The sequence below is a fragment of the Chiloscyllium plagiosum genome, unplaced genomic scaffold (assembly GCF_037043375.1).
Source record: "Chiloscyllium plagiosum isolate Xiang-an unplaced genomic scaffold, Cpla_swu_hap1 HiC_scaffold_37, whole genome shotgun sequence".
Classification (NCBI taxonomy): Eukaryota; Metazoa; Chordata; class Chondrichthyes; order Orectolobiformes; family Hemiscylliidae; genus Chiloscyllium; species Chiloscyllium plagiosum.
The window spans coordinates 86980299-87124477 of record NW_028270175.1 but is presented as its reverse complement, the minus strand read 5'-3'; positions in this window follow the sequence as shown (position 1 = coordinate 87124477).

Sequence of the window (144179 nt, the reverse complement as noted above, 5' to 3'; positions counted from 1 at the left end):
GTGACAGTAAGGGAGTATGCAGGGGAGAGAGTGTGCCGGAGTTATAACTTGTGGGTGCGTGAGGGTGACGATGGAGGAGTATGTGCGGGAGTGAGTGTCATGGTGGGGAAGTATGCTGAAGTGTAAGCGTGACGGGAGCCTCATGTGCGGGAAGTGCACGTGACAGTGGTTGAGTGTGTGGGGGAGTGAGTATGGCGATGGGGCACTGAGGGTCAAGGTGGAAAGGTGTGTGCAGGGTAGTGAGTATGACAGTGGGTGAGTGCGTGGAAGAGTGAGTGTGACAGTGCCACAGTGTGCAAGTGAGTGAGCGGTGGACGAATCTGAGGTGGATTGAGAATGGTGTTGGGGGTGTGTTTGTGTAAATGAGTGTGATGGTTGAGGAGTTTGTGTGTGAGTGAGCATTGCGGTAATCAAGTATTCAGACGTGTTAGCGCGACGTTGGGGCAGGGTAGGGTGGATTGAGCGTCACGATAGGAAACGTGTGGGGACGTGTGAGGGCCGTGAGGGAGTGTGCTGGGGATTGAGCATATTTTTGGGGCAAAGTACGGACATTGAGCATGACGGTTGGATCGTGTGCGTGGGAGTAACCCTGACAGTGGGGGAGTGTTTGGAAAAGGGAGTGTGTTCGTGTGAGAGTGTGTGGGGGAGTGAGTGTAAAGAATGGGGAGTGTGCGTGTCTGTGAGCTTGGAAAAGGAGGAGGAACGTGCTGGAGGAATCATGATGGTGGGTAAGAGTACAGCGGAGTGAGCGTGATGGGGGATTGTAATGGGGAGTGAGACTGACGGGTAAGGGGTATACAGGGGAATTGCCTAACGGTGTGTGATTATGCGGTGTAGTAAGCATGACAGTGGTGTGGTCTGCAGGGAGTGAGAGTGATGGTGTGGGAGGTTGCGATGGATTGTGCATGATGATTGTGTAGTGGAGGATGAGTGAAATTGATTTAGGGACAGTGGGTAGGGGATTGAGTGACATAGTAGGGTGTGTCCTGGGAATAGAGCATAGCCTTAGGGGAGTATGCGGGGGAGTGAGTGCGATGGTGGAGCAGTGTGAGCGAGGGAGTGAGCGTGATGGTGTGTGAATGTGTGGGAGATGAGCTTGTTGCTTCAAGGTAGAGAATGACGTTGGTTCCGTCTGCGCGTTAGAACTGTAAGTGGAGAAAGTGGGTGTGAAAGGGAAGTGAGCATATACATTGTGGCGATGTGCCGGGCAGTTAGCGTGACGGTGCGGTAGTATGCACGAGGGAGGGGGTGTTATAGTGGAGCAGTGTGTGATGGCGTGTGGGGTGGTGGAGAGTGGGGTAATAACCATGACGGTGGGGTAGTTTTCAGGAGAGTGATCATGACGGTGGTGCAGTGTGCAGGGGTGTAAGTGTGACAGTGGGTCTGTGTGCAGGATATTGAATGTGTCAGTGGGGGAGTTTAAGAGAGTGAGTGTGATGATGGGAAAGTGTCACTGGGAATGACCAAGACGGTGGGTTACGTTCGTGAAAGGTAGCGTGATGGTGGTGGAGCGTGCAAGGATTTAGTGTGATGCTTTGGGAGAGGGCGGGAGAGTGTGTATGACGGTGATGGAGTGTACAGGTGAGGGCGTGTGATGGTCGGGGAGCATGTGAGGGATTTAGCAGAATGTGAGGAAGTGTGCAAAATAGTGGGTGTGTGTGCGGGCAACTGACCATGACACTGGAGGAGTGGGTACAGCGTGGCGGGTTGAGCGTGATTGTGGTTTAGCTGCAGAGTAGTTACGGGACTGTTGGGGGAGTGTTTTGTGGAGTGAGTGAGAACTGCAAAGTGTGAAGGTGAGGGGGCCTAATGGTGATGGCGTTCGCGTGGTGTAATTACAGCGCTGGAGCAGTGTGTGGCACTAAGTATGGCGTGAGTTCGTGTGTGGAGTGATGAGTGTGATGGTGGGGCAGAGTCCTGGGGTAGGAGAGTGAGAGTGGGGGAGTGTGAGGAGGAGAAAGCATGACAGTGAGTGTGAGGGGTGTGAGCTTGAGATGGGTTAGATTGCAGGGAATTGAGCGTGATGGTGGGTACGTCTGCGGGAGATTGGGTGTCACAAAGGGGAAGTCTGCAGGGAGTGAACGTTATGTACGGGCAGGTTATGGGAGATTGAGCGTGATGGTGGGTTAGAGTGTGGCCGAATGAACATGAGGGTGTGTGAGTGTGCGGGGGACTGACCAAGACAGAACTTAAGTTTCTGGGGATTGTGCGTGATGTGCGGTACTGTGTAGGATGGTGGGGCGTGTGCAGGTGAGTGAACATGACAGTAGGGTAGTGTGCAGGAAGGGACCATAAGGTGAGGGTAGTGTGCGGGTGTTTGAGAATGTTGGTGAAAGTGTTTGCGGTTAAACGATTGTGCTGGTGATGTAGTGTGGAATGTGAGATGCATGACAGTTGTGGGTTGTGTGGGGAGTGAACATGAGAGTGGGGCTGTGGACAGAGGCGTGAATGTGACTGTAGGGGAGTTTCGTCGGTGTGAAAATGACGGTTGGGAATTGTTCCAGGAATAGAGTGTAATGGTAGTGAAGTCTGCAGGGCATGAGTTTGCCTATGTGGTAGTGTGAACGGGCATGAGTGTGACGGTGGCTGAATGTGCAAAGGAGTGTTCGTGACAATGGTGGAGTGTGGAGTGAGAGTGTGACGGATGGAGAGTATGCAATTTGTTGACTGTGTTAGTAGGTTATAAGCCGGCAGTGTGACAGTAGGAGAGAGAGCTTTGGGTATTAGCGTGATAGTGGGGGAGTGAGACAATGTGAGGTTTGTGGAAGCTGGAACGTTTTGGATGAGGAGTGAGAAACAGTGGTGATCGTGAGAGTTGGGGAGGGTTCAGGGGAGTGAGTGTGACAGTGCGTGAGTGTGCGGGGTTGAACAGACTATGGTGGGTGATTGTGTGGGGATGTTGGATTGAAGGAGAATGAGCCGGCGGAGGAGTCTGCATTACAGTTCGGCAGTGTGATGGGGAGTGAACATGCACGGTGGGGGAGTGCCTGCGGCAGTGAGGTTGATGGTGGGACCACATTTGGTGGAATGTGCATGATGATGGGGTGTTTCCAGGTGAGAAAGTATGACAGATGGGGGTGTGTGGGGAAGTGAGCAGCATGGTCGGTCTGTGAGTGGGAGAGTGTGTGTGACGAGGGAGATTGCGTGTTGTAGTGAGTATGACGAAGTGGTTATGTGCAGGGAGTGAGCGTGACGGTGGGGGAGAGTGCGTGAGAATAATCATGATAGTGGGAGAGTGTATGGAGAATACAAAGTGTAATTGCAGGCAGTGCGTGGGTGATGGAGTGTGACAGAGAGAGAGTGGGCTGGGGATTGATCGTGATGGTGTGGACGTGTGCGAGTGGCTGAGCGGACCTGTAAGTGTGTTAGTGGTGGAGAGTGCATGGGATATGAGCGTGGCTGTGTGATAGTGTGCAGGTTATGTGTGCAACAACATGAGCTGTACGGGATATGTAACATGATGGTGGATGAGTGTGTGGGTTGTTACATTGACGGTAGCTGAATGTGCAGGCGTGTGAGCGTGATGATGTGGGAGGGAGAACGGTTTTCAACGTGACTTCGTGAGAGGTTGTGATGGTCACTATGTGATGGTGGATGAGTGTGTGGGGGAGTGAGTACGACAGTAGTGGAATGTACGGATGAGTGAGCATGCCGGTGGGGTACTGAGCAGCAGTGTGAGCACAAATTGAGGCAAAGTGCTGGAAGTAAACATGATGGTGGGGAAGAGTGGGCGGAAGTGTAGTGGGTGCTGGGGGTGTGTGCATGAAGTGAGCATGATGGTGAGTGAGGTGAGTAAGCGTGGAGTTGAGCGTGGCTTGGGGGGAGAGCGCGGGTGCCAGAGCGTGCTCCTGGTGGATTCAGTGGGGGAGTGAGTGCGATGGTGGATGAGTGTACAGTGTGAGATTGATGGTCGTGGAGGGTTCGGGGGAGTAAACGTGAAGGAGGATCCGTGTGCAAGAGAGTGAATGTCATGTTGGGTTAGTATTTTGAGCAACTGGCATGACATTGGTCGAGTGAGTAGAGCGGTAAGTATGACGATGAGGGAGTATCTGTGGGAGAGTGTATGACAACAAAGAGGGTGCAGGGAGTGAGCATGATGGTGGGTGTGTGTATGGGGAGTGAGCATCACAATGTGTGAGTGTGCGGAGCAGGCAGTGTGATGGTGGGACGGTGGGTGAAGGAGTGTGACATTGGGGAGAGTGTGATGGTGAGTGAGGGTGCAGCGAGTGAGTGAGATGTTGGATGAGTGTGCAATGACTGGGTGTGGTGGTGCATGAGAGTTTGGGACGTTCGGGCTAATGTTTGAAATGTCGACTGTCCTGCTCATTGGATGCAGCCTGACCTGCTGTGATTTTTTAGCACCACAATCACGACGCTGATCTACAGCATTTGCAGTCCTCAATTTCTCCGAGATTGGTGAGTTTGGGGAGTGAGTGTCACACTGGGCTAATGTGGCGTAGCATGACGGTGTGAGTGGGTGGTGAGTGAGCGTGGCGTTACGGGATTGTGTGAGTGTGTGAGTGTGACCGTGGGGGAGAGACCTGGGATTGAGCGTGACGGTGTTGATGTGTACGTGTGTTTGAGCTTGACAGTGAGAGAGTGGGAGGGAAGGAAGTGTGACGGTGGCGGGGTGATCAAGGAAGTGAGCATGACGGTGAGTGATAGTGTGGGGACTGAGCCTGACGTTGGTGAGCGTGCGGGGACTTAGCCTTATGATGGGTGAGAGTGCGGCGTCTGAGCGTGATTTTGGCATTATGGGGAGCAGGTACCATGACAGTGGAACAGTGTGCAGGGAGTTAACGTGTCAGTTGGTGTTTGTGTGGGGTTGTGAGCATGACGTTGGCAGTGTGTACGTGGGACTGTGCATGACGGTGCGACTGTGGGCGGGGTAGTGAGTGGGGCAGTGAGTTTGCTCGTGAGTAAAACTAACGGTGAGGGATTTTTTGGAGAGGGGAAAGTGAGCGAGAAGGAGCCTTTGGGGAACTGTGCGTTGAGCTTGGGCAGAGTATCGGGGAGTGAGTGTACATGGTGGGAAGAGTGTGGGAGAGTGAGCGCAACGTTGGGCGAATGTGCAGGGGACTGAGCGTGATGGTGAGTGAGTGTGCGGGGGTGTAAGCGTGACCTTGGAGCGTGGGTTGGAATAAACGTGAGGATCGGGCTTTTGCAGGATATTGAGCGTGACGTTGAGGGAAGGTTGGGGGAGAAACTGTCATAGTTTGGCACTGTTCGGCCGAGTGAGCGTGATGGTGGGTACGTCTGCTGGGGAGTGAATGTTTTGATGAGGGAGTTTGTGGAGGAGTGTGATTAAGATGGAGAGGGAATGTGTGGAGAGTGAGCGTCATGATGGCGCATTGTATGCGGGCTTGCCTTGATGTAGGGGATGTGTGCAGGACACTGAATTTCTCATTGGAAGACTGTGTGTGGGAGTGAGAGAGTGCAGGGGAAGGTTCGTAACATTGGAGGTGTATTCCGCGGGAGTTAGGGCGGCGGTGGGCGACTGTGTACGAGTGAGCATGAAGATGGGAGGTATGTGCACAGCAGTGAGAATGATGGTGGATGAAAATGCCGGGACTGAGCGTGATGATGGTCAATTGTGCGGGGTGTGAATGTAACATTGGGTCAAAGTGCGGGGAGTGCACATGATAGTGAGCAAATGTGACAGGCAGGTTGTGTGATATTGGAGCAGTGTGTGGGGGAATGACCGTGATGGTGCGGGAGTGCGCGACGGCGTGAGCATGCCAATGGGGCCGTGTAGGTGAGAGTGAGCATGTCTTTGGGGCATTGAGCCTGGCATTGATTTTGATGATGGGGAAAGTGCAGGGGAATTAGCGTGAAGATGAAGGAGTCTGCAAGCGTGTGAGCACGATGGTGGGGAGTATGTAGTGTAATTAGAGTCACGGTGGGTCATGTACATGAGAGTGAGCTTCACGCTGGCACAGTGGGAGTGGAGTGAGCATTTTGTTTGGTAAATGTGCAAGGGAGTGAGTGTCACGGTGGGGGAGGCTGCAGTGAAGTGAAGTGGGGCCGTTGTAGGCAAGTAAGGGTGACGGTGGGTGGGTGTGCGTGGTAGTGAGCGTGACTTAGGGGTCGTGTGCAGGAGAGGAAGCGTGATGGGGCGGCCGTGTATCGGGAGTGAGTGTAATAGTGGGGGAACGTGTGTGGGATGGAGAATGTGATGGGACGATCGCGGGGGAGGGGCTCTGACGGCCAGGCAGTGTGCAAGGGAATGATTTTGATGATGGGGAGTGTGTGGAGGACTGAGCGTGTCAGTGTGAAAGTGAGCACATGATTTAGTCTGACAGCAGGTGAGCGTGTGGGATAGTGAGTTTGATATTGCTAAGTCTGGGGGGAATGAGGGTCATGGTGATGGAGTGTGCTATAGAGTGATCAAGAAGAAGAGAGCATGTGCTGGGTGTCAATATGACGATGGGACAGTGTGCATGAAGTGAGTGTGATGTTGGGAAAGTGATGGTTAGAGATTGTGTCGGGGTGTAAGTGTCATAGTTGGGAAGCATGCGGGGCAGTGAGTGTGACAGTAGTTGAGAGAGCAAAAAGTGACTGTAACTGTGGGCGAGTGTACGGCACAAGTAGCGTGATGGTGTGGGAGTGTGCAGAGGAGTGAGCGTCACAATAATTGTGTGTGCAGGAGAATTAACGTAATGCTGGGGATTGTGCGGGGTAGATAGTGTGGAGGTGACAGATTGTGTGTGACCGTTTGGGGGGTGCAGTGAAGTGAGCGAGGCAATTATCTTGTGTGTGCTGTGTGCGTGCGTGTGTGTGTGTGATGCTGGCCAAGTGTTTGTGGGAATGACTTTGATAATGGGTGAGAGTATGAGGATGCAGCGTGTTGGTTAGAGAGTGTTTGGAGCAGTGAACATGACAGTGGGAGAGAGTATGGGGGAGTGAAAGTGACGATGGGAGAGGATGCGCGAAGTGAGCATGATGATGGCGCAATGTGATGACGAGAGAATATGATGATGATGGAGTGGGCGGGGGAGTGAGCGACACCATGCAGTGAGTGCATGGGAGCGAGTGAGACAACGTGGATGTGTGCAGGGGAATGTAACGTGACTGTGGCTGTGTGCAGGGGCGTGGCTGTAATGGTGAGAAGGCGTGCAGGCGAATGAACATGAAGGTGGGGCAGTGTGTGAGCGTGATAGTGAGCGTCATGGGAGGTGAGGTTTGCAGTGGAATGAATGAAAAGTAGGGAAGTATGCAAGGCAGTGAACCGGACAGTGGGGATGTGTGCCAGGGAGTGAGAGTGACGGTGGGGAGTGCGTACAGAAGTGAGCATGGTGTAGCGGAAGCATGTCGGGAAGTGAGTGTGATGCTGAAACAGGAGGGGGGAAGTGAGCATGATGGAGGGATTCAGCGGGTGGCTAAGCCTGACTTCGGGCAGTGGGCAGGGGAGTGAGCATGATGGTGGGAGATGAAGCGAGGGAGTGAGCATTATGGTGATGAAGCGTGTGGGGAGTTTGCAAAGGGAGCATGATGGTTGAGGAGTGTGCATTGGTGAGTGACTGTGATGATGGGGAGTGCGTGTTGGAGGTGGTGTGAATTTGAAAGTGTGTGCAGCTGAGAAAGTGTGCAGAATGTGAGCGTGATGGTGGAGGAGCATGTGGAAGAGTGAATGTCATGGTGGGGGAGTGGGTGGGGCAGTGAGCGAGACCATGATGATATATGCATTGGAGGAAATAAGACAGTGGAGGGTGTGCTTGGGAGTGAACGTGACTCAGGATAGTTGTGACGGGGAGTGACTGTGATAGTGGTGGAATGTACTGGGGAGTAAACATGAGAGTCGAGGAGTGTAATGGGCAGTGAGCATTACGGCGGGCAGTGAGCAGGAAAGTGACTGAGATAGTGGGGAGCATTTCGGGGAGTGAGCCTGATGGTAAGACAGTTTGTGGGTGAGTGAGCATGACCGGGGTTGAGAGAGAGTCATGGTGGGAAGGGATTCAAGGGAGTGAGTCAGTTGTGGGGAAGAGTGCGAGGCAGTGAACATGTCTTTGGGAGAGTGTGATGGAGAGTAAGTGTGACGCTGCAGAGTGTGCAATCGAGTGAGCGTGATGGTGGGGAGCATGTCGGGCAGTGAGCATGATGGTGAAGCAGTGAGCAGGGGAGTGAGCGAGATTTCCGAGGATCGTGCTGGAGAGTGAGTGGGATGGAGGGGAAGCGTGCATGGGAGTTAACGTGAAGACGAGGGTGTGCGTGAAGGAGTAAGCATGATGGTAGGTGTTTGTGCAGAGTCGTGACTGTGGTAGTGATGGAGTGTGCGGGGAGTAAGTGTGACGGTATGAGAGTGCCCGGGGGACTGGGCACATTGGTGGGGGAGTGTGCAGGAGAGTGAGCGTGCTGGTGGGGTGTGTGCAGTTCAGTGCATGTGGTGTTGATGGTGTGTATGGGGTGTAGTGAGCGTGGCAACATGGGACTGTGCGGAAGAGTCCTTTTGTCAGGGTGAAGTGAGTAAGAGAGACTATGCGTGTGCGTGTCGGGGAGTGTGTGTGATGGTGAGTTTGTGTGTGGGGGCGTGAGCATGGAGGTAGGCGGACATGTGGTGGAGTGAGCATGATGGCAGTGGAGTGTGTCTTTAGCGACTGTGACGGTGGGCGAGTGTGTTGGAGTGTGCATGACAGTGTGGGCGTGTACGGTGGAGCAAGTATAACCGCAAGAGAGTGCTTGGTTGAGAGAGTGTGGAAGAGTGTGCTGTGCAGTTAGCCTGACGGTTGGGGGAGAGTGCAGATGAGGGAATGTGACAGTGGGGTGTGTGCAGCAGAGTGAGCACGATGGTGGCAGGCTGGGAGGTAAGTGAGCGTGACGGTGGATGAGTTTGCGAACAACTGAGCATGACAATGGGGGAGTGCAAAGTGGAGTAAGTGTGATGTGCTGGAGTATGTGGCAGACTGAGCAGATGGTGCGGGAGTGTGCAGGGGAGTGAGCGTGAAGCTGGCGGACTGTGCTGGGTAGTTAGCATTATGGTGTGTGTGTGTTGGGGGAGTCAGCCCTACTGAGGTGTGCTGTACAGGGGAGTGAGCGTGAAGGTGGAGAACTATGTGAAGTTATGTAAGTGACTATGCAGATGTGTGTGTCGAGTGAGAATGACGGTGGGGGATTGTGCTGGGAAGTGATTGTGGCAGTTGTGGAATTTGTTGGTGACTGAGCGTGATGGTGGGGAGTGGTTTGGTGCTTGTGCATGATGGTTGGGGAGTGGGCTGCGAACGGAGCATGATGTTACGGGTGTGTGAGGTCAATGAAAATGACAGTGGGAGAGTGTGTTGTGAAGAGAGCACCCCAAACATGGCCAAGCAGAAGTTTCATACAGTTACAACTTGACATGCAACCCTCAATACTCAATTCTGTGAGTGATCAGAACAAGCATGCTATTTGCTTTCCTTCCCACCGTTCCACTTGTATTGCCACTTTCAGGCAGCTATGAGCATGCACGAACTTCCCTCTGTACATCAATGACCCTCAGTATCCCAACTTCCTCACTTCTGACCACACAACATGCATCATCTCAAACCTGTCCAGTTAAAATGAATTTGCTATTTCACCACGCAACTTTCCAGCTGGTCTATATTCTGCTGCAATCTTTGTGTCATTGTTCATTATCCCCAGCTCCATCAATGTTCTTGTCGTCTGCAGTAATTAGCTTTGCCACATCCTTTGGTATCTCTTGTGCAAGAATCTGTAACCAGGGGCAGAAAATTCCAGTCAGTGCTCACTTATTCAAGATGGAGATGAGAAGGAATGTCTTCAATTAGAGTGCAGTGAATATATGGAAGTCTTATTGCAGAGTGCCGTTGAGGCGGGGTCATTACACGTATTGAAAGCAGAGATGGTTAGGTTTTAATTCATCAAGGAAACAAGGTTTACATGGGAAAGGCAGCAAAGTAGAATTGGACATCATCGGACTATCCACGAACTCAATAAATTGCGGAAATACTCGAGGGGGCAAATGGCCAAATTCCACTCCTACAGCTCATGGTCTTCACGTAGTCAGTTTGAAACACAATGAAAGATTTTATAATGGTATGGTTGACTGCTCACAAAGCTTCTTTAGAATGAGATTATTACACATTTCTTGACACTCATTTGATCTCGACAGGACCATTCTCTTGATGGCTCATTGACATGCTACTGCAAAAAACATACTCGTGTACAAGCCATTAGTTATCCAGTCGGGATATAGACCACTGCCACACATAGTTAGTGTACTTCTTTTGCTGCAAGTACATTCAATTTCCTGACTCAAACCATAGTTATCAACGCTGGATGGTGCCTGTAAAAGATTTACTGGTAATGATTACTGTGCCTTGCTGTTTCGCAGCTCCATCAAAATAGAACCTTAATTTTGATATTCATATCCACGTAGCCATCTCACCAGTTCACGGATTGCATCCTTTCTTCGCAATGTTGTTGGATCTTTTTTGGCTGTTTTGCCTGTCCTGCTTAAATCCCGACAACTCTTCAATATTCACTTCCCTGCCACAGTCATTCTGCAGCCACATTTCGATAATGACAGTTCGACCATATCTGTTCAATTCAGTTAATGCGGTCATTACATCTGCCTTGCTGGAAATCCCGGGACTATCTTCGTGATTGTGGAGATTTAAAGGGATGGAAAGAGGTCACAGAGTTGGGGCAGGGGACGTTCAGGGCCTCGGGGGTGTTACAGAGTTACATATAGTTACAAGCAGGCGACAATGCAGGTCGGTTAAAAAAAAGGGCTTTGCATTGCGGTAACTTCCACGCATAGATCTGGCTGGATTAGATTCCAGAGATAGGCATGGGTGCAGAAAGAGGCAGTCAGGTAGCGCCAGGCACAGAGAGGAGTGTCTCAGAGGAAGATGGGACGACCTAACAGAGGTATGGAGGGTTGTAGTGTCTGAAGAGGTTTGCAAATATAACAACGCTTTGTACTTTCCAGAGGTTACATCGAAAGGAAGACTGTGGAGTCTGGCATGTTTTCTAAGCCAGAGACAATTACATATATAGGGAGGATCACACAAACTGGAGGAGGTACCCTCAATACGGAAGGATGAAGGGGATAATGAACATTCCTCAGATTGGGATGTAAGTGCTGCAGAAGAACATCGAGATAAGTAATTTGATGGAAAGATTGGATGAGTTGTTATTCCAAGTGAGTCTTGTACAAAACGGATATTCACAAGGATGAGTGTATGATACAGGTCAGGAATTCTGCAGTGACCTGTAGGGATTCCCCAACTAGGAAAGGTTGTAGGGGTTCCAATGATTGGGAATGTTGACAGGACTGGAAATGGTCACACAGAAAGGGAGGACATTAGAGTCTGCAGGAGTTTATGGAGACAGTGGAGGAGCTCGAGCAGCTCACAGAGAGAGGAAAGGTTTTTGGCACAGTCGTAACAGACAACATAAAACATTGTAGAGGTGTGAGTTATGAAATAATTGAAAGTTTAATAGATCTGGAAGAGCGAGGAGAGGTACGGATGGTTAGGGATCAGAAAAGTTTTATGGGTTATAGAGAGCTGTGGAATGTAGATGGAGAGCAGCTGTTTGAAGGCAAATCCACGTTTGCTTTTAAAGAGAGGTCGATCAGAGTACAGGAGATACATGCTCCTGTTCAAATGAGGGGTAGAAATGGCAAGATTAGGGAGTCATGTATTACCAATGAGATCATGAGATTAGCGAAGATGAGAAGTAAGAATGCCTAAGATGAAGGTGACTGAAGACACAGGAAGCTTTGGAAGAACATCGGGAATGTAGGACGGATCTAAAGTGAGGAGTTCGGAGGGCGAAAACGAGTCATTTCCCAAAGCGTTTTATTCATGTATGAGGAGCAAGTGGGTGATTCGAGAAACGGTTCGCCCACTGAAGAACGAAGGAGGACAGTTATGCGTGGAGTCAGAGAAAATGGGTGTGATTTTTATCGCTTACTTTGCATCGGTATTCACTGAGGAGACTGACACGAGAGATGTTGAGGTGAGCAATAGATGTGACATTACTCTTGGTCAAGTCGGCATAATGATGGAGGAAGTGTTGGGTATTTTAAAAGACATTGTGGTGTACAAGTCCCGAGTCGGGATGGAATTGAAGGAAGCGTGAGAGGAATTAGCTCCGGCATGTAAATGTATTTGTTCTTTGTAGATCCTGGAGATTAGAGAGAGGGAGAGCTTCAGGCACTGATACACATTGCAAGTACTGGCTTAGGCTTGGAAAATGGGAAGTGATAGAAGGGCTGGAGGAGATTTCAGTCAAACAGGATTCTGAACGGACTGGAAGGGGTTACAGATGTAGGGAGGACTTTCAGGTTGGTGGCGTTCGAGATATGAAGCGCTGCAGAGATCACAGGGAACCATATAGATAGGGAGGCTTTTAAGATCAGAGGAAGGTAACAGAATGAGATAAAGTGTAGTGCTGGAATACGTTTCAGCAATCAGGCGGTTTTAAATGCAGAACACTGTCACAACGCCAGTAATGTTTGTAGTCTTCTGAGGAGCATACAAGAATAGGGAGGGCTATAGAAGTGGTAGTATATTACTTGATGGAAGGGTTTTGAACTGTAAGAAGTTTTAAAAATTGGTATGGTTGAATTGGAGCAACCTTGACAAAATGGATTATGCTTTGGTTTGAAGTTGGAGGTTACAGCGAAAGGCAGTAGTGTCGGAGCTTGAGTCGGTTACACAGATAAGTAAGGTGGTTGAAGGTGATTATGGACACAGGGAGGGTTGTTGGGATTGAAGCAGGTTATTGAGACAATGAGAGCTGTGGGGAATGAAGGACGTTACACAGATGGGAGTGTCGTCGGACTGAAGGAGTTTATGGAGACAGGGAGGGCTGTTTGATCTGAAGGAGGTGATGGGCATTTCAGAGAAACACAGGTAAGAGGTGCAGTTCACCGGCATTTGACAAGACAAGCTACCCCACCATTCAATATGATTACGGGTGATCATCAAACTCAGTACACTGCTCCTGTTTCACCCCGTACTCGGGTATTATCGTGATTGGTGGAATTTAGTAATACAGAAGGGCGTAGAAACTGGAGGAAGTTGTAAAGCGATATGGTGGTCTTTGGAGGCGGGATCAGGTGACAGATATTAGGAGGTTTTCAGACATGGGATGAGACAGGCAACGAGGATTAAAGGAACTCATGTAGATAATTGAAGTCGTGTCATTATGTCTAGAGTAGGATGAACGTGTAAATGTTTATAGTGACGAAGGAGATGACCTGCATAGGGAGGGTAGAGGGACTGTCAGAGTTTGAGTGGGCTTTAGAGAGGAGGAAATTACAGTTATCACTCGGATTGTAGACACTAAACAACGGGTGAGGCAGGATAGCTCTGCACGGGATCCAGACATTAGTCGGATTGGAACAGCTGGAGAAGATAACCAAGGAAGGTCGGTTTTGTTTGCCGTGGTGGGGAGGGTGACATAGATCATGAAGGTAGTAGCAGCTTGACATAGTAATAAAGATAGGGAAATTTTCCAGTTTTAGAATGGGTTCCACTGATAGGGTTGGGTGACGAAACGGAGGAGTGTTTTCACTGATATGGAGGGATTAGAAAGGCTGGAGAAGATTTCACCAATAGGGATAGATATAGGAATTAAAGGCAAATAAACAGACTTAGAGGTTTCTTTTGGGAGAAGAAGCTGCCAGGGTTAGGCAGGACTGTGGGGAGTTACAGAGATAGGGAATATAGTATCTAAGTGGAGAATGCCACACAGATACAGATGGGGTTCGGGATTGGAGAAGCTGACACATCGAGGGAGTCTTCACTTTTTTTCCCGGCGGCACTTGGAATGGGAGGAGTAAAAGCGAGGGCCAGAGACCCAAGTGAAGGTACATTTAGAACGATATAAAAGCTTACTTCATGAGTTCAGCGTTCTTCACTTCTTTTGTGGTGACAGTTGCAGTGATAGGAGCGACAGCGAGACCTGAGACCTGACGGGAAGGTGAATTTTAAAAGGTATAATGGTTTAGCTCATCTATCGGCGGAGTGCACAATGAGCAGGAACACTCACGGGACTGCTGGGTAATGGATCCATTATATTTAGGTGGTTACTTTACCTGAAATACTACTTGTGCAGTGTCTTCCATCCGTTTTCACCCTTTAAACAAAAGAAAAGATACTGTTCGCCAATTGATAAGATGACTAGTTTCTTTAGTGTTTTCTAGATTTTCAGTAGTCTCGTTACGAATTCAGAATATTGGGAATAGAGGTTATGGTGCAGTTGAATGTACCTGCTTCAGAATTGGGAGGCAAAGGTCACCAGTAGTGTCCCTGCTGACTGCATCTGTGGGAAGTGCACCCAACTCCAGAACCTCGAAAACTGTGATGCGGAACTGGAACTGGAACAGGGAGGTAGCCAAAGCTCAGTTAAAAGAAGAACATGGATGAATTATCGTCACTCGAAGGAACAGGAATGGGCATGCAGTGCAGGGATCCCCTATGGCCGTTCCCCTCAACAACAAGTATACCAGTTTGGATATTGTTGGGGGGGAGTCGACTTACCAAGGGTAATCAATGGGTCACAGGTCTCTGCCACAGCATTAATCTCGGTTGCTCAGAAGGGAAGAGGGAAGAGGAGCAGAGCATTCATCATTGGGGACTGTATATTGGTGGGGGAGGGGGGGGTGTACAGATAGAAGGTCTGTAGGAGCGAGAGAAATCGACAGTTGGTGTATTGCCTACTAGGTGCCCGGGTTCAGAATGTCCCTAATTGTGGTCCACTTAGGCACCAACGACTTAGTTAGGAAGAAAGCTAGGATCTAAGGCAAAAATTCAGCAAGCTAGGCTGGAGGTTTGAAGGTAGAAGAGAGTTGTCTCTGTTTTGTTGCTCGGGCCACGTGCTAGCGAGTCGAGAAATAAGGAGATGAAGAGTTGAATACCTAGATGGCTACCTAGATGGTGCCGAAGGGAGGGTTTTGGATTCCTAGGTAAATGGGATCTTTCTGTGGTAGTTAGCAGCTGTATAAATAAGATGGTCATCACCTGAACCAGAGGAGTAGGGGAGGTGTGAGCGAGATTTGATGATGCTCTTCTTGTGGATTTAAAATACTTCAGCGGGGTGGGTGGGAACTGGAAATTTGGCTCGAGTATATAGGAGGTTGACAGCAGTGAAGACAGGACTAAAGTTTTAAGATAGCAAGAAGTCACTGGAAAGCAAAACGTTGTTTTGAATTTTGTCTGCTTCCACCAGGGCCATCTGCAATAGGGTTTATGAACCTGCATCATGGGTTGGTACCTGGGCTTTCGATGTTGTAACTAATTCAGAAACATGGGTTGAGCATGGAAAGGAATCGTTGTTGCATATTCCGGGATTAACTGTTTCAGTAAGAACTCAGGAAATGGTAAAAGACTGGGTGTGTCACTGTCCGTCAAAACCAGCATTTCGGCAACAGAGAGGACGTTTGAGGACTCGTCTACTGAAGTAGTATGGGCAGAAATTATAAAAAGGAAAGGACAGATGACCTTGTTGGGCGTGATCTGTAGGCCACTGAAAAGTTCCAGAGATACAGCAGATGGGATAGCAACGATGATCCTCAATGGGAGAGGAAGCGACAGAGTAGTTGTTACGGGGTCTTTAACCTTCCAAATATTGTCCGGGAATACTATAGTTCAAGTTCTTTACATGGGTCACTGTTGCACTTTGTGCAGGAGTGTTTCCTGACAAAGTGTGTAGACAGATCAACTAGGGGTGAGGCCATATTAGATTTGGTACTGGGGAATGAACCCGGTCAGTTTTTGGATTTGGAGGTAGTTGAGATCTGTGGTGATAATGACCACAATTCTGTTATGTTTATTTAGTTGTGGAATGGGTTAGGTATATACAGGAGGGCAAAAGTTATAAATGGAGATAAAGGCAATTACCATGCCATAAGATAATGTTTAGGATGCTTAGGATGGAGGAGAAAACTGCAGGGGATTGCCACAGTTGAAGTGTGGAGCTTATTCAATGCCCAGGTACTCTGGTTCCTTGATAGGTATGTTCCAGTCAGGCAGGGAAGAAATTGTCGAGCGCGATAGCCGTGGTTTACTAAGGAAGTTGAATCACTTGTTATGTGGAAGAAGAAGGTTAGTGTTAGGATGATATGTGATTGCTCATTTCGGGCGCTTCAGAGTTACAGGTCAGCCAGGAAAGACTTAAACATAGAGCTAAGAGGAGCCATGACAGGAAATCAGAATAGCTATATCAGCAAGAAAACAATGATTCTGGATTAGTGGTGATGGAAGAGCACAGTAGTTCAGGAAGCATCCGCGGAGCAGTAAAATCGACGTTTCGGGCAAAAGCCCTTCATCAGGAATGTCGAGTAGGATGAAGACTAATCAAGTACGGTAATGGGAATTTGGAGTGGATTCGGAGGAGATAGGGAAAGTGCTAAATGAATAGTTTTGGTCAGTATTCACACAACAAAAAGAAAATGTGGTCGTAAAGAATACTGAGACACAGGCTAAAGACTAAGTGCGATTCAGGTGCATAAGCAGGAAGTGTTAGTAATTCTGGTAAGTGCAAAAAAAGATAATTCCCTCGGCCAGATTCAATTTAACCTAGGATGCCCTGAGAAGCCAGCAAGGAGATTGCCAAGCCTTTGGCTTTGATCTTTTTGTCGCCAATGTCCACAGGAATAGTGCCAGAAGACTGGAGGATAACAAATGTTGTTTCCTTGTTCAAGAAGGGGAGTAGTGTGAAAACTGTAACGTATAGCCCTTTGAGCCTTACTTCGGTTGTGGATAAGGTGCTGGAAAGGATTTTAAGACACATGATTTATAAACACCGAGAAAGGAATACGTAGAATAGGGATAGTCGACAGTGTAGTTCGTGCCTTTTTGTAGAATGTGGATGCTTTCGAAAGGGTTCAGAGGGGTTTTACCAGCATGTTGCCTGATATGAAGGGAAGATCTTACGAGGAAAGGATGAAGGACATGAGGGTCTTTTGGTTAGTGCGGAGAAGTTTGAGAGTCGACTTTATTGAGACATAGGAGAAAGTGAGGACATCAGATGCTGGAGACCAGAGTTGAAAAGTGTGGTGCTGGAAAAACACAGCAGGCCAGGCATCATCCGAGGAGCAGGAGAATCGACGTTTCGGGCATAAGCCCTTCGTCAGGAATGAAGCTGATGTGCCAAGCAGGCTGAGATAAAAGGTGGTGGGGACGGGATTTGGCGGAGGGGCGCTGGGAATACGATAGGTGGAAGGAGGTGAGGGTGAGGGTGATAGGCCGGAGAGGGGGTGGGTACGGAGATGTCTGGAAGAAGATTGCATGTCAAGGGGGCGGTGTTGAATCCGCGAGTTGGGATTGAGATATGATGGGGGGAGGGAAAATCAGGAAGCTGGAGAAATCTACATTCATCTCGTGTGGTTGGAGGGTTCCTAGGCGGAGATATACAAAATAATCAGAGGGTTAGATAATGTTGGTGGGAGAAAGGGTTTTTCCTCAGATGGCGGTGGTAGCACGAGGGAACGTAGCTTTAAATTGAGGTCTGATAGATATAGGACACGTGCCACACACTCTCTCTTCTCCCCAGCGACACACAATCTCTCTTGCTCCCTACTCCACTGTCACTCTTTCTCTCTCCCCTCCTCTGTCAGATACTGTCTTCCCTCTCTCCCACAATCTCTCACTCGCTCTCCTTCCTTGGCACACTCTCTCACTCATTCTACCTTACCGTATTCTCTCTCTTTGTCCGCCCTCTCTGCGATTCTGTGTCTCCTACCCGCCACTTCCTCATGTTGTCTCCTCTCCACCACATTCTCTCAATCTCTCTCTTCTCCGTTCCTACTCACTCTCTCTCCTTTCCAGCTGTAATTTCTATGTCTCGTCCTCGCCTCTCCTTCTTTCCACTTCCACTGCCACTCTCTCTCACCACCTCTCTCTTTTCAGCTCTGTCACTTTCTCTCTCTCCCCTCCCCTGCCACAGTCGTTCACTCTATTGTTCTCCTCTATGACCATTCTCGCTCTCCTCCAGCTGACCCAGACTCTAAGTCTCTCTTCGCTCCCGTGCCAGTCTCTCTCCCCTTACCTGCCACACTCTCACACATCACTCCTCTGCCGCACTCACTCATCCTCTATCACTCTTCGAATGTCGCACTCTCTCTCTAAAACTCTCTTCTCCCCGCCACACCCTCCCTCTACTCCATGCAGCACACTGTCTGCCTCTCCCTCCTCACCGCCACTCTCTCTGTCCTGCCATGTCACACTTGCTCGCACTCTCTCTCTCCTTCCCTCTTACGGTGTCTTTCTCCTCCTTGCTACTCTTGTTCTCTCTCTTTCTCTCCTCGCTTGCCTCTCTCTCTCTCTCTTCTGCTGCCGCAATCTCTAACTCCCTCCTCCACGCCACAGTCTCTCTCACTGACACTTCCCTGTTCCACGCCCCCCACCCCCCACCCCCGCAACACACACACACACACACACACACACACACTCATAACCGCTCGATTAAGTGCCAGTTCAGGAAGGGATGTGAGGTTGGATGAGGTGACAGTGACAAGGAATTGTGAGACAGTTTGATATGTCAGTGACAGGAATGGTTGCGAGGCGGATGCGCTGGTAGTGAGAAGAAGGAGTTTGAGGCTGACTGAGGTGTCAGTGACCAGGATTGTAGTCAAGTTGAATGAGAAGACGGTGACTGGGACGGTTGTGAAGTTGTAAGACTTGACAGTGACAGGTAGGGTTTTCAGTCTAGCTGAGAACACAGTGACAAGGAGCGTTTTGAAGTCTGAATGAGATGACAGTGACAGAGTGTTGTGAGGTCGGAAGACCTGACAGGGACAGGAACAGGTGTGAGGCTGGTTGTAGTAACAGTGACAGGGAGGATTGCGAGGATGGATGAGATGACATTAAACGGGATGGTTGTGAACCTGGATGAGATTACACTGAAAGGGTGGGTTGTGAACGGATGACATGACAGTGACAAGGAGGGTTGCGAGGCTGGATTAGGTGACAGTGATAGGGAGGGTTGCGAGACTGGATGTGATAACAGTGACAAAGAGGAATGTGAGGCGGATGAGGAAAGAGTGATAGGTAGGGCTGTGTAGCTGGGTGAGGTGACAGTGACAGGGAGCGTTGAGAGGCTGGATACGGTCACAGTTACAGGAAATGTTGTGAGGCTCGATGTGATTGCAGTGAGACGTCGGATTGTGAAGCTGGATGAGATGACAGTGGCAGAGAGGGCTGAGAGGCTGAATGAGAAGAAAGTGATAGGGATATTTGTGAGTCTGGATGAGCTGACAGCGATAGAATGTGTTGTGAGGCTGGAAGGGATGGCAATGGCAAGGACGGATGTGAGGCTGGATGAATGGCAGTGACATGCAGGGTTGTGAGGCTGGATGTGGTGACAGTGGTAGGGAGGTCTGAGTTTCAGGATGAGGTGAAAGTGACAGGGATGCTTATGAGGCTGAATGAGATGACAGTGATAGGGTTGGTTGTGAGATTGAATGAGGTAGCAGCGACAGAGAGGTTTGTGAGGCTGATGAGATGACAGTGATAGAGAGGATTGCGAGGCTGTTTAAGGTGACAGTGGCAGGGACCGTTGTGAGGCCAGATAACATGACAGTGACATGGAGCTTTGTGAGGCCAGATGAGATGACAGTGACAGGGACGGTTGAGAGGCTGGTTGCAGTGACATTATAGCAGGTATGTGAGGCTGGATGAGCGAGGGTTATGGATTTAGTGACAATGACATGGACTGTTGAGAGGCCGAATGAGATGGCAGTGACAGGGACGGTTGTGAGGCTGGAAGAGATGAAACTGACGGTGCGGGTTTCGAGGCTGGATGAGATGACAGTGATAGGGAGGGTTGTGAGGATGACTCGAAAGTGACAAAGAGGGTTGTGAGTCTGAATGAGATGACAATGAGAGGAGGTGTCGTGACGTTGAATGAGATGATTTTCAGAGGAAGGTAGTGTGGATAAGGTGAAAGTCACAGATGCGGTTGTGAGGCTGGATGAGATGACGGATGACGATGAGAGGGTGGGTTTTTAGACAGAATGAGGTGAGTGCCAAGGAGAGTTGTGAGGCTGGATGTGGTGACAGTGACAGGGAGGGTTGTGAGACTGGTTGTGATCTAGTGATCGGGAGGTTCTTGGGAATGGATGAGTTTATACTGATAGTGATAGGGAGGTTCGTGAGTTTGGATGAGTTTATAGTGACAGGGAGAGTCGTGATGCTTGATGTGGTGACAGTGAGAGAGAACGTTATCAGGATGGATGAGATAACTGTGACAGGGAGGTTTGTGAGGCTAGATGAGCAGACATCGATAGAAAGGGTTGTAACTGTGATCAGGAGTTTTGTCAGGCTGGATGAGATAACAGTGAGAAAAAGGGATGTGAGTGTGGATGAGGTGACAATGACAGGGAAGTTTGAGAGGCTGGATGAGCCGACAGTGACAAGGAGGACTATGAGGCTGGATGAGGTAACAGTATTGGGCAGCCTGTGATGCAGAATGAGGTGACTGTGCTATGGAGAGATGTGAGGCTGGATGAGACGACAGTGGCTGGGAAGGGTGTTATGTTGAATGAGATTAGAGTAATAGGGTGGGTTGTGTGACTGGATAAGATGACATGATAGGGAGGAATATGATGCTGGATGAAATGACAGTGATAGGGAGGGATACGAGTCTGGCTGAGATGAAAATGACAGGCAGGTTGTGTGGATGAGGTGACAGTGACAGATACGGATGTAAGGCTGGATCAGATCACAGTGATAAGGAGCGTTGTGAGGATGGATGAGATGACAGTACAGGGAGGGTTGTGCAGATGAGGTGACAGTGACCGGGAGTGTTGTGAGGTTGGATGAGATGACAGTGGCAGATACAGTTGTGAGGCTGGATGAGATAACAGACAACGAGCTTTATGAGGCTGAATCAGATGACAGTGACAGGGACAGTCGTGAGTCTGCATCATGTGACAGTCACTGGGAGGATTGGATGGATGGTGTGACATTGAGTGCCAGGGTTACGCGTTGGCTGCGACGACAGTAACAGGGTGATGGGATGACAGCGACAGGGAGGGTAGTCAGTCTGGATGAGATGACAGTGATATGGTGGGTTGTGAGGCTGAATGAGATGACTTTGACAGAACGTAGTGTGGATGAAATGACAGTGCCACATACGTTTGTGAGGCTGGGTGAAACGAGAATGACAGGGAGGGTGTGTGGATGACATGAGAGTGACAGATACGGTTGTGAGGTTGGATGAGATGAGAGTGACGGGTAGAGTCCTGAATCTGGATGAACTTACAGTGAAAGTGAGATTTGTGTTGATGAGGTGACAGTGGCAGGAAGGGTTTTGAGATTGGACAAATTGGCATTGATAGGGATGGATGTGACACTGAATCAAGTGTCTGGGAGAGTTGTGAGACTGGACGTGCTGACAGTGATGGAGAGGTTGGAGAGGCTGGATGAGATAACTGTGACAGGGAAGTTTGTGTGGCTAGATGTGCTGACATCGATAGAAAAGTTTATAAATATAATTGGGAGATTTGTGAGACTGGATGGTTTAACCACTACACAATGACCATAAATTCAACTAAACCCGTTCCAACCACCTGCGCTTGGCCAAAGTCCCTCAAAGTTTTCTGATTCATGCATCTGTCCAAATATATTTAAACATTGTAACTCTCACATCTACCACTTGCACTGGAGATTCATTCCATACACGATCCGCTATCTGTGTAAAAAAAAAACAATGATCCTCATATATTTTTCAAAACTTTCTCCTCTTACCTTAAAATAAGTCTAAAGATTCTACACTCTCGCAAAAAAAATCTACATTCAACAGCTTTGTCTTATGACAGGAGCACACTGTCTCTGGACTCTCCTGATCTCAATTTTGCAGACTTATGGAGACAATGGCAGATGGGTGCACCGAAACAATCATTATCAGTAAATAAGCAGCGTTGAGAAAGCTACCAGCCTAAAGGTAGACAGGTCTTCTGGCCCGGATGTAATGCATCCTCGGATCATAAAAGTTGTAGCGTTGGAAATAGCAGATGCACTTTTGACAATTCATTAAATTTTGCTGGACTCTGGGACAGTTCTAACAGATTGTGCCTCTGTAAATAAGATGCCACTATATTAGTCTCGGTAGATCACGAAGGCAAAGTCAAGATTTCAGGTAATCTTGGCAAATAAGGTCAAGGATAATCCAAATATAGTCTAAGAAAACACAAAGGTAGATAAATCTCCAGAACATGCTGTACTGTATTTGAATGCATCGTGGGACATCAGGGAGGAAATCGCAGGGCTCCTTGGAGAGATATTTGTGTAATTTATAACTATGGGTGAAGTGCCTGATGAGTGAAGAGTGGCATGCGTTTTTTTATTGTTTAAGAAGCAATCCAAATTAGAAGGATGGGAATTATATTAGAAGTCTGTGATTCGATGGTTAGCAGGTATTTTGAGATGGATCTGAAGCATAGTATTTGCATGCATTTGGAGATGCACGGAATGATTTTGGATATTCAGCATGGTTTTGTGAGAGGGTCTCTCACAAATTTGTTTGCGTTTTTTTGATGTGCAAGCAGGAAGCCTGAGAAAGGCACAGTGGACTGAATTGTTTATTTGGATCATGCTAAAACGTTTGACCCAATTCCGCATCGTAGACAAATGAATAAACTTGAGGCACATGAGACTCAGGGGGAGCGTGTCAATTGCATACAGACAGCAATGGTTGAGGGTTGTTTTTCAGACGGAAGGCGTATAAACAGAAGCTCAGATAATTGCCCTTGGAGCTAAGAATGTTAAACAGTGATATAGATTTTGTGTAAATTTGTTTCCAGGATATATAATTTTCAGAGAGAGACATTATTCGCCTTTATAAACTTTATATTAACACCTTTCAGGTAATTAATGAATAATGCAGTGTGAAAACGTGAAGATTATTTTAGTCTGTAAGTTGTGAGCATTTTGTCCAGTTTGAACCGCAGCGGGGTGCAGATTCAGCAGGTATTCACACAAAAGATTTGGATGTTACATTTTTAAGGAATGATTTGAGGGCTTTGGAAAATGGCAGGGGAGTTGGGACAGATTTGCAGCATCTCCTGAGGGAGAGAGTACAGCCCTAATGGACTGAATAGCCCCATCCTCTTTGCTCTGTGTTAGTGTCCCATTCACTGTGAATGATGAAGGCCATCCCAGGGCAGAGATAGGGAGGGTCCCATCACTCAACTTACAATGGCACGTAACTGATTGACGGCTGTAGTCAAGATTAGAGTGGTGCTGGAAAAGCACACTAATTCTGGCAGCATCCGAGGAGCAGGAAAGTTCCGGTTGGGCCCCTATATCAGGAATGTGATTGTGAGCCTCCGGGATGGAGAAATAAATAGGAGTGGGGTGGGGCTGGGGAGAAGGTAGCTAAGCGTGCAATAGGTGGATGGAGGTGGGGATGAAGATGATAGCTCGGAGAGAAGGGTCGATCAGATAGGTGGGAATGAAGATTGGGAGGATAGGACATGAGAATAGTACTAAACTGGTAGTTTGGAACAAGTTGAAGGTGCGGGTGGTGGGGAAATGAGAAAACTAATGAAGTCCACATTGATTATCTGGTGTTGAAGTTATCCGAGATCATAAATGAGGCGTTCTTCCTCTTGGCGTCGTGTGGTAACTGAGTGGTAGTGGAGGAGACACAGGACCTGCATGTTCTTGGGAGTGTTGGCGAGGGAGTTGAAAGGTTCGGCCACTCGACGGTGGGTTGATTAATGCGGGTATCCCAAAGATGTTCCCTAAAGCGCTCTGCGAGTACACGACCAGTCTCCTCAATGTAAAGGAGACCACATCGGAAGCAATGGATACAAGAAATGACATTTCTGGAAGTGGAGGTGAAACTTTCATAGATAAGGAAGACTCCTTTGTGGCTTCGGACGGATGTGAGGAGGGAGAAGTGGTCGAATATATTGCAAAGACTGTGGAAGCAGGGGAAGGTGCCAGGAGGGGAAGGTGCATTATCGGGGGGCGTGGCCCTCACCACGTAGTCATGGACTGAATAGTCTTTGCAGAAAGCGGATCAGAGTGTGGAGCGAAATATAACCCTGGTGGTGTTGTCCGTTTGTAGTTGGGGGAAATGTCAGCAGATGATACGGTTTATGTGGAATTTGGTTGGGGATAGGATTAGGATTGGGGGATTCCGTCTTTTTGCAGTTGGAGGGCTGGGGTTTGAGGGCAGAAATCAGGGACGTGGATGAAATGCGTTGGAGGGCACCTTCCACCATGTAGAATAGAAATTAGTCAAGCTATGCCTCAACTGAGAGCTACACTCTCTCAGAAGTGCAAAGGACTCGTTCTGTACTGGACCCTAAGAGGAATTCATACTCTCATCAAACAATATTTCTCCACCAACTAAAACGTTAAAACCTGTCAGTACAACAAACTTTTATATAGCCAGCTCTATAACCAGCTGTTCTTAAACATTCCAGAAGCGTCCCTCGGGCTGGGGAACACCATTAACAACGAGGCCGATACAGCCACCATACTCACGGCGATCAATCACATCTCTTCCATTCCTGTCATGGTCACGTCCACAGCCATTAAAGATTTCACATGCACCACGCGTGAAATCAATTCCTCCCCTCACGTCATTGATAACGTCACGCGTCCTGCGTCATGACGCCTGTCGTCGTCGCCAGCACTTCCGCCCCGACTTACGCCACTCTCTTGCATACTGCCGAAACGCCCTCCCACAGATCCCACTGTCACCATTTCCACCCCTCAAGAACATTGAGAGGCAGATCACCTTATTGCCCTCACACCACGCATAATCCAGTTACAGGCTCCGTGCCCACTGCCAGGTACACACCCATACCAGGTCCTAGCTCCCACCCCTGCCGAGTTTTCCCCATCCCCCAGACCTCCTCCTCACTGAGGACGAATGAACAGCCTTCAGCAAAAGCCTTACCTTCATCCCGTTCCATCCACATATCAAAGAATTCATTACGTGTCGTGACATCGACCATTTCAGCCATCACTGCCTCCGAGCTTATTTTTTATTTGAGGACTCCCGACCACCTTTGAAGGACCCCTTCTTCCTCCTCTAACAGACTCCATCCATCTGGACACCACGCGCTGGAGAATTACACCCCTCGATCTCTTTATTTCGAACCTGTCTACCTCCTTCCTCCACTTCAAACTCTCACTCTTACAACACACAGCCCTCCACTCCCTTGGCTCCAATCACAACCTCACCAGAAAAGGCGGTGAAGTGGTAGTGCGGCGCACTGACGTCTACACCGCTGAAGCCACGCGCCAACTTTAAGACAGCCCCTCCTTCCGCTTCCACGACCATGACCTCATCCCCATGACCTAACAATTATTTCCGAGCCATGTGTAACCTCATACTTTGGGAACTCTGCACCACCTGATTCTACCTCCGGCCCAAGACTCACAAGTCCAACACAACCCGACCGACTCATTATCTTAGCCTGCTCCTGCACCACCAAATTCATCTCCACCAACTCTATACTGTCGAATCACCCTCGTCCACGAATTTCCCACATATGTTCGAGACACAACCCACGCCCTCCACCTTCGCCAAGACTTACGTTTACCCAGCCATCAATGCCTCATCTTCACCATGGACATCCAATCTCTCTACACCTCCATCCGCCATGACCAGGGCCTCCATGTTCGCCGTTTCATTCTCCTGACGTCCCCACCAGTATCCTTCCAGTGACACTCTTATTCGTTTTGCTGATATGGTCCTCACCCTTAACAATTCCTTCTTTGAATACTGCGACTTCCTCCAGATGAAAGGGGTAGTCATGGGCACCCACATGGTCTCCAGCTATGCCTTCCTTTTTGTTAGCTATGTAAACAGTCCACTTTCCGCAGTTACACTGGCACCAATACCCACCTCTTCCACCGCTATATTGATGACTGCACTGGCACAACTCCAAGCAGTTCATCAACTTCACCCACACTTTCCACCCGATCTTAAATTCAGCTGAACCATCTCTGACACCTCCCTCCCCTTCCTGGGCCTTTCCACATCCATCAACGACGATCGACTCAACACTGACAATTTTTATAAACACACCGACTTCCACAGCTACCTGGATTACACCTGCTCCCACCCTAACTCCTGCAAAAATGCTGTCCCGTATTCCCAATTCCTCTGACTCTGACGTATCTGCTCACAGAAGAACCAGTTCCTACTATACAACATACCAGATAGCCTCTTTCTTTCAATACCGTTATTTCCCCTCTCATGTCGTTGACGATGCCCTCCAAAGCATCACATCCACTTCACGCTCCTCCACCCTAAAACCCCACCCCTCCAATAGCAACAAGGACAAAATCCCACAGTCCTCACTTTCCACCACCCCAATCTCTGCAGAGAGGATGCTAGGATATAGGAGAATTCTGGAGCTCAACTTATTAAAATCGGCATTGAAACCAAAGGGATGCATTTTCCCAAAGTGGAAAATGAGGTGATGTTCTTACAACTTGTGTCAAAGTTTCACGCTGGAAAGGCAGAACAGATCGGGCAGCATCCGAGGAACAGGAGAATTGCTATTTTAGGCATAGGCTGTAACTCAGGAATTTAGGATACGGGGAAGAGGGCTGAGAGTTAAATAGGAGGAGTGTGCGTACCTGGGGGCAGTTAGCTGGGGAGGTGATTGGTAAATGCAGGTGCAGGGACGATGGTGATAAGTCGGACAGCTTGGTGTACCGGATAAGTGGTAAGGTAATTGGACAGGGACGGCAGTTCAAAAAGGCGGTGCCGAGTATCTGATTGGATTTGGGAAAAGCGGGGGAGGGGAGATAAGGAAAGGTAAGAAATTGACATTGATGTCGTGTGGTCGTAAAGTCCCAATGTGGAAAATGTGGTGATCTTCCTCCAGGCGCAAGGTGTCTTAGATGTGGTGGTGGAGGAGGCCCAAGACTTTGCACATCATTGGCGAAGTGCGAGGGACAGTTGAAATGAGCAGCCGCAGGGAGCTGCAGTTGTTTGGCGCATGTGTCCTCGAGATGATCTAAAAAATATTCCACGAGTTGGTGTCCTATCTCTCGAAAGTAGAGAAGGTCACATATTGTTTGGATGTGCATGAAAACGTTTAGGAGATGTGGAAGAATCCTTTGGGTCCTTGGATGGATATGTGGGCGGAAGTGTGGGCACAGGTCTTACATCACTTGCGGCAGTCATGGAGGGAATGTTCTCTGCAGAATGCTGAAAGGCGTGGGGTGGGAAATATATTTTTGGTCTTGGGATCTGATTGTACGTCTTTGAAATTGCGCTGGGCGATCCGTTGCATTGAGAGGTTGACTTAGTGGAAGGTGATGAACAGGGGGCTTAATTCGATTACCTACAGTATGGAACAGGCCCTTCTGCCCAACAAGTCCACACTGACACTATGAAGAGTAACCCACTCAGATCCATTCTCCTACATATACTGCTGACGAACGCACCCAACACAATGGGCAATTTATTATGGCCAATTCATCTTACCTGCACATCATTAGACAGTGGGAAGAAACGAAAGCATTCGGAGGAAACCCACACAGACACTGGGAGACTGCAAACTCCACGCAGTCACCCGAGGTGGGAATTTAAGCTGCGGCTCTGGCGCTGTGAGGCAGCAGCGCAAAACACTCAGCTACTGTTCCGCCCATTGCGTTTAAACCTTTTGCGGTTGGACGGGTGGGGATCAAGGGCGGAAGTGCGGAAAATGGTGGACATGTACTCGAGGGCATTTTTGACCACGTGGGAGGGGAATTGCCGTTCTTGAAATAGGAGGCCATTTGGCATGTTCAGGATTGTTCTGGAAGCTTGCAACGAGTTTCACTGTAACACTGCCGTAAACATAAGACAGATGCTGGCCAGGGAACAGGCTCGTGGCCGCCAAATTGACGCTCACGTTGTTTTGCAGGCCGAACGTAGATCATTAGCCGCCATTTTCGCCACCTTCACGAAGATGTTGGCAGATACAGGTTTCTTTCGCCTCCATTAACAGCTATTCACCCTCCCAGCCAGATCATTATTGACTCCTATATCCTTCCAAATGTTCCATTTATCTCTGTGTGCTCTGTCCCAATCTATTAGTTACTCTTTTCCCCCACCTCCTGCAGTTCTAAGATGTGCAGGTCAGGTGTATTGGCCATGGTAATTTGCGCATAGTGTTGAGGGACATGTAGCTGAGGTGAATTCGTCAGGGGAAATTCAGAGTAATGGGGTAGTAGGATATTATTCGGAGGGTCAGTGTGGAGTTGCTGAACCAAAGGGTGTGTTTCCACGCTGTAGGGATTTTGTAGTGATTCTAATTCCCGCAGCTACCATCAGTTCTGAGGAATGGTCACTGGACATGAAACGTTAACACTGATTTCTGTTCCCAGATGCTGCCAGACTAGCTGAGCGTTCCCAAAAATTTCAGCTTGTTGTTCTTGATCGTCACCATCTGCACACCTTCCGCATTTAGGTCAGAGAGAGGGAGGATCCCGCCACTGACCTCACAATAGGGCCCAGTTAATTGATGGCAGCTTTGGGTCATGAGGAGGAGGGGGCGGGGCTGTCAACCAAGCTGGAGCGGCTAGTCCTATAACGAATGGGAGTGAAAGGCAGGCGTGGATAGTGACACAACACCTGCGCAGTGTCATGTGACTGGAGACCACAGTGAGTGCGTGAGCAAGAGATGGGTAAGGGGGGAGTGACAGTGGATACCGGGAGATAATAGAGTCAGTTTGGACTGGTAGATTTTATATGCAACTGGTGTAGTTCGCTTGTCTGGTATTAGAAACTCTCGGTCCCATGGTTTCAGGAAATGGGAAAACGGCCGTAGCCTCCGGTCGTGCTCGGTCCGAGTAATGTCCACCATCTTTGTTGGGGGAAGTTACCACGAGGCACATGCGCATATGCACTACCTGGGTGGTGACGAGCATTTTGAAGAGGAGCATTTACGCAGCAAACTGAAATAAAGAGAAATATTTACCTTTTGTATTCATCCTGCAGTGACTGCGTTTTTTTGTGAACTCATTCTCCATGATTTTCTTCATGAACAGTTGAGACCGGGGTCTCAAACATATGCGTTTACAATAAGCAGAGTCATCAGAATCCGAATATCATTGCCATTTAACTGTGGAAGAAAAATGTTGGTATGTTCGGTGTGTGGAAATATCTTCAATATTTTTGGAATGTCAAAAGCAGAAAGATGTTCAAATTCCTTTTTAGATCGCCCTTGGACTATATGCGCAGTTGTGGGTCCTGCAGGTGAGGACGGAGACACCGGTCTGAGAGGGAGTGCACATTCGTCCAAATTACACCTCGTTTATTTGTTCAAACTATCATATTTACTCGCAATTGCCCTGTTAATGACTTTAACCAATAAACGCATCATTTTCAATTACCTGCAAACATCCTTTTAAAGTTGGTTATGGCCTCGATTCCAACACATTTCCAGGAATTCTGAAGTCCATGTTGAGTTTCGGGTTACAAACGGCTGCATTGAAAGACGAGATGCTGTTCCCTGAGGTCTCATTGAGATGCATTTGAACGTTTCAGGAGGCTGAGGTCAGTATCGGTGCTGGAATACAAAGGAGTCAGGCAGGAGGCTGGAAGAACACAGAAAGCCAGGCAGCATCTGGAAGTTGGAGAAAGCAGTCCTGAATAAGGCTTCCAATAGAAACATCGACTTCTCCACCCCCTGATGCTGCCAGGCTTTCTGTGTTGTTGCAACCTCCTGCCTTTTTACATCAGTGCAGGTGTGAGCAGACAACAAAGTGATCTCTGTGTGTTGCTTGATTCACTGAGAGTGCTTTGGATATTGGCTGAAAACAGAATGTGAGTGGAGACAGGAGAAGGTTAAACTGAAACTCAGTTTTAGTTCGGGATTTTCAAAAAGTCAGACAGTCCCAATCGGAACCGCCAATTTATAAATGATACCTGTGGAATATTTTTTAACAGTTTTTACAGTATAACGTATCAGCTGAAGTAAAGATCGGGGTGTTTGATTATAATATAAATGTTTGAAATGTGCGAAGATTGCCAGCACATTTAAATTCTCTTACTGGGATTAACTAGTTCGATTTAGAGAGAAGACATGACAGGAGACGTCTGACTTGTGGTGTGTTCCTTTTCCACAATGTGTCCCTGAAGGCTACGTGTGCAAGACATGTGTCCATCTGCAGCTACTGGTTAACTGCTTTTCACATCTAGAGGCATCGGTGGATACACAGTAGAGTGTACACAATGCCAATAATGTCATGAACAGTATTTTTGCGAGTTGGTCACATTGGAGGTGAGGGTTACACGTGCAGAAAGGGAATGGATGGCCATCAGACCAAGTACATGCCTCAGGAAGGATCATCCAATGCTCAAACAGACATCTCACTTAGGATTCTGGTTGAGGGGGAATGGGTGGGGTGGTCTCTCAGGGGAAATCAGCAACAGCCAGGTTCATGACATTACATGTGGCTCTGCTGCTCAGAACAGCTGGAATTGGAGTGGCAAGACAATAGTGACAGGGGGTTCAGTAGTTAGGGGGACAGAGAGGCCCTTCTGTTGCGACAGACCTGAATCCTGGATGCTATGTTACCACTTTAGTACCAGGGTCCGAGATATGATGGAGCAGCTGACCGACATTCACGAACTGGTGAGTAAACAGCCAGTAGTCGTGGAAAACGTAGGTACCAACGACATCGCGAAACAAAGGGACAAGGGCCTAAAAGCTGAATATATGGAGATCAGAGATACATTAAAACATAGCTCTGTAATGTAATAATTTCAGGAGAGATCAGCTGGATGTATGGGTGGAGAAATGGTATGCCGGAGATGGGTTTAGATTCCTCAAACATTGGAACCGTTTGTGGGTTAGGTAGGACCTTTGCAACACTGACCGGTTGCCCCTGGGCAGAGCTGGGACAGATAATCTTTTAGCGGCTTTTGCCAGTTCCGCTTGTGATGTGTGAAACTCGTCTGACCGGCGATGGGAACCAGTGTACAGGCTTAAATGAGATAAGATAAGGAATGAGATCAGAGTCAGATAAGGAAATGGGACGTATAATATTAGTTAGTGATATAGTCAGCGGCTCAGAAAGCGAAAAGGAAGGACTGAGTCTTTTTTCATACATCAATCCCGACATCTCAGGAATCAGAGTCAATAATATATGGAGTTGGAAAACAACAGCAGGTCAGATAGTATCGGAAGTGCAGAGAAGTTAAGGTTTCAGGTCTGGACACATTGTCAGACCTGATGAAAATTCCTGACCTGAAATGCCTGACATGCTGCCCTTGTTTAGCTCCACATTTTGCCGATTCTGAATTTCAACATCTGTCTTCCTTAACTATCTACAGATCTCAGGACTCAGTGATCCTCTTTTACACACTCTCAACAACCCGGGTAGCCTTCCTTCCGAAAGGAGAAGAAAAGTCCACACAGTACTCCCAGTGTCCTCTCACCAAAGCCCTTCCAGAAAGATATCACTGCTCCTGCATTTAAATCTCCTCGCTATGGAGGCTACATATCATTTGTATTCTCCAGTGCTTGCTGCTCCTGCCTGCTTCCTAACAGAGGGAATTGCAGAGAAACACAGAACAATTTGTCGTCAGAGTCTCGGATAAAAAAAATTGGTAGACACTACATCCCCATCTTATGCATGCTGGATATCAAACACCTGTAGTCCCACTTTCCGACATTTCGTGTGTAAGCCATATTATAGTGTGAACCTGGTAAAGCACAAGTCATCAAGAATTTGTGGTGGGGGTAGGGGAGTGGAAGACAAATGGGAGCGAGGCAAGAATGGGGGAAAGGTTGCTGCGAGCGTGATATATAGATTCAGGCGGGGGTGATGGAAAGCGGTTGGAACAGAGAGTGGTGCCAACAGGTGGGAAGGAAGATGGAGAGGTGGGACCAGTGTTGGATGGTTTAATCGGGCAACAGGAGGGGTGTTGATTTCACCAATTTCATCATCTCTCTGCCCCCAACTTCCCTTTTGAACTGTCTCACCTTTCAATCGCCCATCCCACCTTATGGATCCTGTCCAAAACGTTGATGCTACTGCTCCTCGGATGCTGCCTGATCTGCTTTGATTTTCGAGCACCACACTTTTCGACTCTGACCTCCAGCACGTGGCGTCCTGACTATCTCGTATATGATAGTGCCTTGTGTGATCATCTGAACAATTGTTCAAATCTACAATGTTTCCTGCATCTGTCACCATTTCATAACCTGCCAGACCTGCAGATTTCCACGATTTTGCTGAAGCAATTGGAATCATCGAGTTGTACAGCAAAGAAACAGACCCTTCAGTCCAACTCATCCTTATCAACGAGATATCCTTAGCTGATGCAGTCCAATTTATGAGCAGTTAGCATGTATGACTCTGAACGCTTTCTATTGAAGTACTCAGTCAGACGCCTTTTAAATGTTGTAATTTTACTTGCATTCATCAGTCATCTGTCAGCTCATTCTCTACATACATCAGCCTCTGAGTGAAAAGGTTGCCCCTCAGGTCACATTTAAATCTTTCCGCTCTCACCTTTAAACTGATGCTCCCTAGTTTTGAACTCCCCACACGATGGGTGTGCAGGGAATAAAAGACCCTAATCATCCAAATTTTCTGTTCTCCTCTATAAGAGAACCCCATCCGTCTCTGACACTCCAGGGAAAAATCCCCAGCCTGTTCATCCTACCCCATTAACCCAAGCTCTACAAACTTAGCATTAAGTTGTTAGATATTTTCTGAAGTCTTTCACGAATGGCAACACGATCACAGAAATGGACAAAATGGAAACAGACTCTCCTGTCGAATTTGATCATGTGACCAGATTATGCTGGACACACACCACCATCTGCATAAGGGATTTTCCCTTCGGAACCCTTTAAGACTTTCCCCTCTCATGTTCAAATTATGTCCTTTAGTTTTGGATTGCCAAACCTGGGGAATAGAAAACATTATCTATTCACACTATCCTTACTCCTCATGATTATACAAACTCCTACAAGATCACCCCATTGCCTCCAGTGCTCCAGGAAAAATTGCATCGGCCTATTAAGTCACAACCTATGATTCAAATGCGCCAACACTGGCAACACCCTTGTAAATGTTTTCTGAACACTTGCAAATTGTCCAATACCTTTCCTATAGCAGGGAGACCAGAACTGAAGGCAGTATGGGCGTTTCAAACCTGATCAAACCAATGTTCTGTACAACTGAAACATGGTCTCCGAACTCCTACACTCAGTGTATTGAGCAGTAACAGCTACTGTGCTAAACGCTACATTCACTGAACTGCCCATCTGCAAACGCACTTTCGAGGGACTATGATCCCATATTTTATAATCTATTTGCTCAGCAACCCTTCTCAGATACTTACCTTTATGAGGATGGGTCCTACCTTGGTAACGTCTTTCCTAAATTAATGAGACGAGAATTGACTTCACCAAGGTCCTGTACAGCCACAACGTTACCTCCCAACCCCTATATAGGACAAAGCACAGTACAGCTTTCAACCCACGACGTTGCACCGCCCATTTATCTTCACCTAAGAACAACCTAACAGACACACCCTGCAATTTACTGCCATCCATGTGCTTGTCCATCAGTCACTTAAATGTCCATAATATCTCTGACTCTACTACTACCGCAGTCCACGCACCAACCGCACTCTGCATTTATCCAGTGATAGAATCCCTACGGTGTCCAACCTGGCCGTTCGCCCCACACCAACAATATGAACAGAATCCCATCCAATCTCTGAAACCTTACATTTCCCACAGCTAATCCAACGGACCTGCACTTCTTTTGAGTGTGGGAGGAATTCAGAGCACGCAAACGAAGCCGACGCAGACAAAGGGGGGATGTGCAAACTCCACAAAAACTGAGATATAACCCAGATCCCTTTCTTGTTTAGTGCACTGACCAATAAATGCAAACATGCCAAATGCCTCCTTCAACACCTGATCTCCCTGAAACTCTACTTTCCAGGAACTATGCAGTTGTTCTTATCTCTTCCGAGGAATTGAAAATGATTGGATTCCCTACAGTGTGGAAACAGGCAATTTGCAAAGCCCATCAAGTCCATACCGACCCTCTGAAGAGTAACTCACCCCACTCTGACTAATGCGCGAAACACAATGGACAATTTAGCAACGCCAACACACCACATGAACTTTTAGCAACCCAATTAACCTGGGTGTCAACGTTCAGAGGTTTATGCACCAGGCAACCGAGATCAATATGTTCATCTGTATTGACAAGAATTTTACAATTAAGAGAGTACTTTGCATCCCTATTACTTCTTTTGAAGTGAATCACGTCACACTTTTCTGGGTTAAACTTTATTTGCTATCTCTCAGCCCATCTTACCTCTGACCCTCTATAACCTAGAACATCCTTTGGCACTGTATAACACTGCCTACGTTAGTGTCAGCCGGAAATTTACTAAACTCTCATTCTAAGCCCATATTCAGCTCATTTCTAAAAAAGAACAAACAGCAGTGGCCCCAAAACAGATCCGTACTACACACCACTGCAAGTGTTCTTCAGGACAAACATTTCCCATCAACCACCAACGTTGTGCCTGCTTTCAGCTTGCCAATTTTTGATCTGAACCGATAAATAACCTTCAATCCCGAAACTCCGTAATTTGTACAATAGCCTACCGTGTGGAAGCTTATCAAACGCCTTACTGAAGTTCATATACGTCACATCAACCACTTTACCTTCATCAATCTGATTGTCGCCTTCTCGAAGAACCCAATAAGCTTAATGAGGTACGACCTACACTTGGCAAGGCCGTGTTGACTATCCCTAATCAAATTATATTCCTTTCCAGATAATTATAAATAAGATCTTTCATAACCATTTCCAACACAGTACCCACAGGTGAAGTAAGGTTCACTGGCTGATAATCGCCCTACTCCCCTTCTTCAACAAGGCAACAACATTTGCTATCCTCACGACGTCTGATACTACTCCTGTCGACAATGATGACATAAAGCTAAAAGCCAAAGTCTCTGCAACCTCATCCCTGCTTCCCAGAGAAACCGATGATAAATCCCATTCGGCTCAGGGGTCTTATTGTTTTCAGATGTGCCGAAATTGCTAAAAAAAACTCTTCTTTGTCAACCTCAATCTCAACTAATCTTGTAACATTTGTCTCCGTTTTGACACTAACATGGCCCATTGTGAATTTCCATTGTGAATACTGACGAAAAATATTCATTTTGCATTTCCTCTATGTCCTCAGATGTCAAGCACAACTTTCCACGACGATCTTTAATTAGCCCTTATCTTATTCGAGCCATTCGTTTATTCCTAATGTCCCTATTGAAGGCCCTCAGACTTTCCTTGATCCTATCCACCAACAAATTCTCATGTCCACTCCTGGCTCTTCTTCGCACTCCCATTGTTCAGGAATTCACCACGTTTTGAATAGTGAATTGCACAGATGCTCAACACATTAAAACAAGTACATTTTTCTTCATGAGAATAAAATAGAATCCCTTGCGCGCAAAAACATGTAATTCATCCAACGAGTGCACAACAACCCTCTGAAGATTATCCCATTCAGAACCACCCATTCCCTGTATCTTTGCATTTTCCATCGGTAGTGGCCTGACCTGCACATGCATGGACACTGTGTGCAGTTTTATCAGGATAATAAGAAAATTGAAAGTTTACAGAGTTGGACAAGCACTTCTGTTCATCAAGAAAACACGCAAGTGCGGTGGAGTTAATAAAATAAGCGAAATTGCAAATGTGACAACTGGAGTTGGAAGATAAAGGAAGTGAGATACGAATGTAATGCCGTGTAAAAGGCAAAAGGGAGGAAAGAGAGGGATAAAGATAGAGAGCTTGAACATCCTTATTTGCAGATTGAATACAAAACTGAACTTAAACGAGTAGAGATGATGGCAACAGAAAGGTTCAGTGAGGAGGAAAGTGATATTAAGCAAATCTATGATAGCCAAAAGTCGGATAGGGAGAGTTACAAATATTTCAAAACATTCCCAAAATCCATTGAAAAAGATGTCAAATGCTTATTTTCCCCATATCGTTTGCGAAATTCGCTAGGCAGATGGACAGACCAGAGACTGTGTGGGCCATGTTAATTCAGACCAAGTTGGTCGGCAGTGCCACTGAGTGGCTTGCTGCACTCTCAGATGATGTGTCAAGAAGTTAAGAAGATGTCAAGCAGATTATGATGAGGCGCTACGAGTCGGTACCAGAAGTATATAGACAAGGGTTCAGAAATGGGAACGAGGAACTAAGTTTGATTCATGTTGAGTTTGAAATTATTAAATGTAACAACCTCGATAAATAGTTGAAGGCATTAAAGATAGAAAAGACATACGAGTCTAGTAGAGAGGTTATTTTGGTGGTGGGGTTAAAGATTCACTTCCAGAAATGCCAAGAGCTCGTATAAAAGAATGGAAAATTAAAACAGTGAGAACAGCTGCAGAGATGCCTGGTCAATATGCATGAGTTAGTAAATCACTTGGAGGTCGCCACGTCTGGATATCAAATCTACAGCTCAGCGAGCAAACCTGCACACTTAGTAAATAATAATTCGCTTCTAACAGGAATTTTAGTCCGTGGGTATAGAAATTTTGAAAGACGGAGATCCTTCTGAGAAAAACAAAGATTGGATCACACTGGGAATAGATTACCCACGGTGAAAAAAAATAAACCTAAGAGGGTAAAAAGGAGGTGGAAGACCTCGGGTGTTTTATTCCTGTAATAATGTGGGACAAACAAAGTCACAGTGTTCGTCGTTGACGAAAGGGACTGTGAAAAATGATGTGGAAGAAGAAGATAATCCAAAGAGATTAGTAAGGGCAATGAAGGAAATATCAAAGGAAGTCAAATAGATGGAGGAGAGCCTACAGCCGAGGCATGGGTTAGGTACTGAGTTCTTGCCTGATATCTGAAGTTTCCTCAGGAAGAACAGGGGCAGAAGTGAAATAAAACAAAATAGTGAGAGACACAGGATCTAATGAATCTATAATAGTAAGTGATGGATGAATTAAAACTATTTTTAATATGTTACCAGAGAAAGTGGTTATCTATGGGATAGATTGAAAGAGAGTTAACATTCCCACTTTGCAAGATCAAATTGGAATTTCTACTCAGGGTGAGGAAGAGACAGTGACAAATATTGAAATCGTGTCTATTCCAGGAATACAGTTTGTTCTTGGCGAAAAGAAAACTATCAGAAACTCCGAATAGTGGAGAAGCCAAAGGAAAATCAGGGAAATGGCGAATTAGAAAAAAGGAGCGTGGAATGTTTTCGGACAGTGTGGTCAGAAGACCCCAGAGCCATAAGTTCAGGCAATAAGGAAAACTCACGTGAGACCCAGAATTTAAACTTAGAACATTACAGCACAGAAGAGGCCTTACAGTCTTCGATTTTGTGCTGACTTGACAAACTAATCTGAGGCCAATCTATCCTCCACCAGTCGAGGAGGAGGGGTTGAGATTCAGTTAGCTGACATGTTGTTTAATGAAATGATAAGGTAAGAGCCTGAACAAGGATAGGGCAGTGCAGTTTATCTCTGAACGATACAGGAGTTACAAGGAAATGATGAGCCATTGCAAGATTTGTATAATAAACCCAATTTTGAAAAGGAATCTGAATGTGTTCCAAAGTGTTATAATGTCACAGATAGAATTCGAACCTGAAAGTGGAGATAACGGCAGGTTAGGGCAGAAGAGAAAGGGGTGGAAGAATATTAGATTGCCATGCCGGTAACATACAGTTAGAAAGTATTATGGGAACACAGGAATTAATATTAGGAAGTGATCTAGGAGTGAGGTAAACATAGCCTATGATACAAAAGCACTTCTATTGGTCTGGGCTGTACAAAGATGCAGTTCAATTTGTACAGACATGTCATATATGTCAGGTTGAAACACCACATACATTAAAAGAGCCATGGCCTTTAGACATGAAACATGACTGGTAGTCCTGACTGACGCCTGCTATCCGGCGGTCCACAGACTGATGCTGTTGCCGGAGGCCTAAAATTTGGAAACTTAATGGACTGGTGCTGCTGCCTTAGACCTCATAACGGGAACATCACACACTGGTATTACTGCCTGAAGCCTACAAATTGGAACTACATAGACTGAACTACTGACTGGAGGCCTGCGATCCTGAACCCGGCAAACTCATATTGCAGCCTGACACTTACTATCTGGAACCCCACGGACAGGTCGTACCATAACGTTTCTGCGAATATCTAAGGCTTGGGTTGTGTTTGGAATTGTTGGTCGGTTCACTGATCTGACTGGTTATTTTGCAAATGTTTCATCTCCAAATTGCACCTGCATTGCAGTGTCCCTGCTGGATGAAGTATTGTTGTAGTGATCTGCCCTGAATTGATCCAGTTCTGTCTGCCATGGCCAGTGGTTGTATTTCCAGTTTTGTCCTGTTGTGGTCTGCAGATGAGGCTAATGTTTTTGTTCATGGAAGGTAAACAAAGTGTTTAAAAATCTTTGTCCGGAGTCTGCGGCCTGCACTTTAACTTCAGCGAGGGAAAACAGAACCAAGACCGGGGGTTGCTGGGAAGGTAATCAAAACGTTTTAAAGGCTGAGACACTCGGTCAGCGGCTGAACCCGAGACACTACCTGTGTAGTTCTCCCACCCACCCTCCTCCTCGAACCAAAAAAAAGAGACTCTGGGATAAGGCAGGGATTTTGGCAATTTATGGCAAATTGTATTTTAAAAATCCCTTTTCGTTAACTTATTCTCAATTTCAACAAAGTTTAAGATGAGAAATGGCAGGAGATGTCAGAGCCGTATTGTGCTCCTCCAGCTCAATGTGGGAGTTCAGGGACGCAGCTGTGTTCAGTTGTAGCTCTTGATGAACTGCATGATGGCTGTGGAGCTGCGTATGGACTCACTTTGAAGAATACACAATGGTGTAGTGGTCAGGAATAGTAGACTAGGATTACTGAGGGAGAAAGGGAACGGATGACCAAAAGGCAGAGAGCGAACAGGACGTCAGTATAGATGTCTTCTGCTGTCATCTCCCTTTCAAATAGGGAAACCGTTGGTACCCTGTTGGGGGAAATGCTTTACGAGGGGAAGGTAGCATTAGCCAAATTCATGGCATCTTGGCTGTCTTCTATACAGAAGATTGGGAAAAAGAATAATGGAAGGGCTATAGTCAGAGGGGATTCAATTGTCAGGGGGTTAGTTAGATTTTTCTGACGTGAAAATCTAGGCTTCCGAATGGCATGTTGCCTCCCAGGTGCGAGCCTCAGGGTTGTTTTGGATCGACCGCAGAAATGTTTCAAGGGGAAGTGTGAAAATCCAGATGTCGTGGCGCATGTAGACACCAACGATATAGGTAATAAGGGGGATGAGGTCCTACACGAAGAATTTATGGAATTTGGCGCCAAGGTATGAAGTCTGACCTCAGAGGTAATATTCTCAGGTTTGCAAACCAGTACTCCGTGTGAATCAGTGTAGGAATGATCGCATATTCAGGATGAATGTGTGATTTGAGAAATGGTGCAGGAGGGAGGCATTCAGATTTGTTGGACAATGCGAACGGTTCTGTTGGATGTGGGGCCATTGCAAATTGGATAGTCGACAGCTGGGCCGGACTGGAACTAATGCCCTTGGGGTACTTTTGCTAATGATGTTGGGAAAGGTTTAAATTAATGTGGCAGCGGGCTGGGGACTAAATGTAAAGGTTACTGGACAGTAAGAAGGTAGTAGTTAAAGCCTGTAAGGCACAGGAAAATGACGTCAGAGCGTCTAAGGGGAAGAGTATGCAGAAAGCGATCAATGAACGTAGAGTGACTGGTGGTCTGAGGTGCATTTATTTTGATGCAAAAAGTATAGAAGGTAAGGCAGATGAACTCAGGGTTAAGATTAATGCTTGGGAGTAAGATATTATTGATATTACTGTTGAGGAAACGGCATGATTGGCAACTAAATGACCTAGGATATCGATGCTTCAGGCAGGTTCGAGAGGGAGACAAAAGGGATGAAGAAGTCGCATTCCTGGTCAAAGAAGATATCAAGGCTGTGCTGAAGGAGGGCAATATGGAGGACTCGAGCATGAGACAATATTGGCAGAACTGAGAAATAGGAAGGGTGCGGCTACAATCTTGGTGCTGTACTACAGGCTCCCCCACAGCGAGCATGAGATGACGGTACAAAGATGTAATCGGATTATGGAAAGATGTAGGAGCATCAGAGTGGTGATGAAAGAGATTTTAATTTTCCAAACATTAAGTGGGATTCACTTTGTGTTTAGAGGATTAGATGGTGTAGAATTTGTAAGGAGCAATCAGCAGTGTCTGTTAGGGCAGTATGGAATTGGTCCAATTCGTGAAGGGGCCATGCTGGACCTGGTGTTAGGAAATGGAAACAGCCAGGTGGGTGACGTTTCAATGGGGGATTACTTTGGGAGAGTGATCTAAAGTCCATATGTTTTAGGATACGCATGGACAAAGAAGAGTGCTAAATTGGCGTAAGGCCAACTAAGAAAGATTCGGCAGGAGCTGGAAAATGTAGATTGGGAGCAGCTATTTGAAGAGAAGTGCACTTTCAATATGTGGGAGGCTTTTGAAGCGGGATTGATTAGAGTTCAGGTGAGGAATGTTCTTGCGAAAATGAGAGATAGCAATGGCAAGGTTAGGGAACCACTGATGACAGGCGAAATTGTGAGACTCGCACAGAGGAAAAAGGATGAATGCACAAGGTCTAAGCGACTGAAGTCGGAAGAATCTTTGGATGTATATTGGGAACGTAGAACCAATTTAAATTAGGAGTTAAGAGGGCTAAAAGAAGTCATGAGATTTCAATTGCGAACATGCTTAAGAAAAAACCCAAAACAGTTTATTCACATATAAGGACCGAGTGGGATACGAGGGAAAATGTTGGTCCTTTCAAGTACAAAGGAAGAAAGATATGTGTACAGTCGGAGAATATGGGTGGGGTTCTCAATTAGTACTTTTCATTGGTATTCACCGAGGAGAGGAACATGCTGGATGTTGAAGTTAGGGATAGATTTTTGATTTCTCTCCAATAAGACTGCATAAGGTAGGAGGACATATTGTGTTTTCTAAAAGGCATTAAGGTGAACTAGTCAACAGGACCGAATGGGATCTATCCCGGATTAATGAGGGAATTGCGAGAGTAAATAACTAAAGCTATGACAGATATCTTTTCCGCATCATTGAAAACGGGGAAGGTCTCAAAGGACAGCAAAATTACTCATGTTGTCCCTTTGTTAAAGAGAGGTAGCAGGGATAAGAGAGAGAGTAGAGGAGCAGAGCATTAGAAATTGGGGACTCCATAGTTAGCCAGATAGGTAGAAGATTCTGTGGGAACGAGAGTGACTCACAGTTGCAATGTTGCCTTACACATGCCAGGGTTTGTGATGTATGGAAATGTTTTTTCGGCATCCTTAAGGAAGGAGGTAGAAGCCCCAAATCGTTGATCCAAATAGATTGCAGCGACTTAGGTAGGTAAAGGGATGGGATGTAAGTCAGAAATTCAAGGAGCTCGGCGGAACCTTAGAGACACAATAAAAACAGAGCTTTATATCCTTGTTTATTATCCATGCAGCACGCTCCCGAGGAGAGGAACAGGGAAAGAGAAGAGTTGAAAACTTGGCCACAGGGATGGTGCAGGCTGGATGGATTTGGATATCTGTATAATAGCGGCTCATCTGTGGGAGGTGGGACCTGAACAAATAGGGTGGGATACACCTGAAACAGAAGAGTGCCAATATATTTTGGGAAATTTTGCTTTGCTCTTCGGGAGGTTTTAAGCTGTTTCACCAGGGCTATGGGAACCTAAATTGTAGCTCAGTGTCCACAATGTTGAGAGTCGTGTTGTCATAAGTACGTCTTGAAGGTGCAAGAGTGCATTTGCATGCAGGAATTTGGTTTTAATTGTGTCTCTTCAACACCAGGTGTTTCCAGAATCAGGTGTGTGAACTTGCAGCATGGATTGGTACCTGGGACATCGAAATTGTTGGTATTTTGGAGAGGCGCATAGAGCACAGGCAGGAAAGATTGTTGAAGTTTCCAGCGTTTAGGTGTTTCAGTAAGAACAGGGAAGTTTGGAAAAGAGGGAAATTTGTGGCATTGTTCGTCAAGGACAATTTTGCTGCTGCAGAAAGGACGTTTGAGGACTCATCCACTGAGTTCGTATGGGCTGAGGTTAGAACCAGGTAAGGAAACATTTCCATCAATTTAGAAAGAAGGATAGCAAAGATGATTCTGGAAAAGAGTGAAGGTAGCAGTGTGGTTGTGGTGGTGAACTGTAACGTTCCAAATACTGACTAGAATCACGATAGTTCGAGTACTTCAGATGGGTCATTTGCTTCGTCTAATATGTTCATACATGTTTCTGACACAGTATGTGGACAGCCAACAAAGTGCGAGGATACATTGAGTTAGGTGCTGGACCATGAACCTGGCCAAGTGTTATACTTGGAGTCAGGTGAGCACTTAGGTGATAGTGACGACAATACAGTTATGTTTACTTTCGCGATAGAAAGGGACAGGTATATACCACAGGATAACAGTTGGAGCTGAAGGAAAGTCAACTATGCTGCGATTAGGCAAGATTAAGGATGAATAGAATGGGGAAAGAAATTGCAGGGATTGGGCACAATTGAAATGTGGATCTTGTTCAAGCAACACATACTGCGTGTCCTTGATAAGTCTGTACCTGTCAAGTAGGGAGGAGATAGTCAAGTGAGGGAGCTGTGGTCTACTAAAGTTCTTGAATCTCGTGTGAAGAAGGAGAAGAAAGCATATGTAAGGATGAGACGTGAAGGCTCAGTTAGGACGATTGAGAGTTAAAATTAGCCAGAAAGGACGTAAAGAGAGTGCAAAGCAGAGCTAGGCGGGGACACGAGAAGTCTTTAGCAGATTGGATGAAGGAAACCCTTAAAGCTTTCTATAGGTATGTCCGCAATAAAATAATGACTTTTTTAAGATTAGGGCCAGAATTGAAAAATGTCGTGCTGGAAAAACATAGCAGGCCAGGCAGCATCCGAGAAGCAGGAGAATCGACGTTTCGGACATAAGCCCTTCTTCAGGAATGAGCCTAGGCTGAAGAGCTTCAGGGCAGAGGAGATGACCTGTGGTGGGGGGAGGGGGGGTGCACCGAGAGAGGGATTCACTGAGATCCTCGTAGACGGAGGAGGAGACCTTCTTCAAGGTAGGCATCCTTGCAAGAGGATTTGCAGTAGGTTAAGATCAATTATGAGAAATTGAGGACTGCAGATGCTGGAGTGCCAGAGTGGAAATTGTCGTGCTGGAAAAACACAGCAGGCCAGGCAGCATGCGAGGAGCAGGAAAATCGAGGTTTATGCCCGAAACGTCGAATCTCCAGCTCCTCGGATGCTGCCTGGCCTGCTGTGTTTTTCCAGCACGACAATTTCCACTCTGGCACTCCAGCATCTGCAGTCCTCACTTCCTCCTAAGATTAGGGCCAGTCAAGAACAGTATTGGTAAGCTTTGTGTGCGGTCCCAGGAGTTAGAAGAGGCGCATTTTTTGTAAGAATTCACACTGTAAAATGATAATGTTTTCGAAGAGAATACCGAGATAGAGGCTATTAGGGAAACGGGATTGAGGTTCATAAGTAGGAGGTGTTACCAATTCTGAAAAGTGTAAAAATAGATGAGTTCCCCTGGGCCGGACGAGATTTATCCCAGTATTCTCTGGGAAGCGAGGGAGGAGACTGCAGAACATTTGGCTGGATCTTTATGTTTTAATTGTCTGCCGGAATAGTGCCAGAAGACTTGACAAATCAAATGTTATTCCCCTGTTCAATAAGTGACTAGTGACAACCTTGGTAATTATAGACCAGTGAGCGTTTCTTTGGTTATGGGTAAACTGTTGGAAAGTGTTATTAGAGATACGATAAATAAACATCTGGAAATGAATAATTTGATTCGGGATTATTAATACAGTTTTGTGATGTGTAGGTCGTGCCTCACAAAACTTATTGATTTCTGTAAGAAGGTGATCAAACAGTGCATGAGGGTAAACCGGTGGATGTGGTGTATATGGACTTTAGTAAGGCGTTTTATAAGGTTCCCTATCGTAGATTATTTCAGAAAATACGGAGTCTTGACACTGAGGGTGATTTAGCTGCTTGGATCAGAAAGTGGTCACTGAAAGTACACACAGGTTGGTGGTTGATGGAAAATGTTCATCCTTCAATTCAATTACAAGTGATGTACGGCAAGGGGTGTTTAGGGGCTACTGCTGCTTGCCATTTAGTTTATGACCTAGATGAGGGCATACAGGATGCGTTAGTAAATTTGTGGATAACACTAAGGTCGGTTTAGTTGTGGACATTACTTGGGAGGTTGGAGGTTACCGAGGGAAATAGTTAAGCCGTAGAGCTGGGCTGAGAAATGGCAAATGGCGTTTAAAGAAGAAAACTGTGAGGTGGTTCACTTTGGAAGTAGATTCTTAGTAGTGTTGATGTCCATGTATATAGATTCCTGAAGGTTGCCACCAGGTTGAAGTGATCTGAAGAACGCATGATGTGTGTTAGTTTTTATTGTTAGAGGGATTCAGTGTCGAAGTCATGAGATCATGTTGCAACTGTACAAAACTCTGGTGCTGCCGTACTTGGAGTATGGTGTACATTTCTGGTCACGGCATTATGGGAAGGAAGTGGAAACATTGGAAATTGTGCAGAGGAGATTGAATAGGATTTTGTCTGTTATGGATGGAAAGCTTATGAGGAAAGCCTGAGGGATCGAGGCTGTTTGCATTAAAGAGAAGAAGGTTAAAAGATTACGTAATGGAGACATAAAAGATGATCAGATCGCATGGGCTTAGAGAGCCTTCTCCCTCAGGTAGTGGTAGCTCGTAGGAGGGGACACAGCTTTATATTGAGGGGTGTCATATATAAGACAGATGTCAGATTTGCTTTCTTTACTCAGAGAGTCTTAAGGGTGAGGAACACTCTGCCTGCAGCAGTCGTAGACCAGCCAGAATTAAGGGCATTAAAATGGTCATTGGTTACACAAAGGAGGATAATGGAACAGTGTATGTTAGATGGGTTTCAGGTTGGTATCATAGATCAGTGCAACGTCGGGGGCCGAAGGTCCTGTACAACGCTATAATGTTCTACGTGCTATGTTATATACTCTACGTAGTAGTTCCTCTTCTGTTTTGTGGAGCTCTGGGGTGTCGCAGTGTCTTAAAGCTCGTTTACACGTTGGGTTATCTCAGTTTTGTTTGTCGTCTTTGGGATGCTTACTATTGTAATTGAGTGTCCTGTCTGTTTGTGTGCCCTTTCACGATTCTCCAGTTAAGAATTAGTTAGAGTACTTTGCCTCCACAGCCCTCTGCGTCAATTAGTTCCACAGGTTTTCCATCCACTGTCTGAAGAAATTCACTCACCTTTCCTGTCTAATAGATTGTCCCTATCCTCTGAGAATGTGCTTGCATCTTGTCTCTCCTAATAGTGAAAGCATCCTCCCTACAGCGGCTTTATCAAAGCCTCTCTGTATTATGTATATTTCAAACAGATCTTCCCTTTATTCTTCCAAAATCCATAAAGTACAAACCCAGATTTTTCCAAGACTTCCAGTATTCTTATAAATACCCTCTGGCGGTCCTGCAAGACCAGCACATCGTTTCTCAGGCATGGGGACCGAATTGTTTCACGATATTCCATCTGCAGTCTCACTATGGACTTATGCAGCCTGAGCAGTATGTCCCTGCTCTTGTATTTTTGCCATCTTGAACCGAAAGTTGGCTTTATCTTCCGAACCTCTATTTGATAACGATAAGAGAATCTCAGTTCGAATTGTCAAGTCCAATCGCACTTCACATTACCAAAGCCTTTCCCATTTTTAAAACCATCTGCATCTTCATTCTTCACACTAAAGTTGGTCCCTCACACTTTCCCACATTGCATTCAATCTGCATCTTCTGTCGGCAACACCTCCTCAAAATTCCAGTTTTCTGCAGCCTCCCTGCTTCCTGTCTGTCCACCTATCTTTCTGTCAATTGCCAACTCAGCAAAAATGTCATCAGTTCAATTATCCATATTGTTATTATTTTACGTGAATAGTCGTGGTCCCAACACTGACTCCTGTGAAAAGCCACTATTCACCATCTGTCTTCCTTTGAAAAATCCTCTTTGTCCCTGCTGTCTGCATTCTGCCAGTCAGCCAAAACTCCATCCATGCTGGTATCTAGCCCCAATGTCCAAGAGTTCTTATCTTATTTCACAGTCTCCTGTGTGGCAGCTTGTCAAAGGATACGTTAGTACTGGTAACGAGATAATTTTGAAAAATAACTGAATGCTTGAAAATTTGGCGAAATGATACAGGGTAGGACCTGATACACGGGAGAACAATTAGGTTGATAACATCAGGCTGATGAAACAAGAAATGCACCGATTCAGCAAGGTAGCAAAATTTGTAAAATAATGTGAGTGTTTTCATATCAAAAACCAAAAGACTGGCGATATTTAAAATGAGATTCACAAAGCATAGGACAGGTCGTTCTCTTTGTTGCTGTTCAAAGCAAAACAGATATGCATGTGGGAACAGCATGTGACTGCGTTGATTTACGGGACTGTCTATTAATATGAAGTGTTGGCTTGTCAGAACCTTCTGAACTTATTAGGCCTACATTCTTGATAGTTCAAGTGAATGGATACCTGAAAATGCATGGTAAATTCTTGCCTTCATTCAACAATCCATCTGTGGAGCCGTTCCTGCAGATTGGACTGTCGTAAATGTCATTTCACTATTTGACATGAAAGGGGGAGGAAAATAAAGACAGAAGGACAGACCAATTAACATAAACACAGAGAAAACTGTGAGGGTTTACGATCGAAGGTGTGTTTTGCAAAACAGTTGGAAAACGCTGTGGGAAATGGATAACATTTTGCAGAATTGGAGAGACTATATGCAAAGAGAATGCTTTCTATGTTTGTGGGGTCTAGAAACAGTTTTTAATATTGTGGAAGATGGGAAAGGATTTTATCACTGAGAAAAAAAAAGCCAATATATTATATGTATTAAATAACGAAATGGCTTTATGGATGTACTTGCAATGATCAAAGGTAATCGAAAGACAGCAGGAATATGATGTTGTCAGAAAGCATCACCAATGACCATATTGAATAGTGGAGCAAGTTCAAAATGATTAGGTTCTGGATGTTTCCACCTTGTCTCGATGATTCTGTATTCAATTCGAAGGGGGGTCACTGATTCATTTCTTGTGCCACTACACCATCAGTCACCCCAATTTTAAACATACCCAGGTTGGTGACTTTGGAAAAATTACAGGTCTCAGACCTATCTGGTTCAGCGCTAATAAGTCTGCTATGCTTACTTGTTTATTCATAACAGCAAGACTATTACCTAGCCAAGATTCCATAACCAAAGATATAGGAAATGCTCGACAGATGGACTGTTGAATGAAGGCAACAATTTACCAATGTAATTGATAGTCCAGGTATCCATTAAGCAGAACTGTCAAGAACGTAGGCTTCATGTGTTGAACAGTTTATGACAAGCCAACCCCTTCATATTTATAGACAATCCAGCAATTCAACTTAGTCACATGCTGTTCCCATGTGCCTATCGTTTTTGCTTTTGAACAGCAAAAGCTCTTTCTTGTTAACTTGGAAACAATTCGACGAGGAAAGTTACAGTCATGACAAAGACGAGGCAACAGATTGTACCAGAGGATGGTACGATGCATATCTTCTCACACAAGATGTAGGTGCTGCATGCTTATCAATGAGCAGTTGTACTTGGCTGAAATACTTCTGCTGTAGCTGGTGGCTTTATTTTACAGCGTACTCCGCAGAAATGCGTCAAGAGTGTTAAAGATGACTTTGGGTTTCTCTGCTTATCAATGTGGCTGGAATGAAAGAGAGAGGGAAATGAGCTGTTGCATCTCAGGCAGGGAAATAATTCTCCGTCTCTGAGTTCCAACGTGTAAGATTTGTTCCACAACCCCAAACTAAATCAGATGAACGGCCTCGGAAAGTTCCCAGTTCAATATATATCCCCATTATGGAAGTGCTACTTAATTGCATGTGGGTCAAGAAGTTTTTATATGATTCAGGTTTGTAATAACTGCAAGAAAATGCTATTTTCTCTGTGTTTGGGCCCCTTTACAAGAAAAACTAACCATTCTGACTATCTAGTCTCCTCAAAGTCAGTATGGTTCAATAAGATCACCTCTCATTTTCAGGCCAAATGAACTAAAATGTGATAATATAAGCGCTTCATCACAGGAATGAGTGCAGATAATTTACTCGGTGCAGCTTCTAAAGCCATTATTTCTTTATGTTTCACTTAAGGAGATGAAACTGCACACAGTCCATCTGATGTAGTCTAACAAATGCCCTCTAAAATGCAGTAGAACATGGCTGTGTTTATAGGACTTCGAAAAATACAACACAGTACAGTACATTCGACCCTCTATTTTGTGCCGATAATTTATCCTACTCAAAGATCAAGCTACCTGACTTAACTTTCATTGTACTATCGTCCCTGTGCCTATCCAAAATTCGCTAACGTTTCCCAAAAGTTTCTGATTCAAGTTCCACAACTGGCAGTGTATTCCATGCAATCACCATTTTCTGTGTAAATAACCCACTTCTGACACCTTCCCTAAATCTTCCACCAAACAACTTAAAATTATATCCCCACCATAGGAAAAACTTCTCGGTCTACCCACTCTATCTGTGCCGCTCATCATCTTGTACATCTCCAACAGGTCACCTCTCACCCTTCTTCACTTTAATAAAAAATCACCCTAGCTCCCTCAACTTTTCTTCATAAGACATGCCCTCCAGTCTAGACAGCTTCCCATTAATCTCCTTTCAACCATCGCTAAAGCTTCCACATCCTTCCAATAATGAGGCAAACAGAACTCAACACAATATTCCAAACTTGATGTAACCACGGCTCTGTGTAGCTGCAGCATTAAAGCGCAGCTCTAAAACTCAATTCCCCTGTTAATTCAAGCCAATGCACCATATACCGTCTTAACAACTATGTCAACTCAGGTGGCAACTTTGAGAGAACTATGAACATGCATTCCAAGATCTCTCTTTTCCTCCACACTGCCAAGAATACTGCTTTTTCCTCTGTAATAATAGATCAAATTCGCCCTTGCAAAATTAAGTACTTCACACCTTTCCACATTGAAATCCATCTGACGCTTCTTAGCCCAGCTCTACATCCTGCCAATGTTCCGATTGGAGAATGTTATTGGAACAACCATGTTCCTTTACTCCACCCTTTTCTGTTTTTTTTCCTATCAATACCTTGTTCAGATTCTCACTCCCATCTAGTCAATGGCATTCTGCTTCCTAAACAAATACAATTAAATGACAATCGATCAATTTTTGTTCTGATGTACCTCCAGTTACAAAGATATCCAACTCAAAAACAGTCACTTCAGCTCCCTGCGTCAAAGGATTGACTGGAATTCAAAAGATACACTTTTCTGTTTCTCTGTCAAGTTTGCTTTACATTCCGCAAAAATACTTATGTTTTCTGAGCAACAACATATTTTTCTAGATGTTGTTCTCTGAAAATAGCTAAACCAATTTGATGATGGTCCATAATGACCAAGGATAGCATAATTATGGACGTTCGCTCTGCTGCTTCCAGAAATGCTTCCTTCAGTGACCTCAGTGCATTCTATTCAAACTGGGTAAATATTGTGTTTTACTGTAATCGAATAGGTGTTAGACTAAGAGGGGTTAACTGGAGCTGCTTACCCAATGACTTTAATTAATCTCATTTCCTAACCGTGTCACTGGAGAGTTTCTTTCTTGTATTAATAAGGGACTCATTTCAATGTGTTATTCCATCCTGATAGTGGGACCATCACCTTCGATACTCGCAGGGACCAACATCTCCAGAGAGGAGAGCAGAAATCGGAATCCGAGAAAAAATGGACTTGAACGAAGTAACAATGGGCCGGAGTTTATCCTTGGGTCTTCACTGGCTTTCACAAGACTGGCCCCAGTTAGAATTGCGGATACGAGCTGCACTTTGGGTGTTTCAAGCTGGATACTATCCCGACCTCGCTATTGTTGGTGTTCCTGGTAATTCTATCTGAACATTAACACTGTAAACTATATTGCATATGAATAGCATTCTGGTTAGTTAAATTATGAAAGGATTGAAACAACTGCTGCAATTTCCATCAGTAAACTCTATGTTTTCGTCAACTATCTTTAAAACCAATATCTAAGGATGAAACAAACTGATAAACAAACCCCAGGCGTGACCTTTATTTTTGTCTCAAACTACGAGCACTGCACACTATTAATTCCACAAAACCCCTTGTCTTCACATCAGTCTGACTGTTGATACTGAATCTATACGCTTCTTAAATTCAAATTTCCGTATTCCAATTCTTTTCCACGTACGATTCTAAATTGTAACTAATTCAATCAGAAATGTTTCCTGCTCTGCGGTCGATACATGTTGATATCCTGGGATGACACGAGATTGCCGTAGCGTTGCTGTACTTGAAACCCAGATCCCCAGGCTCATGCAGTGGGGGCATGAGTGGAATTCCACCCCATTCCTTTGCAGCTGCTGTAATTTGCAACAAATACATGTTCACCAATACCGCGGGTATATTTCAGTCATTTTGTTTTCCTCATCCCACTACGTTTATGTCCGTTTGATGCAGGATATTTCTTCCCTTCCTAAGTCTGTTCTGCACGCGACTCCACAACAATAGGAATGTTAGTGGTTCTGAACTGTGCTCGAGAATGGCCGAGCAAGACACGCAATTCAGGGAAAATCAGGATAGATCAGTATATCTGTTTTTACCTGCAATACACATGTCACAAAAGTTTGCTTCAACAAAGATGAGTCCCTTTCCTCTGTTATCACAATTTTGTCCTGCAAATCCTTTACCATTTACATATATACCTAATTCGCTTCTTAAAGTGCATTCCAATCTCTCTGTTTCTCCAACTCAGTGTGGCGTTTACCATTGGTAGTGATTCTGATCTTCAGACAATGGTATGAATTACACTATCAACTATTTCTCCGGAGAGACGATGTGTCCAAACTTGCAGTTTGCTGAGATTATTTGGACATCTGACAGTGTTATGTTAGAATAGTGAATAACCAGAATACATAAAAGACTGGAAAGGAGAGTGTTCTGATCAACACCGAGTAGGAAACCTGTGTATTTGTGGAACGTGACGGGGTCACGATTTGGAAAGTTGATGCAGGTGTTGTGAAATTTTGCTCACAGTTGTGCTTGAGATTCAGTGAGGATCTGCAGTGTCACTGACAAACTGAGGAAAGACCACAGGTAGGAGAAGGTCTGTGAAGAGGAAAGAAGATGAGTTTGGCGGAGGTCAGAGAGCTGAGGCGGTTTGCACTTGTCTGACAATTCTTGAGTTTTCGAGGAAGACTTTCCCAACAAATTAGTAAACCAAGAATACAGGGAGAGGCAAGCGTGCTTCAAATATGAAGCCGTGTCAAAATGTTGTGCCTCACATTTAACAAACATTGCGTGTCACATCAGGATGAGAACTAGGCTCACATTGACCATGAAGGTCATAGTTTTGTTCAACGTATATGACCAAGAACTTTCCAGGCAGGCGTTGTTTACATTTCCATTAAATGTCATGATAATGGCAATAGCATGGGCAATCCTTGCAGTGGCTGTATGAGTTAACGGTTTATTAGATTAAAGTTTGTCTGCACATAAGATTTGATAATAGGCAGCGAGGCATTTCGGGAGCATTTTTGTTCCTATGACGACCTGCAACTAGTAAGGTGTCACAGGGATCACTTCTGGCGACATAACTAATTCCAACACAATGACTTGAGTGATAAAAGTGAAAGCAAGAACTCCATATTTGTAAGTGACACACACGGAATTGGGAAAGGAAATGGTGAGGATGATGCAAGGAATTTATCATGGGATGCAATAGATGATGTGATTGTGCACAAACTTGGCACCTGACACAGAAAAATGGAAAGTTTCTGATGATGAACAGACTTCAATAAAAACGGAGCAACTGATTACGATTTACTTAAGAAAGATTCGAGAACTCCACAGCAGAGAAGAACTTCAGTTTCTATATTGACCAACAGAAAACCTATCCCGAAAATTGAAGTGTTTATTATGAAGTGCGGTCGAGTTGTTTACGTATGCACTCACTGCAGTCTGGAAAAATGAGAAGAAATAGTTATGAATAAATGTTTAACTTTCTTAGTGGGCTTGACGGGTTAATTGCCAAAAAAAACGTTATTTCTGTTTGCAGAAGAGTCAGGACCAGAGGGCATAGCTCAGTCTAAGGGATCCTTTTTTTTTTGATAGGGATGTGGAGGAATTATTCTCTCAGAGGATAATGTGTTCCTGAACTGTATAAATTCTATCAATTAGTCTATTGAGGGCCATTGCAGGGCAAGATTTTCATCTGTATGTAATCGACGGCTATGGGTATAAAGCAAGAATATGGATTTGAAGATTACCAAATCAGCTATTAAGGCACTGAATGGCAGATCAGACCTGATCGGCTGAATGTACTGCTTTGGTTTAAAAGTTGAGAAGAATTCTGTGGGATCCTAACAGAGTAATATTGCAGAGAACACTTTATTTTATGTGTGAATCCAGACCTACGGTTCACGAGTTTATATCGGGCTCACTCTAAACAGCGATTTGCTTCTCTTTTTGCGGTTGGTGAGACTTTGCCATTCTCTGACTGAAAATGTGGTGGATGCAAAGTCCTACATTTTTTTAAAATCAATGGCAAATAGGTTACAGGCCAGCAAGAATGGAAAGATTATCAAGAATAGGCAGGAATTCAACGTTACAATCAGATCAGCTGTGATCCGATGAAAACAGGGTAATCTACGAGAGGTTGAATAGCATACTGTTGGACAGTACGCTGATTTTTTAATGTTCTGTAATGAAGTTTTCATAAATTATATAAAATACATCTCTGTCCTTAAGCAATAAGCGATAGTTTTAAAACAATGTGAGTGGACCCACCAACAAGCTTCAGCATAATTTTCAGACATGCATTATGAGTAGGAAATCACACATTCACTCCTCAATCCTCAGGAGACCGCTGGAAACAAGGCCAGCTTGCCAATTTTCCTCATGAGACTACCTGCTCATCCGAGGCATCAACTGGGTAAACGTCCTCTGGATTGCCCCAGAGTTATTTAAGTATTTACAAAAAAAAATGTACTGAACAAATCTGCACATAGGATTCATGATGTAATCTCATGAATATCTTGTAAAACTGTAGTGTAGCATCTTTACCCTAATGTTCAATTCCCCACACACAGAGACAACGAGGTTTTAGCTGTGGTCTGTACATTGCTCAGGATGAGCCATGTCTGATGATTAACCTGATGGAATTTATAATATTGTCCAAATTGTGAATGATAGAATAAATGGTATGTCCTCGTAATATAAATTCATTTCTACCGTGCCCTCAGGCTCCATAGAAGGTTTCTACACTAATCAGTACAGAGTATGCTATTAAAACATCGGCGTCGTAAGTGTGATGCTGGAAAAGCACAGCAGGTCAGGCAGAATGAGCTGAGCAGGAGAATCAATGTGTCGGCAGAATTATTCCACTGTGAATCACACAAGCTTTCGTCATGTGTGAGCTAGTTTATGTAGAACCCAGTGCGAGCAGCAGCGAAGGTAAGACCGTTTGGTTTTAAAAGTACTTACCGGTAGCGGGCAGCGGTGTTTTTTTTTCTCTTTCACTCTCTCTTCACAGAAAGAGCCGGAGCACCAGGGGGAAGTGACGACGACCAGAGGGGCAGCCGGGAAGGAAAGCGGTGAGTATTTATACTCGCCCTTCGAAGCCGTCGGTCATTTCCAGTGCGAGCAGCAGCGAAGGTAAGACCGTTTGGTTTTAAAAGTACTTACCGGTAGCGGGCAGCGGTGTTTCTTTTTCTCTTTCACTCTCTCTTCACAGAAAGAGCCGGAGCACCAGGGGGAAGTGACGACGACCAGAGGGGCAGCCGGGAAGGAAAGCGGTGAGTATTTATACTCGCCCTTCGAAGCCGTCGGTCATTTCCAGTGCGAGCAGCAGCGAAGGTAAGACCGTTTGGTTTTAAAAGTACTTACCGGTAGCGGGCAGCGGTGTTTTTTTTTTTCTCTTTCACTCTCTCTTCACAGAAAGAGCGGGAGCACCAGGGGGAAGTGACGACGACCAGAGGGGCAGCTGAGACCCGGAAGCAGTTAGTGTAAGCTTACCTGGGTAGGTTTTTTCCCCCTTTAAAAGTGCGAAGGAGAGGAACCCGAGGCACTACACGGGTAGTGCCTCCCACCCGCCCTGCTCCTCTAATCTAATAATAACATCTGTTGTGGTAACTAGGTAAGTGCTGAATTTTGCTTGTTGTATTCTTTAGACCCAGTTTTTTTTAAAATAAAAGTTAGATTTAGAGGGATGGCAGTGAAGGCAGTGCAATGTTCCTCCTGCAACATGTATGAGGTGAGGGATGCCATCGAAGTCCCTGCCGATTACACTTGCAGGAAGTGCACCCATCTCCAGCTCCTCCAAGACCGTGTTAGGGAACTGGAGCTGGAGTTGGATGAACTTCGGATCATTCGGGAGGCAGAGGGGGTCATAGATCAGAGTTATAGGGAAGTCGTAACTCCAAAGATGGCAGATAGATGGGTGACAGTGAGGGGGACTGGGAGGAAGCAGCCAGTGCAGGGACCCCCTGCGGCCGTTCCCCTCAAGAACAAGTATACCGTTTTGGATACTTGTGGGGGGGATGATTACCAGGGGTAAGTAACGGGGCTCAGGTCTCTGGCACGGAGCCTATCCCCGTTACTCAGAAGGGAAGGGTGAAGAAGAACAGAGCAGTCGTAATTGGGGACTCGATAGTTCGGGGCACAGATAGGCGGTTTTGTGGGAACGAGGGAGACTCACGTTTGGTATGTTGGCTCCCAGGTGCAAGGGTACGTGATGTCTCTGATCGTGTTTTCCGGGTACTGGAGGGGGAGGGGGAGCAGCCCGAAGTCGTGGTCCATATTGGCACCAACGACATAGGTAGGAGGAGTGCTGAGGATGTTAGACAGGCTTTCAGGGAGCTAGGTTGGAATCTCAGAGTTAGAACGAACAGAGTTGTTGTCTCTGGTTTGTTACCCGTGCCACGTGATAGAGATTCGAGGAATAGGGAAAGAGAACACTTAAATGCGTGGCTACAGGGATGGTGCAGGAGGGAGGGATTCCGGTTTTTGGATAACTGGGGTTCTTACTGGGGACGGTGGGACCTCTATAAACAGGATGGTCTACACCTGAACCTGAGGGGCACCAGTATCCTTGGGGGAGGTTTGCTTGTGCTCTTGGGGGGGGTGGGGGGGGGGGGTTTAAACTAACTCTGCAGGGGCATGGGAACCCAGATTGTAGCTTCAGGGTGCAGGGCCTGCAGTGTAGGGAGGTTAGGAACATGGCATCAATTTCAAAGGAGGGTGCCTGTAAACAGGACAGTGGCTTGAAGTGTGTATACTTCAATGCAAGAAGTATACGAAATAAGGAAGGTGAACTTGCAGCGTGGGTTGGTACCTGGGACTTCGATGTTGTGGCTATGACGGAGACATGGCTAGAACAGGGACAGGATTGGCTGTTGCAGGTTCCAGGATTTAAATGTTTTAGTAGGGTCAGAGGTGGGGGTAAAAGAGGGGGAGGTGTGGCATTGCTTGTCAAAGATAGTATTACAGTGGTGGAAAGGACGATGGATGAGGACTTGCCATCTGAGGTAGTTTGGGCTGAGGTTAGGAATAGGAAAGGTGAGGTCACCCTGTTAGGAGTCTTTTACAGGCCTCCTAATAGTCCTAGAATCATTGAAGAAAGGATAGGGAAGGTGATTCAGGAGATGAGTGACAGTAATATGGTGGTTATTATGGGGGACTTTAACTTTCCTGATATTGATTGGGAAAGCTATAGCTCAAGTTCGTTAGATGGGTCAGTGTGTGTTCAATGTGTGCAGGAGAGTTTCCTGACACAATATGTAGACAGGCCAACAAGAGGTGAGGCCATACTGGATTTGGTTCTGGGTAACGAACCAGGCCAGGTGTTAGAATTAGAGGTAGGTGAGCACTTTGGGGATAGTGACCATAATTCGGTGATTTTTACACTCGTGATGGAGAGGGATAAGTGTGTACTACAGGGCAAGAATTATAGCTGTGGTAAGGGAAATTATGATGCGGTGAGGCATGACTTAGGATGTGTGGCTTGGAAAAGTAGACTCCAAGGTAAGAGTGTAAATGATATGTGGAGCTTGTTCAAGGAGCAACTATTGAGTGTCCTTGATAATTATGTACCTGTCAGGCAGGGAGGAAGGGGTCGTGTGAGGGAGCCGTGGTTTAATAAGGAATTGGAATCCCTTGTTAAATGGAAGAGGGCGGCCTATCTCAAGATGAGACGTGAAGGTTCAATTGGGGCGATTGAGAGTTATAGGGTCGCCAGGAAGGACCTGAAGAGAGAGCTAAGAGCAGCAAGGAGGGGACATGAAAGGTCCTTAGTCGGTAGGATTAGGGAAAACCCTAAGGCTTTCTATAGGTATGTTAGGAATAAAAGAATGACTAGGGTAGGAATAGGTCCAGTCAAGGATAGTAGTGGGAAGTTGCGTGTGGAGGCGGAAGAGATTGGGGAGACACTGAATGAATACTTTTCTTCAGTATTTACTCAGGAACAGGGCATTGTCGTCGATGTGAATACTGAGTCACAAATAAGTAGAATGGATGGCTTTGAGGTATGTAGAGAAGAGGTGTTGGAAATCCTGGAAAAGGTGAAAATAGATAAGTCCCCTGGGCCTGATGGCATTTATCCTAGGATTCTCTGGGAATCAAGGGAGGAGATTGCATAGCCATTGGCCTTGATTTTTATGTCCTCTTTGTCTACAGGAGTAGTGCCAGAAGACTGGAGGATAGCAAATGTGGTTCCCTTGTTCAAAAAGGGGAGTAGGGATAACCCTAGTATCTATAGGCCGGTGAGTCTCACTTCTGTTGTGGGCAAAGTCTTAGAGAGAATTGTAAGGGATAGGATTTATGCACATCTGGATAGGAATAATGTGATCAAGGATAGTCAGCATGGTTTTGTGAAGGGCAGGTCGTGCCTCACAAACCTTATTGAATTCTTTGAAAAGGTGACGAAGGCGGTTGATGAGGGGAAAGCGGTAGATGTGGTATATATGGATTTTAGTAAGGCGTTTGATAAGGTTCCCCATGGTAGGCTACTGCAGAAAATACGGAGATATGGCATTGAGGGTGAGTTGGAGGTTTGGATTAGGAATTGGCTGGATGGAAGAAGACAGAGGGTAGTAGTTGATGGCAAAGTTTCTTCATGGAGTGCCGTCACTAGCGGTGTTCTGCAAGGATCTGTTTTGGGACCATTGCTGTTTGTCATTTTTATAAATGACCTGGAAGAGGGGTTAGAAGGTTGGGTGAGCAAGTTTGCGGATGATACGAAAGTCGGAGGAGTTGTTGACAGTGAGGAAGGATGTGGCAGGTTACAGCAGGATATAGAGAAGCTGCAGAGCTGGGCAGAAAGGTGGCAAATGGAATTCAATGTAGCTAAGTGTGAGGTGATTCACTTTGGGAAGAATAACAAAAAGATGGGGTACTGGGCTAATGGTCGGATACTTGGCAGTGTGGATGAGCAGAGGGATCTTGGTGTCCATGTACACAGATCTCTGAAAGTTGCCACCCAGGTAAATAGTGCGGTGAGGAAGGCATATGGCGTACTGGCTTTTATTGGTAGAGGAATTGAGTTCCGGAGTCCTGAGGTCATGATGCAGTTGTAAAAGACTCTGGTGCGGCCGCATCTGGAATATTGTGTGCAGTTTTGGTCGCCATACTATAGGAAGGATGTGGAGGCACTGGAACGGGTGCAGAGGAGGTTTACCAGGATGTTGCCTGGTATGGAAGGAAGATCGTATGAGGAAAGACTGAGACACTTGGGGCTGTTTTCATTAGAGAAAAGAAGGTTTAGGGGTGACTTGATTGAGGTGTACAAGATGATTAGGGGGTTAGATAGGGTTGACAGTGTGAACCTTTTCCCGCGTATGGAGTCGGGTATTACAAGGGGGCATAGCTTTAAATTAAGGGGTGGTAGATATAGGACTGAAGTTAGGGGTAGGTTCTTCACTCAGCGAGTCGTAAGTTCATGGAATGCCCTGCCAGTAGCAGTGGTGGACTCTCCCTCTTTATGGGCATTTAAGCGGGCATTGGATAGGTATATGGAGGATAGTGGGTTAGTATAGGTTAGGTGGGCTTGGATCGGCGCAACATCGAGGGCCAAAGGGCCTGTACTGCGCTGTATTCTTCTATGTTCTATGTTCCATGTTCTATAACCTCTGCAATCTATCTTACATTGAAATGCGTTTCTTTACAATTTTCAATTTCATCACCAAGGTTTCCATCTATTTATACTTCCCTTAACTCCTCCATCTTTGCATGTGCCTTAGCTCTTCTCTTGCTGGAAACTTCATCCAAGTCTTTGATAGCTCCAGAGTTAGGTTTTCCAAACACTGTATCATTACTTCCATAAACTTCAACTCATACACAATGCTGCTGCACGTCCGTCAACTCAGTCCGAGTTCCATTCACCCGCGGTTGCGGTTCTCACTGACCTACACTGTCCCATTCACACATCACCTGTTTACTCAGTAACCTACACTGGCCGTTCAACAACCAACCCTAAAATAGCTGTCCTACACTGTCCCATTCACCTATCACTACTCACTAGTTCACACACTGTCTGGTTCACCCATAATCCTGTAATCGTTACTTATGCAGACTTCTGGTGTGCTGAAACCCCATTTTCTTGATTTCAGTCATATGGGTCCCTCTATGGCATTACATCTCCAATTAGTCTGCCACCCAAATTATTTTTCGTATGTTCCTCAGACCTTCTCCCTGCCAGCCCTGTCCAAATCTCTGTTTAAAGCAATTGTCTTAGCCACTGATTCTCTCCTTGACCATGATTTTAACTGACTGTAGTGTTGGTGGTTCCATAATGCTTTTATTTGTATTGTCTTTCAATCCCGAGTGTCTCATACTTGGTGCCCCATGTTGGACAGGGCATTTTAACAAGTTTGACCCGCGTGTATATAAGTTGTTTCGTGCCTATCCATTGAAAGACTATATTCGGCACTGTCAGTTGATCGAGTGTTTACCTACATGAGGAAGCCCAACCTCCAGGCGTCTAATCAGCAATTTTGTATTAATTGTTGATTAACGTAACCTTGCAAAGTGGACTAAGGGATATTCAGTTGACGAACGGCGGCAAATGTGGGTCACATATTTCATAACAATAATAAAATACAAAAAGAAATTGATGAAACGATCAAACATTCATGATGAACAAATGGCATTTACGTTAGTACCCAATGGAAAAACAGAGACACATGTCATCATAAAAACTGCTGGTAGGCCAGAAGATTTTTTTATTTTATGATCTAATACTTGACTGATGTAAAGCGAATAAAGTGGGAGGAAATTGATTGGAAATTAAGTTGCAAAGAGGTTTCAGGCGAAATAGCATGTGGTTGCATGTGCACAAATAAAATGCATTAGAGTAGCTCAAATCTATTTGTGAAAGTAGTAATTTGAGAATGGGGAATTTTACACAGGAGCAAAGGGGATAGCAGATAATTTAATAATTATTTTACATTGATGGTCTTATTGGTGAGATAGAGAAACAACCCAATGTATTTACAGCTCTTAACAACAGGAAAGATCTTGCAACAGGACTTATTTCCGTGGCAATCTGTTTGAGAAAATCATCAGAAGAGAAACAAACTGTCCATAAGCAACTTATGGTCTGCTCCCACAAAACACCTGGAGGATTCCAGTAGATTCAAACATTTTGAATGTGACTACCATCTTCAAGCAGGCAGGAAAGACAAATGCTGAAATCTCTAGACCTGATTGTCTTATATCTATGATGAGGAAACTGAGTTTATTATAAGAGAAAATGCACAGCAGGACACTTAAAAAAAGGAATGGATTCAAAAGTCAACCTCCTCGTCTGAAAATTAAATTGTGTCTGACAAACGTTGTTTGAGGATACATCAAGCGATGACAAAAATTAAACTATTAGACTGTGTATTTAGTTTTATTAAGCGACTGGTAGTGAAGTATTAGATTACTTACGGTGTGGAAACAGGCCCTTCAGCCCAACAAGTCCACACCGACCCGCCGAAGCGCACTCACCCATACCCTTTCCCCTACATTTACCCCTGGATCGAACACTATGGGCAACTTAGCATGGCTAATTCACCTAACCTGCACATTTTTGGACTGTGGGAGGAAACCGGAGCACCCGGAGGAAACCCACGCAGGCACGGGGAGAATGTGCAAACTCCACACAGACAGTCGCCTGAGGCGGGAACTGAACCCGGGTCTCATGGCGCTGTGAGGCAGCAGTACTAACCACTGTGCCACCTACTACATAAAATGTGTATTGCAGAAGCTCAATGCTTGTGTGTTTTTGACAGAGATTGAACATGTGTTAAGATACAAAAGAGTGAGTCAAACGGTGTCTATCTGTTTGTAAAGATATCATTAGTGTATTACCAGAACCATCCACCTTTGGACGTTCGTTAATTACTCTCTATAATAATGAATTGGAGGAGGAGGCAAAACACAAACTATCGATAGTCGATGATAACATAAAATAGTTTGGAGTACATGGAGGGAGAATGATAACAAAAATCTTCAAAAGCAGAAATAGTTAGATGGTGTTCATTGTAAAAATGCGTGATGTCATATAAAAACACCAAAAAACACAAACTATATTTTTCACTTGCAGAGATACTCTAAATAAAATAGCAGAACAGAAAATCTGCTTTTAGCTGTGCATGGAATTCAAAGGTTTAACATACAGGTGCATCAAGAATCTTGGTCAATTTACTCGGCTGATCATTGCGTTAAAGAAGTTGACTTATAGTTAGAGTCATAGACGGTGTTCTCTGTGACCACAACGGATGGTCCCGAAGATTGTGTTGACTTCGCGTGTTCGGGATATCTTTTCTAGTTTCGAGAGGAACTTTCTATGGGAGGGTAAAGACGCAGTGCTGGGGGCGCACATCAGTACAAATGACACAGATAAAACGGGGGCAGAGGCATTGAAAAAGGGGGACTAAAAGCTTGGAGCTAAATTTAAAACAAGCAAAACCAAAATGGTATTGTTCCCTGGATTACTACACAACCCACGAGCGAATTGGCACAGGCTCACCAAAATCAAGTAAATGCTTGGATCAAAGTATGGTGTGGGCTAAAAGGCTATGAAGTCTTGGGACATTGGCACCAGTACTGGGGAAGAAGGGAATGTTCCGATGGGATGATCTTAACTTGAACCATACAGTGACCAATGTTCTAGAAGTTCACATACCTCTGGCTTTGTACATTGTTTCAAACGAAAAACGGTTGGGTAGTTCAGTTATGGGGTAAATTAGAAATCCTGTATTAAAGGGGATGTAAGAGTGCCGAACTCCGAAGAGGTTATTTAAATCTCCAGCACAGATAGATATTGCATGGAAAGGGTGAGAAAACAAACTACAAAAACAGTGGAAAAACAAATGACAATGAAAAATGAAGTCCGGTTCCTGCATGACTGATGTTGTCGTATCTGAATGTATGCAGTTTTCAGAATAAGGTAAATGAGGTCGTGGCACAGAAAGAAACTGGCAGATAACACGTGGTCAGTATCAGTGACACGTGGCAGCAAGGGGATCACAAATGGGGCTGAAAATCCAAGGATAAACATCTTTTCAAAAACGTGGGCAGAGGGGTGGTTGCCTTATCAGTAAAAAAATTAAATTAAATTAATATTAAGAAAGGAATTCGTGTCATATGTTGTCGAATCTCTGTGTGCAGAATTGAGGGATCAAAAAGGTTAAAAAGAACACAGTTGGAGTCATGTACATTCCGTGTACCGTCGTCAGAGGATGGGTGCACAGCACATCTGGAGACTGAAAATATATGTAGGAAAGGCAAACGTATAGTGATCATGGGGTATTTCAATTTGCATTTCGATTTGAAAAATCAGCTTGATATTCGATTGAAAAAGCAGTAATTTATAAAATGCCTATGAGATGGCTTTTTCGAGCAGCTTGTATTGCAATTTTAAACTGCAACTTGAGAGGGAGAAGATGGAATCAGAGGTAATGGTATGACAGCTGAATAAAGGCGACAACAGTGGCACGAGGGACGAGTTATTTAGAATTAACGGAGAGAAGAGCCCAGAAGAAACGATAGTGGGCAAGCAATGGCAGCTTCGCTCACATGGGATCCAAGGGAAGCTAGAAATTGGATTCACAATTGGCATAACGGTAGGAAGCAGAGGGTAATAGCTGTCACATTGGAGGCTTGCGAACAGTGGAGTGCCTCAGGGGTCAGAGCTAAGCCCATTTTTAAAATCTATGCCAATGTCTTGGATGGGAATGTGCAAGCATGATCTTTAAGATCGCAGTTGAGAAGCTTGTCATAAATTTCCACAGGAGCTCGATGAACCGGGAAAGTAGACCGAGAAAGAGCAAATGAAATTTAATATAGTGTGACATCTTTAATTTCGGATAGACAAAGCAAAGTAAGAGTTTTATGGTTAATGGGCAGGCATAAAGAGGTGTCGTGCAATAGAGGGATCTTGGAATTCGGGTTCAACGTTCTCCCAAAGTGGAGTCACAGGAAGACAGGTCAGTGAAGAATATTTTTGCCATACTGGCCTTCATTAGTCAGGGCATTGAGTGTAGAAGTTGGGACGTTATCAGACAGATATACAGGACGTTGATATTGCCACACGCAGAATAGTGTGTTCAGTTTTAGTCACGTTTTGAGAGGAAGGACGATAGTAACCTCGTAAGAGTGCAGAATATGTTGCCAAGGATGCTGCGAGGATTCAACAGCCTGAGTTATAGGGAGAGATTGGACAAGCTGGGACTTTTTCTTATGACTATAGAAGACTGAGGGGGCATCATATAGACTGCTTACAATCATGAGAGGTATGGATGGAGTGATTGTATTCAGTCGTTTTCCGAGGGTCGGGAAACGAGGATTAGAGGGCATCAGTTTAAGGTTAGAAGGGAAACAATAAAACGGAACCCGAGGGGTATTTTTTGTACAAGAGGGTATTAGACATATGAATGATCTTTCAGCATAAGTGATGAAAGGGTTCATTAACAACATTTAAAGGACATTTGGACAAATACGTGTCGAGGATAAGATTAGAATTCTATGGACCAAATTCAGGGAAATGCAAAAAAGTCGTGGAGGTTCACTTTGGTCGCTATGGGCGAGTTTGGCCGAAAGGGCTCCATGCTGGAGGACACTACGTATCTATGGCAGGGGTTTCTCAGAGTAGTTCAGGAGACACAGCAGACATTCATCCCCAGGAAAATGAAGCATGGAAAAGAAGGATGAGACAACCATGGCTGTCGAGGGAAGTCAGGGATAGCACAAAAGCAAAGGAAAAAGCAGATCATGCGATGAAGGGCAGTGGGAAACCAGAGGATTGGGAAGTTTGCAAGGACCAACAAAGGGCAACAAAGGAGTAAACAAGAAGGGAGAAGATTAAACATGAGGGTAAGTTAGCCAAGTGACAAGGGGCAGCATGGTGGTTCAGCGGTATGCACTGTTGCCTCAATTTCCGCTTTGGGCAACTGGATTTGTGGAGTTTGCACATTCCCCCGTGTCTGCGTTGGTTTTGTCCAGGCACTCTGGTTTCCTCCCACATTCCAAAGTTGTGCAGGTTGGGGGAATTGGCCATGTTAAATTGCTCGTAGTGTTTGCTGCATTAGTCATGGGTAAATGTCGGTGAATGGGTCCGTGTGAGTTTCTCTTTGGAGGGTCAGTGTGGACTTGTTGAGCCAAATGTTCTGTTTCCACACTGTAGATAAGCTAATGTAAGATTGCGTTTTGATACGCAAACGGCAACAGTTGGCATTTCTCGTTCCGCTGGAAACTTACACTGGAGGGACAGTAATGGGAGACATGGACATGGCTGAGGGAGTGTACAATTATTTTTTCTTCAATGCTTCTGCTGGAAGACACGAATAATATCCTGAAAATTGAAGAGAGTGAGGGTCAGAACTGACTATGATGGCCATCAACAAGGAGAATCTGCGAGAAACACGGAATGGTCTGAAAATGGATAAATCTCCTGGGACATTGAATTACACGACAGAATTTTAAGGGAGAGAACTGAAGAGGTAATGAATGCGTTAATGTTGATCTTTCAAGAATAATTAGATTCAGGAAGTCAGGTAAAACGTTAATGTGAGGAAATTATAGACCAATTTTCCCTTGAAAGTGTATGGTAAAGTGTGGCATAGTCAACATGATTTCATCAAGGGGAGATCTTGACAGATAAATCTGCTGAAAGTATTTGAGAAAGCAACGAGCGGGTTAGACCAAGGAAAAACAATGATTATTTGCCTGGACTTCAAGAGGACCTTTAACAATGTGCCGACAGGAATCCACTGATTAATTTAAGTTCCATGGTGTCAGAAGCAAGGTGCTAACATGGATAGAAGCTTTGTTGTCTGGAAGAAATCAGACAATGGGGAAAAAAACGGACTTTTCAGGACGGCAGCTGGTGACAAGTTGTGTTCCACAAGGCTGTGTTAGGAGAACAACTATTCACTTTAAAGATTAACGACCTGAAAATGGAACTGAGAATATTCTGGCGAAGTTTTAAAACGATGCAGAGATAGATAGAAAGAACCAGTATTGTGGAGGCCGGGAATGATGATGAAGGATTTGGACAGGTTAGGAGATTGGAAAAAGAAATGACAGGTGTAGTACAACATGGGCGAGTAAGAGGTCATTTACATTGGAAAGAAGAAAAGAGGCAGAGATTATTTTTCAAATGGGGAGAAAGTTCAGAATTCTGAAGTGCAAAGAGAGTTGAGAATTTTCGTCCAGAATTCCCTCAAGGTAAACTTGAAGGTTAATTGAGAAGTTAGGAAGGCAAAGGCAAAAATGGCGTTTATTTCGAAAAGACTTGAATATAAAATCAAGGCCGTACTTCCGAACTTCCGAAGCTCTATAAGTCTCAGGCCAGACAACACTTGGAACATTCTGCGCCGTTTTTTGCGCCATATCACAGAAATCATATACTGGCCTTGGAGCATGTTCGGAGGCGGTTCACAAGAATGATGTCAGCAATGAAAAACTGAACGTATGAGGAACATTTGAGTACTGTTCGTCTGTATTCGATGGAGTTAAGAACGATGGGGTTATCTGATTGCAACATACAGAATACTGAATGGCCTGCACAGAATAGATGTTAGCAAGATGTTTCCATTGATCGGCGAGACTCGCACCAAGGGCACCACATTAGAGCAGAGGGAAAACTTTTTATATTGGGGATAAGGAGAAATCTCTTCAACCAGCTAGTGATGAATCTATGGAACTCACAGCAACAGAAGGCTGTGGTGACCAGGTCATTGATTGTTTTTAAGATTGAGATCAGTATGTTCTTCAGTACCAAGGGGATCAAGTGTAACTGGCAGAAAGATCGAGAATTGGATTGAAAAACTTATCAGCTTTGATTGAATTGAGGAGCAGATGCAATAGGCTGAATGGCCTAATTTTTGTTCGGTGGTCTTATGGTCTTACGGTCTTGCCAACAAGGTAGGCCCTTAATTATTGTTCAGGAGTTACCGGTATTGGACTGGGGTGTACAAAGTTAAAAAATCATACAGCACCAGGTTATTGTCCAACATGCTTATTTGAGCGTACACATTTTCGGGTTCTCCTTTATCAGGTAGTTACAGGTGCAGCGATATCGGAAACATAATTTAAAGTTAAATACGTTTACTGAAAATGTAGTACCCTATAATCCTGCTCCACTAGCTACCTGATGAAGGAGCAGTGCTCCGAAAGCTGAGGCTTCCAAACAAACCTGCTGGACTATAACTTGGTGTTGTGAGATTGTTAATTTTATAGTTTATGGTTGAAAGGAATGGAGAAACATATTGTTAAAACTTGTGCGATTCAAAGGGTGTCTGATAGAGGGGATGTTGAGTAGATGTTTCCAAACCGAGGGAAATCTGGAACGAGAGGTGACTTATTTATTGATCTGGGGGATACTCATTTAAAAATGGGATGTAAAAGAATATCTTCTCTCAGATGGCAGCGAGCCTGTGATCTCTCGAACTAAGAGACTTCCGGAGTCTCAATCATTGAAAATATTTTCAAAAGCAAGTGGATTGATTTTTTCTCCGGCTTGAGTTGAGCAATAGAAGGAGTGGCATGAAATTCGATTTGAAGATGTGAGTATATCAGGTGTGATCGTAATGAATGAAGGTTGAAGTTCTGAATGACATAATCTTGTTCCTATCCCTCATGTTCCTTTGTAAAGATATTGAATAATAAGTGTTTTGCTCCTGAAAGTTGTGTTGTGAAATGCTGTATTCAGGAAGACCAAATTATCTGGTGATTCAAGTCTGGGCGAGATTTGGGGCTGCATTCATATTGAGTCTCGTTAGAACATGAAACGTAGAAGAGTACAGTACAGGATTCGGCCATTCGTCCCACAATGTTGTGCAGATCATGACGCCAAATTAAACTAATCCCTTCTGCCTGCCGTTGTTCAATAACTCTCCACTCTTTTCGTATTCATATGCTTGTCAAAAACTTTGTTAAACGCCCCTTTCCACTCTGTCATCACCACCACCACCAGAGCGTTCCAGCCTCCTGCCAATCTCGTTTGAACTTCCCTACAACCATAATTGCAAACTCAAGAGTTTTAGATATTTCATCACTGTGAGAAAAATTCTGACCATCAACTTTATTTAGATATCTCATAATTTTCAATAATTATATCAAGTCTCTCCTCAGCCACTGTACTCCAAAGAAAAGAGCTCGAGTTTTTGTAGCCTCTCCTCAAATTTCATAAAATTGAATCCAAACAGTGTCTTCGTTAACCTCTTCTGCATCGCACCAAAACCTCTACATTCTTTCTGTCATGTGGCGACCACATTTGAAAACAATGCTCTTAGTGCAGCCGACGCAACACTCTTACAAAGCTGCAAGATAACATTCCAATCCTTGTACTCAATTCTCCGATCAGGAAAAGCAAGCATGTCATATGCCTTCTTTACTACCCTCTATAATTGTTTGATCACTTAAAGCGAGTTGTGTACTTGAACCCCAAGATCCTTTTGTAAATTAATGCTGTTCAAGGTTCTATCATTAATCGTGGAAGTTTTCTCAACAGTTGATATCCCAAAGTGCAGCACCTCACATTTACCCAGATACAGATCAATATGCCATTTCCCCACCCATACCTCCAACTGATCGAAATCCCACTGTATCATTCAAAATTATTCTAAAGTATTTTTCTGTGAGCAAGCCAATTCTGAATCCACACAGCCAAGTCCCTGTAAATCCCATGCATTTTAACAATCTGGAACAGCCTTAAATAGAGAGTTGCAGTGGTCTGGAAGATACTGCCAGGAGTGATGTTGGTGATGGTAGATGCGATAAGAACGCTTAAGAAACATTTCGAAACATTTCGATATTCACATGAAATGGAAGGAACGGAGGTTTATCGGCAGGCAGAAGGAATTAATTTTATTTGGCGTCATGTTCAATATAACTTTTAGCAAAATCCGTGCCGACAACATCCACTATTCCACTCTCACCAATCATCTCCGTCACCTCTTCAAAAAAATCAAACAAGTTAGTAAACATGATGTGCCCAATAGAACGCCAGGCTGACAATCCTTAGTTAGCACTGGTTTTCAAAGTAATCGTAACTCCTATTCGTAAGAAATCTCTCCAAAAACTTCCCAAGCACTGATGTGAGATTCATCAGCCGAGAGGTTCCTATATTTTTCCTGTTTCCCTTCTTGAAAAAAAAAGAGGACAACATTAGCTATGCGTCAATCTTTCTGAACCTTTTTTTTTCATTGGATGGAGTATTGAATACAAAAGTTATCAGGTAATTTTACATTTGGATAAGACTTTGGCCGGCCACATTTGCAAAATTGCATTCAGTTCTTTTTGCCTCAATACCAAAACGATGTGGATGCTGTGGAGAGGTTGCAGAGGTCGTTCACGAGGATGTTTCCTGGTGTGGAAGGCACTCGCTGTGAAAAGATGTTGAGTAGATTATGATTACTTTCATTAGAAAGACAGAGGTTGGCGGGAACCTGATTGAGGTCTCAAAAACCATAAGATGTACGGACAAGGTGGATCACAAGAAGCAGTTATTTCCATAGTGGGGTAATCAATTACTTGGGGTAACGAGTTCGAAGTGAGAAGGTAAAAAAGGAGGATATGCGTGGAAGGTTCTGTGCATAGAGGTTTATGGGTGCCTGCAATCTGTTGCAAGCGGAGCTGCTAGAGACGGGTGCGGTAGCGCCACTTAATGTGTATCAAAACAGATACGTGAATGCGTGGGGAGAAAGGGGGCACAGACGATTAGAAAATATGCGACAGGTACAGATAGACAATCTGGATCAGCACAGGATGGGAGGATCGAAGGGCCTGCACCTGTGGTGAAACTTTCTTTGTTCTTTGTGCTTTGATGAATGTTCTGTATTGCTGGATTACTCTTTAGACCGCACATACTGCCCTGAGCACGTGATGAGCTCAGACCAGGCTCGGTGGGTTTGGCGGTGTGGTCTCCTGTGGGAAGAGAATAGTCTGCCTCTGTGCTGACCAATCCAACAGGACCTCCGTGTGTCTATCGACAAATCATTGTGTGATTGTCCCATATATGCCTTGCTCAGGTTAAACTGTGCAGGCAGCTCTCAACTGCGAAAGTTCAATCCTGTGCCCGTTGGCCTTTGAAGGTTGGCATCAGTTCCAGGGATCACAGAACATTCAGAGACATCTCAGGGATGGTGAGTACCTCCAGCCATGATAGGTAGGATAATCGGGCTGGCACATAATGAGGGACACCATGGTGTGAGGAGGGTAGCTAATGAGCTGAGTTCGCTCAGATAGCTCCAGGAAACTAGCTCGTCCTCGAGGAGATAAATACTCTGTCGCACACAGAGAAAATGGCACTGGGGCACATTATTCTTAAATCTAGCCCAATGAATTTAGTATTCTGCTTACTCCGCTTCCAGTTAGAAAGCTGCAGAACAAATACTCATTCAAGGCTCTCCAGCATCTGATCACATGCCAACAACTCATTCACACGTCCTTCCAAGAATCACTGGCTCATGTTGCAGGATACTATCGACGTGGGAATGTTTCATCATTCTAAAACCTGTCAACATGCCCCGCTACTGACATTGTCTATCAATCTCTCATTTTCTGTCTCTTTCCCACATCCCTCCCATATGTTGGCAATTCAAAGAGTTTCCTGCCATCTCTCTCTGGCAGTGATTTTCACACCGACAAACACCCTTTATCATGGCACAACGGTGATATCGAGCTCTACATGGATGTGAGCTGCACATTTGTCACTTCCACTATTGGCTGTAAGTTTCCCCACGCTGACCAGTGATGGAACACACTGTTACCCAACAACGCACTGGTGGTGGTATTCACTGCTCTACATTCTTGGAGGATAATGATCCTTCTTCATAGATTAAGTGACTGGCGTTCATTGCACAGCTGTAATCGTTGGATATATATCTCATCTGGTTTTTAGATCTGTACACTGGTGAGGTCGGCACAGCTCCCAGTGCTGGACAGCTTATCTGAAACAGGTTTATAGATCAATGTGTTTGAGTTCTACATAAGTCCACATACTCGACAGATACCTAGTCCACGTTTATAGGTTAATGCACGAAAATCCTTACTTGGACTGGCCTACTTCTGATTCCCGATGCAGATTCTTAACTGCCTCTGAGAAATGAACAATGAACGCTGGTCCAGCCATTGATGCCCCCTTCGTGTGAGTGAATTAAAAAAGACGTGTCTGCGCAGGTTCTGTGTGGTGGATTGATAATGTGATATTGACTGAATGATTGATTGATTGAGTGTCATGTGAAACCAAACAGCAGTGAAAGGTTTTGCTTATAAGCAGTGCAGACAGGTCATACCAAGCAAGGATATATAGATCAGAAGTAATTAGACTGAGGCACAGTGGTTAATATGTACAAGTAGTGGAATAGGCAAGAGCAATGCTAGGGAGGTCAGCAAAATTTGAGGAGAGAGATTGCATTCATTTGTCTAATAACAGCTTGGGAGAAATTGTTCCTAATCCACTTCGCTAATGTGCTCAGGCTTCTGTGCCTTCTTCCTGATGGGATGTGTACAACCTTGACTATCACGGAAGCCAACCTGCCATCCAGAAACTCCATTTACACTGTTTATTTCTATGCAAAGTTTGCCAACATGATCAAGTACCACGCCCAAACTAGCTTCTGTACTTTCTTATGGTCCTATGCACAGCAGTTGCCATACCAAAGGTTTTCTGTTCCGGATAGTCTGCACTCACAGTCCCTGCCTGCACGCGCAGCACAACTGTGGTTGTGTTAGAAATTTCCAAATAAATGTCATCTACAAATTGGTTTACACCAGCACCACAGTGTTCTTTCAATGGGGCATAAGTTGTTGAGAGTCCTTATGGTCACGCCGAATTTGCTGAGGCGACTGAGGAAGAAGAGACGTTGCTGAGCCTTCTTGACTGTTGCATCTACGTGGGAGTTCCAGGACACATTGTCGGTTATCATCATTCTGAGGAACTTAACGCTATTCACCCTTTCAACCTCTGTTCCTTTGATGTGGATGAGGCCATGTCCTGCTCGTTTCTTTCGGCAGTCAAAGATTAGTTCTTTAGTTTTGCTGACGTTGAGAGCGAAGTTGTTCTCATTGCATCACGCCAACAAGCCCTCGACCTTATTTCTGCATTTTGTGATATCTTTTTCATTTATACGTCCTACTATGGTGCTGTTGTCAGCAAACCTGTCGATGGCATTCCTTTGGAAATTGTCAACACAATCACGGTTGGGCAGGGCGTGCAGGAAAGGGCCGAGGATCCATCCTGCGTGAGCTGCAGTGTTGCGTGTTGCCTTGAAAGAGGTGCAGTTACATATTCTCACTGATTGCGGTCTGTGAGTCAGGAACTGAGAATCCAGTTGCAGTGAGCGGAGACGAGACCAAGGTCATGCAGTTTTGAGACCAGTGTGGAGGGGATAATGGTCTTGATCGAACTAACCATTTCATATAGAAACATAGAAGAATACAGCGCAGTACAGGCCCTTTGGCTCTCGATGTTGCGCCGATCCAAGCCCACCTAACCTACACTAGCCCACTATCCTCCATATGCCTATCCACGGCCCGTTTAAATGCCCATAAAGAGGGAGAGTCCACCACTGCTACTGGCAGGGCATTCCATGAACTCACGACTCGCTGAGTAAAGAATCTACCCCTAACATCTGTCGTATACATACCACCCCTTAATTTAAAGCTATGCCCCCTCGTAATAGCTGACTCCATACGTGGAAAAAGGTTCTCATGGTCAACCCTATCTAAACCCCTAATCATCTTGTACACCTCTATCAAGTCACCCCTAAACCTTCTTTTCTCCAATGAAAACAGCCCCAAGTGCCTCAGCCTTTCCTCATACGATCTTCCTACCATACCAGGCAACATCCTGATAAACCTCCACTGCAACCGTTCCAGGGAATCCACATTCTTCCTATAGTATGGCGACCACAACTGCACACAATACTCCAGATGCGGCCGCACCAGAGTCTTACACAAGTGCAACATGACCTCAGGGCTCCGGAACTCAATTCCTCTACCAATAAAAGCCAGTACGCCACATGCCTTCTTCACCGCACTATTTACCTGGGTGGCAACTTTCCGAGATCTGTGTACATGGACACCAAGATCCCTCTGCTCATCCACACTACCAAGTATCCGACCATTAGCCCAGTACCCCTTCTTTTTGTTACTCTTAAATTGCCTCTTCGGCTGATGAGGCAATGCCTTTTTTCTGTATGCACATCCCAGTGATTGAGCCCTCTATGTTTCACTCTATTAATGTTGTAGTATGACCATGCACAGTACATCATGTTGGTGAATTATCACTCTCCTGGCAGCATCCGTAGCTTCTTCATTCAGAAGCAGTTAGCCCTTTCCATCCTCGTCGAGTCTCCACTTGGAAAGAAAAGGTGGCCTCTCGTAAAAAGGCCATCCACTTGATAAACCGCTCAAAGCACCCATCCCCTCAGGACTTCCCACTGCCAATCAACCACATCAAAATGTCCCGTGTGTACTGAGTGCAATGGGGCCACTGGGACATCAGGGAGCAGATCATCAGGAAGATGGAGCAACACTTCCCATGTCTGACTGGGTCAGGGTGAACCTTCCAGTACACACTGTATCACAATATCCTGTAATCTCTCCGCATTCATGTAATATACACCCTTTTCATTCTTATGGAAAATTTACAGGTTCAGGGTTACTCGCCTTATATATCATCTGTCAAATTATTGTTCATGCTTATCTATTCACAGGCTCTTTCCCTCCAATGAATTAATTAGTTCCCTGTCTATCTTCGTGTCATGAAAATTTCGTTCGAACTCATTTTCTCCACGTAACTGAACCATTGATATAGATTGCAAATAATGAAGAGCCTAACACTGGTCACAATGTCACTGCAGTGATAAAGTTCTGTTAAACTTTAAAACACTATTTTTTGGCAGTTGACAATATCTTCACTATGAGGCCGAGACGTTCCCTCCACCAGGACTGTGTGCTGGGTGCTTCTACAGACACTGGTAAGGATATATCCATCTGTGTCAAGTGGTTTGTGAGAATGGTTTCCTCTTGTTGATTCGCCCATAACTTCCCACAGTCTGGCTACTGTATATCTGCGCCGTGTCCCTGCTCAGTCAGTGGTGGTCCCATGGAGACACTCTCGGTGATGGACATTGAACTCCCACACACAGAGTACGTCATGTGCCCTTGTTAACTTAGTGTTTTCGCTGATTTATTTTAACATCAAGGGGAACTGATTCATCACAGAGGGCAGTAGATGTTCATCATAGGTGATTCTTCGACCAACTGTCACCTGCTACCATGAGATTTCCCGGCTTCTGGAATCAATGTTGGGGAATTACACAGTAACACCTTCCCTGACTGCATCCCGTGATGTCCCCACCTCTGGTGGGTCTGTCCTGCCGGTGGGCCAGGATCCACTCAGGAATGGTGATAGGCTTCAACTAACATTACCCATCGGGTCTGATTCTGTGATAAGATTGTGTCAGACTGTTTTCTCACTAATCAAAATAAGGAATAAACTGAAAAATGAAGCAGGGAATAACAGCTTAATAACAGCTTAAAATGAAAGGCAATCTATCGGAATGGATGTTTTATTCTCAAAGAAGAATGATAATTTCAAAACATACATTGGTGGAAATGAATATGGTTTAAAGGCATTAGAGAGGCAGAGCTGCCAGGTATCTGATATGGGGCACACAATATCCGGAACACTTTAGACTTAAGTGTGTTATACAAAAGTGAAAAAACTGAGGTAAAGGCAATCTCTGAATAAGGACGATATGATATTCAAGCAAGATCTTACATCAAACGACCGTGGTATTGGCTTAATCTTATCGTTTTTTTCTGCAAAGAGTCAGTTTACTTGCGTTTGGGAAGAGATTCGAACCTTGAGGCTGAGTAGATCTCACCAATCGTAATGGGCAGAATGGCCTTTATGAGATGGATTTTTAGGACTCTCTCACAGTTCATAACTGACATTTCCCGGAACGTTCTATCCCTGACATGATTTGTGAAAGGACGAATGTTAGTGGATTGAACAAAAGAGAAGGTCCCGAGGGAAGTGATCCCGTTCCAGAGAGATCCCGTCAGGCAATTAAATGGGTAAATATGCTTTCCCTGTGTTGTCATTTCTTCAAGACAGAAGATCGCCCACAACTTAAACTAAAAAACAGCAGTTTTGCACCTCCGTTTGTCTCCAAGGAACAGAAAGAGGACAGCAAATTTTTCACCCACCAAATTAGGAACTGAAAAGAAGAGACCTACGTCTGCTCTCGGGTGATCGAGTGTGTGGGAATGTCCTCGAAACGTTCTTATGGATGTGTTGCTGTTTGCTTGGGGAAGCAGGGTTTCTTACGGATTGCCTCACATTTCTGTGAATAATTCAGATGTTAACAATTGTTATTTCAGCTCTAATTATTTCAAAAAAATCTCTGAATACAGTGACTCATATGAAATTCTCTCTCTATTCTCATTCAAACTGATAATTCTGCTTCCAGGCTGATGGATAATGTGTTTGTTTTTCTTCCTCACAGTTAACGTAGTGACGATCTACGTCCTGCTTTGTAAAGATTGTGGATTGATTCCATGTATCAGACGTTATCTGGGGGCCATGGCAGTGGCAGACCTCCTGGTCATTATCCTCGACCTGATATTGAGACACATTCCCATCCTTTATTATAGCCGGTTTTCTTTCGAAAAGTTCATCCCCGTGTATAATATCCATGCCGTCCTGCTTTATGCAGCCACTGATTGTTCGGTCTGGTTCACTGTCACTTTCACCTTTGATAGGTTTGTGGCCATTTGTTGCCAGAAGCTAAAAAGAAAATATTGCAATGAGAAAACGGCGGCTGTGGTTCTGGGAACAGTGTCTGTGCTGAATTGCTTAAAAAACATATTCTGGTATTTTATGTTGACAGCTTGGTATCGCCTGGCGAACTTCCCCTGGTTTTGTAAAGCAAGGAGCGATGCTTCTGACTCTCCTGTCTGGTTCACTATCGAGTTACTCCATTACATTCTAACTCCGGCATTTCCATTCCTCCTGATTGTGCTGCTCAATGCCTTCACTGTCAGACACATTTTAGTGACCAACAGAGCCCACAGAAGGATCCGGGCTCGCACCAATGCGAACGGTCAATGTGACACAGGAATGAAAAATCGAAAAAAGTCCATTATTTTGCTGTTTGTGATCTCGGCCAATTTCATCCTGTTATGTTCTTGTTAATGATTTTTTCTATATGGAAACGGATGTGGTTACTTGGGGATACATCAATATATCTGGATCCTTTTGTGCTGGAATTAGGCTTCATGCTGCAGCTCCTCAGTTGCTGCACAAACACCGCGATTTATGCCGTGACCCAGATGAGATTCAGACAGCAGCTGAAGAATATTCTGAAATATCCCTTCACCCAAATTCATCAATCAATCAAATTCATTCATTAAAGTTTCCACCTAGGATTATCTCCTTTCCATTCAATTGTTTCAGCAATTTATAGGCCAGCGAGCTTAACATGGGCAGTGGGAAAAATTCTCGGATCCATTACGAAGGACATTATAGTGAAGTATTTAGAAATGAATGGCAGAATCCGACAGAACCAGTATGGATTTTGACAGGAAAATCATGGTTGACAAATATGTTGGAATTCTATGAAGATGCACCCAGTACAGTTGACAAATGGGAGTCAGTCGAAATGGTATATTTGGACTTTGGAAACGTTTGACAAATTCCTGCAGAACAGTTTATTGTGCAAGATTAAAGCGCATGTGTTTGGATGGATGTATGGAGTTGGATAGAAAACTGATATATTCAGGCTGTGGTGAAACACGAGGCACAACGCGCATAGTGTCTCACGCCCACTGTCCTCCTCTTTCCAAGGAAAGAAAGACCATATGCTGAGGGTTGCCAAGGTAACTATTATTTTTTTTTTCATTTTCTTTCATTTCATCAATGTCTGTTGGTAATTCAGAGCAGAGGGGATGGAAGCCAGTGCAGTTGCATTCTCATCTTGCAGGATGTGGAACGTAAGGGTTATACTGCTCTACCTGCTGACTACACCCACGAGATGTGTACCTAAACTCAGCTCCTTATAGACAACGTGGGGGAACTCGAGAGGGAGTTGGATGAACTTCGGATATTTTGGGAGGCTGAGGGGGTGATAGAGAGAAGTTTTGGGGAGGTAGTCACATCAAATTCACAGGATAAATGCAGCTGGGTGAATGTCAGGAGAGGTAAAGGGAACAGGCAGGGAGTGCAGGGATCCCATGTGGTCGTTCCCCAAAATAATATGTATACCGTTCTGGATACTGTTGAACAGCATATTAAGAGGGGAAAGCCTCAGCGGCCAGATTTCTGGCAAAGAGCCTCGCTCTGTGCTTAAGAAGGAAAGAATGAAGAGTGTTGGTGATATGAGATTCAATCGTTACAGGAACAGACATGAGTTTCTGCAATCGTCAGAAACACGTGGCTGAGAATGGCCTCCATCTCATCTCATCTGCTTCCCACACTCCTGCACTGGACACCCAACCTTCCTAACGCCAAAAGGACAGAAACCCCTCGCTTCTCCCGTTCCAGCACAACAAGGTCCATATACACCGCACCATCCTCCGCTATTTCATCCACGTAAAAACGAACCATACCAACAGAGACATATTTCTGTCCTTACCGCGATCAGCATTTTAGCGAGATTAATCCCTTCACAACTCTCTCGTTAGATTCACGTCACTCACCAGTCCACAACCGACTTCCTCTACCGTCCCCTGACACCGCAGAAAGTGCAAACTCTGCGCCCATGCCCCCTCCCCATTTCCTCCAGTGATTCTTCCATTTTCTACAGAAACTTACGTGCACCTTCACTAATATCAATTACTCTGTCAATTGCACCCCATCGGCGTGACAGAACGCCAACGTGTGGATCATTTCAGAGAATATCTCTGGGACACCAGCACCCACTGCCAAACACACGATGGCAGAACACTTCAACTCCCTTTCCGAAACAGAAAAGGGCATGCAGGCCCTCGGGATCTTTCATCACCAAACCCTTACCACACGACGCCTGAAAAAAGAACGCCTCATATTTCGCCTTGAGACCCTGTCACCACAACAGATCAATGCAGATTAAACCAGTTTCCACATGTCTCCGCCCCCCACTTTATCCCAGTCTCAAACGTCAAACTCAGAACTGCCCTCTTAAGCAGTCTACCACGTCTCCTATCTATCCGCTCCAGTCTCCTCTCTGACCTATTCTCTTCTCCCCCACTACATTTACCTATCCCATTCCCAAGTTCATTCGCCCCAACCCCAGCCACCTTCCATTTATCTCTCATTTCATCCCACCAGCCTACGAGCGTGAATGCTGTTGAAGGGCTGATGCCCAAAACTTCGATTCTCCTATTTCTCGGTTACTCCGGGACTTGCTAGGGTTTTCCAGCACCACTCTCTCGATTCTGAACTCCAGCAACTGAAGTTCTTGCATTCTCCTCGATAGGAAGATATACAGGATTTGCTGTTTGAAAACCAAGTAAACCAGGTGTTAGACCTCGCTTTGGGAGAACATTTTCCTGACAGAAATCACAACTCCCCGACTTGTATTATCGTCATGGAGAAGGGGAGAAGCAAGCAGTATGGGTCAGTATTTAATTCAGGGAGGTTGGAATTACAATGCTATTAGACAGGGACTGGGACACCAAACTTGGGAACAGATGTTCTCAGGGAAGTGCACAACTGAAGTGCGCAGGTTGTTTTGGAACACCTGCTGATAGTTCTGTACATGTTGTCCTACTGAGGCAAGGAGTGTCAAAACGGTGGTTTACAATGGATGTGACACATCGCACCAAGAAGGAGAAATAAGCTTCTTTCAGGTTGAGGACGCAAGGATCAGACAGGACTTTAGATGCTTACATGATAGCCAACAAGGAACTGAGGAAAGAACTTAGGAGAGCTAGAATGGGGAATGATAAAGTTTTAATGGGTAGGATGAAGTAAAACACTAGGGCGTTCAACACTGAAGTGAGGAACAAGAGGAAGTCCACAGTGAGGATAGGGCAGATCAGGGTTCGGGAAGGGAACGTTCACCTGGAGTTGGAGAAGGTAGGGGAGGTCCTTCATGAATACTTTGCTTCAGTATTCACTACTGAGAAGGATCTTGACATTTTTGAGGACAGCGTGATACAGACGGAAATGCTGGAATTGTTTGATTTTCGGAAGGAGGCTGTGCTGAAATATTTGAAAAAAAAAACAGAAAAAATCGATAAATCCGCTAGGCCACGTGGGATATGCCCCAGGTTACTACAGGAAGTGGGGGAAGAGACTGTTGTGCCTTTACCGATGATCTTTGCATCCTCACTGTCCACTGGAGAAGTACCAGATGAGTGGAGGGTGGCAAATGTTCTTCCCTTTTTCCAGAAAGGGAATAGGGAAATTTACAGTGTAGTTCGTCAAACGTCAGTGGTGGTCAAATCGTTCGAGAGGATGCAGAGAGACAGGATTTATGATTACTTCGAAAAGCGCAGTTTAATTAGAGATAGTCAGAATGGCTTTGTGAGGGGCAGGACATGTATCACAAATTGTGTTGATTTTTTCAGAATGTGTCAAAACATGTTGATGAAGCTAGAGCAGTGGTTGTGGTGTGAATGGATTTTGGCAAGGCATTTGATATGTTTCCCTATGGTAGGCTCATTCAAAATGTAAGGCAATATAAGAACGAGGAAATCCTCTCTGTCTGGATACAGAATTGGCTGGCCCATAGACCACAGAGGGTAGTAGTTGGTGGAAAGTATCCAGACAGGAGCTTGATGATGATTGTACTTCAAAAGGCCTCAGTTCTGGGACGTCTGATCTTTTATAAGCGCATTGGATTAGGAAGTGGAAGGGTGGGTTAGTAATTTTGCCAATGACACAAGGTTTGGTTGATTTCTGGATAGTATGGAGGGCTTTTCATGTTGCAATGAGACATTTATAGGATGCAGAACCGGGCTTATATGTGGAAGATGGAGTTCAACCTGGAAAAGTGTGAAGTCTTTCACTTTTGAATGTCGAATTTCAAATCAGAACATTGGGTTAACGGCAGGATTCATGGCAGTGTGGAGGTTCAGAGTGATCTTGATATCCAGGTCCATAGATGCCTCAAAGTTGCCACCCAAGTTGATAGGTTTGTTCAGAAGGTGGATGGTGTGGTGCATTCATTAGTTGTGGTACTGATTTTAAGAGCCGCAATGTAATGTGCTGCAGCACCGTGGTGAACCCTTCTGCTAAGTATCCCAAACACACAGAAAAACTTAACTTACCTCGTAATCTGTTGACGTACGAGTGACAGAGAACGACCAAAATTCCACTATTTAAAGAAAAAGTAACAATATTACTCTTTAACTCCAAAAAACAACACTAAACAACAACTATTTACAATTCTAAGCCTTCTTTCTCTGAAAGGTCTGTTTACTACCTTCTACTCTATAACAATATACTGATCCAACAAAGACATTCTTAAATTTACAGCAAAATCAATTTTCAAAACGAAATCACACCTGTCGTCTGTGGTGGCAAACTCTCTCTCTGCCGATAGATATCCCTGGGGCATCTTCAGTCTTCTGCTCTAAAGATTTTTCAATGAACAATGCAACTTTAAGAGAGAGGGTTTGCACGGGGTTTGCTTGACAATGGCAGGCGGTGTTCTTACTCTGGCTAACTATCGAAATTTCCGGCATATTTATACCCGAAATCATGGGTTTTTTTTTTTATTGGTTCAATGTTTTCAAAACAGTAAAATTCACATTCGATTTATTTTCAGTATCTTGGGTCGTAATTTAAACTGATTGGTTAAATTCGAACTGCTGCAAAAACATCACAACCAAGCTCAGGTACTGTTTCAAAGCCAAAGGTTACACACTTGTAATTTTCCAGTACAGGCTGAGATTGCTGTCAATCATGTTACAGGTGCCTGCATTCACCCTCTCTTAAAGGTGCAGTGCACGTCTTCAGCTTTGGAACACCTCTGTCTTCATAAAATAATGGATCATCATCATGAAAAGATAGCTTATTTTTGTTCTAATTCTTAATTCTATTCCGACGAAATATATAGGACGTTAATATCTGTTCATATTAACTTCTGCATACACGTATACATAACATTTGGAATCTGTTCAATCTTATCTATACTTTATGTGTTAAATCCCCGATGCCGCAACTACTATCACATTCTTACGATCTGCAATATATCTAATTTGTAAATAAAACGTCTGTAACATAAACCTCCAAAGAAATAGTCTCATATTCTTGTCTTTAAAGCGTTCCAAAAATATAAGAAGATTGGGATCCATATACACAACCATCTCCGAAACATGATTCACGACATTATCATTAAAATGGTGGAAGGCCAGTATCAACTCAATAGTTAATTTTGTATTGTGCAGTATTTTCTCTGGTGCATATTAAGCTTCTTTGAAAAGTACCAACTGACAGTTCAATTTCATCAGCATCTTCCTTTTCTAGTACAATTCGAATTCCTATGTTGCCAGCATCGATTGCAATTTTAAAGTGTTTCGAAGCGTTTTGTGTAGCTAAAATTGGTGCGGTGGTTAATACTGCTTTTAATTCTCAAATATCTTTTCACATCGTTCTGTCCAGAAAGAAATGATGTTCTTCTTCACCAAATCTCTTAATGGTGCCACTATGCTACTGAAGTTTGGAACAAACGTCCAATAGAATCTGCTTCCTCCCAAAAGTCGGATCACCTCTTTTTCCAAAGTTGGTCGTGTAAATTCGTCGATAGCCTTCGTCTTCGTTTTCCTTGAATTCAGTGTTCCATGACCGGAGATATTTCTCAAGGATGCCACCTCTGCGTTCGCGAATTCTGTTTTCCATAATTTTGGTCCAAATTTGATTTCCTTTATCGTTCAAAGACACTGTCAACTGTATCTGGTGATCTTTCCAGGACTCACTAAAGATCACTATAACGTCCAAATAAACGGCTCAGCTTGTTAACTGAGCCACAACTCTGTTCATGTGTCTTTGGAATGTGAACAGGTGGGGGGAGGGGCGGTGGTAAGTTCTTCACTCGAATGGGTATCACGTTGAATTGATGTAGCCCGTTTGGTGTTACCAATGCAGAAATTTCTTTTGCTTTCTCTGGTTAAGGTCCCTACCAATAACCACCCAGTAAATCCAACTTTGTGAGTCACTAGCTTCTTTAACATTCTCTAAACAGTCCTCCAATGTCGGTATTGAGTATGAGTTCAATTACAGCATTGATATTCCAACAGTCCACGCAAAGTCATTGAGGCCGGTCAAGTTTGGGAAGGAACACGATTGTCAAAATTTACTCACTCTACCTCGGTTCGATGATATCATTGTTGAGCATTGCCTTCGTTTCTTCTAGACCAATCCAGCTTTAAAAGGATTGAGTCTGTAGTGGTATTGTTTAATCGGAACAGCAATCACTACGTCAAGCTCATGCGCAATTACATTAGTCTTCTCCAACCTCTTCCTGCATATGTCCTAATACTGCTGCAACAACCCTTTCAAATGTGTTCTTTGTTGCTGAGACAGATACTTTATTAACTTTTCCGATTGTTTAACGTATTCTGTCGTGCATCAACTGCACAACATTTGGGTTTAATTCCTCAGTCTGTGACGCAGTCACCAGCACATTTTTTTTCCAGTTCCGACTTTATTATATTGAGGTTTCAAAATGGTCACATGACGTCTGATACAGTATTTGTTTTATAACTGGCATCTGTACACGTTAGTTTACATGACTCAAATTCTTCTCTGTTATCCAGTGATCTCTTCTCAATGGTTAACACGAATGCGCCATCTCCACAGGAATACGTCAGAATTTCAGATCTTCTATCTGGCACCTCCTTCATCCTAAGTTGTGCTCTCTTCAGGTGCATTTTTAGCTAACTCACATACTCTATTTACTCTCTCCCTCACCTCTGATAGATAATCCAAGTGCGAGGCCTCCCAATTTGGCGCTGTCAATTTGTATTTAATTAATTTTAAGGGCCTCTCACTTCACGTCCGAATGTTAACTCTAAGGGAGTAAACTGAGTAGGTTCACTTGGGGCATCTCGAAAGGTAAGCAAAACGAAGGGGATACCTTCATCCCACTCATTCAGGTAATCCTGACAGTACGCTTTTAGCATTTCATTCAGTGTCTGATGCCATCTTCATAATGCTCCTTCGGATTCAGGATTTTGCACACTTGAATTAGAGTTTTGTATACATAAGCCATCTAAGACTTCTTTAAACAACCCAACACAAAAAATAAGACCCTTGATCTGATTGAGTCTTCCTGGGTGGCCCATACTAAGTGCAGAATGCTACTAACTCCTCTACCATCCATTTTCCTTTCATGCTCTGCAATGGAATTGTCTCTGGAAATCTGGTAGACACGTGCATTATGGTTCGCAAGTATTGGTTCCTTCTTGTTAGTCTCGGGAGTGGAACTGCACAATCAGTTATAGCCCGCGTGAATGGTTCTTCAAATGCAGGATTTCTCAACAAAGATGCTGGTTTTATTACCGCCTGTGGCTTACCTACCATTTAGCATGTTTGACACGTACTGCAAAATTTAACCACATCCTTATGCATTCCAGGGCAATAGAAACGGGTTTGTACATTAGCCTTACTCTTCGATGCATCTCGGTGACGTCCTATATGTAGTTCATGTACTACCCGTGACATTTCATCCGTGTACACTACCAGCAACACAAACAGGAGCACTTCGGCCCATTTCAACCCTGCACAAACCTGCCGTGGTCTCCAGTTTCGTCTCTAGATTTCATTTTTAAGATAATAACCATCAGGATTCATCTTTGCCTCCATTTGGAGTATGCATCAATATCTGTCTCTCTTCTTGTCTCGTCTTTTTGTTCTTAGTGCATTACCCTTTCTGAACTAATCTCTTCTGCTTTACCCTCTGCCTATTCAGTTTTTCATGCACCATTGCACCAAACAATTTGCCCGCTAACTGAATCTCAACTCCCTCACCTTACTCTTTAGATTTTGCACTGTGGTATGAATTATGGGAGTGGTACCTTTTTACTAGACAATCTGGTAAAGGACCAGGGAATGTTTGCTTTAACTCCTCAGTTTGGTGGTCTTCCCTCGGCTTTTCCACGACAAGAGCATTCACTTCCTAATTGGAGACTTTTAAATTGTTCCAAAAAGAAACGGGGTTCCGGGAACTGACGCTCTGTCAATCACACCCACTATTACTTCCCTAGTCTTCCGTTGGCACTCCAACCTGATCTTATATAGGGGAACACTGAGCATCTGTCCATCTATCCCACAAATTACCACACTCGGATAACAGATCACAAAGAGTGCAAATAAGTGCATCTCTTACTATTAGAGACTGGTTAGATTCTGTATCGCTCAAAATTATAATTTATTGCCCTTCTACTCCTTTCTGAGTAGATTTTTCCCACAGAAGCGAATTATTTACAGAGATCAGACAAGAGTTTCATACCCAGTCACTACTTTGGTTGTGCACTCTCCTGCAGCTCCTCGAACTTTCATGGGAGTTTCTTTCCGACCTTCAGAAATGCCTCTGGCTTTACTTCTTTTCCCACATCTTTTCCCACAGTGCCTTTCTTTAACCACCAGCGCTATAAGTTTACGTGAGTTTACATCAGTGGAAAACACCTAAGATCTTTCACCTCCGTTCCATCCTCTTAGGCTTTCTTTGTAACCTATAGGAAACGTTTACCAGTGTTCTCTACTCTTTGTTTCGGAGTGCAGGATCTCCCCTTCTCGCAACTTCTATCCCTCTCAGAATGAATGTCTTGCTGGAAGCTGGGGTTTGCCCTCTGTTTGAATGTATATTCATCTGCCATTTTTGCTGCTCTTCTCACTTCCTGAATTTTAGGTTCATTCACTTGAATTCGTATCGTGTCTGGAAGGGGATTTTTTATACACCTCCAGTGGAATAACCTGAACTTAGAGTCTCATCGGTCTTAATTGTTTTTCAGGCCCGCACCCATTTATCAATATGACAATATTTAGTCCTTTCGAACTCAGCAAAGGTCTGACCTGATTCCTTCTTTATGCTTCTGAACGGCACTCGATGTGCTTTAGATACAAATTCATGATCCCTCGAACCACTCTGTTTGACATTTGAATCATCCCTTTCCCCTCCATCTGACAGTGTTGCAAAGGCCGCATTCGTCCGACTTTCCTGTTTATTCCGAATTAGAACTGCCCACAAGTCCCATGACCACTCCATTTGTCTGGCGACTTTTTTAAAAAATGAAATAAAGAAGGCTTTAACATCTTTCTCATTAAAATGTGGCAGTTTTGACCATGTTTGTATATATCACTACCTTCTCCCTTTATCTCCATCCTGTTAATTTGATTTTTCTTGCGAAGTCACAACTTCCGAAGTTTAATCTCTATTTCTTTATTTCTCTCTCTGATTTCTTTGTGTCTCTTTCTCTTTCTTCTTTTCCTATTGCTCAGCTAAGTACCTTCTGTCTTTCTTCTTCCTCTCTCTTTCTTTTCATCTCTCTCGCTTTCTTCTCTCTCTTTCTCATTTCTCCCCATTTCTTTATCTGTTAACTCGGTTTTCCTTAAATGCAATTTACGTTTTCCTAACCCCACTGCTCTTGTCTTTTTCTCTGAATCATCTAAGTGTTTGAGTCATTAACTTCGACTTTCCTCTTTACGTTTGCCCTTGTTTACATCCAATCCGAAACACTTTGCTAATTCTTTTCTTTCCTTCTAACGTTTTTTGGCAAAATTGTTAATCGTCTTCAAACCCCAGAACGGCTTTAGCAATTTTCAGAGCCAATTCTCTCACTTTTAACTTAAAAAACCACAAGTAACTGAAATTAAACGGATTGTCTCCTCTACGTTTTAGTTAATGATCTAGGGCACTAATTGGCAAGTCTTTAAACCTGATCGAATGTTTTAATCCGAAAGTGTTTAAATCTTCCCAAATGTCAGCTGGGTTTAGATTAGATTACAGTGTGGAAACAGGCGCTTCGGCCCAACAAGTCCACACCGACCCACCGAAGCGTAACCCACCCATACCCCTACATTTACCCCTTACCTAACACTACGGGCAATTTCGCATGGCCAATTCACCTGACCTGCACATCTTTGGACTGTGGGAGGAAACCGGAGCACCCGGAGGAAACCCACGCAGCCACGGGGAGAACGTGCAAACTCCACACAGTCAGTCGCCTGAGGTGGGAATTGAACCCGGATCTCTGGTGCTGTGAGGCAGCAGTGCTAACCACTGTGCCACCGTGCTGCCCAATTCTGTCTACACCTGGCCAATTTTATGGATTCGACTCCCAGACTCTTACCCCGCGATGGGGAACCCTTCTGTCAATCAAACCAAACGCACAGAAAAGCTCAGTTCGCCTCATAATCTGTGAAAGTACAATTGACAGATAACTACCTAAATTCCTCTATTAAAGAATAAATAAATAAAAATATTATTTAACTACAAAACAGAACATTAACCAACAACGTTTTACAACTCTCAGTCTCGTTTCTCTTTAAAGTTTTTGATCTCCCGCCCACTCTTGTAACAGTATGATCATCCAATAAAGCCGCAATAAAATTTAAAGTAGAAACAGTTTTCAAGACCGAACACAGCCGTCTTCTCCGGTGTCCTCCTCCCTGTCAAGATCTTCCTGGGTCTTTTTCGGTCTCCTACATCTTATTTAAACGTTACCTTCTGAGAGAGCGTTTGCAGGTAGTCTGTGTGGCGTTGACTTTCTCAGCTAACTTTCCAACATGTCTGCTTTTCATATCCCAAAGCATCGTATTATCGCATTGGTTCAATGTTGTCAAGGTAGTAAAAATCAAATTCGATTAGTTTTTAATATCTTGGGGCACAGTTTTGACTTATTGGTTAAATTCAAATTGCTGTGATATCGTAGCAACCAAGCTCAGATATTTGCTTCACGGCTCAAGGTTGCAGACTTTCAAGTTTCAAGTACACGCTGAAACTGCTGTCAGTAACATTACAGGTGTCTGCATTCACTCTTTCTCAAAGATACAGTGCACACCTTCAACTTCATAACATACGCTGCAGCTCGACAGAGCCCTGGCTACTTCACATTTGGATTATTTTATTCAGTTCTGGTCACCTCGTTATAGGAAAAATCTGAAAGCTTTCGGGAGGGATAAGAGAACATTAACCAGAAAGCTGCCTTGACTGGGAGAAATGTCTTCTGAAGAAAGATTGAGGGAGCTACGTCTTTTGTCATTGAAGCGAAGATGCTTTAGAGATGACTTGGCAGATGTGCGCAATGTGTTGAGAGGCAGAGATAGAGTGAATAAACAGAGACATTTTCACATCGTGGAGGAAATTGTAGGAAGGTTTACCGGAGATATCAGAGGTGAATTCTTTACACAGAGATGTGTGGGTGCCTGGAATGTACTCTCAGAAGTGATAGTTGAGTCAGATACTTTATGGACATTTGAACGTTTCTTGAATAGAACATGGAAGTTACGAAAATGAAGGGTATGTAGGTTTGTCTGATCTTAGAGTAAGGTCAATGGTGGCAAATTGTTAGTTTATAGTGAAGGGCCTGTACTGTGGTGTCCTGTTCAACGTTCCATCTTCTGTGTAAAATTGGTTGGCAGAGAAGAAACAAAGAGTAGAAATGAATGTGTCGTTCTGAAATTCGCAGGCAATAACTCGTGAAGTACCATGGGAATCGGTGCTAGGAACCAACTATTCACAATGTATATCAATGATTTTGCCAGGCAACAAAATGTAATTCCTCAAAGCATGCACATAATATGAAGTTAGGTACAAGGAAGAATTGCGATGAGGATGCACATTCACTTCAGCATTATCTGGAAAGGTTGGATGAAAGGCAAGTAAATGCCAGATGTAATATAACTAGTATAATTATATTGCTCACCTTGGAAGCACAAACAAGAAAGTAGATTACTACCTGGTTGGCTATAACTTGGGAGACAGGTGTCTGCAGCAGGACCTTTGTGCACCAGCCATTAAAGGTAAGCATTCAGGTTCAGCAGACGATAAAGGTGGCAAATGCTGTGTTGGTCTTCATTCGAGTAAAGGAGCAGGGATGTGTGCTAGAGTTTAATAGGGGCTTGGTGAGGCCACACCTCAAATAATGTGCACAATGTTTGTCTCCTTTTCTGAAGAAGGGTGTTCTTACTTTCGAAGGAATGCAGCAATTACACCGGCAGATTGAGGGCATGATGGAATTTCTATATAAGGTGAGAGTGATTGGGTTAGGGATTGTTCTCGCTGAACTCCAGGCGAATGAGGGGTAGTCACATGGAGACTTGTAAAACTCTAAGTGGAGTAGACGGTAGATACAGGGCAGATGTTCCCAATTGAGTGTGACCAGAGCCATAGATCACAGCCTGGGGATTCGGGCTGGATCATTTACGATGGAAATGAGGAGACAGTTCTTCACCCAAAGAGTAGTGAGCCTGTGGAATTCATTACCACAGGAAATAGTCGATTTCAAAACATTGAATGAATTCACAAGGCAGATAGATATAGCACTTGGGTGAATGGGGTCAAAGGTAACGGGGAGAAAGCAGGGTTAATCTATTGAGTGGACGTTCGTACATTATCGTGATGAATTGTGGCGCAGGCTGTTAGGCTCCAATAGCCTCATGCTGTTGGTATCTTCTATGTTACGACGTTTCTATGATGCAGCCTCTCACTATAGTTACAGACTGCGGGTCGTGCTTGTTTGTCCAATCTTCTCCTACAGGGTGTTACGGGGATACTATTCAACTTTTCTCTCAACTCAGGGTCCTTTGCGAAAATGCATAATCCCACTTACTGTATCTATCGCTTCAATGTGCAAAGAATAATAATCTTCGTTAAACCTTACTGCCAAGCAGCAAATAGAATTATATTATTGTTTGTCTTTGTGTTGAAGAAGCTGAACTGGAGCGACACAGTCTCAAGCCCAAGTTCTGGTCCTCAGAAAAGGGGAGGGGAATGGGCCTGACCTCTTACGTTCGGGTGAAGTCACTCTGTCTTTGTTTTCAGTCTCGCTCCATATCATCTTCTTTCCTCCTCTCCTTATACTCTCCATAATTGTCTTCCTCAAATACTTTCTCATCTCCTGTTGTCAACGGGCAGTGTAGTGTGTAACCACACGCCTTTGCTGAGGAAAAAGTGTAGAGCGGGTCCACTGCCTGATGCAAGCTGTACAGATTGGCGATCGGTTGAGAGGATATTGCTCGGGGAACAATTTGGGGATGGGTTCACAGGCCACTGCTATGGACAACATAACTCCACCGAGACCGGAACTCACCGATTATTTTGGAAAAAAAAAATCTGAATCAATAATGGTCTTAATCGAGGAAATCTGCCATCGTCACCTGGTATCCTCACATGACCATACATTTGCTGTGCAGTTCCTTAACTTTAGTCTTGAATGGGTTTCGGCTTATTGTTTCTTAAATAAACAGGTAAGCGTCGTCCGATATCCAGAATTTCAAGCCGCATTTCTATGTGTCTCGCCCAGCAGATTCCATTCTTATTTCATGAACTTTCATTCGCTTCGATTCTTCTGGAAGAGCGCACTGGGTTTGTGTCACTTCACTTATTTGCCGTTATACCTTTGCTATTCAGCTATCATTTTGATGAATCTGTGCTGCAATCAAATTCACGCAGTTTCAGCTGGCATGCAGTTTGTTTTAAATCTTGTATCGTGCAAAGAAACTGCGAGTTGACTCTTAATATTAATTAACGACAAAATTCATTTAGTTAACGCAATGAATACAATAATAACAAAATACACTATAAACTAACAATTTGCACCATAAATCTAATCAACTGTCCTTTGCTTTAACTGAACTCCCGATAATCGTATACAACTACACTAGACCTTAACCATGGTTAATGTGGCGATGATCATCTTGTCTTCTCCCAGCAGTCTCAGGACCATCTTCTCTTTTCGATGGTTGGTCTAAAATTACGGCTCCCGAATGTGGTGTTGCAGTTTTCCCTATACTTAGAAGTCTTGGCAACATTTTAGGAGGGCCCTCAATGTTTATCACTAAATTGACCAGAGCTCGATTACCCTGAAAAATCGGGTCCTGCTATAGCAATGGAAAAGTGACTCTTGGGCACTCATTCCTGGAGGTACTGGGTGCACGTAAGTCCTCTCATACTTTCCAAATAAGGGTGTCAGGTGTCCCTGTGCCTGAAAAACAACTCGATTTTTCAGGTTGTCTTGCGAATGGCATTCAGGTTGATACTTCTCAATTGAAATTCAAATATATATCGTACTCTCTGTAGCTTCTGGATCAATTAAATACTGTCTGAATTTTGCATCATGTTTATTAGCACATACACTTTGATGAAGGCTTGCCTCAATTTACCAGCGTGTCTCATTTCTTGTACATTCATCGTAAATCCATCATAAATCCGTCATTTCGAGCAGCTTATCTAGCCACATTCCCTCCTGTTGTGAATGAATGCGAAGCATGATTGATCATATAATCAGAAACCAATCTCGCTGCAGTGATTAGGTGAGCAGCCAGGCTCAGGGAAAACGCAACATAAACTTAACTAGATAGACTCTTATAAGTAGCATATTCGAAAAACACACCGAGCTGCCTGTCAAGCAAGCATAATCAAACTATGTCGAAAAGGAACAAAAATATCGTAGAACTGGCTGGTGAACTAAAACTAAATAATAATTTGGCGAAATGAACAAATGCAAAAAAAAAATCACAAGAGAAATCAAACACACATCGTAAAACTGGAGAATACTTCACATCAAGAATAGGACAGAATATTTTACACAAACAAACACAGAAAATAATATTTACAAGGTTAAACAAATAATTGAACAATCGCAATCGCATTTAATAGGCTCGTGGAGACGGTAAAATCAGTGAGGACTCCAGATTGAGTCTTTCTGATATTTCTATTTCACACTCGGCAAGTTTGACTGTGAGGAAAGTGAGAATTGCTTTAATATCTGTATTTCCCACATTGGCATCATTGACCTGCTGAACTATCTTGGCGATAGTTCGATGGACTGCCCAGACGGATTTGAATCTGATTTAACTCATCCAGAAGGAGCTCGAGACCAATGGTATGCTTCTTCAGGTAGTCCTCCAGAGTTTGCCGAATTTCCTCATTCACATTGAATTCCACCCTTTCGGTTTTGTGTATATTTATTAGCTGAGTTGACACTACCCTGACAGGCATGTGTGGCCTCAGACGGAAGTTGCTTTGGTGATCCTACAATGTTCCGTCCCATATTGATATGTGTTAATTGAGCATGAGGCAATATTCCCTTTCCCGGGTTATATGGATGCTCAGATTGCAAGCCTCCATGTACGACCCTGTCATGGCAAGTACTGAAGACATGCCAGAGTGCCTATAAGGATAACACGATTACACATGGGGACAACATGCACCATGTATGCGACAGGGGTTCATTGGACTCGGCCAAAATTTCATACGCTATTTCATACGCTGCAAGCAAGGATGCTCTGTGGTGTGGCATATTGTTGGGACTAAGCAAACGTTACAGCAAAACATGAATGGGCACCGCAAAACAATCACCAGCAGAAGTATTCCCTCCCAGTTCAGGAAAACTTCAGCGGTCTGAAACGTTCGGTCTCAGACATTCCAGTGACCTCTTGCAAGATGGTCTTCGGGACAGGTAAAAACGCAAAGTGTCCTAGCAGAGGCTGATAGCCAAGTTCGGTGTCCCGGAGGATGGCCTCAACTGGGGCCTTGCGTTCATGTCACACTGCAGGTGACCACACTACGTTCTACACTGTCTCTCTCTCTCACACACACAAATACACTCTTAAATGCTCAGACTCTCATGCAGGCCCTCTCTGATTTGCAAGGTTTCTCGCATATGCACGCATGTACAACACCAAGACTCTCACCCACTCACGCATCCTCTCACAAACTTATATCACTTCACACTCGCACACACATTTTGGCGGGCTTGCACACATATGGACACACACTCTCTCAACTGCACTCACGTGCATACATATGCTGTCGCTAAGTCATTGAGCATTTCCCTTTCTGTCGCTTCTCTGCTCTGGGTTTGACCTTCCCGTCAACTGTCCTTAACTTTCGTCCCAATCATCTATGAGTCTAATGGAGATATAGTCTTTTTAAGTCGGGAAGAGTACAACTATGTCACTTAGGGTTCTGCTAAATTTATCAACATAGTTAACATTTTATGGTAGATGATATTAGAGAGAAATTTTCCAATTGGTTTAAAATCTAATCTGTTTTGTAAACCGGGGGTGGAGTCAGGAGAAGTGGATTGGGTTTTAGGCCGTCCCTAGGTGCATACAAAACGACCTTGCACTCTACGATTTCCAGGGCAACGCTGTCCGAGTTCCAAATCCCTTATCTGAGCAGTTTGCGAAGCATCCCATCTCGGGGCACACGTTGGTTGAGAATCCTCATCAATAATATGTAATTTCTGTGCTCAGGTAACAATCAGCTGAGCTTCAATTTGTGTTTTATATACTTATATCCAAATATATATATTTTTATAAGGATTTAACCACAACAGACCATCCTCACATTTGCCTTCATCCATTGCGCCAAACCTTGTTTATCATGGGTATACACCTCTTGGTCTGTTCGATGTTATTTTTTGTTGTTTCCAGTGTTGATGATTATCGCGATGAAGGAGATCTTGACAATGTTCTATGTGGTCGTGTTTGTCCTCTTGAGAGATCAACGTTGTTTCCATAGTTGTCCTTATCGATTGTCAGAATAGTTTAGAGTAGGTGTAATGCAAAACACTGACCTTCCCACACCTTTTCTGTGCTGCAATGGGAACCCCATTTGGAATGTTAATTCGGGTGGAGAAGCGCCGTACTTTCCAAATTCGGTTTACAGTGACAAATGGCATGATATTGGAGTGTTCAGAGAAGATGCAAAGAAGGTGGTCATTATGTTAAAAAAAAATGAAAATGAGGTGGTCGTTGTAACCTGGGGACAGAAGCGAGAACGAAAATTATGTACAATGAGCGATGTCAGGAAAACCGAGCAACAGTAATCTGGTCAATCCCATCAGTGCGTGTAGGAATATAATTTGGCAGAACTGGCTCTGTAGATGCATGCGAAATTAAGGAGAATTCAAACCATCAGTATCTCTGACGCCTTGCTTTGCCTGCTGTCAGCACCTGTTTCATCATATTGACTAATGAGTTAAATAGGCACCGAAAAGGGACTCGTGACTTTGTCACGAGTCCTCGGTCTCTGGGGGCGTGGCAAAATTATATCCTCAGGGATGGCATAGTGGTTAGCACTGCTGCCTCACAGTGCCAAGGACACGGGTTCTATTCCAGCCTCAGGGGACTGTGTGGAGCTTGCACGTTCTGCCCCTGTCTGCCCCAGTTTCCTTCCAGAATCCAAAGATGTGCAGCTGAGGTGAGTTGGCCATGCTAATCAGCCGTTAATGTTCAGGGAGATTGAGGTTAGGCACATTAGTCAGGGGTCATTAAATGACAACAGGGTTGGGGAATGGTTCTGGTTGGTTACTCTTCAGAGGTTCGATGTGGATTTGTTCAGCTGAAGGGCCTGTTTCCTCACTGTCGGGATTCAATGATTCCCGGATCCCATGTCCATGTTCTCTCATTCCCTCCAGTGATCATGTGCTGAATGACGAATCTTAGCGTTTGACAGTCTGGTTCAGTCTGCTTTTCTCTGGTCTGGACGAGACTTTTAGTATTGTCACATATCAATGTGGTGGATACACTGTTTGGTTCTTTGTTTTACAGACTTGGCCTCTTTCGATTTACTTTTTGATCAGTGAATTATTGGAGAATTCTGTTATGTCCGAACCGTTCGGATTGTGTAACGTGTCCGTGCTGTCAGCCACAAGAGACGTATGCTCAACTGTTAATTCTGTGTTAAAACGGTGTTCTCCATTAAGTCAGTTGGGAGTCCAGAGTATATGGATTGGCTGCAGTCATTGGTCGCTGTGGTTGCGAGTGTGCCCGCGCATGGTGTCCATATTCCCGTGTATAGTGTCCTTTACACCCGCATCGGTAGCACCATGCTAGCTAAAATGTATTCACTTGCTGTGCCCCTCTATCTTCCCCCGAGAGTGGAAGGTGGAACTGGGTTGCTTTTGTAAGGATACGCCCCACTTCCTTTATTCATCCACACCAGGCCCTGGTTGAACTTTTGGAAAGGATATAATTCCCCTCATTTCTCTGTTCTCCTCTTGTTTAGATGATGGGCTTCTTTCTCCAAAACCCAGAACGTTCTCCTCAGAACCCATGTCTCATTTTGGTTTGGATCTGCGGGATCGAATTCCACATATGCCATCCTGCTATCTTCAATGGCATGCGAAAATAAAGACCTTGCTTACTTAGCTCAGTTAGCCTCGAATAACTGACCCCTGTTGAAATCTTGCGAGACTCGGTTAAAGTGCACCCAAAAGCGACAGGCAAAGGCAGTCTGGTGATCCCGTTTTTTTTTGCCCACGCATGTTTAACCGCTCTATGATTTCGACTTTGTTGTAGCCAATTGCCCCTCTTTTTCATTCTTCCCTCTCCCTTTCTTTATCTTCTAACCCCATTTTGCTCAGATTTAATTTAAGCTTTTGCAACTTTACTGCACTTGCCTGTTTCTCGACCCACCGAAGTGTGTGACTAATTACCTGAGACATTCAGCTTTCCTTTTGTCCCTGGGTCAATCCAAAATCAATTCCTTTCCAATTGTAAGTGCATCGCCTCTTTCTGTACTTATAAACTTCCCTATCAAACTTGAGAATTGTCTTCAAAAGCCAGAACGTCTTATGTAATTTTAAGGGCCATTTCTCTCACTTTTAATTGAACCAAACACAAGCACTGGAAATTAAACAAATTGCCTCACCCACGTGTTCTTGAAAGATTGAGGGCACTCATCGGCAAATGTTTAAATCTACTGGGTTATTTCACTCAAATCTGCTCAACTGTGTCTAAATTTCAGACTGTTTGTTTCTAAACCTGTCCAAATCACGGAACGAGCCTCTACCCATTCCCACCATTGGTTAGCTATGTTGCAGACCCAGATACAATGTAAATGCTGAAAACAGACCTTGTCCAGAGTGGGATAACCGTACCCTGAGAGATCCCTTAATAATTGCAGCATGCAACAACAAAAAGACGAGAGCATCATCCGCAGAACCTTCACTGAATTTCCAGTCACAGAAGTAAGTCAAACTGGTGTATCCGTGGTTAACCCACTCAGTGCTTCCCTCTCGTCAGTTTATGTTCCTGGCGGATTGATAATTGCATCTCTGCACAATCCCAGTGACCTTAAATTTAAAGAGTTCAATTCTCCATTAAGGTCGTTGACAATATACCTGCACAATTTTCTGTACATCACTCATGATCATAGCAACACCACTGTTGCCGTCCAAGATGAATGGTGTTGCCGTCCAAGATGAATGGTGTTGCTGTGGAAGCGATGGCTCATCAGGATAATGTCTCGGGTATCAATCCACTGAAACAGATAATTACCCAGGCCTCGGAATTGAATCCCACCACGGCTGACTTTGGAATTTGAATTCGTTATCTAACTGGAATTAAGAATTAATGACTCTCTCTTCTATTGTCAGAAAACCCATCTCGAGCATTAATATACTTATGGAAAGTAACCAGTCACCTTCACCTGGTATGGCCTGGATGTGACTCCTGACCCTCGAAACATATCAGTGACTCTGAACTGCCTTTAGAGATGGGCAGCGGCTCAGTTACATTAATCACTATAAGATCAACAGGAGATCGATCCAGACAGACATAGGAACCGGCGATTTACAGCACGTGGACTGCAGTGGTTCAAGGCTGCAGCTCAGGAACACCTTCACAAGAGCATCTCGAAACGGGAAATAAATGCTCACCCAGCCAGGGAGATTCACGACCATCACTGAATAAAAGAAGATGACCATACGAAGGGAGTAGAAAATGAGGGACATAAATCAGTTTAAACAGGTATTTGGAATAAATACCAACATGATATTTAGTGATATGGGAAATTGAAGAAAAAGAAACTAAATTGGTCACACATGCTATTTCCATCCTAGCTGATACTCCACACAGCTATGTTTGCTTCTGGGATTTTTTTTCTCAGTCTATGTTACTCCATATAATCAACTCACTCCTTCTCCACTTTCAAACAAGCATCCCTGTCACCACAATCAATCGCACGATTTTCCAGCTGCTGTCCATTCCAATATATGGTCTGTGGTTTCGAAATGGTAACTTTGGTTTTCTCTCATCTGAACCTGCTAATCTTCTCAATGTTCCAAGCACTTTCTCTTTCAGTTTCTCAGATCTCTTTCTGATCTTCCAGATCTCTAGCAACATTCTTCGTTTGATTGTCTTTTTATTTTCATACTACATAGGATGTCAGCATCATTGGCATTGGCAGCATTTGTTGACCATCAGAAATTGCCCTTGGCTGTGACCTTTCCACAAGGCAATATAGAGCCAAACACATTGTGGTGCGTCTGAAGTCTCTCTTAACACAGACCACGTAACAATGTTAAACATATTACCAAAGGACATCAGCGAAACAGACAGTTTTTTTTTGACAAAACGATGTTGGTATTATGGCTGCTATTAGTGAAATTTATTTGCATACAATACTTATCATTTGAATTTAAGTTCTGTCATTAGTTGTAGGAGCATTTCAAAGCTTGTAGTTAATATAATAGTCTGTGCCTCTGAATTACGCGCCCTGGGACATTATTACTGTGAAACGTTGTCCCTCTCATAAAGTTATTTGAGAGACAAGAACAAGATTGTGGTCAAAATATTTGTAATTGGACAAGTGGCCAGTTGAGACCTGTAACCATAAAGTCTGAATTTTACCAATGGGTAGGTAATAGTTTATTTAGCAAAAGCACTGACATGGAGGTGGAGATTGGGGATTTCTGGAGCTGTTAGTGAACGCGCTTGGTGATGAGAGAATAATGCAACATAATTAAGTTTATGGCAAAAAGCTCCCTCGAGGTTGCAAACAGGCTTGTTCTCCGTCTTTCGTGAGAGGAAGGTGGAAATTCGTGCATAACGAATGGAATTTGTCATTGAAACTGAAGACAATAGTTTCTGTCTTTGCCAAATATGGATAAAGTACATAGGAATGATGTTCAATTGGTATTAGCAATCAATAAATCAACAGAGATAGCGAGACTTATCAGAAACACCGACAACAGCGAGAATGGGATTGCAAACCGTATGAATATTCATCAGTACCCCACATATCTTGCAATGGAATGTTCCCCTGCAAAAATAGTGAAAACTTCAGAATAAACTCCTGTCCATTGTTGTAACATTCCCGTCTAATGCTCTCAGATTCTGGTGCATTTTTCGAACATTCCAAGCTATTGTTCTCAGATTCTGATCCATTGTTGTAACATTCCAGTCAAAAGCTCTCAGATTATAAATGTTCCTCCCTCTCTCTCTGCAGCTGATGTTCCCTGTTATTGTCCGAGGTGATGCAGCTGCTTCTACAATGAAATAATGCATTCGAAGAAGCCCCTTACTAATAGCAGATGGAAACCCGCCAGTGAGACAATTAGAATCCATGAAGATTAGCATCAATCACTGGTGCTGAACAAACAGTTCCAGTTAACACCTTACACTACAGCACTTTCAGCTTACAATAATAACTGGACTGGATTGGATGTTGATGTCGCTGGCTATTTGGGCTTATCTTGCATCACGAATTGCTGTAATGATGTCATTGGTGAGGGAACGCAATGGTTGTCACTTTTCATCGCCTAGACAATTCTACTGTGGTGTCCATGTGCAATGCTGCAGCTGCCTGCACCACTGCGCCTCCCCCACATAAAAGTGCACAATTAGAAGATCTTCACTGAGCGTAGTTGCCCTGACCATTCACAGGAAATGTAGTTTTCGCTAGAAGTTCTTCTCACTTTGTATCTTCAACACGCAATGTTTCCAAGGTCATTGTAGTTTATTTGCTTTAAGCAGTAACATGTACATGTCTTGACTTCAATCCAAAGCCAAACGTGGCATATACAATGATCGCGTTCATTAAAACCCATGGTTTAATGAATCAGGGACAGAATGAATATGGCATTGAGTCGGAGACGGAAAGGAATGGGGCAAGTGGCTGTGGAAGCAGGAGAGGAGTACCGTCATATTTCCCAGACACCATCACTGTTTCCAAAAGATGGAATGAGATGTAATGCGCGCAAGGAAACAGTTGACATTTCGGAGCTGGAATGTTGAACGACAATGTGAACAGAGAAGCAAATTTTCAAATGTGATGTGGAGAGTTATATTTTATACGTACTGTTTAATCACAGGGTAAACAAGCTGAAAATTTTCTTCATATCTGCACAGGATAGTCAGAATTAAAAGCAGGGGCAGACGGCAAAATGTTTTGGGTACAGGGAATGTCCAGGATAACATCAGTAGAGATATACTTCAGTCCAAGCTGGCACAGAGACGATGGGCTGAGTGAGCTTTATCTTTAGTGTAATGATTCCGTGATATGCAAGACAGGTTTTAAGATCCTGAAGACGTGAACACAATCGGTGAAGACTACAGATTGTGCCATCAACATCATAATCATCATCATCATCATCATCATCATTATCATCAACATCATCATCATCAACAACAATCATCCATTGCTTTTGTTTCGTGAAGTGCAGCTGCCTCTAAAATGTCTATTCAGATACAAATTTCCAGAGATTCGTACATTTCGTGGGATATTCACAAAAAGGATTTTTTGGGGATATAAAGAAGCAACAGACTCTGGTGTTTTACAAATGTCATCGGCACAACAGCTCTAATGCGAACAGGAATGGATCATATTCTCCAAATAAAGTCAAGCTCAACATCTAGACCTATCAAAAACAGAGGAAATGGAAGTCTGTGTCCGAAACAGAAAATGGTGCAGCAGCATCTGGAGGCAGATTCAGAATTAACGTATCGAATCTGATACGAGCCTGTTCTGAAAAAAAGTCAAATTGGTCTAAAAAAATTGCTGTTTCACTCTGCTCTGATTTTTGCCAGATCTGATATGTTTCTGCAGCCCTTCCTTTTTTTTTTAATCTATTGAACTTGGGCAATTTGTTTGATCTGACCTGGAATACTGAAGCTGACCTTTTATTTGACTCTCACGTATTTGGTTATGGATAATAAATGAGAAATTACAAACAACCTGCATTTGACATGTCCCTAAATATCAATGATGTGTTGCGTTGTGATAACTCGCCACGAAAATGTTGCACTCAGTGGCACTAACATCCCACGATCAATCGTCTGTTAGATTGAAACTGATGGGAATCTTTACCTCAAAGTCATGTTATGTTCCTGATGTCGCAGGGCTCATAAGTATCCAGCAATGTCTTACCTTTCTGATACATTACAGCAAACTGCAAAAACGTCAATATATTGTTAATTGTAGCAGGAGGTTTACGGGGTATTTTGTCAGCGCTGGCATGGGTAAGATTTATTTGTCATCCCCAACAGTTCTGGAGAAGGTTGCAGAGAGCTGCCTTCTTTACCCATTTGTCTCCCAGTGGCGCAGGCATTCACAAAGCTGATTTGGAGTGGATTCCAACAGTTTTAACAAACAAAGAATTACTCTCTCGTCAGGATGGCAAGTGACTTGGAATACAACATGCAGGGACTGGTTTTCCCATTGCTCAGCCGAGGATATTAGCAAACTCAGGATTGTCTCCAAATCCCATTGATCACAGTTTTGTTCAGGATCTTTGGTGCCACGCTCCATCAAGTTCTCCTTTGATGGCAAGATAATTTACTCTGATATCACTTCAAACATTCGGGAAAACATACTGCAGGTGATGGAGTCTGTACTGAAAGCCACCAGTGCTGAAGAAGACAGCGGGTCAGACAGCATTCAGTTCTCTTTTGAATCCACATTCCTAAATCTCCCAGGCAGGGCATTCCAAATTCTGACAACGCCCTGAATAAAGAAGTTTCTCCTCATCTCACTTTTAGCTTTTTCACTGAAAATCTTGAAATTACGATTTCTAATTACTTTTTTTCAGAATATTCTTCTTTTTATACCCTGCAATTCTTTTCATACTGTGTGCACCTCAATATTTTCACATCTTATTCTTCCTGGAGCAGAAAACATTAAGCCTGTTGATCGCATTAACCTTTAATTTCTGAATTGCTGCTTTTTTTCACAGCAAATTGCTGCTTTTTTTCATCTTTTATTTGATTAAGTTCTCCAGACTTGGACAAATAAACCTCTCCACCAGGATACTGATACCCCTCCAGTGAAGATGAAAACCTCTTCGTTTAGTATAGGTCCCAGCTGCCCTGGCAGAGATCACAATGATCCAAAAATCTGAACCCCACGCCACACATCAGTTCTTTAACTACAGCATATTTTGATATTCCTTATCTCACTTCAATGTAGCACAGAGAAAAATCGCAAGATTACAACCTTGGATTTCCTGCTTTTCAATTTCCAGCCAGCTCCCTGAAATTGCCTTGTCGGACCTTGTCACTCTTGCTCTCTACGTCGTTTATACCAAAGTGTAGCACAACCACTGGCTGTTCATACTCCCCCTTAAAAATGCCCTCAGCACTATCAGAGACATCCTTGACCCAGGTATCAGTGACACATCTTCTGAAGAATTATTTATTGTGCTATTGCAGCACGAGTTGCTGAGTTTGCTGAGCGTTTGCACCAACTTCTAGCTTGTCCCCAATGATTATTGCTTATTGATCAATATCTATGCAACAGAGACTTGACAAATTCTGAATTTAATCATGTAGTGGGTGGTTTGTCTACGGCATGAGCTGTCAGAGGAAGTGCTGGAGGCTGGTACCATAACAACGTTTAAAAGACATCTGGATTGGTGTGTGGATAAGAGCGTTTCAGAAGACATAGGCCAAATATTGGGCAAATGGCACGAGGTTAATTTATGATAACTGGTCAGCATGGACGTGTTGGACAGAAGGTTTCTGTTTCTGTGCTGTACATCTCTATGGTTATTTTCAAACATTCCATGAACATCATCTAGTTCACTTCACCAGTTCAAGAACTGGAAAGGTATTCACAGCATTTCGACGTCTGACCACTTGGAAAATACCGTATAAATTCACAGCCTTATCAGAATATCATTACATTCTGTAACTGCAACAATTCTTCGTATTTATTCCAATTCGGTCTACATACACACACACACACACACACACACACACACACGACAGAACTTCACCAAATAATGTAAGTAACTTTATCAATAATTAGAATGCTAACTGGAATGAAGGATTTATATGAATGAAAGGTGACAGAAGCGTGTTCAGAACATAGTGATGGAAGAGGATGAACAGTCAGAGGTCGTGGTACACATTGGTACCAATGATATAGGCAGAAACAGCTCTACTGAAGAGTCATTTAGTCTCGAGTAGTTAGCTTCCGCTGCCTCCATGAATGCTGTCTGACCCGCTATGTTCTTCAGGACTTGTTGTTTACAGCCACCTCAAATAATGCTGGTACATCACTGTAAACAATGAACGTTGACAGGCCGATGAGGGGAGAGGCCGTTCGAGACTTGGTGCTCGGAAACGATCCAGGGCAGTTATCAGATCTTGTAGTGGGAGAGCATTTTGGTGATAGTGATCACAACTGCCTCACATTCTATATAGTTGTGGAGAAGGGGAGGATTAGGTAAAATTGGAGGATATTTAATTGGGGAAGAGGAAACTATGATGAGATTAGACATAAGTAAGGAAGCATGGACTATGAGCAATTGTTCCATGGTAAAGGCACTATAGACATAGGGAGACTGTTGTTTCGAGTGATGAATAAATATGTCCCTCTGAGACAGGCAAGAAGGGGTAAGATAAAGGAACCTTGGATGATGAGAGCGGTGGAGCTTCTTGTCAAAAGGAAGAAGGTAGCTTACATAAGGTGGAGGAAGTTAGGCTCAAGCTCAGCTCTAGAGGATTACAGGCAGGCGACGAAGGAGCTCAAAAATGGTCTGAGAGCCGGGAAGGGGTTCGAGAAAGGCTTAGCAGAACGGATTAGGGAGAACACAAAGACATTTTACACTTACGTGAGGAATAAGAGAATGGTCAAAGAAAGGGTAGGGCCGATCAGGGGTAGCATAGGGAACTTGTGTGTGGATTCTGAGGAGGTAGGGCAAGCCCTCAATGAGTTTTCCGCTTCTGTATTTAAGAAAGAAATGAACTATGTAGTGAATGAAGCCTTTGAAGAGCAGGTGTACATGCTGGAATGGATAAAGATAGAGGAAGCTGATGTGTTGAAAAGTTGGTAAAACATTAAGATTGACAAGTCGCCAGGCACGGACCAGATTTGTCCTCGGCTGCTTTGGGAAACGAAAAATGCAATTGCTTCGCCACTTGCGAAGATCTTTGCATCCTCGCTCTCCATTGGAGTCGTACCTGAGGACTGGAGAGAGGCAAATGTAATTCCTCTCTTCAAGAAAGGAAATAAGGAAATCACCGACAATTACAGACCAGTAAGTCTCGCGTCAGTCGTCTGCAAAGTGTTATATAGGATTTGGGACCATTTGGAGGAGAATGGCTTGATTAAATTCAGTCAACACGGCTTTGTGAGGGGCAGGTCGTGCCTCACAAACCTTATCGAGTTCTTTGAGGATGTGACTAGAAACCTTGATTAGGGTCGAGCTGTGGATGTGATGTATATGGACATTAGCAAGGGATCTGATAGGGTTCCCCATGGTAGGCTCATTCAGAAGGTCAGGAGGAATGAGATAAAAGGAAATCTTACCTGTCTGGACACAGAATTGGTTGGCCAACAGAAGACAGCGAGTGGTAGTAGGAGGAAAATATTCTGCCTGGAAGTCAGTGGTGAGTGGTGTTCCACAGGGCTCTGTCCTTGGGTCTCTATTGTTTGTAATTTTTATTAATGACTGGGATGAGGGGATTGAAGGATGGGTCAGTAGGTTTGCAGACGACACAAAGGTTGGAGGTGTCGTTGACAGTAAAGAGGGCTGTTGTCGGCTGCAGGGGGACATTGACAGGATGCAGAGATGGGCTGAGAGGTGGCAGATGGAGTTCAACCTTGATAAATGCGAGGTGATGCATTTTGGAAGGTCGAATTTGAAAGCTGAGTACAGGATTAAGGATCGGATTCTTGGTAGTGTGGAGGAACAGAGGGATCTTAGTGTGCAGGTACATGGATTCCTTAAAATGGCCACCCAAGTGGACAAGGTTGTTAAGAAAGCATATGGTGTTTTGGCTTTCATTAACAGGGGATTGAGTTTAAGAGTCGTGAGATCTTGTTGCAGCTCTATAAAACTTTGGTTAGACTGCACTTGGAATACTGCGTCCTGTTCTGGTCGCCCTATTATAGGAAAGATGTGGATGCTTTGGAGAGGGTTCATTGGCAGTTTACCAGGATGCTGCCTGGACTGGAGGGCTTATCTTATGAAGACAGTTTGACTGAGTTCGGACATTTTTCATTGGAGTAAAGGAGGAGGAGAGGGGACCTCATTGAGGGATACAAGAAAATGAGAGGTATGGATAGAGTCGATGGCCAGAGACTATTTCCCAGGGCAGAAATGAGTAACACGAGGGGTCATAGTTTTAAGGTAGTTGGAGGAAAGTACAGAGGGGATGCCAGAGGCAGGTTCTTTACACAGAGAGTTGTGAGAGCATGGAATGCGTTGACAGCAGCAGTTGTGGAAGCAAGGTCATTGGGGACATTTAAGAGACTGCCGGACATGCAATTGGTCACAGAACTTTGAGGGTGCATACATGAGTATCAATGGTCAGCACAACATCGTGGGATGAAGGGCTTGTTCTGTGCTGTACTGTTCTATGTTCTATGTTCTTTAAAAAACAAACACAGATAGTACCTTTCTTTTAATAATGTGCGAATTACCCTCACAATATTCAAAAGATAATTGATACAAGGACGTCTGTTTCGATGAGGGAACGTTTGTTATTGTTGTGATGACTCTATTTGTTTCGGTGCTGTGACAGAGAAGCAGAAAGAGGCTTCCATCTGTACTATGGGAAGAAAATCATCCCGTTCTCGTTGCATCAGACAGTGGCAGACACACATTGTTGCCTGTTCCTATTCGAAATAAACCATTCCAACCTTATCATTCATTGATAAACAACAGCAAAAAGAAATCTGCAGCTTCCATCATTCTGGTTGGAGAGCAAAACCGCTAGTGAATTATCTCAATTGTTTTTCATTTATTTTGCAATATGAAGAACAGTCGGTGTTTTATATTATAATTTACTTCAAATTCAAGGTAGGAGAAAGTGAGGACTGCAGATGCTGGGGATCAGAGCTCAAAAATGTGTTGCTGGAAAAGCGCAGCAGGTCAGGCAGCATCAAAGGAACAGGAGAATTGACGTTTCGGGCATAAGAAGGGCTTATGCCCGAAACGTCGATTCTCCTTCTCCTTTGATGCTTCAAATTCAAGGTAGGCATATGATTGTGAGTTGATCTCCTACAGTATGAATGTTCATCCACATCAGTCTCGCCCTTTAAAGCCAACTTAATGAGTGGTTCTGCGTCCATCCAGCGGATGGAAATCCCCTTCTGCTTTGACTATTGCATGAATTGTTACAAACAATATGCTTCAGCTGTACGTAAAGTACAAAGGTTGCAGTGCAAGATACCAAAACCGAGTGCAATATTCATGACGTACAAGCCTAATGAATAAAAATTGCAAATGTTCAGAGTGCAAAGGGAGAATTTAGCTCCATCTCCAAAATAAGACTTGTTGCTCACTTCGAAAAGAACTCGACTGCATCAGTGTATTAATCCACGAACATAAGTAAAACCAGGACTGAGATTTTCAAATCTTCCTCGGTGAACAACATCTGGAAACCAGAAAGAAAATCGAGGATTTTTCATGATATTCAAAAACGATAAGGATGAGAATGTGGAGGATAGGGAGGAGTGAACAATAAATAACTTTGAGGGTGACACAGACATGAGGATGATACTTCACATTGAGGAGGAAATTCATAGAACATACAACATGTAAAATTACAGTTCAGAACAGTCCCTTCAGCCCACGATGTTGTGCCGAGGATTAATCCTAATGTAAAATAAAATGAATTAACCTGCACACCCCTCAATTCACTGCTGTCCATGTGCATGTCCAGCATTCGCTTAAATGTTCATAATGATTCTGCTTTCACCATCAATGCTGGCAACGCATTCCATGCATTTACAACTCTCTACATAGGGACGCTAACACTGACGTCCCCTCTATACTTTTTTCTTCTATCTTTAAACTATGATTCCTCGTGCCAGTCAATCCTGCCCTGGAGAAATGTCTCTGGCTATTGCCTCTCACTACCTCGTGTAGGTCCATCAGGTCACCTGTCTTCCTCCTTCTCTCGAAAAAGGAAAATCCGAGCGGAGTCAACCTCTCTTCATAATACAAGCCCTCCAGTCCAGGCAACATCCTGGTAAAATGTCCTTGCACCCTCTCCAAAACCTCTGCATCGTTCCTATCGTAGGGAGACTAGAACTGGACACATTATTCAAAGTGTGGTCTCACCAAGTACTTAAAAATGTGTTGCTGGAAAAGTGCAGCAGGTCAGGCAGCATTAAAGGAGCATGCGAATCGACGTTTCGGGCATAAGCCCTTCTTCAGGACTATGCCCGAAACATCGATTCTCATGCTCCTTTGATGATGTCTGACCTGCTGCGTTTTTACAGCAACACATTTTTACGCTCTGACCTCCAGCATCTGCAGTCCTCACTTTCTCTCACCAGGTATTTGTAGAGCTGTAGCAAAACCTCGCGGTTCTTAAACTCGATCCCGCTGTTAATGAAAGCCACTACACCCATGTGCTTTCCTAACAACCCTATCTGCAATGGTGGCATCTTTAAGGGATCAATGTACCTCAACACCAACATCCCTCTGTTCCTCCACACTGCCAAGAATCCTGTCTTTAAACCTATATTCAGCAATCGAGCACGACCTTCCAAAATGCACCACTTCGCATTTCTCCACGTTGTACTCCATCCTCCATTTCTCAGTCCCGCTCTCCATCCTGTCGACGTCGCGCTGCAGCCTGCAATAGCCCTCCATACTATCAATGGCAGTACCAATCTTTGTGTCATCTGCAAATTTACTGACCCACCGCTCAACCTCCTCATCCAAGTCATTTACAGAAACTACAAAAAGCAGAGCCCATGAACAGAGCCCTGCGGGACACCACTCAACACTGACCTCGAAGCAGCATACTTCCCATCTAAAACCTCTTTCTGCCTTATGTCCGCAAACCAATTCTGATTCCAGACAACCAAACCCCCCTGTATACCATACCTCCTGACGTTATGAATGAGCCGACAGTGGGGAACCTTATCAAATGCCTTGCTGAAATCCATATCCACCACATCCACTGCTCGACCTTCATCGGCCTCTGTTGTCACCTCATCAAATAACTCAATAAGATTTGTGAGGTATAACCTGACTCGCACAAAGCCTTGCTGACAAACTTTAATCACGCTATGCATTTCCAGATAGTCTGTAATTGCAAGGGATTTCCCTATTACCCTTCTTCAAACAAGGAACAACATTTACCTCCTTCCAATCTTCCAATAACTCCGGGAATATCAACTCTCACTGAATCTAGGACAGCCCAGCCATCCCTGCAAACATCCAGGATAATTCACGTTCTCAATGCAAGCATAGTTACGCACCAGCACCAATATTAGTCCAGCTGTTTGCCACTATTATTTTAAGTATACCAATAACATGGATATAGCTTTTCCTTCATTGTAATACAAACTTTTCGCTGAAAGGTTGTCTTTTATCAAAGCAAGAATAAAGCCCTTCTTCCCGGGTACTCACTCTGAGAATGGGTTTGTGTTCCTGACAATTATTAAATCCCCAGCCCAGAGCTAATGATCTTGGTGACTGTTTCCGTGGTTAGGTTCTTGTCACTTGAGCATATGGTTCTGAAGAAAATGTTTGTATTTGGACCAGGATTGCGAATGCTCACAACCTAACAGTCCACACTGAGACGGGAGGAAAATACCACCTAAAGAACTGAAATTTATTCCCTAACATCAATTCTCAATTCTCAGATATTACTGCAATCTATGTCACAATTCCCCGAAATTTGTGGACATTATTCAGGTTTCGCGGATAAGCGGCAAACAAGAATATTTCTTCAACATGATCAGGCAGTAAATATTTCCAGAAGGAGAGAATACAAACCCCACATTTGATATCAGTGATATGACCAATTCCGAACTAAAGATATCTGTGTATAACTATTGATCAGAAATTGACCTGGACAAGCCATTTAAAAACTTTATTTCAGATGCTGACAATTATGTGGCATTTAATTCATCTCCAGAATTCCACAAATCCGATTCATTCTCAACATGGCACCAAGCAGGAGTGAAATTAAAGATCCTTTGTTCCTGGATAAGCACATCTGCAACAACTTTTATCGAGAGGAAAGTAGAGGGCTTAATTAACTCTCCATCCTTAAGCAGAAATAGTTACTCCTGGCAACACTGACACACAAGATGCACTGCTATGTCTCCCTCCCAACAGCACTGTGGATGCACCAACAGTAACCAGCCATATAAATATCCCAAATGAATTAAAACGAACGTCCGATTGACTAATAATTATTGACAAAGGCAGACATTCATTTCATTGATTGGCTTACCATGTCGCTGTGCACAAATTTGTGATCTATTTGCAGATTTCATGTCGTTCATACATTTAATCAAAATACCAACTGACAGCTGAGATCAAAGATAATACAAGACAATGAAGCTGGAAAAGATAATGAACCGCTGAAGAATTAATTGGATAAGCACTTCAAATACCAGTGCTTGATAGGCTATCGATCTCGAGCTAAGTCGGATTAATACAGTTTGGTGGCATTGGGCTGGCATAGATATGTTGGGATGAAGGGCCTGGATATATGCCCGAATATAGAACATAGAACATATCAGTACAGAACTGGCCCTTCGGCCTTCGATGTTACGCCGACCTGTGAACTATTGTCAGCTCGTCCCTTTACACTATCCCAAAATCATCTCTGTGCTTATCTAAGAATTGTTTAAATTTCCCGAATGAGTCTGAGTTGACTACATTAGTCGGTAGGGAGTTCCACGCCCTTACCGCTCTCTGCGTAAGGAACCTTCCTCTGACATCTGTCTTAAATCTATCACCCCTCAATTTGTAGTTATGCTCCCTTGTTCAAGCTGACGTCATCATCATAGGAAAAAGACTTTCACTGTCTCCCCTGTCTAATCCTCTGATCATCTTCTATGTCTCTATCAAATCCCCTCTCAACCTTTTTATTTCCAAAGCCTACAGACCCAAGTCTCTCAGACTTTCCTCAGAAGACATTCGCTCCAGACCAGGCAACATCCTGGTAATCTCCTCTGCCCCTTTTCCAATGCTTCCACATCTTTCCCGTAATATGCAGACCAGAACTGTACACAATATTCCAAGCGTGGTCGCACCAGCGTTTTGTATATTTGCAGCATCATATTGCGTTTCCTGGACTCAATCCCTCTACCAATGAAACCTAACACACCGTATGCCTTCTTAACAGCACTATCCACCTGGGTGGCAACTTTCAGGGATCTAGGTACATGGACTCCAAGATCACCCTGCACATCCACACTAACAAGAATCTTCCCACTGACCCAGGACTCTGCCTTCCTGTTATTCTTCCCAAAGTGCATCACCTCACATTTAACTGCATTGAATTCCATTTTCCACCTCCGAGCCCAATTCTGCAGTTTATCCAGGTCTCCCAGAAATCTATAAAATTCTTCCAAACTGTCCACTACTCCACGACTTTAGTGTCGTCTGCAACTTTACTAATCCATCCAACTATGCCTGTGTCTAAGTCATTTATAAAAATGACAAACAGCAGTGGTCCCAAAACAGATCCTTGTGTCATACCACTAGTAAGCGGAATCCAAGCTGAATATTTTCCATCTACCATCACTAGCTACCTTCTTTCAGAAAGCCAATTTCTAATCCCGCCTGCGAAATCACCCTCAATTCCATGCCACTGCATTTTCTCCAACAGCCTACCATGTATAACCTAACCAAAGGCTTTACTGAAGTCCATGTATACCACGTCAACTGCCCTACCCTCATCAACATGCTTGGTCACCTTCTCAAAAAACTCGATGAGGTTTGTGAGACACGACCTGCCCTTGACGAAACCATGTTGACGATCTGTAATCAAACTTTTGATTTCTAGATGAGAATGCATCTTACCTTTTATAATTCTTTCCAAAACCTTTCCTACAACAGAAGTAAGGCTCATTGGTCTATAATTAATTGGGTCATCTCTGTTGCCTTTCTTGAACAAGGGCACAGCATTTGCAATTCTCCAGTCCACTGGTACTAAACTTGTAGACAATGACAACTCAAATATCAAAGCCAAAGGCACCGCGATCTCCTCCAGAACTTCCCAGTGAATCCTCAGATAAATTCCATCCAGCCCGGAGTACTTGCTTACTTTCACTCCTTCTAGAATTGATGACACCTGTTCACAACTAACTTCGATCATTTCTCGTCTAATATCTCGTACGTCATTCTTCACCTCTACAATGTTCTCCTTTTCTTGAGTGAAATCCGATGAGTAATGTTCGTTTAGCACCTCTCCGATCTCTGCAGGGTCCACACTCAGCTTCCCACTTCTGTCTTTGATTGGCCCTATTCCTGCACTAATCATTCTTTAATTCCTCACATACGCATAGAAAGCTTTGGGGTTCTCCTATATTCTATTTGCTAAAGACTGCCCATTTCCTCTCTTTGCTCTTCTTAACTCTCTCTTTAAATCCTTCCGAGTTGATCTGTAATCTCCATCGCCTCATCTGAACGAGCTTGCCTCATCAATCCATTAACCCCCTTCTTCTTTACAAGAGATTCAATTCCTGTAGTAAATCATGCTTCCCTTACCTTATCACTTCCTTCTTGCCTGACAGGGACATTGCTATCATGGACATACAATATCTGTTCATTAAACTAGCCCAACGTTTCCATTGTTAGCATCCCCAACATTTTGCTACCCCATTCAATGCATCCTAATTCTTGCCAAATCGCATTATAATTTCCCTTGCCGCATCGATAACTCTTGATCTGTGGCATGTACCTATCTCTTTCTATCGCTCAACTAAACGTAACTGAATTATGATCACTCTCGCCAAAGTGCTCACCTGCAACTAAATCAAACATCTGGCCATGTTCATTATCAAACACCAGATCCAGTGTGGCCTCCCCTCTTGTCGACCCTTTGACATACTGAGTCAGGAAACCCTCCTGTACACATTGGACAAAAACTGATCCATCCGACGTACTAGAGTCATAGCATTTCCAGTCAATGCTGGGAAAGTTAATGTCCTCCATAATGACAACCTACTACCTTTCACTCCTACCCAGAGTAATTGTGTTAATTCTCACGACCACTTGCCTGGAACTCTGTGGTGGCCTATAAAAAAACTCCAAGTAGTGTGACCTCTCCTCTCTTGTTTCTAACCTCAGTCCATGCTACCTCAGTTGACGAGTCCTCATCACAAATTCTCTCAACCACCGTTATACTATCCTTAACTAGCAAGACCACGCCTCCACCTCTTTTACCGCCTTTCCTGAAAGATCTAAACCCTGGAACCTGCAACATCCATTCCTCACCATACTCTATCCATGTCTCCGAAATGGCCAGAAAATCGACGCCCCAGATACTTATCCATGCTGCTAGTTCACCTACGTTATTTCGGATACTTCTGACGTTGAAGTAGACACACTTCAAACCTGTTTGCTGTCTGCCAGCACATCCTTGTGACCTGAAGTCCTGTACCTGTCTTTCCTACTCTCAGCCTCCTGTGCACTGCAAATACACCTCCGGTTCCCATCCCCCTGCTGAAATAGTTTAAAGCAACCTGATCAGCACCAGCAATTTTCCCGCCCAGCACATTAATACCCCTTTGGTTCAAGTGAAGACAATTCTGTTTGTACAAGCCCTACCTTCCCCAGAATGAGCCCCAATTATCCAAAACCTGAAACCCTCGCCACTGCACCATCCTTGCAGCCATGTGTTCAGTTGAGTTTTCTAGCTCTCAGCTTCCGACCGAGCACCCTGAAATCCTGCCTTACATTACTATCCCTCTTTCTACCTATGTTGTTGGTACCTACATGGACAACGACTTGAGGCTGGTTACTCTCTCCCTTCAGGCCCCAAAGATACGATCCGAGACATCATGGATACTGCTGGACATGTGTTGGAGATAACACATCAATCACGAATCTCGTTCGTTCCCAACAAACTTCTATCTGAGCCGCGAACTATTGAGTCCCCAATTGCTAACACTCTCCTTCTGTCCCTCCTTTCATTCTGTGCTACAGGCACAGGCTCTGTGCCAGAGACCTGAGCCCCACTGCATTACACTGGTAAGTCGTCCCCCTCCACAGTATCCAAAACGGTACACATGTTTATCAGGGTAATGACCATGGGGGTTCCATCCACTGACTGTCTTTTACCCGTTCAAACAATCACTCAGGTTTCTTCGTGCCTAGGAGTAACTACTTCCCTGTAACTCCTATCCATCACAGCCTCTCCCTCCCGAACGATCCGAAGTTCATCCAGTTCCCGCTCCAGTTCCCGAACACGGTCTTGGAGGAGCGAGAGTTGGGTACACTTCCTGCAGATGTACTTGGATAGGTCACTAATGGCGTCCCTCACCTCAATCATCATACAGGAGGAATATTGCTCTCTCTGTACTGCCATTCCGGCTAGTTACTTTATCACAAAGTAAAAAAAAAAACGCTTACCTAATATGTCCCTGGTCTTTCAGGTCAAAGGAGCTGGTTGGGTGGGAGGCCCTACAAAGTTAGGCTCTCGGGTTGAGAAAACACTGGGCTCTATAGCTGGACGAAAATTTAAATAAGAAGTCCCTCCTTTTCCAGAAACCTCTGCTGTCTGACTTCAAATTTAAAATCTGAAATCAGTGACTGACTGCTCGCGGCAGGCCCCTGGTGCAAGCTCCCGCCCTTCGAGTTGCTGCTACCGCTGAAAAACAGAAATGGAGGATTCCCGCGCACGCGGTAAGTTTAAAGTTTCAAATCAGTGACTCACTGCTCCCGGCTCCGCCCTTCGAGAATCTGCTGCCGCTGGAAAGCAGAAATTATATATATATATATGTGTATGTATATATATATATATATATATATATATATATATATATACATACACATATATGTGTGTGTGTGTGTGTGCTTATATGCTGTATGAATCAATGAGATTAACTTTTTTGAATACAGAAAATGTTGTTTATTATTTGCATGGCTCGTGAGCATCACGAATTGAAGAATATAATCTCCAAAGTCTCACAGCACCCTGACTTGAATCTATACCATTGTCCCTTCACTGTCACTTGTTCAGAAGCCTCTCCTTCTCTTTGAAACATATCCGGCGCTGTCTCTGCACCACGACGTTCACTGGGGATCATCACCATAATTTGAAAGGAAATTAGAAAAGGGCAATAAATGCTAGTCTTGCTAACGTAACTCACCTCACAAGAACAAATGAAAGGAACCTGCACTGTGACAGACATCCATGTGGCCCATTGTTGTTTTTTACCATGTGTTAATGAGACTTTCAAATGTTCAGATCTTTTGGCAAACCCATGAACATTTCTAGAGTATTTTCCCAATTTTTTTTTTAAATAACTTTCATGTGCGCGTTGTTCCCATCATTCCAAAAGGGAAAGACCTCGTGTTCATCAGAATGCTCTCATTATATTTCTATATCTAAACACAACAGAAATTTTGAAACTATTGTCAGAATTATGCGATTGGATATCTTCAACTAACACTGATATGGGATAAGATAGTGGATGATGTATCGTTGCCTTAAACATACATTCCACACCATCCTTTATAACGCTGATGTGTCATTCTTAGTCAAGTAACGGTCTGTCTCTGCGTTAAGAATAATCATTACTTGATCCTCCATCGTTCACTGGGAAGTGATTTTTCAAACACACAATCATTTGAGAGGGTAAAAAAAAAACTTCTTAACAGTGAAAATCTTCAGTTTTACATCAATCCATTCGTGGAAGTCTCTCGCAAAATCTGAAAAATTATTTAAGCAATCAAATTATAATATAGTTCGGGTTCAAATATGACCATGTCACATTTTCCTAATTTTCAACATATCCATGGTCAGTCTGGCTAAGATTTCCTTCGAAGATTCATGTTCCACAAAGGAACCAGTTGAGAGAGTATTCTCTGACTTGCTTGTAATTTTTTATCCACAGAGCTCCCTCGAATAGGTCTTACTAATACCTTGTAAAACTGCAGATAAAACTCCTTACTCGTAAAAACACAACGTCAATGAATTTTTGTTGTGTGATCCAATTCGTCTGTGTCTTAGTTTTGCAATCTGTCCATTGAAATAATACACTGCATTTCCATGTCTCTGATTCATACACAATATTTGTCCATTCACTTGACCATTAGTTAAGCTGGAAGGTTCATTTTCAAACGTTTCGTCACCATAGTAGGAAACATCTTCAGTGTGTTTCCGGACGAAGCATTGTTGATGATTCCTGCTATTTGTCGAAATGTTTAGGTTCCTTGGATTTGGTGATGTCATTTCCTGTGTTGATGTCAATTCCTAGAGTGATGTCCTACATTTTCATGCCGAATCTTATGCTCCTCGGTTCTGGACATGCCCACAATTGGGAACATCCTCCTTTTAATTACACTGTTTCGTTCAATTCGAATTTTGCAAGTCTCTGTAAAGTCTCCCCTCATTCGTCTGAACGTCAGCGAAAACAATCCTAACCTTGTCAATCTGTTCTCATACGTTAGTCTTGTCATCCCCAGAATCAGCCTGGTTAACTTTCAATGCACTCCTTCGAGACCAAGAACACCCTTCTTTAGAAAAGAAGACACCAACTGCACATGATATTTTATGTGTGGCCTCACCAATGTCCTGTATACCTCTGAAAGACATCCCTGCGCCTGTACTTGAAACGTCTCACAATGAAGGTCAACATACCAATTGCCTTCTTTACCCCCTCCTGCGTCGACATGCCTATCTTCAGCAACTGATTTAAAAGCACACCCCGGTCCTGCTGTCGACTTCCATCTTCCAAGATACGACCATCCAGGTAGTCATCTGCCTTCTTGTTTTTGCATCCAAAGTGAATTACCTCACATCCATCCAAATTATGCTGTATTTGCCATTGATTTGCACACTCACACGGACTGTCCAGATCATGCCGCAGGGTGTCTACATTCTCCTCAGCGTTCACCTTCCCAGCCAACTTATTACCATCTGCAAAATTTGAGACATCACATTTTTTGTCTCATCCAAGTCGTTTATTGTATATTGCGAATAGCTACCTGTGAAGTGGAACATCATTAGCTATTTTCCAGTCCTCTGGCACGTCCTCTGTCTCCAGATTCCAGTAAAAATGTTGCGTCAGGGTCTTCCCTCCATTATTTGCAGCAGCAGCCTGTGATACCACACACCTGGACCCTGAGATTTGTCCAGTTTTCTATCGACCAAAGCCATCAAACACTGCTCGCATTTTATATCAAACTGTAAAAGAACTTTGCTGTAAACTTCTCTATTTCTGTATTTGCATCTTCATTCTCCCAAGTAAAGCAGATATAAATCTCTCATGTAACAATCTGCAAGTGTTTTTTTAATTTCACGCACAGATTATCCCCTTGGTTTCAAATGGGCCCTAACTGCTCCCTGTTTATTCTCTTCCAATTAATGTACCTGTCGAAATTCTGCGAATTCTCTCTAATCTTACCTGCCAGCACACTTCATGCCCCTGTGTTACTCAGTCCCCTCTGTGTGAATTGTCTAAGTTGCACTATGCTTTCCTCTCATTTTTTGAAACTCTGGAGAACACAGACTGAGTTTGCTCATTAGACATTATTGCCATCTGAGGGATGAATCTGGAGAATTTCTATTGCAGTTCCCCTGTGATAAGTGTATCATTTCTTGAAATGTAGCACCTAAACTGTTCACTCGAAGTACAGTCTCACCAACACTCGTTGCAATGAGTGCAGGATTTTTTTAACTTCTATATTCCAATCCGCTTTAAGTGAAGTTAAACATCATTTTAATTTAATTGTTTTCACCACTTTACTGTATTAGTTCCTTAAAAATGCTCTTGAATATACAGCTGCACGACATTCACGGTTCATCATTACTTTATCCACAGGAAATATATTCAAGCAATTGGAAATAAAAAAAAGTTCGTCAGTTATGACTTTCCTTTCTAAGATGAGTTATTATTCTTGCCAATTTGCTGTTACTTGCTAAATATCGAATATCACATCCTTTATGTGGATTCCAACAGATACTCTATTGTGAATGATAAGTTTGCTGTAGTTTGCTATTCTCCCTCTTTTTCCGTTCCTGAGGCATCGGATTATGTTAACCTTGTAGTTGTCCACAATAACTTGCTGCATTTCCAGAACGTCCAGGAAGACAACACAATGATTCATATTCCGGTCAATATGTTCATTGCTGCTTCCTCCAAAGTTCTGGTATGAAGCACAACTCGTCTGCTACACTTCCCAATGCTCAATTCAGCTATGTTTCCAAATGCTATTTTGTGACTGGTATGAATGCGTTTAGTCTTCAGTTACACACGGTCCATGGTCATGTGGTAGTTCTCTGGAATTTTCCGTATGTTTCACCATGAAGGCAGACACAAAGTAATTGTTTAGTTCCCCTATAATTTCTCTGTCCTCTGCAAAAAAGTAGCATGTTTGTACATTATAGTTTCCTCATTTGATCTTACATTTATATTCTTTTCAAATATTCAAGTAAGCTCTCCCGCAGTCCATATGTTTCCCGTCAGTTTGCATTATTGTTCTCTTTTTGATTTCCTTATTATTTTCTTGGTCCTCCTTTGATGGGTCCTATATTTCTCTCTATCCATGGTTTACCACAACATCTGGCATGGTTCTAAATCACTTCCTTTCATCGAATGCAATCTTTTGTAAACTGTCATTGAGTCATCATTCTCTTTTGCTGTTTGCGCGCTGCAATATTATGTACATCTTGCAGTGTTTCTACCAATAACAGATATTGCCTGTTTTCCATTAAATATTTCTCATGTACTTTGCGAATTCACTGAAGCCAACTTCTTCCTCATACCTTTATGCGTTGCTTGAATCAGGTTTATAATTGCAACTTCAAAAAAAAACGAAAACTGTTTTGTGTTCAAATGTCATGTAAAATTCATGATATTATGTCAACTACTTACACTACACCAAAGGTTTCAACTGGCTCTCCTGATCATACAATTGCAAACAACGTGATCTGTAGCTCGGTGCTCAGCATATTGCTTAAGTACATTATGTCATACATGCTCATGGAATCCATTTTCCCAGCATTAACATTCACTGGGGTGAACGCAATTTAGATGAAACTTGAAATTATGTATTTCAACTGCAGGAATCTCTACATGTTGTAATCAATCCTGCCAAGTGGCTACTTAGAACCTCAAGAACTTTTAGCAATCCTCAAAACTTCGTACCACATCGAAAGTAGCCACTTCCCTAGTTGTTTCATGACATGTTGCTCTAAGAAACAATCTCCCATGCACACTGAATATTTCATTGCAGTACACTTGACAAGTTGATTAATCGAGTCAATATGCACGCTCCAACTATCCATTATTAGCACTGTAACCTTCTCACTCGACGTCCTTATTTCTTGATTGATACTGTGCACTACATCGGAAGTACTGTGCGTCAGGTGGGGCGCTGGAAATTGCTCCTCCCAAGTGGCTTCTCCCATTGCGTTTTACTTCCGCCCGGACTGATTTATCGTGTTGGTCCTTTGTGCAATTTCACTTCTTAACACATCTTTAATGTCTTTAACAAAGCTCCTTCTTGCATTTCCCTTCGCAATGCTGGATGCCCATGGACATGCAACCCTGCACCCCTGACTTTCCCGTCACCACGTTTCATTAATCGCAACTACGTCGTACCTATTTGTTTCTATTTCTCCCATTTGGTCATCTATTTTATAGCAAGTACGACATGGAGTACTTTGAAGATTTTTAAATTAGTTCAAGCGTTTTGTATTTTCGTTTTTAATATTTTCTTCTGCGCTATGCTTTCCAAATTCTCCATCCTTATTTATGAATCCCTGATCACACTGAGCTCCATCTCTATGTTTACTCCAACCTTCAACTTACATTTTTAGCTTTTATGATTCATTCCCTCACCGTGGTCGTAATACTGGCCCTGTCTGTTGATCCTATTAACCTTTACTTTCTGACCAGCTGCTTTTCTTTACAGCCTCCTGCTTGATTTGTTTACATCCAACAAACTTGCACTGGCAAACCTCCACACCAGGATATTGATGCCCCTCCGGTTAAGATGGAAACCTATTCTTTTCGTACAAGTCTCAGCTGCTGTAAAAGAGATCCCAATGATCCAAACATCTGAAACCCACGCCACTAAACTATTCTTTATATCTATATTATCTTCTTATTCCTTATCTCAATTCAACGTGTCACAGGAACTGATCTTGGGATGACAAACCTGAACATCCTGATTTTCAATTTATACCTATCTCCTTGAACTCTCCTTGCAGGATGTTATCACTTTTTCTGACTCTGCCATTTGCACCACTGTGTACAAGGACCACTGCCTGTTCATTCTCCACGTTAAATATGCCCTGAGCACTATCGGAAGCATCCTTGACGCTGGTATCAGTGACCCCTCTTCTGAAGAAGTCTTCATTTTGCTTTTGCAATACAGAAACTGCAAGATCTGCTGAGCTTTTCCTTTAATTTCTGATTTGTCATCAATGATGATTCCTATTGAGCAAAATCTATGCAACTGAATCTTGAAAAATTCTGAATTTAATTTTGCAAAGGACGCTGCGTGTGTGCAATGAGCTGAGAGAGGTGGATGTTGGTAGAGTTCCAACATTTAAAAGGCATCTGAATGGAAGCACAAATGGGCAGGGTTTGGAAGGATGTAGACCTAATACTGGTAAATGGACGAGATTAATTTAGGATGCCAGGTCAGCAACGATGAGTTGGACTGAAGGGTCTCTTTCTGTGCTGTGGATCTCTATGACTATAGAAATAATGAGTCTTCCAGTGATAACAATAATTGTCCTATGGTTTTTTTGATTAAGTTCATGGCCATCATCTTGTTCACTCTACCAATCCAAGAACTAAAGAGATTCATTTTGCATTTTCTGGATATCAGACTACTTGGAAAATGTTTACTCGGCGATAGCGGAATGTAATGACGTCCTGTGACTTCAACAATATTTTTGAATTCAGTTCAAATACAGAGGATTGTTCACAACACACAAACACACATACACACACAAACAAACACAATGCATTACTTTGTCAACGCATACCAGTAATGTTATAAAGAATAAGAATGATAACTGGAATGAAAGATTTAGACTAAGGAAGAATGGAGGAAATTTGGCTATGTGGTTTCTGCTCTCGGAAGGATAAGATGTGAACGTATTGAGGTGCATTGAAATTGGGAGGAGTGGGAGTTTTGGTAAAAATCTCAGCAATAGTGAGGGCCGGATAGCTAGCGCGATTTACATAGATCTTGAGGGGTGTAGTAGGTGGAGAAGGTTGCAAAGATATGAAGGGATGCAGTAACTGGAGGATGTTAAAGAAATAGGGAGGATTGTTGTCGATGAAGGAGGTTACAGAGGTAGGAAGGAGTGCAATAGCTGGAGTTGGTTACAGAGATCGGGGTGAGTTTGGAGCTGGGTCAGTTTTCAGAAATAGGGATGTGTTTGGGACTGGAGGAAGTTACAGAGATATGGAGCAGTGTAGTACCCGAGGTGGCAAAAGAGATAGGGAGTGGTGTCGTGTTGGAGATGTTTGCAGAGATAGGGAGGGTGCAATAGCTGTAGGAGATTTACAGAGTTAGGGAGGTTGCAGTAGCTGGAAGTGGTCACAGAGACAGGGCGTGGTGTAGTAGATGTAGGAGGTGACAGAGATAGGGAGTGTCGTGCAGCTGTGATTAATACGATGCGGGATGATGCAAGTGTTGTTGGACGTTATGCAGATAAGGATAGGTGCTGGACGAATTCAGAGATATCGGGAGGTATATAGAGGCTGGAGGACGTTATAGAGATCAGGAGCAACGTGGAGGGTGGATGGGGTTTGTAGAGGTCGGGAGAAGTGTAGCAGCTGTAGGAGGTTGCACAGATAAGGAAGGGTGGAGCGGCTAGAGGACGTTTCAGAGATGTGGAGGGCTGTAATTGCTTGTTTACATCGATGGGAAAACATATAAGTGTTGATTGAGGTTATAGACAAAATAATGGGTACAGGTGCAAGTGGATGCCCGAGATATGGGGAAGTATGTGGAGGATGGAGCAAGTTACAGAGACCAGGAGGTGGGTCAGATTCGAACTGTGTTACCAAGGTCAGGGTGATGGAATGGCTGCTGAATGTTATAGTGATTGGGAGTGGTAGAGTGGCTCGAGGATGTGGTTGAGATTAGGAGGTGTGGAGGTGATAGAGAAAGCTGCAGGGATTGGCAGGGATGTTGATGCGGTTGGAGGTGACAAAATAGGGAGGAGTGGAGTTGGAGGACGCAACAGTGTTCGGGTGGATTGTACGTTTAAGGGCTGGATGAAGTTAAATAGATAAAGAATGTTGTCAAGTTTGGAGTACGTTACAAAGATAGGGAGATATATAGATGCTGGAGGAGATTGGAGAGATTGGGCAAGAATCTGGAGGAGTTTAGAGAGACAGGGAGAGATGCAGGGTTTGGAGGATGTAACAGAGACAGGAAGGAGTGTCGGGATGGAGTGAGGTTAGAGAGGTCGGGGTTTCATGTTTGGAGGATGTTAAAGAGATAGGGAGGGTGTAGGGTTTGAAGGATTTCAGAGAGATAGAAATTGGTTTAGGGTTTGGAGGACGTTAGAGAGATGGGGACGGCTTAAGATTCTGCAGGAATTTACTGTAATAGAAAGGTTGATGAAGGTTATGAAGATACGATGGGTTACTGTGATAGAGATGGGTGAGGCGGCTGAAGGTGATGATGGTGAAAGATACACAGGAACAGGTGGACAGTTTAAAAACAGAGTTGTCCACTTAATTACTGGAGAAAAAAAGCAATTTAGATATCTGTGGAATAGACAATGAACAGGGAGGAACTGAATGAGTGAGACCTTGGAATGTCCAATCACAAAACCCATGGAGTCAGTGACATGCAGCATAGGAGAGGCCTTTCAATTGATACCGACGAAAAAATTAAAACAGCCCTGTCGAATCTGCATTCCTTCCGATTGCCTGGTGGCTAGTGCCAGAATTGGGCGAGCTATCCTAAAGTTGGCTCAAGCAACAACGTTTCGGAGTAGAGTGGTGCTGGAAAAGCACAGCAGTTCAGACAGCATCCACAGAGCAGGAAAATCGACGTTTCGGACAAAAGCTCTTCATCAGGCCCGAAACGTCGATTTTCCTGCTCCTTGGATGCTGTCTGAACTGTTGTGCTTTTCCAGCACCACTCTACTACAGAATCTGGTTTCCAGCATCTGCAGTCATTGTTTTTACCCTCAAGCAACAACGTGACAAAACGAAGCCTGATGGTGTCAGATCACGCATTGACACGGAAACCTCCTGCTGACTCACCTCCCTCTGCCACATGATGTCAGATCAAACATTGACACGGAAGCCTCTTGCTGACGCCACTCCTACATCTAATGGATCAGTGTCCGTCCACATTGAACAACATTTTGAGGAAGTACTGAGAGAGTCACAAAAGTGGAGAAAATATACTGGGAGGGCCATTTCAATACCACCACCAGGAAGGGCTCAGCAGCAGCATTGCTGGTTGATATTGACAGGACCAAAAGGACATAGCTGCGAGATTAGGTCTGCAGCGGGAGGGCAGGGAATAACTAAGAGGGAGAAACATATTTGAACTCACCAATCTACCGGGTGTAGACATGTTGATGGATGTCCACATTGGGAATGGTTATTACCGCATGCAGCATTTCTGGAGACAATGTTACATTTTTACTTTGTGAATACCCTCTGTGTGTGTGTGTGTGAAACTATTACCGTGCTAAGCGGGAGAAATTTCGAATAGACCCACTAACGCAACACTGGGCTGTGCAAGATGATTCGGGTATTTGTATATTTGTACTCCAGCACAATGTTCACTAGCAAAGCCTGGCATATGCTTCACTTCACCCTGTCTATTAAGCCAGGGGACAAACCCCTGTTCAACGGAGAACACAGGATGGCTTGCCAAGAGCAACACCAGGTGCACCTAAAAATGAGTTGATGTTACCAAATAGGATCAGTTTCGCACCAAACAGCATAAGCAGCTTGTGATAGACAAAACTAAGTGAAACAATAACGAACAAATCAGACACAATCTCTGCAATACTGTCACATGCCGTCTGGGTGGATGGTTTTAGACAATCAAGCAACTCAATTGAGGGGGTGGATGCAAAATCATCACCTTCCTCAATGATGGAAGAGCCCTGCGCAACAATAAAAAAGTTAAGGCTGAAAGACTCACGACAGTGTTCAGACAGAAGTGCAAAGAGGTGACCAATTTTAATCTCCTGCAGACGGCATTTTTCAGATAATTTGATTCATTTTGTGTATTATCCACAAGCAGCTGGAAGGATTGGATAATGCAAAGGCTGTGGGCCCTGATAACAGTCCATTCAAGCTGCTCCTGCTGGTTTGCAATATTGGCGCATACCTGACAATGTGGGAAACTATCCGGTGTGTCCTGTACAAACACAGATAAAACTTCGGACAATGAATGACTGCCCAATTGGTCTAATCTCTATTTTTAATAAAGTGACGAAGGATGTCATCTACAGTAGTATAAAGCAGCACTTCGTCAGCACCAAATTGCTCAGGGATGATCAGTTTGGGATCTGACAGGGCCACTCACACCTGAGCTCTTTGAAACCTTGTTTTAAAGATCGACAACAAGAAAACATGCAGCTGATTCTAGAGATGAGGCGAGATTGACTGCGCTTAACATCATCATAATTACACTTGATCAAGTGTGGTACAAAAGATTAGTAGCAAAACTGGAGAAAATCGGCATCATGGAAACCTCTGCACTGGTTGCAGTTATACCTGGTACAAAGAAAGATGGTTGGCGTTGGTGGATAGCAGCCATCTAAGCTCCAGTTCTCCAGGGGAGGTATATCTGTGTAAGCATGTACATCAGAAATGGAAAGGCAAGGCCCTTTACTACTACGGGACGATCGGGTTGCTCCCTCGTTAGACAGAGACGACCGGTGGTAGATTAACTGTACGCTAATCTTGTCTCAAGTATGGGAGAGGTTGAGTAGTACAGTCCTTGACAGTCATCTGAGTCAGTGCAGGAACGGAACCCACACTTTTTACATTAATCTCCACCACAAACTAGCTGTCTAACTGATTGAACTAAGCAAGTCCTCACTCCGATTGTTAGGTTTGATATCTTAATATTAGTCTGTTCACATATGTGAAGCTAAACATCTCTGAAGCAGGTGAAACTTGAGTTAAGTATCCTTGCTCAGTGGGAGGGACACTATCAGTGCTATGTAAGAGTACTCTCTGTCCTGGACCCAACTGTCTTTAGTTGCTTCAGAAATGAAAATCCCTCCACTGTAAAGTCACAAGTCGGGGTGTCTGACAATGATTGGATAACTTTAAACGCCATTCGTGATTGTTCAGAAACTGAAGGCGACCTTATCCAAATGCAATAGGGCATGCAAAATATGCACACGTACGCTTAAAAGTGACAAGTAACATTTGCATTACACATGTGCGAGACAACGATCAACTCGAGCAATGCAGAATTGGACCATATCCTCTGACATTAAATGTAATCGCCATCACTGAACTCTCAACTATTAATATCCTGGGGATTACCGTTAACCGGAACTGGACTGATCATATAAGTTCAATATCTATTCCTGTTAAGGGCTTATGCCTGAAACTGCACTCAATATCATCAAACCTGCACTTGACCAAGTGTGATGCCACAGATTAGTAGCAAAACTGGAGAAAATCGGCATCACGGAAACCTGTGCACTGGTTGAAGTTATACCTGGTACAAAGAAAGATGGTTGGGGTTGGTGGACAGCAGCCACCTGAGCTCCAGTTTTCCAAACAGGTGTATCTGTGAAAGCGTGTACATCAGAAATGGTAAGGTCAGGCACCATATTACGACGGGACGATGGGTTGCTCCCTCGTTAGACAGAGACGATCGATGATAGATAAACTGGACAGTAAGCTTTCCGCAAGTCAGCTGGATCTCGGTTGCTGCCTGACCTCCAGTGCTTTTCCAGCGCCTCACTTTTCGAACCATATAAATTCATTGGCCAGAAGAGTCTGTTAGAGGCTAGGTATTCTGCAGCAACAACTTCCTTCAAGGTTGCCTAATGCCTCCACTCCATCTATAAGACACAAATTGAATGTGTGTGTGTTCAAATACACATTGCATCTATGCAGCTTCACCCCACATCCGCTGATATTCAGTACCAGCAAGGCCTGCCATCGACACGATGCTCTGCAGAAATATAACAACGTTCCTGACAAAGTATCTCTTAAACCACGACCATCAACAAGTACAAGGGTAGAAGATCCATGTGAGCACACCCATGTTCACATTACGTTCCAAGCCACCCACCGTCCTGATTTGGAAATATATTGCAATTCCTTCAGTTCACTGTTTCACGTTCCTGCACGAATGCTGGTATAAATATACCTACAACACATGGATTGTAGCAGTTCAATGTGTCAGCTCAGCTCCACCTTCTCAAGGACAACAAGGGATGGGCAATAAATACTGGTCTAATCTCATTCAATGAATAAATTAGAATGAAAACATATTTTTGAAACTTACCCAATGCTGGAAAATGAGTTTTGAGTTTTGTGAGTGCAAGCTGGTTTGGTTCAATTAATACCTTGTTTGTTGTGAACAGCTGAAGGGATATGCTGCTTGAAACACTCTGTCTTTCAGAGGCTTGGCCGTATACCTAGCATCACACAGACACTGACATTTACAAACCACACTACTGAGCTGTGAGATAGGAAGAAACAATTGAAAATCTACACGTATCTGACTGGAGATTACTCGGACACTCAGTAATATTATTGCCACGAAAATTGTTATGGGGATATTCGCACGCACATAACTACACTTTCAAAGCCGTTGGACTTAATAATAATTTGGTCTTGGGAGTGGTAACAAGACTCATCATTTCCAAGGCACTGAGTGTGAGCTGTGCACTGTTTTCATCATATTGTTGTCACAAAAGTGAACTGAAAAGAAGGGTGGATTTTGTTCATATCAGAAATTCGAGAAGTGAGACTTCGCAAACCATGTAGAACCAACAGTAAAAATACTTTGCTCTTAATGGTTAGAACAATTCGGCAGCGGGATGGAACCGAAACTGTAGTTTCAGTATACAGTAGGTTGAGAGTAGTGAGGTCAGAAATAATGTTCCAAGGTCGCAAGCGGGTGCCGGCAAGCAAGACGTTAGTTTGAAGTGTGTCTACTTCAACGCCCAGAGAATCCGCAATAAGGTGAACATGCAGCATGGATTGGTGACTGGGATGTCGATGTTGTGGCCATTTCAGAGACATGGATTGAGCAGAATGACTGGTGCAAGTTCCGGGATTCAGATGTTTGAGCAAGAATAAAGAAGATGGCAAAAAGAGAGGGAGATTTTGGCATTGTTATGAAAGGACCGTATTACGGTTGCAGAAAGGACGATTGAGGACTCGACAACTGGCTGAGATTAGAAACAGGAAAGGAAGGGTCACACTGTTGGGAGTTATTTCAAGGCCTCCGAGATGTCGAAGAAAAGAAAAAAAAGAAGATGCTTGATAAGAGCAGGAGAGGCAGGATAATTGTAATGGGGAGCTTTAACTTTCCAAATACTGACTGCAATTACAATAGCTGAAAATGTGTTGCTGGAAAGGCGCAGCAGGTCAGACAGCATCCAAAGAGCAGGAGAATCGACGTTTCGGGCATGAGCTCGTCTTCCAGAATGAGGAAAGTGTGTCCATCAGGCTAAGATAAAAGATAGGGAGGAGGGACTTGGGGGAGGGGCGTTGGAAATGCGATAGTTGGAAGGAGGTCAAGGTGAGGGTGATAGAGCAGAGTGGGGGTGGGGGCGGAGAGGTCAGGAAGAAGATTGCAGGTTACGAAGGCGGTGCTGAGTTCGAGGGATTTGACTGAGACAAGGTGGGGGGAGGGGAAGTGTGGAAACTGGAGAAATCCGAGTTCATTCTATGTGGTTGGAGAATTCCTAGGCAGCAGATGAGGCGCTTTTCCTCCAACCGTCGTGTTGCTTTGGTCTGGCGATGGAGGAGTCCAAGGACCTGTATGTCCTTGGTGGAGTGGGAAGGGGAGTTGAAGTGTTGAGCCACGGGGTGGTTGGGATGGTTGGTCTGGGTGTCCCAGAGCTGTTCTCTGAGACGTTCTGCAAGTAGCCGGCCTGACTCCCCAATATAGAGGAGGCCACATCGGGTGCAGCGGATGCAGTAAATGATGTGCGTGAAGGTGCAGGTGAATTTGTGGCGGATATGGAAGGACCTCTTGGGGCCTTGGAGGGAAGTAAGGGGGGAGGTGTGGGCGCAAGTTTTGCATTTCTTGCGGTTGCAGGAGAAGGTGCCGGGAGTGGAGGTTGGCTTGTTGGGGTGTGTGGACCTGGCGAGGGTGTCACGGAGGGAGTGGTCTTTACGGAACGTTGATAGGGGAGGGAAGGGAAATATATCCCTGGTGGTGGGGTCCGTTTGGAAGTGGCGGAAATGACGACAGATGATACGATGTATATGGAGGTTGGTAGGGTGTTAGGTGAGGACCAGTGGGGTTCTGTCCTGGTGGCGATTAGAGGGGCGGAGCTCAAGGGCGGAGGAGTGGGAAGTGGAGGAGATGCGGTGGAGGGCATCACGTCAGGGTGGAAATTGCGGTCTTTGAAGAAGAAGGCCATCTGGGTTATATGGTATTGGATCTGGTCCTCCAGGGAGCAGATGCGACGGAGACGAAGGAATTGGGAATATGGGATGGCGTTTTTACATGGGGCAGGGTGGGAGGAGGTGTAGTCTAGGTAGCTGTGGGAGTCGGTCAGTTTATAGTAAATGTCCGTTTTGATTCGGTTGCCCTAGATAGAAATGAAAAGGTCTAGGAAGGGGAGGCAGGAGTCTGAGACGGTCCAGGTGAATTTGAAGTAGGGGTGGAAGGTGTTGGTAAAGTGGATGAACTGTTCAACCTCCTCATGGGAGCACGAGGCAGCGCCGATACAGTCATCGATGTAGCAGAGGAAAAGGTGGGGGTTGCTGCCAGTGTAGCTGCGGAAGATGGACTGTTCCACATATCCTACGAAGAGGCAGGCATAGCTGGGGCCCATGCGGGTGCCCATGGCTATTCCTTTGGTTTGCAGGAAGTGGGAGGATTGGAAAGAAAGGTTTTTTAGGTATTACAATAGTTCAAGCACTCCAGATGTGTCAGCATTTGTCAAATGTGTGCAGGAGGGTTTCCTGACACAGTATGTAGACAGGCCAACAAGGGGCGAAGCCATATTAGATTTGTTACTGGTTAATGAAACCGGCCAGGTATGCATTTGTAGGTAGGTGAGCACTTTGGTGGTAGTTACTGCAATTCGGTTATGTTTACTTCAGCAATGGAAAGGGATAATTATATACCGCAGGACAAGAATTATGGCAAAGGCAATTCCGATAAGATTAGACAGGATTTCAAATGCGTAAGATGGGGAAGGAAATTGTGGGGGATGGGCATAATTAAAATGTGGAGCTTATTCCAGTAACAGCAATGTCCGTGATAAGTATGTACCTGTCAAGCAAAGAGGAAGTTGTTGAGCGAGAGCCGTGGTTTACTAAAGAATGAGATGCTCTTGTCAAGAGGAATAAGAAAGCTTATGTAAGGATGAGATGTGAAGGCTCAGTTGGGGCTCTTGACAGTTAAAAGCTCGCCAAGAAAAACCAAAGAGTAACGTAAGAGAGCCGGGAGGGAACATAAAAAGTCGTAGGCAGATAGGATCAAGGAAAACCAATGGCTTTCTATAGTTGCATCAGGGATAAAATAACAAAACATAGAAAATGGAACATGTAGCAATACATCGCAGAACAGGCCCTTCGGCCCTAGATGATGCGCCGACTGTGAAATATTCTCACCTCCTCCCCCTACACTATCCCATCATCGTCCATGTGCTTATCTAAGGATTGTTTAAATCTCCGGAATATGGCTGAGTTGACTACATCAGCGGGTAGGGCATTTCACGCCCTCTCTGCATATAGAACCTGTCTCTGACATCTGTCTTAAATCTATCATTCCTCAATTTGTAGTTATGCCCCCTAGAACAAGCTGATGTTATCATCCTAGGAAATGACTAGCCTAAGATGAGGGCCAATCAAGGATAGAAGTGAGAAGTTGTGCATGGAGTGTGAGAGATAGTGGAAGCGCTAAATTAATGTTTTTCCATGAGTTATCACACTGGTAAAAGACAATGTTCGAGAAGAACAACGAGATGCGGGCTATGAGAATAGATGGGATAGAGTTTCACAAGGGGGACGTGTTTTTGTTTTGGCTCCGGCCACAATAAAGCTTGAGTGGAAAGGTTAGCATCTAATGTAGGTTCAACTTTCACAGCATGCCAGAAACAAGGCCTGGGGTTAAAGTCCACCACGTCTCATTCAGTTTAAGGAAAACAATCATAGAAGATTCCGAAGGTTGTTGAGGCTGAATCATTAAATACGTTCTAGGCTGAAGGAAGTATACTTTTAAGCAAATATTACGGGAAAAATGCAGGAAAGCAGAATAGAGGATTATTGGAACAGATAACATCTAATTGAAATGAATTGAGCGGATGGGCACTCTGTTGTTTCTCCGTCTTATGGTATCCTTTTTCCAATATATCAAACATTGACATGCAAACCTCGGGCTGACTCAACTCCCTCAGCTTTTGGATCAGTGACCCTCGAAATGGAAAGGTAAAGCACCATATTCCAAGAGGTAGATAGGGTTCCTCTCTTGTTATACAGAGATGACTGGTGATGGTTTAACTGGACAGTCATCATCACTCAACAAAGGGAGAGTTTGAGTAGATCAGACCTTTGTAGTCACGTCAGTCAGTGCAAGGACGGAACACATACACTTTTGGCATTACTTTGCGTTACAAAAAGCCGTCGAATTATGTAAGCGCAGCTCCTGAGGGTAGATTTTGTAAGATTAATCTGTTCTGATATGTCATAACACACCCCTCGAACAGGTGTAACTTTATGCAATCTTCTTCGCTCAGAGAAAGGGACACTTTCAGTGAGTGCTCTCTGTCCTAGGCCAAACAATATTCAATTGTTTCATAAACGAGTATCCCTGCTCTGTGAAGTCAAATGTAGGGGTGATCGCCAATGATTGGCTAATGCTCACGACTTGACAATGTTTGCCATTTCTCAGATATACATTTTGTGCAGGCGTGGGCTGGAAAGCGACAAGTAACATTTACATTACACAGGTGCCAGTCAATGATCACCTCTAATAATAAAGATTTGGACCATATCCACTGACGTTCAATGGCATCACCATCACTGCACTCCCAAATACCAAGATTGTGGGGATTACTGTTCACCAGAACTGGACGAACTATATAAATGCATTCCTCATTATTGTGAAGGGCTTATGCCTGAAAAGTCGACTCTTCAGCGGCCTAGATGCTGCCTGACCTGCTGTCCTTTTGCAGCGCCACTATTTTCGACCGATATAAATTAGTTGGCTACAATAATATGTCGAAGGCAAGGAATCCCATTGAAATCGTTTACCTCGCGATTTCCGATGACTGTCCACCACTTATAAGACATACGTTGAATGGGTGCGCGATGAAATGCCCTCCATTTCACTCTCTGACTGCAGCTTCACGCAACATACACTGGCACTCAGTCGTAGCAATGCCTGCCATCGACACTGTGCTTTGCAGAAATTTACCAAGGCTCCTTACAAAGTACCTTTAAAACCAGGACCATCAAGAAGGACAAGGGCAGATACATGGGAACAACACCATATTAACGTTCCGTTCCAAAACACCACCATAGTTAAGTGGAAGTTGTTGTTCCTCCAGCCTCACTATTTCTTGTTCCCTCCCCAACAGCAATGTAAGTTTACCTGCAGCACGTGAATTGTAGCGATTCAATGTTGCAGCTCACCACCGCATTCTCAAGGGGAATACGGTGCGGTCAATAAGTCACTGGCGCAATCATATTTCAGGAATAAGTTAGAATGAAAGATATTCTCCAACCAGGCCCAGTGCTGGACACGGAGTTTTGTGTTTTGTGAGCCGAGGTTGGTTAGGTCCTGTGAACAACTGAAGATATATGCTGTTTCAAAGAAACTGCCAGACTTTAATAGGCATATTTATCTACATAGCATCACACATATACTGACATTTATACACCATATTATTGTGCTGTGAAATAGGCAGAAGAAATTGAAAATGTATTCATATCTGTTGTAGAATGTTGATACACACAGTAATACTTTTGCTATGAATATGATTGTGTGTGAATATTAGCACACAATATTAGTACAAGGGAAAATTACTGCATGTAGCGAAAGTCATAGCACTTCATATTAATTTGCTCTTGGGTACAGTAATGAGACTCATTATTTAAAAGTCCCTTACTGTGTTTTGTGCACTATTTTATTATATTGTTGACACAAAAGTTTACTGAATAAATGGGTGAATATTGTGCTTAGTGAGCAATCAAAAAGTAGGTATTATCCAATAATGTCGGACCTTCAGGGAATAGACTTTGCTGTTAATCATTCGAACAATGCTGAAAACATTGACATAGAATTCGCTAGCTTTTGTCACACACAAGGACGTTGGGCTGGGTCATGCCGGCCATCAACTTAGCTGCACCATTCTGTTTGGATACTGACGTTGTGGAGCTGACATACACTCTATAGGATTTATGGGGGATTCAGTGCAAGATGCAATATGCTGCAGGAGTTAATCATCTTTATATCATCTCCGTTCAGCATCTCATCCAAGATCGAAACTACAGAGTTTAGGTGGAACATCACAGCAAATAAACTTGCAATATGTACTTGTTTTGAGGTGATTTTTAGAAGTGTTTAAAGTGCTAGTCCTTTGGCCAGTCTGCCCCACGCATTCTCCTGTTCTTCTGGTATGTCTCTAAATGGTCAGTTGTGACGGATTGTTCAAATAACTGTCCAGATCTAGATTGGAAACTCTCTGGACAGACTTTCCAGATGAATGTGGACTTAGTAGTGAGGATCCAGTTGCGCGATGTCTGAATTCAGACTTCTCTCAAAATCATTTTCAGCAGTTTTGTTGCCTGCAAGTTAGTGCGTTCAATGATCAGAACATGAATCAGCTGTTTACGACAGTCAATGAATTATGAAATTTTTAAGTGTGCACTCTGGTAATTTAATTATTGTTCACTTAAATTGTTTTTAACTGAACAACAATGGTGTTTGCTTTATTTTAGCATACACAAGAAATAATGTGATATTAACTCTTCACTGTACAAAATATAGGAAGTGTACATGTGACCTGCCGTATATTTCCCAGAGAGCAATCAAGAAACAGTCAGATATTATCTGTAATGATTCTGCAGGTTTCTATGAACAACACTATGTATTAGGCAACGTCACCACCCTCTCTGGTAGGTTCTGTCCACTGACAGGCCAGAGCGAGGCAGAGGGGAAGCTCATTGATATATCATCAATAAAGTACTCAGCATAGATGCTGGATTCGGTGACCACTACACTGCTCTCCATCAGATTATGAGGGAATCAATAAAAGGGAAATATATAATTGACTACATCATCAGCATTGCGCCTGCTGCAGATACACCTCTCCATTTACTATATTGGTAAGAATGGTCACTGCCCAGGCCTTCTGAGGAGGAAGGGCCATCTTCACATTTTGTCGACCCTCCAAAATTATATGAAGGAACCTGTGTGCTGAATGTGATACACTTCAAACTGATCGAACAACTAACGACAATGCATCCATGGGGTGCAGTGGACCATCAGCAACAGCAGAACCATATTCTGTACAAGTCATACAGTCTGTGACTTCATGGCCTGGCATTTTCCCCACTCTACAGTAACCATCAATCTCCCCGGGATCCACCCTGTGTCAATGATGAGTGAAGAAGCACATGCTGGGAACAGCACAAGCCAAACCTAGATGTGAGGGGACAGTCTGTCGAAGCTCTTATTGTCTTCAGCTGCAAGAGAGGCTGACTTGCATGATAACCAGCATCCGCAGCAAGTGATCAACAGACCACAGTGATCCCACAATCAATGGTTCAGATCTATCTCTGCGGTCCTGCCACGTGGCGTCATAAAAGATAGTGGATACTGAAAGCGACCATTGGTGGAGAACGTTCCTCTCCAACAATGCAATCCCCAGATGTGTGGGAGCGCAGCACATCAGGACAAAATAAAGCTACTGAATTTGTAACAATCTTCAGCATGAAGAGCTGAGCAGATCATCCATTTCAACCTCCTTCAGTGGGCCTTAGCATCATATAACTCAATCTTCAGAAAACTCGATTCACTCCACACAATGTCAAGAAATAGCTGGAGACATTGAAAACTGTGAGTCAACTCCGGAGACTGCAGCTTTACTAGCCTAGCTGTTCCAATCCAGCATGAACACTGAAAACTGCAAACATTACGATAACCTGCACAAGTGTATCCAGTAAGCAAAAAGCATGACATTTGCATTGCACTCAGTCACTGATCCAACGGTACACGGTCTACCTTGTAAATGTGAAGGAAGTGTCAGTAATAATCTGATCAATCAGCAATAACCTGCTTAGTGTCATTCAGTCAGTCTCCCGTCAGGCTCACTCAGCTCCTGACCCCATGTAAGCTCAGTTCAGGAGAGTGGAATTCCAAAGGGGCACCGAGAGCAATTGCTCAAAAAGTCAAGGCCACATTTAACAGTGTGTGATAATAGATACCCGAATAAAATTGCAGTTAATCGGAATCTGAGGGAAGCATTTTCCTGGTTGGAATTATCAGCAGCAAAAAGGAAAAAATAAGATTGTCCTGATGATCAGTAATTAGAACTGCAGAAGGCCTCTGCATCCATTTCTCGGAAAAGAGACTGTCTGTGGATCAACCAATTTTGAGCTGCTGCAATAACTCTCTCTCCATCATAAAATCAGAATGATTATATCATTCTTGAAACAGTCCAAGTTGAAATGCTACAAAACCTGGAAATCATCCAAGTTTATTGTAACAATTCGCAAGTAATGTTCAGGACACAAAAGAAAGACAATAAAGAATCAAAACATCCGTCTTTGATTTTCAATAGCATTACATTCACTGAGTCCCCGGTATGTTGTGATCAATATATTGGATGCTATCTTTGACCAGAAATTTCCCTGGATTAGCCACATAAATAATGTTGTCTTCAAAAGCAGTTCAGAGGCTAGAAATCGCTAATCAGCATCCAAACACATTACAATTGCTGTGTGGCAAAAACATTCTGAGGTTTATCCAAAAGATCCAACATCATATCAGAAGTTAGGAGTCCTACAGATTGTAGGGTTTCTTCTGTCGTGACATAACCTGTTCATTATCTCTAATAATCTTGTCAAGAATATAATGGAGTAATTCCCACTTCTCTGAATGAGTTTAGCTCAAACAGTAGTCAAACAGCTTGGCACGATTTAAAGACCAAGCAGCCCACTTGATTGGTCCCCATCCACAATAACTCCCTCCCTCCACCACCGACACACAGCATTGAGTGTGAGTAGCATGGCACTCCTTTGACAGCAACTTCCACACTCATTACAATTGCCATCTGGAAGAAAAAGTGCAACATTTCAGGAATACAGATCAAAACTTATTACATTTCGTAAGTATTGTAAAGGACAAAGCTTGACGAAGATTTGGAGTTTCAGCATGGCCAGTACCACTTTATTAAGCTGAGAAGCTATCACAATGAAGTAAACAGGAAACAATAACAAGAAGATAAATGAGGATCAGAGCAGTGTCAGGTATACTGAGGGGAGATTAAATTGGTTCCGTGATAACGTGTTCACAAAAGTAAAAAGAGTCAGGCTGTGAAATCCAACCTTGAGGAGAAATTTGAAAATCTTTTTATTTTCACGTGAACATCAGTGGCTGAGGGGCTACCTGATAGACATTTACAAAATCATCAGAGGCATAGGTAGCTGGATACTTGGAGGCTTTAGCACAGAGTCGAAATATCAATTACTTATGACCATAGATTTTATGTAAAAGGGGATAATTTGACGGAGATATGATTGGCAAATCCTTTCTTTTTCTTTTCCAGACAAAATGTGAAAGTGCCGAAGAATGCACTGATAGAGGAGAAGAAGAGAAAACAGCAAGGTTTAAGACATATCTTGAAACAGAGATGAGTACGCAGAGAATAGAACGACATAGAGTGTGCAGAAGCCAAAACATTCTTTTTGACTTTAGACAGTCATACAACATAGAACGTTCCGCTGCAGTGTAGACTCTTGGGCCTTCGATGTTGCGCTGACCTGTGAAATTAATCTGATGCCTATCTAACCTACACCATTCAATTATCATCCATATGTGTGTCCAATGACGAATTAAATATCGTCCTTAACATCAGCGAGTCTACTACTCTTGCAGGAAGGTCGTTCCACGGTGGTACTACTTGGAGGAAAGAGACTACCCTGAAATCTGATTTAAATCTATCACTCCACAATATAAGGCTATTTCCCCTCGGTTAGCCTTCATTGCCCAAAGAAAATGGCTCTCACTGTCCACCCAACCTAACCATCTGATTGTCTTTAACATCTCGATTAAGTCATCACTCAGTTCCTTCAGCCTTTTCTCCTCAGACGTTATTTCTATACCAGGCAATATCGTAGGAAATTTACGCCGAAACGTTTCCACAGCTTCCACATCGTTCCTATAATGCAGTGACCAGTACTGCACTCAGTACACCAGGTGTGGTCACATCTGTGTCTTGTATAGCTGAAGCATGACCGCGACGCCCGAAACTCAATCCCGGGAGCAATAAACGCCAACACACCATATCCCTTCTTAAACGCTCTATCACTCTGGGTGGCAAATTTCAGGGATTTATGCACCTGGACACAGAGATCTCTCTGTTCATTTACACGGACAAGATCTTTAACATGAGCCCAGCACTCTGCTTTCCTGTTACTTCTTCCAAACTGAACTAAATCACAGTTCTTCGCATTAAATTCAATTTGCCAATTCTCATCCAGGCTTTGCATCTTATCTATAGCACTCTGTAAACCATAACATCATTCACTATCGACAGCTCTGCCTACCTGAGTGTCATCTGAAGATTTACTAACCCATCCTTCCAGACGCACCTCCAGAAAATGTCTGAGAATGACAAAGAGCAGGGGCCCCAAAACAGATCATTGCGGCACACCACTGATAACCGAGCTCGAGAATGAACATTTCCCATCATCCACCACCCCCATCGACGTTCAGCTTGCCAATTTCTGATCCAAACGACTAAATCACATTCAATACCGATACTCCGTACTTTGTGTAATGGCCTACACTGTGGAACCTTATCAAACGCTTTGTTGAAGTCCACATGCATCACATCAACTGCCTTAACCTTCATCCACCTGTTTTGTCACTTTCTAGAAGAACTCAATAAGGTTACGAGGCAAGGCCCACCCTTCACAAAACCGTGTTGACTAACCCTAATCAAATTATTCCTTGGTCTTGATTGACGCTGTACAGACAGAAGCTGCATGCATTTCACACCCGCCAGTGGTGACATCTATCAAATGCCAGTCTCACCATGCCAGAATTCCCAGGATCACTGACAGCAACGTCCTGCACTTCAGTGCGGAACCTAAGGGTGTAATGGCAAATCTCACTGCAATGTTCCTGCAAAGACACTGTGCTCAGCGACAAACACACATAGGTCATGGACTTTCCCTTTCGGCTGCTTATTGGGTGTGCGGAGATACTCACATTGAGCTGAATGGAATGTTCACAGAATGATTCATTTGCTGAACCCTGACTTTATGGGTATTTGCACCTCAAATAGAACTACCAGGTTTACACGACTTGCTGTATAACTTGTTGTTTACAACAGACCCAAAACCCAGACTTGTGATATCATTGTCCACTGTCAGTTATGGTGTCGAGCACAGTGAGTCAAGGGGAGTCTCACGTGCCATTCCAAGATCTTGGACACTGTCAGTCAGCCTCTCCCGGTTTATAGTGTCAGAATCCTTCACATTTTAGGGGTGATGAGATGAATGTTGGGAGACCCCAGTCCCTCTTGGCACTTTCTGCCCTGTTGTGGGTTATTTACCTTTTGAAATGTGAAACGTACCAAGTGGAGTGGTTGCTACATCTGTTAGCACAGGGGCAGCTTGGGAGAAGATGGTGAGTTGTCCTGAGTGAGTGAGTAGGCAGCACACAAGCAGGCAGAGTTAGGGATTTGGGTAGAGGTGTGGTGAGAGAGACCGAGCTAAGGTGTTGCATTCAGTGGGAGTCGGAGAACATGAGCTTTGTTGGGATCTGGATGCAGCAACAGATGTGGAATGAATGCGAGGTCACAAGTGTTATGCTGACATTTACCCTAATGGAGTGAAGAAGGTCACAGTCCTCCTTACTACACTGTTGGGCATTCACCAAAAAGGCTGGCAATTCACTGATCCAAGGGTCAACCTCAGACAAAGCAGGCAGGGCCTAGATTCATGGCCTCCTCTGTCAGTCCTGGAGGCGGTTAATGTCCCTCTCCTGCACCATGCCGTCCACCAGAACCTCATGGGCTTGGCCAGAAAATGAGGCCGTAGGTTTTTCTTCCGCTCTGCCATGTCCAGGGGAGTTTCGGATTGATAATTCAGGAGTTTAATGACGTTTTAAATATAGTACCTGTAACAGTAAGGCAAGTCCGTTGAGGGATCTTCAGGCAGTGGACAGTTGTTGTGACGAAGGGAAAAATCATCAGGTTAGTGTCACATGAGAGGAAGATCATCGGAGCAGGGAAGGTAGTTAATGAGATGGAATGGGCATGGCATTATGAGACCATGCAATGAAACGCGTGGAGAGAAACTCTCCATGATCCTCGACTAAAATTCGACTTGACCAAGTAATTGATGATCTCGGCCTCTGTCTTTCTGGACCAAAACAGGGAAGTGCTCCCAATTTGGTGCGAAATATTAGGAGTGTGAAACTTAATGAGTGGGGACTTATAAAGGAGACTCACATCTTTAAAATGGCCGAACACAACGTTCATGGCAGTTAAAAGATCCCGGGGGAAAAGTTCCTCTGTATTTCACAGACCATCATTATCCAATCCTCACCCAATAAATGGATGGGGCGGGTGACTGAACAATTGCTAGCACCGCAGCTTTGTTTAATATGGAACAAGGGACGATCTGAAGCTTTCGTGGTTGGATTTCTGCGATGCAAGAAAAACGATCGCCGGGAAGTCCCAGGCACTCCACGGTCGTCGGCCTAGACCTCTTTAGGGAAGATCGTGTAGAATTAATCTGGGAGTCTGGAAGGGATTTAGTATGTTGAGGTTGTAGAGATTGGGAAATGTGTAAGGGTAGAAGGTGGTTACACCATTTAAACTGTGCAAGGACTGGTGGATGTTACACAGCTGGTTATACATTGGAGAAAGCTACACAGTCGGGATAAGTGTAGGGGCTGGAGGAAGGTGAAGAGATGTGCACAACTATAGGTGCTGAAAGGAATTTCAGACATAATGAGCACTGTAGTGGCTGGACGATATTATGGGAACAAAGAATTTTTTTGTCAGAGCAAGAGGGAGTTCGTGACATTGATGTCTGTGTGGACTGGAGATTACAAAGATTGCGCGGTTTATGTGGATCGGCGTAGTTACAGAGAAAGTGAGAGCTGTAAGTACCTGAGGATCATTATATGGAAGGGAGGAAGTTAAGAGCCGGCGGATATTCCAGTGTACGGAAGTTTTTTGGCCTGTATGTATTACAGATATAAGCAGGGCTGCATCGGCGATATAGAGTGAAGAGATCGGAATGGATCATAATGGATCGAAAAAGATATAGAGATCGGATAGTATCAGAGTTGGATAACTCGAATACATTAATAAAGTCTCACGACATCACACTGAACCACGCAGAAGTCTTACGACACAGAAGGATGTCATTTCGTCAATCATGTTAAATTGCTGTTGAAAACTAGTATCATGTATTCTGTGAATCCAGGTACATTCCTCTACTGTTCTGTTTGGTTAATATAGCCCTGCCAAATTAGTTTAATCCCTCCCAATAGAACTAGCCAAGCGCTGCAGAAGGAACTCAGAACCAACTCTGTCACTTGTGACTCCATTTGGCGTGTACAATTGCTGCCTTCCTCGAACGAGTCTTAATCTCCCAGGAATCTAAAGCCCTACCCGGTGCACCGTTTACTAAGAGTCATACAGTCATTGAAATGTACAGAACGGAAACCGACCCTTCGTTCCAAATCGTCCATGCCGATCACACATCACAACCCAATCGAGTCCCACCTGGCCCAGATCCATCCAAACTCATGGTATTCACATAGCCATCCAGATGCCTTTTAAATGTTACAATTATATTAGCCTCCACAACTTCCTCTGATATCCCATTCCATACAGGTATAAACCTCTGATTGAAAAGGTTTACCCTTAGGTCTCTTTTGTATCTTTTCCCTCTCACCCTAAACTTATGCCTTCTAGTTCTGGACTCCCCCATCCCAGGGAAAACACTTCGTCTATTTATCTTATCCATGCCCCTCATGATATTATTAAACTCTACAAGGTCTCCTCCCAGTCTCCGACCTCCGAGGAAACCAGCCCTATCCTATTCAACCACTCCCTTCAGCTCAAATCCTCCAACCCTGGCAACATCCTTGTAACTCTTTCCTGAACGCTTTCAGGTTTCACAACATCTTTCCGTACTCGCCATTTAGATACAGAACAGTTTCGAACCTAGAAGACAGGATGGTGGTGGAGGGTTTTTTCAGACTGGAGGCCTGTGATCAGGGGAGTGTCACAAGGATCAGTGTTGGGTCTACTACAATTCATCATTTACATAAATAATTTGTATGTGACCATAACGGGTATAGTTAGTAAGTTTGCTAATGACACCAAAATAGGAGCTGTATTGGACAGCAGAGAAGTTTCCCTCAGATTCCAACGGGATCTCGATCAGATGGGCCAATGTGGTGAGAGGTAGCAGATGGTGTGAAATTTACATAATGTGAGGTGCTGCATTTTGGGAAAGTAAATTTTAGCAGGAAATATACACTTAATGGTAAAGTCCTAGTGAGTGTTGCTGAACAAAGAGACCTTGGAGTGCAGGTTCATAGCTTATTGAAAGTGGAGTCGCTGCTTGATCGGATAGTGAAGACGGCATTTGAAATGCTTTCCTTCATTGGTCAGAGTATTGAATATTGGCGTTGGGAGGTCATGTTACAGCCGTACAGGACATTGTTTAGACCACTGTTGGAATATTGCGTGCACTTCTGGTCTCCCTCCTATCGAAAAGATGTTGTGTAACTATCGGAAACTTAATAGACCTCGTGCTGTGCTGCCTTGGAGTATTAACTATTTCGGCCTGACCCAAGTGCGTACAATAATGCATATAATCAACTAAAATAGACAGTAGCAAATAAGGAACACAAACTTGTCCAGCAGGGTCCACCCATGTTATGGACTGAGAACCAAGGGATAACCACATTTGAGGCCATAGGTTGTGCTCTTCAGACAGGCTTCCACTGTGAATTCTGTACCGTACTCAGGTCTGGAATTCCCGGCCTGATCTTGTCTCTAACCGTGTTTTGCTGGGAAAACAACGGGACCAGAGTTTTGGGGTGTAAGGTTTGCAGACTGTATCAGTTACCTCAGCGGGAAACGAATATTTTAATAACTGCCAGGCTGGTTGGACAAAACAACATTACTAACAGGATGTCCCTTGGATGTTAAAATAATTAAATTCCCACACGTCTCGGTAATCGTGATTCCCATAAAAAATACCATAACATCCAGTGTATATTCACAGAATTTCGTTTTGCCAGGAAGCAAGGATGCCGATCCCTGGGTTATATCCAAGGTAAAACTAAGGACACATTGCTCCCCTGTGGCCATATTTCTACAAATAAAGCAAAGGCCTGCCATTCGTCCACTGGGGATTTCGCTGTTTTGTTCCTGGTCACAAAGGTGCAGTACTGGGTCTTGCCTGTCGGATAACCGTGGTCCTCTTGGGAACGAGTTGCTCAGCAGTGGTGACTGAGTGGTCATCTGAGATAGTTTCCACCCTCGTTGGGCATCCTTGTCCCAAGCAACTGTGTAATGGACAGTAGACGACATGTGGGATCGAGAGGGTGCTGGAAACATTCGGCGTTACGTGTAACTCGTATGGTGGTACGGTCTGGTGCTAGCCATCCCAATAGAAATTATCCACTCACCTCATTTACGACTCGAAATTCCTGAACGTGTTCATAATGTTTGTGTGGATCATATCAGCGACATCGGGCATAATACACAACAAAAGCACTGTGTTTAAGAAAGGTGAGTCAGCTTCTCGATTACTATCTAATTGTGGGCTGTAGACCACCTCACTCAGATGGATGGCCACTTATTTTATTCTAATAACACAAGCCATTCGTATTCAGGCCACTCCCAGAATTCTGCTGACTTGACATCTGTATCATCCTTTGGACATATTGAGCAAATTAGTTTGATCTTGCTCTCAGAGTCTTGCTTCATTTACATTATTCTGATTCTCGAAATGGCCCCTGGTTTAAGATGGCACAGGCTGCTCATCCCCATGATATCAGCTCTGAAGACTGGACGCTTCAGTTTCAAAAGAAGGTTTGCAATGAGGGGGTGTGCTGTGGACAAATAATGCGTATCCTGGAATAAAGTCCAAATCCATCATTCCTATCAGTGTCATGCCCATCCTCAAATAGGGTCGGTATGCCAGACATAGGCTCGGGATTCAGCTTGAAAAAAATGAGCTCAGAGGTGGAGACAGCGGAAGAACTATTCGATGACACAATGCGTATTGTATTTGTTGATGCATGAAAGGAGGATGATGAAGGTAAGTGGGGTGGGCGTGGTAGTTGTGGGCAAGCGGTGAAGTCATTTGCGGAAGTGACGCTCTCAACCGGGTTCTGGGATGCAGGGTGGTGACAGTCGGATCCGTGATGAGAGTGTTGGTGGTGTACAGGTGAATTGCGTCAGCGGGTGTGGACGTATTTGTGACAGCGGCAACTGCGGGAACGCAAGTGGTGAAATCCATGGCGTAGGTAATTCTGCTGGGGATGGAAGTGGCTGCAGTAGCGTTGGTTCTTGCGTTGGTCTCAGAGGCGGCTGATCTTGTAGCGATTGCAGTGATAGTTGTCTGGCCTTAATAGTCATCATGGAGGCGGTTGTCTGGCCTACTTAGTGATTATGGCAGAGGTTGTCTGTCTCTCGTGCAGATCGCAGCATGGGTTGTCTGGCCATCCTAAAAGCCATGGCGGCGGTTGTCCGGCCCATCCTCGGATCACGGCAGAGTTTCTCTGGACCTCGTAGTAATCACAGCAGCAGGTATCTACCCCTCGTAGTGATCACGGTGGCCGGTCTCTTGCCCTCATAGCAATTGCGGTGGTGATTCTCTGGCCCTCATATTGGTCTGTCCCGCATTTTGGTCAAGGCAGCAGTTTTCTGCCCCCCGTAGCAATTATGGCAGCAATTGTCTGGCCGTTGTAGCGAGCACGGTGGCAGTTCTCTGGTCCTCGTAACGATCACAGCGGTTGTTTCTGGCTCTCATCGTGATCATGTTAGTGGTTTTCTGGACGTCGTAGCAATTGTGGTGGCGTTTGTCTGGCCCTCATAGCGATCATGGCGGTGGTCACCGCTATCACTACCACTGCCCCCCAGAAACCCGGGGTTCGCATCATTTTCCCAAATAACATCATCCCTGATACCCCACTACCTCGCCCATACCGGTGACAATCTCTGCCGCCTCCCAGCTCCAGACCCATATCAGGACCTAGCTCCTGGCCCTGCCGAGTTTTCACTTTCTCCCCAGATCTCCCCCACACTGAGACCAAACTATCAATCCTCAGCAAAGAACTTGCCTTCATTCCTATCCATTCACGTATAAACAACTTCAAAATGCATTGTGACTTCAAACAACTCTTCTGTCGCATCTGCCTCTGCGCTCACTTTTTCAATCAAAACGCATGCCTAGCTTGCGAGGACCCCTTAGTTCGCCTCCAACACACTCTATCTACCTGGTCATCTCATGTTGGTCTGTCACCCACCTTCGACCATTTTATTTCAAACTGCCGCCCAGATATTGACCACCTCTACCTATCCACACCCTCTCCTATTCCATACTCTCACGTTCCCAACGCCAACCTCACCATCAAACCAGCAGGCAAGGAAGTTGCAGTGGTAGTTTGGCACACTGACCTCTACACGGCTGTAGCCAGGTGCCAGCTTGAAGATGGTTCCTACTACAGCCCTCTCGACATCTACCTCCCTTCCCAACACCAAACCATTATCTCCCAGACCTTAAACAATCTCATTCTATCAGGGGATCTCCCAGCCACAGCTTCCAGCCTCATAGTTTGGGAAACCCTCCCCACTCGATTCTACCTCCTACCCAAGATCTACAAACCTGACAAGCCCGGCTGATCTATCATCTCAGCCAGTTCCTGACCCAACTAAATCATATCCATATAGCTCGGTATTTTCATGTCCTAACTGATCCAGGAATTCCCTTCAAATTTTCGGGACAACTTCCACACCCGACACCTTACCCAAGACTTCTGTTTGCCTGGACTTCGCCTCATCTTCACCATGGACATCCAGTCTCGATACACCTCCACCCCCCATGACTAGTGCCCCAAGCACTCTGTTTCTTCCTCTCCAGACGACCACACCAGTACCCTTCCACTGACACTCCTACTCGTTTAGCTGAACTTTTCCTCACCCTCAACAAATTCTCCTTCGAGTCTTCCCACTTCTGCCAGAGAATAGGCGTAGCCAGGGGCACCCGCATGTGCCCCAGCTATTTCTGTCTCTTTTTCACCTATTTGGGACAGTCTATGTTCTGCAATACAACACACCTTTTCCTCGGCTACATTGGTGACTGCTTCGGCGCCACCTCGTGATCACAATTGGAGAGTGAATAGTTCATCAACTTCACCACACATTCTATCCACACCTTAGATTCACCCGGACAATCTCTGAAACCTCTATCCCTTTCAGAGCCTCTCCATATCCATCAATGATGACAAATTCAACACTGACATTTTCTACAAACACACCGACATCCACAGGTACCTGGATTACAACACCTACCATCCTTCCTCCTGCAAAAATGTTATCCTTTATTCCCAAATCCTCCACCTCTGGAGCGTATCCTCCGAGGAGGACCAGTTCCACCACAGAACACGCCAGATAGCCTTCTTGCAACAAGAATGCAATTTCCCCTCCCACGTCGTTGCTGATGCCTTCCAGTGCATCTCATCGACATCCCGCATCTCCGCCCTCGAACCCCAGCTTTCCAACTGCTACAAAGCTCGAAGCCACAGTCCTCACCTTCCAACCCACCAATCTCCTTATACATTGCATCATCCTCCGCCACTTCCGCTAACTACCAAGTGGACCCCACCACCAGAGATGCATTTCCCTTCTCACCACGATCTGCTTTCCATAACGACCGTTCTCTCCACGACTACCTCGTCAGAACCACGCCTCCCTAACAACCCATCCTCCCTGTAGATACTTTACCTGCCTGCAAAACCTGTGTCCACACCTCAACCCCTCGTCTCCATCTAAGCTCCAAAGGAGATTTCCGCATTCAACAAAGTTTGAACCGCACTTCCACACATTATTTACTGAATCTGTTGTTCCCGATGTTGTCTCCTCTACATTGCACTGACAGGACGCCTTCGCGCAGAGTGCTTCAAAGATCATCTCCGAGACACTCACACCAATCAACCCCACCGCTCCAATGCTGAAAACTTCACCTCACCCTCCCACACTGCCGAGGACATGCAAATCATTGATCGCCTCCATCGGCACTCCCTTACCATCCGACGCTTGGATGTAGGACGCCTCACCTGACGCCTCGAGACCGTCCAACACCAGGGGATCTATGTGGATTTAACCAGTTTGCTCATTTCCCCTCCCTCACCTTACACCAGTTCCAACCTTCCAGCTCAGCGCTGTCCTCATGACCCGTCCCAAATGTCCATGTTTCTTCACATATATCCGCTCCAGCCTCCCTTCCGGCCTATCATCTTTACCCCAACCTCTCTCTACCTATTGCACTCTCAGCTACCTTCCCATGAAGATCTATGACCCCTCAAAAGGGGTCTCTTGGTTCGAGATCGGTCAAAAGAAGCGACAAATGCGGTCTATTAAAAAAGCAAGGGTCATTATTTTATTGAATTAAGGTACCTTGACGCAATTCTATCCAGTAACGCAGAGATTGAAGATTCTGTGTTCCGTGGTGAAGTTGCGCCATTACATTTGAAACTTACACATTATTTATACATTTTTTTTAGAAATAAGAGAGCCTTAATCACAAGAAAGGGCAATAATATATAATAAGGTGATATGATTTCCAGCAAGCAAATCCAAAGATATTTCCTGGGAAAGGATTCTCAATTACAAAAAAGTCCAATCAACCGTAATATGGTGACATGATTAAAGACAGGCTAATCCAATGGATATCTTTAAGGAAAACATATTTACGTAAATTTTCATGCCACGTTTCAGTGCAAGGTTAGTTTAAATGGTCAATTAATGTGTCAGTATTCACCTTACGAAAACTCTATTGTCCACTTATCTTTGAACTGCAAGTTAATTCTGCAAATCAGTAGGATGTTCAGCAGTATGGTTCACAGACCATTTTATAGAATTCTTTTAAATCGATAAACCATTTTGTTATAATAAAAATTTACATATTTTTGTTGCCTGAATTCAAATTTTAGAAACTCATTCCCCACTTTGGTCATTCTATGACCACAGAAAAAATGCATGGATCAAATTGATCCAATGCAGTGGCAGCAAATGACTGTCATACTTCCTCCTCCTCCAAAGGGGAATTAAGGGCAGCTAATGATGTTTCCTCATCTTGATTTAAGTAAAGAAGAATCATTTTTTGAGTGGAACCAATATTGTCAATAGAAGTTAATATTTTAGCAATAATATGCATAACTATAACAATACCAAAGAAAATTAAAACAATACAAAGGCATAATAATTAATCAGTTGTACCATGTGCCAAAACCCCAATCTTTCCATCCCGCACCTTTGTTCATTTGTTTGACAAAGGTGTGAATATTATCAATATGTCCAGTAATGTTTTCGAAAACGTCAGTGGCCCTCATGATGCATTTTCCTTTAACTATAACGCAAAGGCCACCTTCCTTCTCAAGGATGTAATCAGTTTTGTTGGGCAAATAGGCGCAATTTTGAAAGAATGTCCCTCGTTTCTATTAAGGAAGCAGTTCTCTCATTTACCAAAATTAAGTCCACAAATGAGATAATTATGGTTTTGATGACTATTAATTTTTAAGAACTCTCCTAATGAAAGAACACTAGCACCTGCATATTCCCATGAGTGTATTTTGCTTCTTGATATGGTCTTTGGGTTCTTCCATTCTGCACAGAAGTTAGGAGAAACTGTATGTTTAAAAGGGGAATTATGATTTCATTGCCAGGTAATTGGACAGGGAACAGGAGTTGGAAAGATTGTTCCCACAGCTACGGCATGAGGACTACTTGCTCTATTCAGGACAAGGTAGTTAGCTGCCTTATTATAACTTAAAAAAAAATCCATGTTCAGCAGAGGCATTAGAGAGACCTTCCCAGTAAGATGCAGGCCGATCTTTGTGACTTCATGCGGTATGTGGAGAATCGATGATTACATAATTTGACCCTGGTTGCTGAGGGTGAAAATCATCCAGTACTAATGAGTTGAGTTTCTTGATAAGAAACATGGTCGACATCCCAAAATGATTCTTCCCCTCCAATAAGTGGGAGAATGTTAGTGCTTTTAAGGGTATCATAATGAAGGTGGGTATTGTTACCCTTTCCACATAGAGTGTGAATCCCAGTGATAATAGGGATGCATTTTTCGTTAAGGCATTAAAATGAGATGCAATGTCCTTCTGAAAAGCAGTGGCGACCAATACATTTAATCATAGCACGGTAAAAATAGGCACTCTTGCATAAGCGCACCCCCATTCCTTAATCTTGTAGCAATTTGAATAGCATATTGTGGATTTATTGGAGGATGTCCATAAACAAGTAGCAGGTGGGGACAGGTATTAAATAAAAATATTGTGCATTAGCACTGAACAGATAGTATCATTCCCTTACGTTCTGTAAATACTTTAATACTATTACATACACCCATGTTAGAATTTGGAAGGACAAAAGGGGTCAGAGAGTTTCTTACTGAAGTAAGGGCGTAACGAATTACTTCATCCTCTCCAAGAATTGCATTATGGGTTCTAGAAACATTCCCCCTTTGTCTCTTTTACTACGTGATGTATCTGAAAGGGGATAAGGCATATCAGGGACGCCCATAGTACAAATGTAATCAAACTGGCACACAACACCTTTACATGG